Source organism: Tympanuchus pallidicinctus, unplaced genomic scaffold (genome assembly GCF_026119805.1).
Source record: "Tympanuchus pallidicinctus isolate F22 unplaced genomic scaffold, pur_lepc_1.0 scaffold12, whole genome shotgun sequence".
Classification (NCBI taxonomy): Eukaryota; Metazoa; Chordata; class Aves; order Galliformes; family Phasianidae; genus Tympanuchus; species Tympanuchus pallidicinctus.
Genome location: NW_026294637.1, coordinates 12352605 through 12463052, shown reverse-complemented (window position 1 = coordinate 12463052; position 110448 = coordinate 12352605). Strand labels below are relative to the sequence as shown.

General features: G+C 40.8%; 7 protein-coding genes across 14 annotated transcripts; 5 read left to right on the top strand and 2 right to left on the bottom strand.

Annotated features, from left to right (window-relative positions):
• Positions 1-13446: 13446 nt before the first annotated feature.
• Positions 13447-21300, top strand: PYGO1 (pygopus family PHD finger 1). Its single transcript, XM_052672635.1, has 3 exons — positions 13447-13567; positions 17886-17971; positions 19676-21300. The coding sequence occupies exons 1-3, from the start codon at positions 13519-13521 to the stop codon at positions 20795-20797; spliced, it is 1257 nt and encodes a 418-aa protein (XP_052528595.1). The 5' UTR covers positions 13447-13518; the 3' UTR covers positions 20798-21300.
• Positions 21301-29974: 8674 nt separating this feature from the next.
• On the top strand, positions 29975-47672 carry DNAAF4 (dynein axonemal assembly factor 4). Of its 4 annotated transcripts, XR_008203944.1 has the most exons (10): positions 30493-30708; positions 31178-31325; positions 32028-32161; positions 33050-33290; positions 34007-34152; positions 34690-34799; positions 35476-35629; positions 36233-36338; positions 44609-44680; positions 47630-47672. XR_008203944.1 is itself a non-coding variant. In XM_052672634.1 (9 exons), the coding sequence occupies exons 2-9, from the start codon at positions 31298-31300 to the stop codon at positions 37905-37907; spliced, it is 1029 nt and encodes a 342-aa protein (XP_052528594.1). In that variant the 5' UTR covers positions 29975-30353; positions 31178-31297; the 3' UTR covers positions 37908-38224. The 4 variants fall into 4 exon arrangements, 3 of the variants coding, with proteins under 3 accessions (XP_052528594.1, XP_052528591.1, XP_052528593.1); XM_052672634.1 differs by lacking the exons at positions 30493-30708; positions 44609-44680; positions 47630-47672 and adding exons at positions 29975-30353; positions 37798-38224; XM_052672631.1 differs by lacking the exons at positions 44609-44680; positions 47630-47672 and adding an exon at positions 37798-38224 and having other exon boundaries at positions 30485-30708.
• PIERCE2 (piercer of microtubule wall 2) lies at positions 39489-40393 on the bottom strand. The gene is given in 2 exon segments (XM_052671725.1): positions 39489-40120; positions 40272-40393. Coding segments are annotated over 2 exon segments (456 nt in total). The 3' UTR covers positions 39489-39786.
• On the top strand, positions 40876-60012 carry CCPG1 (cell cycle progression 1). Of its 2 annotated transcripts, XM_052672629.1 has the most exons (11): positions 40876-40921; positions 44609-44680; positions 47630-47744; positions 48542-48621; positions 48797-49004; positions 49954-50049; positions 52884-53138; positions 53962-53973; positions 54797-54897; positions 55904-57309; positions 59206-60012. In XM_052672629.1, exons 2-11 carry the CDS (start codon positions 44621-44623, stop codon positions 59384-59386), a joined length of 2514 nt encoding a protein of 837 aa, XP_052528589.1. In that variant the 5' UTR covers positions 40876-40921; positions 44609-44620; the 3' UTR covers positions 59387-60012. The 2 variants fall into 2 exon arrangements, with proteins under 2 accessions (XP_052528589.1, XP_052528590.1); XM_052672630.1 differs by lacking the exons at positions 40876-40921; positions 49954-50049; positions 53962-53973 and having other exon boundaries at positions 44615-44680.
• PIGB (phosphatidylinositol glycan anchor biosynthesis class B) lies at positions 59949-67961 on the bottom strand. Its single transcript, XM_052672642.1, is given in 11 exon segments — positions 59949-60432; positions 60971-61151; positions 61921-62131; positions 63387-63451; positions 64620-64831; positions 65215-65266; positions 65694-65834; positions 66423-66553; positions 66722-66826; positions 67432-67757; positions 67829-67961. Coding segments are annotated over 11 exon segments (1674 nt in total). The 5' UTR covers positions 67947-67961; the 3' UTR covers positions 59949-60300.
• Positions 67962-67988: 27 nt separating this feature from the next.
• RAB27A (RAB27A, member RAS oncogene family) lies at positions 67989-99898 on the top strand. Of its 4 annotated transcripts, none has more exons than XM_052672637.1 (7): positions 67989-68055; positions 78214-78331; positions 90551-90723; positions 92224-92309; positions 93069-93172; positions 93892-94015; positions 97390-99898. In XM_052672637.1, exons 3-7 carry the CDS (start codon positions 90571-90573, stop codon positions 97586-97588), a joined length of 666 nt encoding a protein of 221 aa, XP_052528597.1. In that variant the 5' UTR covers positions 67989-68055; positions 78214-78331; positions 90551-90570; the 3' UTR covers positions 97589-99898. The 4 variants fall into 4 exon arrangements, with proteins under 4 accessions (XP_052528597.1, XP_052528599.1, XP_052528596.1 ...); XM_052672636.1 differs by lacking the exon at positions 67989-68055 and adding an exon at positions 69691-69815; XM_052672639.1 differs by lacking the exon at positions 78214-78331 and having other exon boundaries at positions 68033-68055.
• A 1186-nt stretch (positions 99899-101084) lies between these two features.
• Positions 101085-109117, top strand: RSL24D1 (ribosomal L24 domain containing 1). The gene is made up of 6 exons (XM_052672640.1): positions 101085-101225; positions 104365-104478; positions 105525-105597; positions 106223-106286; positions 106748-106833; positions 108083-109117. Exons 1-6 carry the CDS (start codon positions 101145-101147, stop codon positions 108154-108156), a joined length of 492 nt encoding a protein of 163 aa, XP_052528600.1. The 5' UTR covers positions 101085-101144; the 3' UTR covers positions 108157-109117.
• Positions 109118-110448: the final 1331 nt, after the last annotated feature.

Genomic DNA, 110448 nt, shown 5'->3' with positions numbered 1-110448 from the left:
TTCTTGCTTATGTCTGCAGGAACTGAGTTCTGGAGAAAACACTATCATTTTTTAATTTTTAATTAATTATGTTCTGAAAGATGAACATAAATGTGGAATTTAGTGTTACACTGTGTGAATTGATTCTGTTGAAGTGTATTAAGAAGTAAAGAGCCATGGCTGGTGTAATGAGTGTATATGCAACCTTTGTACTTTACAAACAAATGAAAAATGTTACGGTTGATGTGGCTTGAAAAGCATCAAAAACATGGAGAGAAAATCTGAGAGTGGTTTACCATGCTGTGTTTTCAAGTGAGGACAGTGATTGCCCTTCTACTGTTACAGCAGTGCCTGCTCTGCAGGACCCGCATTCAAACCTAAATGCTCCAGCTGCCCACAGTCACACTTGTGTACTTTCTTCGTGCTATACAAAGAACTTTCTATCTAGGAAAACTGGGAATGTGTATGTTGTGCAGATTTTTGGCCTGTAAGTAGCATTTTTTTCTTAAAGCTCTGCTTTTGTAAGAGAAATTTGAAAAATCTACATATCATTTTAATAATTTCTTATATTGGCTGTGCATTTTCAGTGTAATTGGATTTTAGCAGAAAGGAGTTGTGAGAAATTTCTGTAATTTTCATTATATTTAATACTTCCTTCCCTCTTTAGTTTCATTCCCTTGCCATAGAGTATGAGCTTATCCACATGAGAGTCCTCACCCTCTGTCTTTTTAAGTCAGTGGGAGAATTAAATTTGATTTCAGTTTGTATGACAAACAAAAACAGCTGCTTTTTTTTAATTATTTTTTTTAAGATATTCACAGTGCTATTGTTAATATTTTTAAAGGAAGGAATTCTTACCAAAAATTGGCTTTTTTTTTTTATAGGACAGCAAGTTACCGTGTACCAGTGGCCCACTGTAGCTCTCCATACATGCAGTGTTAGCCTTTAGTGAAGAGTGAGTACTTTGAGTCAATTTAACTCTTACATTGCAAGCTAGGCCAACTTGAAAGACTTTGCATTTGCTGCAACCTGAGCATACCCAAGAACAGTTACCACGGATCACTGATCTTAGTAACATGTTACTGTGAGCAGAAATCAAAGCTACGAGACCAGAGCTCTCACTCATTTTGTTACTGAATGAAGTTTAGGCAGGGAAAAGTCCATCTCCTAACGTGGGGAACATTGCTTGGTTCTGTAGGGTATTCCATGTTTAGCACCAAATGGAAAGAGAGCTGTACAAGTGTAATTTTGGCTGTATTCTGACAAACCAATTTACTGAGTGTTAAAACTGAAAGCTGAACTGCACCTAATGATTGTTAAGAGACGTAGTTCTTAGCTTGAACAATTGCTGCACACTTCTTGGTTGCTGACAATGCAGCCTTGCTAATATCAGATAATTTTTAAAGCAGAGGAATTTGTCTGCAGGAAACATTGATCACCTTTCGCTAAAAACAAGTTAAAACTCTACTATTTTTGTAACTGTATCTTTTGGAACCTGTGTTTACAGAAAAATATTTTCTTTCAAAGAGAATCCAGAATGAAGTTGCTTGCTGTTAATGAGAAGCCCATCTGGAAGATACACGCATTCAATTTGGCTCAAATTCTGCTCAGTTCTCCACACTGCAGAGTAGGGTTATTTCTTTGGGATTTCTCTAGTGTTACACCAAGGCTGGTCCTGAATTGTTCAAAAAGGGTATAAACACGTGGCTAAAATTCTGCTGTGTTGGAACACTCCAAGCTGAGTTCCTGGAGATTTTTAGCTTTCCAAGGTTACATATACCTACATTGCATCCGTCTGGTTTGTTTTCATAAAGACTGACTGTATGTGAAAAACGTATACAAAATATTGCTTTTTGGTTGTTTGGCTTCTTTGTTGTTGTTGTGTTTTTGAGTTTGGTTTTTGTTTTTGGTTGTGTTTGTTGTTTTTTTTTTTCATCCAAGTTGTAATGAATTGCCAGTGTAGGAGCCAGGTATGTATCTCACATTGTGGTGTTCTGGATCCTTTCACTCCGTGTGCCATTTTCTTCTAAGGGCAGCAATAGCTAACTGGCTAATGGAGGATGGAGCTGAATTGTATTAATTTTATATTTGTCTCAGGGGATCAGCTCCATGAATTCCATTGCATGAGGGAAGCTAATGTTTGCCCTGATTCGAATGTAACTTTTTAATGTCTTTAAAAAATATATTTTGTTTAATAATGTGGATTTTTCTTTTTCTAGCATTCTAGTACATGTTACCTAGTGTGTTGTTTCTTTTTTTCCTCTTCAGGGTTGTTTATATATTACCCCAAGGTCATGCCAAAAATTAATAGAAGTTTAAATGCCAAATGTTTATGAAACTGCTGTCTAAATACTGATTGATTGCACAGTTGAAATAAAAGTTTTCCTTAGTAAAATGGTAATTGAAAAATATTTTATTTTCATCATCTTTGACTAGTGGCTGAAACCAGGAAAATATAATACAGTTCCTCATTTTAGGCTGAGGAGCTGCAGGGATTTAGCAGTCGAAAAATGAGGTGGAAAGTAAACTGAACATTGCTTATCATCAGAACCGATAGAAGTTTCCCAAGTGTGTAGTTATATCCCATTTATGTATCTGAAATCATTTCCTACCTAAAAACTCAGTCTTGACTCCACTACTGTCAAACAGCCATGCATGGTCTTTGTTGTAGTTTACTTGCAGTGGAGGTGGAAGTTGTAGTTCTAAGCACAGTTGTTCTCACAAAAGCTTGGAAAGCTGCTGACAAAGCCACACCACTAAGTTTTTCCTACCACTTCTGCACCTGCTGACTGATGAACCTGGTATTTCAATGCATAACAAGACCATGAAAATGCTGTTGTGGTTGGTTGAAAGCCAAATTACTATTTTTACAAATGGCAATTCGCTAGACAAAAGTAAGTCGAATTAAATGAGCAGGGAAATTGAATCAAATGAGACTAAAAGGGTTCTGTTGCTAGCTGGTTGACTACTGTCACTTCAAAGCAACTTGTCCAGGTGGTTCGGTGAATTAAGTACAGAGTTCCAATTAGAGCAGTGGTACCCATGCAGATCTGCTACTGGAAATGAAACCACAGTAATTACTACGTTATGCATGCATCTCGTAGACAGAAGACATGCTGTGTGTGCTCCCTAGACACGAGACACGTGCAGCCCTAGGACTGAAGGCAAGGCATGCTGTGTGCGTTCCTAAGAGATGGCAGCTGCAGAATTGAGGGCCTCAAGATTCTGTTCTTTTTAATGCTGTAGCTTTTCCTTTATCTTGCAAATACTGTACCGCCCCACTGTCACTGCAAATGGGATTTGTATCAACCTGAGGATGTCAGCAGAGAATGCTGTGAGAGGCGGTGGCAGCACCCAAGAAAACGCATCGCTGGGAAACTGATGCCTCTTGGAAGTGTCAGCAAGCAGATGTTTACTACAGAGTGGCAAGTCACCAGTGATGACTGTTTCCCAGTGGGACAGGTGCTAACAGCTGCCTGCAGTCAGAAGCTGAGATTTTCCACTAGCAGCACCTCGTGCTGATGAGTTGGGCACCCTGGATTCTATAGTCTGTGATGACTTTCTTTCTTTTTTTGAACTCTCAGATGAGAAAGAAGAACTGAAAAGCCTCATACTGCTTCTTTAGGAATCACAGTGTTCTTACCTGCAGAGTTTGCTGATGGAACAGTTACGCCTAGTTGGGTAGCTTATAGGACATTTATTCGTGGGAGCATTAGAGTAGCAGCTGTAGTGTCTATTTATAAAACAAACTCAAATTCAAAATTCATTATTCCTTATTTTGAAGATAGGAACAATGACAAATTATTCTTCAGAGATAACTGAGAAAATTAGGTCCATGCTGAAAGGATAACAAAGTAGTATGAGTATTTGTTGAAATGAATAGATGTTAATGACGAATGGAAATATATTACATTTAAAAATACAAGAAAAAATTCTAACAATTTGAGAGCAGTCAGTTCTGAACTGCCCAGTGGTGTGAAAGCTCTATCAATACCATCCATCAGAGATGTCATTCTTTCTTTCAGTGAGAATGGGAACCACCTGCAGTTCCTTATTAAAGTACTGCTTTTAAGCACATTTTACAGCCCAGAATCTTCATTTTCATTAGCAGTAAATAAATAACAAAGCCCCATTTTTCGAGGTGTTTGCAAAAGAAAGCTTCAAAGCAAAACATTGTTCTGTGACCTATTGCCACATCACCTGTGTGCTGTCTGCCACCAACCAAACATCTGAGCTTCAGGTAGGTGAACTCAGTGGGACATTGAATGGCCCCATTAGCTGAAATTCCAACACTGCTGTTTCTTTGTTTAGCTTTACAGAGATGTCAGTCTGCTGTCTTTGCTCATCTGTTTTTTTGGATAAGAGGACCGATATTTTGGAATACAAAAGCTAACTTTCTGTCGTGCTCTGCAGGTTGCTCAGCCCTCACCAAGTGGGAAAGCAGAACAGGGAGGGAAAGGATGCTCCCTGCAGCTGTGGCAATACATCAGGTGTGTGTGAGACACCCCTTGCACTGCAACAGGTGAGCAACAGTTCTTTATGGATGAACTCCTCTCCCTGTCCTACTCATTTCAACCAGCAGGTAAAAGTGACATCTCTTAAGAAGCAGGCTCTGTGGCTGTACTATGGGTGTATTTTTCCTTCATCTACAATTATCATCTCGGGATTGGTGCCAGACAGTACTGTGTCCTCTGTCAGTAAGAGGGAAACTGTAGGTGATAATGCTCTAGATGTCTGTGTTGCAGTTGGACTTAAACCTGCCTCTCTACACATGCCAGTGTGCTACAGCCTCAGTTAAACAGAGCACAGATTTGACCACAAAAGCCACCATGAAAAAAAGCTTCCTATTTACACAGGCATGCTCAACTGACACATACAGAAAATGCCAAAACTGAGGATCTAGCAGTTCTTAGTAAAAGTTAGGATTATTTCTAGCTGGCAGTAGAGGGCTGGGGGCAATCAGGAAAGTTTGGGTGCCAATTGCTACCTTGCAGATTTCTGCCCTTGTCCTGGCAACAGACATTTGCTCCTGGAAGAGCCTGAATCAAGCTGCCACGGAGTACTACAGTGAGATGTAGCACGAATCCCTATCTTGCCAACAAGAACAAGTTGAGATGGTTTTCTGGCAGTGCTGCAAGGTTGTGCAAGTCCCTCAATTTCTGTGGAGAGAGAACTTGAGCGTCACTTGATCCAGGTCCAAGTGGGTGCAAGGGATGTTTGATAATATGATCATCTCAATTCTGAAGGGTGGAATTTTGGTGGGCTCCTATTATTCTGCCCAGTATGAAATCAGTGCCCAAAACACTGGATTCCCCTTTAGCTGGAAATAAAGTTATAATGGAGTGGGAACTATGCAGGGGTCATGTTAATAGAAGAGCTTTGAATTTTCTTTTATCTGCATAGCAATATATTGGGAGAAAAGGATTTTCATGAATTAAATAGCAAATTTATGGCTGGGCTACAAAGTGGTAGCACCACATGAAAGCAGGAAAAGTGTTGCTCATGCTGTAGCTCTCTTACAGCCATTAACAAATTGGATTTTGATTTGCTGGTCTAGGAAAATAACTCCTCTGGTTTGCTGAAAGCTGTTCCCAAGGGATGAGTGGCAGAGCTTAAGATATGCTGGCTCCTCACTTTTTGCAGTTTATAGTCATATTGGCTTAAAGTAATCCCACTGGACTGCTTCCTCACAGCCTTCCTACGTTAGGTTACACAATTTAAGTTTCAAGTAAGATAGTTCACAGAACAGACTGTAAAATAAATAAATAATTATTTTCTATTAGAGAATATATCGTGAATTTTGGCAACCATCATTCTTTGAAATAGATTCTGAGTATTTATAAGTCAGTAACAGCTTGGTCTCTACCAGATAAAACACAAAACCTATGAAGTCAAGGCAGAAGGAATGACTTGACATCAACTTTCCAACTTCAAGGGGAAAGTCAACTCTAAGATTGTGTTCAAAGTATCTCAAAATTATTTTTCATAACAAAAAGCAAGACAACCTCTGGCTTGTAAGAGGAATGCATTCTAATACTGGCTTATACAAATCTTTACAGAAAGATGACCACGTTGAGGAGGAAAGCAGCCTGATTTATTTGTGGAATGGTGGGTAATTTTTTTCTTTTTTTTTTTTGTTTGTTTGTTTCTTCTACTGCATCTCAAGCTTTGTGATCTTCATATGGTAAGATAAAATCAGTGATGAGGGTCTGCACACTGAAAGTCTTTATAGTACAACCCCGGAGTTCACTTCTGCCATTGTAAATAAAGGCTCAGTGGTACGCGTGAGCCTAGACTGCCTCCATGATTAGCATTGGAGCACTGGCTACACGTGGAATAAACACCCTGGCACCCAGAAAGTGTGGTGGCTTGCATCATGCCCTGTGATTTAGAAATTTCAGCTCAGGTGATGAGGTTGCTTTTGTAGTTGGGTTGACTGGAAAGTCTTTTAATAGCAGCACTCCGTAACTTGTTATAGCATTCAAAAAGGATTGTGGTGATGTTTCTCTTCTGTGGCTCAGTTAGGTTAAAAAAAAAATAATACAGCCGAGCCCTAAAGTTGCAGTTAATTAAATGACAGAATTCCTGTAGAAACTGTGATGTATAGCTCCCTAAAATGTCTGTCTGTAAGTTTCAGATTTCAAATTGTACCCACTAGACATAATACATGTCAAGCAATTAAATCCAGTCTGGTGTTTGTGGACAGATAACATATATTTTAAATAATTAGTTCCACGTTCTTCTCTCAAAATCCTGGATTTCCTGTGAATTTTAGCCTGGGGATTAAGGAAGCTGCTCTCAGATGTAATGGGTGAGAGCATCTATGTAACTAGGTCACACTGTGCTTAGGCATATTTAGTTATTCTTGTGTTTTTCCTTATTTTTGTTGCTCAATAAGCAAAAGAGGCAATTAAGTTTGATTCATAATCTCCTCCTGAAGGATAGCAAGATTTTGAGATTTCATAGTGTTTTGTTGGTGCTTTTAAATGCATTTTCTAACAGAGATATGCTTGTGATATGTTTTCTTTCATTTTGATTTCTGTTGCTTTAGCTGCATTTTCCTTTCTTTCACAGTATACAGACCCACAAATTCAGACAGCAGCCGTTTTCTGTTTCTTCCCAGCAGATCTCCTATTACTCAGACATTGTTACTTGTTCAAAGTAGCTTTCAGGTTTTTTTGCTACTACATCCCAGTAAATATTTTCCTTAAAAATGAGGACTAAAGCTATAGCTGGCATAGCACACAGTGTCATGCAGCAGTCCCCTCAATTGTCTTGCAACTACATTTCCTTGTTTACTTGCCAACTGTGGAAATGCTCAGTAATTACTGCCAAGACATGAGTTCTTACTGTAATAATGTCTGTATCATTGCAGTGGGACAGTGCTGAATGGCTGCCAGATGCACACCAAACCACCCTTTCACTCCTGCTCCTCAACAGGGCAGGGCAATAAAATAACATGATAAAGCTCATAGTCCAAAATCAAACCTGGAAAACTGCTTGCCAGTTACTGTTATGTGCAAAATATTCACCTTGGGGAAGATTAATTTATTGCCAATCAAAAACAGTAGCATAGTAAGAAACAAAGACAAAAACAAAACCACACTTCCCTCCCTCCTTTTCTTTTCAGGCTCAACTTCACTTCTTCATTCTCAGCTCTTCCATCTTCCTCTGCTGAGTGTTGCAGAGGGATGAGGTTGTGGGCAGTTATAGTTTCATCTCCTTTACTCCTTCCTCCGCGTGCTTTCATCCTGCTCTAGCATTGGGTCTCGTCCTGTGAAGGCTATAGTTTTTCACAAACTGCTCCAGTGTGGAGCAACAGTTCCTTGCTGGCTCTATTTGGGAGGTGCCAGGAACTGGCCCTGGCACCATCAGCTCCTGGTCTCTGCTCACAGAGGTGACCCCTACAGCATCTGCACTGTCAAAACTTTGCCACCTTCACCCAATAAAAACATGAATGACACTTCTGTACTAAGATTTTGGTCATGGCTCCTATTTAATTTAGCTGCTTCTTTAATTTAGCTCTTAATTTACTTAGCACCATAATAGTGGTTGAAAAAATTCCACTACTGATCTGGATGGAGAGAAAGGCAAGTGTATGAAGTGGCAGCAAAATTGTTCCTTCTGACAAATAGGCTACAATCTGGCCCGCTCTCACCACTCTATCCATATTCTTCTTAGAGAGATGCAATACATCCAATCAACCCCAACAGAATCCTCCATAGAGAAACTAGTACAGTGATATCAAAAGCAGATAGCTGCTACATCCAACTGGGAGTTCTATAACCATGAACTGAGCAATAGTATTTTGTCTCACTACTATCTGCCATTTTTAATTGTGGACAGTGAACCACAGATCGGTGGACTAAATCTATTCCTTTGCTTGGCCTTGTCACGAGTGTAATAAGATTGCTCCAGTCAGATCGTCTCTTCCTTGGTGTAGAAAGATGTTATTTACCCATCTGTAACTTGGCTTAGAGCAACTGTGCTGTGTACAGAGGTTGTATGCAATCCAGGAGAGCTCTACAAGGGAAGATCTGCTAATGTCAGTGACTGCCTGATTCTCTGAGCTGCAGTTGCCATATCTACTTAACTCTTATTAGACAGGCAGTCTTAGCCCTTGAAATTCAAGGAGTTCATGGTTCAGTCCCAGAGAGAGAACCAGTGTGAGCTCATACTGGGAACTGCTCTCTCCAAAGCCATGAAAAGCAAAAAATGAATGCATTTCTCCATGTTGGAGTCTTGGTAAGACGTTTTAGGAAAAGATATGGTTTTGTATAACAAAGTTGGTGGCACTATGTAAGAGAAACAAGATAACATATCCAAGAAGATTCTTTCCAGTCACTGATGCACGCAGACAGGTATGGGTCAGGATGTACAGTGCCTGGTCAGGGCTCTCCCTGCAGCTCTCAGCTAATACTGAGGCACAGGGCTGCCATAAGAGAGTACCCCCACAACTGAACTGAGACCAGAGAGTTTTTCTGCAAGATTTCCTGCTAGCTTTGGAGTCAGCATTACTACTATTTTAGCTTTGTGGCAGAATTTCACATAGGCAGTTCTGCATTGGAAATCCCATCAGTCATAGCCTACATTTAATTACTTACAAACGCACTGATGCATAGGACAAGCCTGGAATAAGGCTTTTGCATGTTTATACAGCACACAAACTTTGTAACCTTCAGTAAAGATATTGGTAGAATCTGGATCAAAAACAGTTTCATAAGCAATTATTGCAAAGATTAGCATGGCCTTTGCAAAAAAACAGAAGGGGTTTTTAAGAGAACTGTGCAAGCACATGAATTAAATGCTTGTCTTTCTTTTCATTAAATCATGACAAACAGGAAAATGTAAAGAATTCAAATGATAATCCAGATGGGCATGAAATTGCATTTCTTTTACTTCCCCACAGAGTGTCCCCACTTCACTATTCATTGCTCAAGACAAGAACACTTCCTTGAGTAGGGTAATAACCTCTTTTGTGGAGAAGCACACAAAGGTTTGTCAAACATGCATTTGTTTGTGTTTAAAATGTATTATCTGGATAATATGGCAAACAAGCTTCCATTCTATTTATCCTATAGGAAAAGGGCAAGTAAATCTTACATTCCTAATTTGATTAAAGGCAGAAATGAATAAGAAGTAAGCTTGTGAGACCTGGTTTACAGCACTGTATCAGATGAAGCGTTCGCCAGTAGGCAAGCAATTCGCCCCAGAATAGCTTCAGAGACTTGTGCTCAAATTATTTCAGTCACAGTTACAACCCCTGAGACTGGCTGCTAGACACAGAACGGACTTGGTTAATATGTTTTTCCAGCACAACACCAGATACATAACCAGCTAAATAGTAAAAGCATGAAAAATGCATGTTTCTATCAAGATGCATGTGTTTCATTTTATTATTCCTTATAAAAGGAAGATGAAGACAAACAAATGTGGAAGAAGAGGATTAACACTAGCATAACAACCAAACCAGATTTTTAACATTTTCTCAGGCCTGACAGAAATTCCATCCAGCCTCAATAAACAGTCCTATTTATCACAGTGATATTGTGAAATAAGTAAAGTAAGTGTTTGGAGAACAGAACTTTAATTTGTATGACATGAGAAAGAGGTTTTTAGAAGGATGAATTATTCCCCCATTCACATAATTGGCAGGGAGGACCAAGTCGACTGACACTGTCACTAGCCAAAGCTATCATAATCCAAGTTTCCCTAAATGTTCTCCCTTTCTCCATGTCAGCATTTTCCATCCAGGTGTAAGAGATCACTGGCAATTGTGCTATGTTTCCATGTGCCACAGCACCTGCTCAGGTGCACGTGCCTAACCCTGACACCACCCACGCAGGCTGGATGTACTGTACTGCACTTCTGCATGAGCCTGCTGGACTCAGGTCTCTGTGCATGTCTCCCTGTGTGTGAAATCTTCTGTGATCAGTTGGTAGGTTAAAGCTGTGCGTGCTTTGTCACTTGCATAACATTTGAGAAGTTTTGTACTTGCCCCTGGTTATGGATATTGCAGGGTTAAACTATTCAGTCAGCCCCCAGCTCTTTTTGAATTCTGGTATTGTGCTTTTCTTCTTTACTTTTTTTCCCCTCTAAGATGAAATCCTGATCTCTATAAAATCAAATGGAATGTTTCTTTCACTTTTTCCTTTTTCCTTTTTTTTTTTTTTTTTTAATTCCTTAGTGTCAGTACATTTCTCTGAGGTGTTTTTTTCCCATTAGGACATTTGTATACATTTCTGCGTTGTCAATCAAAATAAGCTTGTACACGATTCTGTTTGCTCCTGAGATATGCAGTAAATGCACATAAAGGATGTAGTAAGAAGCATTTAGATGTTAACTCTGTGTTGTGGATCCATGTCTCATTGATATTTTTCTCCCGATAATGTAACGTAATGTTGAATGTTTATATGCTATGCCTACGACTAGCAAAAGAATGTCATTTACCTATTGCTAGTTTGTACAGAACGGCTCTTTTAGTACCCTTCCTTTCAACATGAAATCATAAGGAACCCAGGAATCACCAAAACAATATTCTCTATCTGTACTCGGTGATGTTCATAGGCCTGACGTATCACGTGGTTGAAGTTACTGCTGTCTTACCAAAGACCCCCTTTTCAACAGCCAAGGTAACTTATAAAGCATTACACAGTATTTGTTCACAATCCAGTAATCTAGCAGGAAGCAAGATCTTTTTGCATGGTTTGTGATTGTGAAGAAGAACGTTAATTCAGAATAACAGAATAATCATTCAGGTTGGAAAGGAGCTCATGAAGACTTGACCTAGACTCCAACCTTCTGTGCAAAGAAGGCTGTTCTGGTCTTTACCCAGTTGGGTCTTGAAAATAAATCTACAATTTATTCTGTTCCTTGTCCCTGTGCTTGCTTAGCCATGCTATATTCCCCCCCTCACATCCTGTTGGAACCTCACATTTCAGTCTATGACCATTAAGTGTCATTTTGCAGTTACCTACTTCAGCAAAGAATCTTGCTCATGAAACCTCTACTTAGGTACTAGTAAGCTCTTATTAAGTCCCTCTGAGTTTTATTAATTAATGTGAATCTTTGAGTGGAAGAAATGATGAATTAACCTTAAGGACAACTATGAGCTGCATGGCAATCAGGTGGTCAATAGAATGTGATAATGAGCATCTTCACAGGGTTTTGGAAGGTTTGAGATGCTGCTGAAGGCACCTGAATAAGTGAATTAATTCCTTTTCAGACACAGCTTCAGCCACTTCTCATGTAGCTTTAAAAATGTAGTGCTGGTCTAACAGGATTCTTGCAGACTACTCACTAAAATTGTGAGCGCAAGTTAAAACTGAATTTAGATGAACAGCAAAACACATTTTTTTGCAATTAGAGCACTGGGTTAAAGTCTGAATTCCCTGCTCCCATTTCCAATGCAGACAGTCATCCCCTAGGAGCCCTTACAGGCTCTGTGACATCAATCCGCACATCCATAATTACAGTCTACATGCTATTACAAGGCAGCCTTGCACAAAAGCTTGTGCAGTCCTGAGAGAATCATCTAGGCCTACAGCAAACTCCATCACAGAAAATGCAAATCTCTTCACAGCTCAGACATCCTCCTGCAGATACGGATGAGCTCACACCCACCTCACTAATAACAAGCCATCCTTCTCTTCAGCAAGATTACACAAAATTAACCAGAAGATCTCATGAGAATCTCAGCAGTGTGCTGTACTTCTAGGTACACGCACGCTGAGATTGCTGCAAGGACTGTGGACAAATAAAACTGATGTCTGGGGAAAGGCAGAAATTGACGGGAAAACTGAATAACTTTATTTAGTTAGAACTGCAACATGAGAAAGCAAAAAGATAGAAACAACAGGAACACTGATGTATTAACCTTTATGCAAACAGCGCTTCTTATCCTATCTCCCTGCCCCGATGGTCTTCTGTGCAAAGTGCCAACCGCACATCTAACAGGGAGCTCCGGAAAGGCATCGTGAAACGCGTCAGCATAGCTGGACGGACATCGCCATCCCGGTTAAAGGAGGATAAATCCTTGCTCAGGAGGCAAAACTGAATAGTTGTGGTCCAGGATCAGGACTCCACCTGAGGCAGCAGGGGCGGCGCGGGGCGTTTCCCCGACCCGGGGTGCGGCTCGCCGTGACAGCCCCGCCCGCCGCCCCGCGCGGGCTCAGAGGATTCCCGCGCCCCGGGTACGCGCCGCTGGGCTCTCCGCCGCGCAGCACCTGTGTGAGGGAGCCCCGCCCCGAGGAGGGCCCTCCGCCCGGGGTGTGCCCACCTGCCGGGTCCGGCGGCGCCGCGAGAACGTGGAGCCGCAGCCCGGAGGTGAGAAGCGAGCTCGGAGAGCACGTCGCGTGAGGCGTTACGTGGGGAAACCGGCCGTGACCCTCGGGGTATCGCCTGCACGGAGCGCGACTCGGACGTCTGAGTCGAGAAAGCACCCGCAGAGCCCCGTGCGTCGCCCCGGCCCGCCCGGTCGAGGCGGGAGCCGCTCGCGACGACCCCCAACGGCCGCGCGCCGTGCGCCTTCCGCGCCCCGCGGCCGCCGGCGGGGCGGGCGCGTGCGGCCGGAGCGAAGCTGTCCCGCTGCCCGAAACGGCGCGTGCCGGCGGCGGGCTCTTTGTTCCCGGCGGTGGGGGCCGGGGGCGGCGCGGTGTGCCGCGGGCCGGCCGGGGCTCGGGGCGCCGAGCGGCTCCGGCGGCCGAGGGGGGCGCTGCGCGGGGCACGGCGGCGGGGGCCGGGCGAGGCGGCGAGCCGCGGGGGCCCTGCGCGGAGCGGCGCCGAGTCCCGCGGAGCCCCGGGCGGCGTTAGCGGCCGTCCGCTCGCCGCGGCCCGTCGCGCGGCCCTCCCGCTCCCAAAGTTTGCAAAGTCTGGCGGCTCGCGCCGCTGGGGCGGCGGCGGCGGTGGGCACGGCTGCGGCGGGCGGGGGCGGCGGCGGAGGAGGCGGGGGCGGAGGGGGCGGGGTGCGGGCCGGCGGCGGCAGCAGCATCAAAGAGCCCCGATTCCTGTCGCCCTGGGAGCCATGCGCCGCTGTCTGTAATGTCAGCGGAACAGGAGAAGGACCCCATCGCGCTGAAGAGATCCCGAGGTACTGCGGGGGGAGGGAGGGGGGGGTCGCAGGCCGGGTCGGGGACGGCCGGCGGGGCCTAACTCCCGCCGGGGGAGCCCTGAGGGAGCCCGCGGGGATGCCGGCCCCGAGCCGCCGCGCGCCGGGCCCCGAGCCGCCGGCCCTCCGGCCCGGGTCGCTCCCCGCGGCGGAGCGGGGCCGCGCTAAGTTTGCTCGGTGCGGCCCGGCCCGGCCCCGCGGGTTCCCGCAGCCTCCGGGCCTGGAAACGCCGAAGTCGGGGTGGCGGTGCGCTGCCGGGCGCCGCGCTGCGCGCTGATCGCTGTTGTGTTTTGCTGCCTGTGCCGCCCATTAGTATGCGGCGTGCGTAGCCTTGGTGCAAGGGAATACGTCGGCGGTGCCACATGTCCGAGTTGGGGGTCGATGCGGAGCCTCTAAATCGCACGGAGCGCTTCTCTGCCCCGCGTTTGATTTCGCTTGGGATTTTGTTTCCTCTCGCTGGGAGTTGAAACGTTTATCCGCGGTTTTTGTCTTTCATCAGCAGTCCCGGTGCGTGCTCTGAGCTCTGAACGGACACCGCTTTGAAATGTGCGCTGTCTGCTCTGCCTTGGGCTGTGCATCTAGGGTCACCAGCCATCGGTTTGCGGGGTGGTTACTGTGTCCACGCTGTTCTTAAAAGCAGAAATGCGTTTCTGACCGAAATAATAAGTAGGGTGTTGGAGTTGGGTGGAAATTATGTCGTAATGATAAGAGCCGAAGTTTATTGCTTCGCTTTCCCTCTCCTCCTGCTGCGCTCCTGGGATCCCATTGTTCTTAATGTTTTGAGCTTCTTGTGGGTGCCTGAGTGGTAAAAGGTGGGGATCCTGTTATCCGAATTGTCATTGATTTACAGTTCACTTCTCTAAAACAGCTGGATCACAACCTCAAGAGTGAGAGAACGGAAACGTGCGTCTGCCTTACAAAGGGGACTGGGATTCATTAGGCTCTGCTCTGAGCTCTGATTCTGCACATACGTAGGCATGCAGTTTCACACGCTGGAGGTACCCACCGAGTTCTGTATGATTATTGCTTCACCTCAGGCCTTGTGGGATCAGGCCCACAGTGCAGGCTCACTGGGTCTGGTTGAAGACTGGCTCTCCAGTTTTCTGTCCGTAATAAAAAGTATGTTTGGCCATTTGTAACTGCTGGGAGGTGTTGTTAGAGCACTGTGAAAAAGACTGTGGCTCCCGTGCTGTAAAATCCCAGACAGAGGTTTGTCAATGAATGGGAAAGCGCTCTCTGGAGTATTTGCAGTGCGTTAAGTACAGCATAAATTATACACAAAATCATGATATCTGACTGTGTAGACAATTGAAAGTTTCAGTTCTCTGCGCTTGTTTGGAGGTGTCTGTGTGTGAAGTCAGAGAGGATGTGGGATTCGCTCCCTCTGTGCTGTCAAAGTGTAAATGGCCAAAATGCAATTTAGTCATAATACGTAATAGGGGAATAGATATCAGATATGCCTTTATATCTCTAAGTCCATCTAAGTATATGATGTTCCAGTCAAACAGGTTGGTTTTTTTTTTTCCTGCAAAATTAGTCACAGATGAAGTGATTTTTTTTTTTTTTTTAGACCCTTTGTGCAAATATCACAGCATTCCAAAATGCTCAGTACGCAACTTAAAGACGAGTCTGTGTGGCAGGTACCAGGAGTGACTTTCCCAAAAGTTTATTTTGGCTGCATGAAAATGACTCTCATTCACTCTTCGTCTGGAGGTATGCTCAGACTAACATTCAGCTTCCTTTCATGTATAAATTAAATCATTATAAAATCCACAGGGAAAACATCAATTCATAGGGCTAAATTAAATCACTGGCCTCACACAGTGAGAACTGCAAATACAAAAGCTTTGTATGTTCCAGATGTAGGACTCAGTTCTGCAAGCCCTTGCAGATGACTGATTTTCCCCATGTGAGTAATCCATGCAGTAATTGGTGGCTCTTATTATAGAATCCAGAGATTTACATGGCTGACATTTTTGAAGAATGAGATCTGAGAGGGGAAGCTTGTACATAATTTTACAAAGTTGTAACTTCTCTGATGTAAGTCGGCACTTTCCTGTGGTTCACAGTATTCCGTTTGTAGTAGATATAGTAGATGTAGTAATTTCTGTGCTGCTAGTTGTTGAATGAAAAGAAATCAGAATATTTGTAATGTGTTGCCATCAGCAAACACTGTTTGTGTAATAAGAATATAGGACCATATGGAGAAACGTATTTTTGCAGTTGTGAGCAAGGGTGCTCGCAGTACAGATTCTCATAAAAGAGTTCTGGAGGAAAAGAAGCTGATGGGAAGTGCAGGGACAGCTTTGAGCAAATACCTTGTTGAGAAGGTGATGTATAGGGTTGGTGTTTAAGGGGTGTTTGCCACCTTTATGTAAAACTATATAGGGATCATTCTGCATCTACAAGTAATGTAGCTGTGTGCTGTGCTAAGTGCATGCAGTGTTGTGTATTCTAAATCAAGGCTTAATGGTGTTTTTTTTCCTCTTCAGCTTAATCCCATGCTGCTCTGATGGTAGGTTGTACCGGGATACACTGTGCTCAAGCATGAGTTTATTTTGGGAGCTGGATCATGACTTCATGCTGTAGTCTCTGAAATTCAGACTCAAAATTTGCCAGTAATGATAGGTGTTGATTTGAGAGGTCCAATTACGTATATCTTATGAGTAATGAAATGTTTTGGGAATTACATATACATAAAACAGAGATGAAATCTCTACAGCGACAGGCAAAGCCAAAAGGAACTTATTAAAGCTCGAGTCAAATGGGATTTTTATTTGGAGTAGGACTGGTAATTTCCCTGAAACCTGTTAAGGCAAAAAAGTGTGTGTTGAGGGGAGGGAGCAAAGGCTGAGTGTAAGGGAAAAAAGGGAATTGCTGGGAGTGAGAACTCCTTGTGGTGCGTGGCTGTTGGCCTCCTTTGATCAGGAGTATTTGAAGTAACTGTTGCATGTTTTAGATGGCATATAGTAGTTCTAATTCTTTATGACGTGGGAGATTTCGTCGTGCTCCTAAACAGTCCTAAAGCTGGTTTAGCTGTCTTCTGGGAGTACTGGTGTAATGTAGAGCTGGTGTGATGTCACACACGATGCTGCTCTGCATAACACTGCTGATAATTCTGTTATTTTCAGGTTGTCTTCAGTGATACAGCTGAACACACGGGTTTCTCTTTATGCTTACATTTGGATGAAGTTTGACTTGTATTCAGAATTTGAGTTTTGAATAAATAACAGTAATTTTTTCAGCTTATGTTGCCCACTCCTTATGGTTTCATACTATTATTATTCTTCTAAAATAAACAAATGATTACCTTAGTGGGCCTGGGAAAAAAGTTAACATATAGTTTCTTAATGTAGTGATGTTAAAATCTTAGGCTGGAGTGTTGTCATGTAACCTGGAAGTGAATTCCGTGCTTTGGCTCACGGTTGCTTTTGCATTCCCAAATGGAGGTAAATTTTTTCAACTCCATGAAGACAAAACTAATGGGATAGTAAGGAATGTGCTAGAACCTAAGCTCTAAATTGAGTTTTTAAAAATGAAAACCATAATTTGTACAACTTTGAGAGCTTGTTGCATTCGTAAGGTTGGGGCTGAAGTGCAGATATGTTTGTATAGATCAGTAAAATGAACAGTCTTTACTTAGTATTTATTTATTTTGCCAGAGCAGCTGTGCTGTATTGCATAATGAGATTTCAATGGAGTAAAGTCAGACTCGCCTACAGCCTCTCTCATTTTTGGCAGGTGTCGTTATGTTTAATCAAGTCTTGCATTCAGAGAAAATTAGATCTGATAAAATGGAGATCTGACCAAACAATATAGCAGGTTTCCAATGGATATTCATAGATGTGCTACTCTTTTTTTTTTTTTTTCTCCTTCATGGCATATTGTAATGAGCTGTCGTGTGTCGTACGGTGAGTTGGTAAATGCCCCATCTGTCTAAGTTAAATAGGGGGTGAATCTTAGGCATGGTTTTAAGCAGTTGTTCTAAAAGTTTTATGCCTAATGCAAGTAAGAAGTACTTCAATTGAAGTAGAGATGTTAAAACCTAGGGAGTGATAGGCATGAAATGAAAGCTTGATTCAAACTGTAGTGAGCATGAATCGGGCATTAGATGGTAATAGAGCTGGATAGCTGAATGTGATGTGTGGGAACTTTTACCTCTGTGTATTTGCTTCTAGAGGATTTGTGTTAGTTCTCATGCCGTGCATTGTAAGTTCAGTATGTGTGACAAACAGGGACATACTTAAAATACAGTCTGAAAGTAAGCTAATGCAGAATTGCACTGCTTGAAATTTTGTAGGTGGTGACGGTGGATTGGATGGGTTAGGAGGACCGGGAGTACAGCTTGGAAGCCCTGATAAGAAAAAGCGCAAAGCAAACACACAGGTAAATTCCCTTTGATTCTTAATAAGTAGTATACTCACATGTTGTTTGCTGAAATTACTGTCTTACCCTATTCAGAATATTGCTCTATTCTCACAAATGCTTTTACATTAAAAATGTTGTATTGTGAAGCTGGAATTTTAACTCTCTTCATTCAACTTTATCATGCTAGTTATCCTCACTAAAACTATTCTAGGTCTTTGTAAGTTGCCAAAGCCCTATAAGGGGAGAAGTACTAAGACTGCAAGACTTGCATTTTACCATATGGATTTGATTCTGAGATGGCCTTTTTTTTTAGTGACTGTGTAGCCATTGGTAGCAATCTGTACAACGTGAGTAATTGCAGTGAGACTGCTTTTTGTAGATTTGTGGGCTAGTGGATCAGTGCAGTTTGTTAATGCTTTGACCAAACTCCTGGAGTGTTCCCTAAGTGGTTTTTCAAGCAAAAACTGTGAGGCAGGTTCAGCTCCTTTCCAGTGAATCCTTGCAAACTGGCATTTCTGTACGTTTTCTGTCTCTGAAAAAGGAAGCCAGAATACAAAACATCTAAAGTAATTGGATATCTGTAGAGCTGAACGTTCCTTTGTGTATTATTCACTATGGAGTGAGAGTATCTGTTAATTTTTTACTGCCCGGAGGGAGTAAATGTATTTACGTAGGTCAGATGATCACTTTCTTTTAGGCTTATCCAGTATTAATTGATTCCAATCCATGGGGATTTGTCTTCTCATTTTTTGTTTCCTTTCAAAGTAGTCATGTTGAAACCTGCTCTAAGAAATAAGCAGTTAATTGCAGAGCTTCACATCTCTCTACTGGAGGAGCTTGTTGCTCAGAAGGGTGATAATGTAGAGGGCAGGTGAATTAGTTTCCTCTCTTTTCTTACCATGTTTGGAATGTGCAGGACAGGACAGCGGAAATTTGGGGAAAAAAATGTTCAGCCTTAGTTTATTAATATGAAGCCATCCTTTCTGTGAGGAGTTCAGGTGAAGGTGCAGTAGCTTGATGTTCCCCACAGGCTAGTCTACAATGTGGTTCATTTGTATGGCCACTCTGAGGACATTCTGGGCTCCACTGAAGACTTGATTACGCTTTTTAACCAGAAATCCTTGTATTTTAATCCTACTGGCAATACTTAAGAACATTCAGTGGGCATTCTGTTAAGGGATGCCTGTTTGGTACACAGAATATGGAAAATTCCTGTGCACAGACTCCTGTGTTACCCATACTTTTCTTCAGGCTTCTAGTAACATTACTTTTTTAGGTTTATATATTCTCATGGAAGCGGCGTGCCTTGAGAGATGTATTTCCAGTAAACTGAACTCCAAATGACAGTAAGGAAATACTCCAGATCTGCTCTTCAGCATTTCAGAAATGTTATGTGTGTGTTTAAAGGACACATAGCTTTTTGTGTTGCTGCATTTCTTAAGTAAAAAATGGAGGGAGAAAAAAGCTTTTAAGTGTCTTCAGAAGCATGGTTGTGCAACTGAGATGGCTATAAATCACTGCTACCTGGAGCTCAAACTCCTCTCTTCCCTTCACTGAAGGTAGCTTGGTGGGTTTTGGTGAGAGAGCTTTACACAACTGAACTGTGATTTTATTTATTTATTCATTTTAGTAGCAGTGCTGCTAATCCAGGACCTTGTGGCTAGTCTTTCTTGTAGAGACATGGTAAAACTAATAAAAATGTTGTATTTAAAATGTTTTTAGGGATCTTCATTTCCTCCTCCATCTGAATATGCTCCACCGCCGAATCCAAGCTCTGACCACCTTGTAGCTGCAAATCCATTTGATGACAACTATAATACTGTGTCTTATAAACCACTTCCTTCAGGAAATCCTTATTTTGGTAATCCTGGTTATCCTGGCTTTGGAGGCTATAACACTTTCAGAATGCCACCCCACATGCTGCACAGAGTGTCCGCGCCATATGGTGGTTCCTATTCCCTCAGAAACCAGCCACACCCTCTTCCTCAAAACCCTGTAGGAATGGGTTTTAGTCGACCCCACTCTTTCAGCTTTGGTCCACATGATAGCCCAGGTTTTGCAAATCAGCCACCTTATAGTGGCAGTCAGATAAATCAGAGTGTCAGTATGCCCGGTCAGCATTTCAGACCAAATCCTGGTGAGAACTTTGGCCATTCTGGACAGATACCTCATCCTGATGTGCCACCTAACTTTGGTCCTGGAAACAATTCAAATTTTCCAAATTCTCAGCTAGAGTCAAGCCACTCTTTTGTTCCCCCACCAAGCACTTACAACCAGACAAAATCATCAGCACAAAAGCAAGACTTTAGTCTAGGTGCAAGCAAAGCATCCGGCCAGAACACTACTGCTCTTCAGCATCATCACAGGACAGAGGACATTGTGAGTCAAGGTAACAGTGACCTAAAAAATGTTACTCGAAACAACGTGGTAAATCAGGATGGTAGCCATTCTAATAGTGCTGATAACACTAATGCTGGCCATTCAAATGGGACTCAGAGTAAGTCCCGCCAGCCTCGAGGTACCACTGAAGGATGCAACTCTGAAAAGAGCAGCAAAACACCCCTTCATCCCAGTCGGCACGGTCACTCGTCCTCTGAACCCGTCTATCCGTGTGGAATTTGTACGCATGAAGTTAATGATGACCAGGATGCGATCCTGTGTGAAGCCTCTTGTCAGAAATGGTTTCATCGAATCTGTACTGGCATGACTGAGTCAGCTTATGGCCTTCTTACAGCAGAAGCATCAGCAGTGTGGGGTTGTGATACGTGTATGGCTGATAAAGATGTCCAGCTAATGCGTACAAGAGAGACTGCAGGGCCGCCTGCGCTGAATACGGATGGCTAACACTGTCAACTGGTGGTACTACTTACTGTGAAGATTTGGTTGTGGAATACTTTCTGTTCTGAAGACAATCGATTTGTTTGATTGCTGTCATGTTATTTTCCACTATCTGTTTTCATTCATGAGGTTCCATCTCAACTTTTGTACTCTTAACTTTGTGTGTGCAAATATTTTACAGGGTGGAATTCCTTTTTTTTTTGTTTCTGACAACCAATTAGAAATAGGATGTGAATTGACAGTTTTATCAAAGGCAAAAATAGGCCTTTATGAATAGTCCCTGATTTGCTAGTATTGATGTGTTAACTAACACTAGCTTTTACTATTCAATTTCAATGGTACTGTACTTGCAAGTACTCAATGCTTTTTTTTTTCTTCTATTGTTGAATGTCCATTACTGACGTTCTTGACATTTGACATCTTTTCCTTGAATATCATGTAGATGACGTGGAGGAAGTGTGCAGTACTAATAGTTTGTATTTTTTTAGAATAAATAAGAGGATTTTGTATGTGCTTTTTCTCATTTTCGAACTAAAGCATTAACGCAATTCTAAAATCAGTGCTTTCACTCTTAGTAACACAGTGAAACCCACTAAATCTTATACCTTGGTATTTCCTTGAAAAGGCAGTGATCCTTTGATTTCTCAGCGAGCACTTAATTGCTGAGGACTCTTACTAGGTCATGCAGTATAGGAAATGGTTACAAAATATGATTGCATTGAAAGAAGCTAGGACAGATCAAGTTGATGAAGTCTAGTGCTTTAAATCTAGAGAATACCAAAACTAAGGTTACATGTGTAGCCTTTCTTCATTCATCCTAAGCGTGTATGTTAGGATACAGTCCCTGTTCAGTCACATACCTCTTGCTCATCCTCCATTGGTGGCTCTGTCTTCCACCCTCAACTGTGAACGGATTTAAGCAGGGAAGGTTCTGCCCATCTCTTAGAGCAGTCAGCTGGAGCCTGCTCATTCATCCTGAGCTTACACTGTCTGCTTGGCAAGAACGGTGTGAGGCAACAGAATGTGTATAGCACAGACTCTGAACTGCAAGATAATTTGACCAGCAAAGTAGTAACACTGAATTCCCACCACTGCCTCAGCCAGTCTTGTAGTTGGAGGGAGAAGGAAATGTGGAGTGAAGACAAAGAAAGCTCTCAGATCTGAGAGTTTAGCTCATACCAGGAGCCAGCAAGCAGAAATTGAGCAAACTTGAGATCTTACAGAGGAGTATGAAAGGCACTAGAACTGTAGTGTACGACTCTAAGAATTATGCTTTATTATAGACACTTTGACCTTATTCTTATCTCAAGCATACACCTCTCCCCCATTCTTCCTTTTTTTTTTTTTTTTTTTTTTTTTTTGTGGGGGAGCATCTAGCCTTGATCGCTTTGGCCTTAGTTGCATATGCAATTGAAAATCAGTGTTTCTGTAGAGAAAAGTGTTGTTTTAACTTAATGAAAGATGGTACTGTAGTAATAGATGGCTTGTAGTGCTCACCATAGTTCTGGAAACATGATTACTGATTGCTAAAAAAACTAAATGGTATGTCAAACATTGCAGGTACTGGTCAGGTTTCTTAGTGTGATAGAAGGTGTTCAGATCTGTGGTGATGAGTGATACAGAGGCCTATATTGAATACAGACATATATATTTAAAGGCTATTTTTATGGTAAGCTTTGTTAATGAGTGAAAAGTAAGGCTTATCTGCTAGTTCACCATTGTGTTTGATTTTAAATGAGCTCTAATGTTATACTGTCCTGAGAGATACTCTGCAGATGTAGATAACTGTCTTTCTTTTATTTTAATACTGAAGAGTTTTATATACCCTTTCATTGGAGAAGTATAGTATTGCCCTTCCCTTTTATAGCACCTCTCATCAGGAAAAAGGAGATAATATCTCAAGTGTAAATTACATAGTCCTTATCTTAAGGACTTCCTTTATCGAGATGTAAAGAAAGCATAAGGCAGATCCAGGGCTTCTGTTTTCAGTGCTACTTGCTTTTCTGACAGAGACTGAGCTTAGTCTTGTTTTCTTAGGGGTGTGATATTTAAAAAAATGAACTGCAGACCAACACAAAAACACAAATGGCTGAACAGACAAACCTTGTTGATTTGTTCCTCTGGGAAACAGTTCCATTTCTATAGGAATTTACATTGTGAAGTTTGTAGTTCAGACTTAGAGCAATGTAAATGAAATAAAAATTTTGCTTAGTGACAGAAAGTTAAACAGCAGCTCCTGTGCTTATATTGTTATCTAAGCTGGTAGTCCACAATAACATTTCCACACCCCATTTCAGTTAATGTTTCAGTGTTTTGGAGCAGATGCTATTTAAAATAGCTGTGTATTTCTTGAAATCTCTCAATCCTATTTCAAGTTAGGTGTTTTCTATGTTAGTTACCAAGATATTAGAATTTAAATAGTGTTCTTTTGAACTTCTTCTGGAATATAACGTTGAAAGGCCTTAAATCACATATTTGTGAAACTTAGTCTAAAAATTGTCACTTATTTTCTAAACTGGGTACCATGTTGGGTTTGTATCCCACTGAATTTACTGTGCGTATTAACCTGCAAATTCAAAGCATTAGCAAATGCCAGTTTAAAAACATTAAATAACAAGCAACAAAATCAAACTTGCTGTCATCCTGATCACAGAGGTAGGACAGATTAGGATCTCAAGAACTCATCTGGCCTATATGTTTATCCTACTGGTATGCTCTTGGCATCCCTGGACTTTTTGCCTAGAGATAGGATTATATTTTGTTTTTCTCTGCATGTATTGACTAGTAGTAGTTCAAGTATGCACAGGAAAAACAGCAATTGTGTTTTGTTAGTAAGTACTAGAAAAATGTCAGCTGGTTAGAATTAGAAATTAGTTATAGGAGGGTGGGTGGGAGGGAGGGCTGGTTAGAATAGGTGAAGTTTTTTGTAATACTCTACATGAAACAGTTTGTATTGAACTATCATGTGATTCATTCGTTATTAGTGATTTAGACTGTATTGTTGTTGCATACCAAAATATTGCAAAGATTTTGTAGATCTTCATGTTTTTGTGGGAAATGCCTGAGTCCTTTTTAAGTAGAATCATAGAATCATCACAGAATGGCTTAGGTTGGAGAGGTCTTTAAAGATCATTTAGTTCCAGCCCTGCCATGGGCAGGGTTGTCCTTACCAGATCAGGCTGCCCAGGGCCCCATCCAACCTGGCCTTGAATGTACCTAGAGATGGAACATTCCCAACCTCTTTGGGCAGCCTATTCCAGAACCTCACCATTCTGAGGAAAGAATTTCTTCCTAACATCTAACCTACACCTTCTCTCTTTTAGTTCAAAGCCATTCCCCCTTGTCCTATCACTATCAGACCATGTAAAAAGTCGCACCCCTTCCTGCTTGTAAATTCCCGTGAAATGCTGGAAGGCCCCAGTGAGATCTATCCAGAGCTTTCCTTCAAGCTAAACGAACCCAACTCTCTCAGCCTTTCTGCATGGGAGAGGCATTCAGGCCTGATCATCTTCATGGCCTGCCTCTGGACCCACTTCAGCAGCTCCGCATCCCTCCTGCACTGGGGGCCCCAGGCCTGGGTGCTGTAATCCAGATGCAGCCTTATGAGGGCAAAGTCGTGGGGAACTATCCCCTTCTTCCCCCAGTTGGCCACCCCTCTTTTGACGCAGCCCAGGATACTGTTGGCTTTCTGGGCTGCAAGGGCACGCTGCTGGCTAGCTCCTTGTCATGCTCAGAAGTGCAGCTCGTACTGCTGAAAATGTTTTTTCTTTCCCTAGGCTGAAATAAATAGGTGTGAATTGGATTGATACTTAGTTTTGGCCAGAGACCAGTTTTAAATGAGAAAATGCACAATTTGCTTTTTGAAATGCTTTATTGGTGTCAGGGTCGGTGACAGTGCTGCGTATAGGCTGGAGAGTAGGTAACAAGTCCTGCTTCTGGCTGCTTTATTGATCGCTTCTACAGCGTGTAACAAGCAGGTTGGCTGTGCCTCAATCTCTTCTTTCAGAAGGCTGAACTAATGATTATTTCCTTGGTGTGTTCAGAGGCCCAGTTATTATTTGATATCTTCAGATGAAAGAGACAAAAGAAAAGCAATAAAGTTTTGTTTCCTCTGTTTAAAATAAAAAATGTAATTCTGGGGGCTGCTAGAAATGAATTTATTTTGTGACCTCTAAATTTTTTGGGGGGTCTTTATAACTAATTCTTAAAGTACAATTTTCAGGCTTAACTTCAAGAATGCAGTGAAATCAATGGAACTGCAAGCACGAAGTCAGGAATGCTTCAAAGTGTTTGCAGTTCTCAGCCCCTGATATTTATAGGTGAAATGCTTTCTGTGGTTTGAGAGTTTTACAAAATCGAAGGTGTTCAAATGTAGCACCTCCTTAACATTTGTCTTGATTCCAACTTAATACAATAACACATCTGCATTAAATATCTTCCTTTTGTTTTAGATATAAACATTGCCTGCCAGTAAAACTATTGATGTAACATTTTCAAAAGAGGAAGCCGTGCTTCTTATCATGTTGTATGTGACTTAAATGACTGTTTCATATTAAAACTAGTCTTTCCTTATGTACTGCTTAAATATACCTGTTTGGGGAATATCAGTTCAGTACTTTTATACAATTTTGAATGTGTTCCACATTGGTGACATGTATTTTTGCAATAATTTTTTTTGTTTCAATTTTAAATTAGAGCATGTCTGAAGTAATACATGCATTAGTGCTGTGGTGTGTGGCAAAGTTAATGTATGTAATTCAAATTGGAAAAAAGTTTCCAGACTTTGTCCAACATTTACCCTGTGGCTGGGGATTAAATTACTATGTAATACAAATTATTTCATATCATGATGTGTTTTAAGCTACTCTGTGAAGTATGTGAAACATTATTGTTTATGGGTTGGTAGCTGGCCTGGTGTCTTGCATTGAATGAGGTATGATAGGTGGTAGCAACTTGTGATAATTAAAACTGACTGCATTTCAGAACATAATTTCAGCATTCTGTACGTTATCATCCTGTTGCCATAACTGTTAGTATGAAGTCCATAATATTACCCACTGACAAATGGATGAACATTTGGTAGTGAGCTCATGGGTGTGAAAATTCTGTTCCAACACTTGGTTTATAAAACATGCAATTTTAATATATTTTTTAATCTATTGGATATGGTTAGATATAGGCAGGGAGATGTAGAACTGGATGTACTTTGAAGTTATCCTGCAATTACTACATTTTGTCTGGAGCTTTCTGGAGTATTAGGACAGACCCTTCCTTAAAATTGGGAAATAAAGTGTACTTAGCAGAACCTTTAAGGCAATATAACAGTCCTACATTACATCTTTTGTTATGCACGTTCACTCTTTGGATGAACTGCCTCCAATTCCTTGTTGCTTTATATAGATACAAAGGGCTCTCAAGTGCTTTAGTGTTGTGTGTCATCACTTCTGAGGTAATTAATGCTGAATGGTGTTCAGCCCCTTAGAGGTACTTCCTGTAGCTTAAAGTACTCAGTGTCTCAGTTACCTGTTTCAGACATGGCTTTTGATCGTCGGGAACACCTGTGTTTGTGTTGTTTACTGTACACGAGGAGTTCTTCCTTTTCGTGTTCAAACAACTGTCAGTCTCAGAATAATGTTGATCCAGCCCCACCTTTTTCCTCAGAGCTTTGTGCACTGTATTTCAGGAATTGCTGTTCTGGAGGCCGTTCAGGGCTGGAGTCATAAGAGGCGTTGCCTCTTTCTAGAGACTTCTGTCACCTGTGAAGGATAGTCTAAATCTGAACTTCCATTTAACTTAAGGAAGGTGAGCTTTTAATATATTTAGGGTTTGTTTCTTTGTTTTTGCCTTTCAGTCTGTTTGTTTGTTTTTCCTGAAATGCGAAATAATACGTAGTTGCTGAGGAATTCTTACTTGAAGGACATTCTCTCCCTCAGGCTTTTATATACGGCCCTTAGAGCAGACACTGTTGTTTAGGGCCTTCTGACTTGGAATTTTTTGTGTCTCCCTTCTTTTAGTGTTAAAGATGAGTTGAAAAAGGCAAGTTACTAATCTGCAGCCACCTGAGCCGTGCGAAACATGAACTGATTGTTGACTTTTTTTTTCTGTTAATAAAGATGTAATAATTGACCCTTCAGAAGATTAGAATCTGAACCAAATGTTCTTGGAAAATGTATGTGATAGATTTTGTCCATCACTGTATGCAACTTTGTTGCTTTCTGTTGTCTGGTTTCTTTTAAAATAAAGGTGGTGGGTTTTTTTGTTCTTTTTTTTTCAGGGAAATTGTCTGTTGATTTTATGAAGTAATGCATAAATGAACTCTTAGAATGTTTTGCCTGTGAGAATGCATTTGAATTGGGCATAACGCTGCAAAAAACTGTATAAATTTGGAAGAGGCAGCTCCTGTCTCTGTTGGAGAGATCTGCTGTTCTGTGGAGGCATTAATCTGAACTAAATTCAAAGCAGATTAGAAGAGGTCTTGTACCATAAGTCCCTTTTACTTATTAAAGGATGGGAAGAAATGCTAAGGCACCATTTGGCTGAATGAAATTGCAGAGCTTTTTGATTTTGGAAAGAGATTATGCAAATAATTATTTATTCTAATTAATAAAGTTCCTACTGAGCTATTACTATATTTTTTTCCTGAAGTGCCATTGCTAACATGTAGGAAATTAAACCTTACGGTGATCTTTAAAAGCAGTGGTATGCTTGGTCCCAAACCACACACTGAAAACACTTCATGGAATAAAAAGCATCTCATAAGATGTTCCTGCTCTTTAAAAATGTGAAGGGATGAGAGAAATGGGAGAGAACTTAAAAGAGGTGTGTGTGGTGGAGAAATTATTTATTAAATTAAAGATAAGAAAGTGTAAACTATTAAAAGCAAAGTTTAAACCTTCTGAAGTCATTAGGTGGGAAGTAGACCCCTGCAAGATATGCATGTATTGGCAACTAGAGGGTCAAGAGTAGTATTAGTAATTTGACTGAACTACAAATCCCTGTCCTTTAGAACACAGGAAATAGGAATTTAAGAAGTTTTTCAGGGAATGTTTCTTGCTTTTTTGTCTGATAAGTTATTACCAATAGAAGAAAGATTCTGAATTGACCTGTCTTCTAGTTTGTTTTGCAAAAGTGCCCCAGCAAGAGCTCATTCATATGACCAAGCAAGCTAGCAGTGTGGAGTTCTGTGATGTAGGTGGTGTTTTTTCAGATGTACATAACAAGACAACACTGGTAAGGCTCATGAGAGATCTTTCTGAGTCCTTTTTGTGTGTTGGAGCAGCTAAGTCTGCTACCTAAGAATGTGTTAGTGACTTTTATTACATCTTCTGCAATTGAAGTACAGAGCTTGGCATTGGAGATCCAGCATTTAAGTAAATAGATATAAATGTAAGGTACTGGAACTATTTTGTGTAACTTGAGAACATCAAATACTGGTAACTGCAACTGTGGCCTGTGTTGTAAATTGTGTATAAATAATACGTTATTTCTGGCAGGCATAAGTAGCAAGCTACTTCATTTCAGTATATTCTCTGTGACTGAAGTAAAAATGATACCTGGATGAGAAAATCAGAAGGGCAGCAAATGTAAGACTTTTTTGTTACCTTTGGACTCTCCAGAATTGAGGAATGCCTTCCAGATAACTACTGATATATTCTGGAATGGGAGGGGATACTAAATCACTATTACATTTTAATAATTCCATCCACTGCTGCTCTTTGAACACCTTGTCTGTTTGTTGGCTGCTTTAAAATCAAACTACCGTCCTCTCCTACCCTCAACTCTTCATCTGGAAAGCAGGCAAATAGGATGGGAACTGCTGTGTGCAGTTTTGGCCTTTCCAAGTAAGCTAAGGGTCTGTGTAGGAAAATGTTCTTTCTGGGGAAAAGGTTCTCACATGGAATCCTTCCTTAGCTTTTATTTACATTATTTATTTTATATTCTGTTACAGTTTCTTAGACTTACAGCTGTGAGTTGACAGAGACATCTTGATTTAAGCCTTGGTTCAGAAATATAAACTCATCTTTTCCTGCTACAGCTGGCAACAAGGCTTCCTACTCTGTGATGCAGATCCTACAGTAAGCATGAAAATATGCATCATGCAAGGTTTAGGAAAAAAAAATATGTTACCTGTGCCAAGAATACTTAAAGCATTTTGACTCGGAGTCAAATCTTGTTTCACTTGTACTTTTGAATGCTCTTGGAATGAGGATCTTAATTCATATCTCAGATTCCTGTTCGTGCAAGCATTCACTCTGATTATACTGATCTGATGAATGAAGGTGAAGAATAACCCAGAGATTATATAAATTATGATGGATTTCTTTCTCTGAAAAAGTTTTTTAAACCTCTGCAATATCTATTTCTGTGCTGTACTGAGAGCAGCAGTTAGCTCACAGTATTATCCACTGGCATCTGATCACTCCTTCAGAATACAGCCGCGCTCAGGAACCTTAACTCGTGTGCAATGTTAACTTGATTGTTCTTAGTCCTCCATGGGAAAAAGAGTGTGGACACATACACACACACGACTTTGTGGTTCTTTTGGATTTTTCCAAGTAGTTCCAAGTAACTATGTATTTCAGGAACTTAAATGCACCGAACTGCTCCACAGAATCACAGAATGGCCAGGGTTGGAAGGGACCTCAAGGACCATGAATCTCCAACCCCCCTGCCACCCATTTAATACTAGACCAGGCAGCCCAGGGCCCCATCCAGTCTGGCCTTGAACACCTCCAGGCATGGGGCATCCACAACCTTTCTGGGCAGCCTGTTCCAGCACCTCACCACTCATAGTAAAGAACTTCCCCCCCGACATCCAACCTAAATCTTCCCTTCCTCAGCTTAAAACCATTTCCCCTTGTTCTGCAGTTATCAACCCTTTCAAAGAGTTGATTTCCCCTCCTCTCTGTAGGCTCCCTTTAGGTACTGAAAGGCTGCAATGAGGTCACCCCGCAGCCTTCTTTTCTCCAGGCTGAACAAGCTTGGCTCCCTCAGCCTGTCCTCACAGGGGAGGTGCTCCAGTCCCCTGATCATCTTTGTGGCTCTCCTCTGGACCCTCTCCAACAGCTCCCTGTCTTTCTTGTACTGGAGGCTCCAGACCTGAACGCAGTACTGCAGATGGGGCCACACAAGAGCGGAGCAGAGAGGGACAATCACCTCCCTGTTCCTGCTGGCCACCGCTCTTCTGATGGAAGATTGCTCCAAGTGAGTTAGGTTTGCCTTCAGTCGACGTTCCCCAGAACTAGCTGCTTTCTGCATGCTTTAGACTACTTGGACACAGGGGCATTGCTGTTTGAGGAAGGCTGGGCAGCAGCCTGTGTTACCTGCCTGGGTCAGCACTGTGCGGGGCGCTACACTGAGCTGCAGGCATGGCCTGACCCTCGTTAGAGGTCATCGGGAGCTTCAGTGCTTAAATCAGTCCTCACCTTGTAATAGTTTTTACTAGAAGTTCTCCAAGTACCAACAGCCATGGAAGTGCAGTTGGATAACATGAGCTGCATTCTATCCTGCCCTGTTCAGGTGTGAGTGACGGAAGCCAGACCGGCGTCAGCTTAGCGTCTCGGTGAGTAACGGGCCGGGATCGGACCCACAACACCGAGTTCTGCCGAGCCCACAGTTTCAATACACGTACGCCCCGTACCCGGGTGGCCTCGGGGCTCGGCCCACAACTCCGAGCCTGCGGCGCGCCGCTCCGGCCGGTGCCATCAGTTGCGGCTGCCGGCGGCTGCCAGCGCCTGCCACGGGCGGTGCGGGGCCCCGGAAGCGCTCGGCCTTCCCTAGCAACGCCCGGCGCCATGCCGCTGTGGCTGCGGGAGCACAGCTGGCGGCAGAGCGGCTCCGCCGTGTACCTCTCGCTGCCCGTGCGCGGCCTGCGGGTCACCGCCGCCAACATCTTCTGCACCGAGCGGTACCTGAAGGTGGGCGACGGGGCTGCGGTCCGGCGTCGCTCCGTTAAAAAGCACGCGCTCAGCGCACCGTGGCAGCGCTGCCGATTTCGCAGCCTTTTACAAACGTTAGGCTCTGCTGGCCCTTTGAGTGAAGCGGGCTGTTCGTGCCAATCTTTCTAGGCTGCCCTGTTCCAACGAATAATGCCAGCACCTGTCCGGTTCGGTGGGTGCTGGCTGCCTTTTCTGTAAGCTTCTGCATGAACCGTGACTTGTAATGATAAACTCGAGGTCTGCCATTTCTAGTTGGGTGCAGAAGAGCACACGGTTTGGGTCTCTGATCTGGTCCAGTGGTTCTAAAAACTGCATGGTGTGCTGAGTGATCGGCTTGCTGAGCAGCACTTGTTGCTGAGGTGTGCTGTGTGCTTGTGTTGTTTGGAACATCTGAGAATGAAATAAGAATTCAGTTATTAGTACGTGTTTGTTAATTGTATTTTTATAGGTAAGCGTCCCTCCCTTTTTATTTGAAGCCGTTTTATATGCTCCTATTGATGAGACAAACAGCACAGCAAAGATTGGAAATGGAATCGTTTTCTTCACTTTGTATAAAAAAGAAGTGGCCATGTGGGAGTCCCTGACTGTAGCAAATGGTAAGTTCTCTGTAGGGAAAAACAGATTGCATGTAAAGGACCCAAGCTGTGTGAAAACTCTTTTCAATGGCTTTGCTGCTTTTCTAACTGTATTATTTGATATAGGTAAATATTACCTTTACCTTCATGGCTTCAGAAAGTGCAAGAATTCTCATCTGTCACTGAACAATGTGGGTGTCAGCTGGGAACATTTTATTCCTTTTTTTCTGAGTCACTTTCCACTCATTCATAGGAAATTGTAGATGATATTCGTGGTGTTGCTGGTTCCATACTGATCAACTGCTGGGGCCAAAATGCTGGTTCTGAAAAGAGAGAGAGATTATTAGAAAAGCCAGTTTGGGGGCAGGAAAGATTTCTCTGCTGTAATTTTACAAATCCAAACTTAAAAAGTGTAACTTCTGCAGCTACACATCTCCTAAATTGAACCTTGTTTATTGTTAAAATAGAAAGTACAGCAGAACAGATAAGGAATGTAGTGGTTCTGCTGAGCACAAAACAGTGTTTCTTATGAAACTAGCACTGTGTGTTTGTGAGTCTTAGATTTTCACATTTAAGGATGGGCTTGATGAAAACTGCTTTGTGGAGCTGGAAACATTGCATTTTCTTAGACAAAATGTAAAAGAGGAATCTTGTTTTTATGAAAGTGGTACATCACAATAGAATTTCAGACCTAAATTAGTGAACAGTTTTCGTTTATTTAAGTTAACAAGGAGGAACTGCAACATCTAAGAGAGAATGCTGTTCTAAGAGCACACGAAAAGGCGAAAGAGGAGACAGAAGCAAAAAAAGTTACAAAACAGGAGCACAAGAAGTATGCTTTGGAGGCTACAATGAAGGTAAATGTAGAAGGAACTCTACGAAACATGTGGATGTAATTGCCAATTAATCTGGGAGCTGCTTGGTTAAATGTGTAAGAAGGACTCATTTTTATTACAGTGGTGGAGAATCTCGTATCTTAAAACATAGGTCTTACCAGTTATGAAATTGCTGTAAAAATACTTAGAAGTTCTTTTCATTGGTTACTCTGAAGAAAGTTTTTCTGTGTGTGTGTGAGAGTTCAGATTTTCATCACTTAAAAGAAGACTATAATTATGGGGCAAAATGTTAATCTATTAACACTGGCCTCTGCAAACAGTGTGAGTATTTGCTCATTGTTGTTGACAAAAATATTCATTTTTTAAAAATCTTATTCAGTGAGGTGTCATCTTCCAGAAGCACTGGTAATTAGGGCCTCATCAGAAGGCACTTCCCAGCTCTCTAGTAATCATCATCATTACTGAATCAAAGGCAGGAAGAGCTTTAACATCAAGTATAATAAAGCAGTCCAAGTAGATTTAAAAAAAAGTATTTTCTTCAGCGTAAGGGTGATACGTGAACAGCATATGTTGTGTGTTGAACTGAAATGAACTTTGAAGACAAAAGGAAAGCCTATTAAAGATTTGTTTCTGGAGTACCTTTTTCATTCTTTAATATGCAGGGAAAATTGGATCATACCTCCATAGTGGTAGTAAAATAGTTGAAATATATGGCTTTTAAAAACTAATCAGTTTACTGCTCATCACAATTACAGTCATTTTAAAGCATTTTTTTATAACTTTACCTGGGGGCTTTTGTTAATGATGATTATTTACTTGGGACATAATACTGGCAAAACCAATTATACCTTTTATTCAGACATCTTATTATTGAATGTTATGTGTCTCACAGTTTTATCATTCACACAGCTAGAAGAAGCAGAAAGAAAAAGAATTGAAGGTCTGAAAGAACAGGAGAGACAGAAAGTTGCTAAGGAGTTGGAGCTATGGAGATGTCAGCAAAACAATGTTGAGAAACAAAAGAGGGTGCAAAATGAAGGGGAACTCCATGAAGAAGGAGAGCAACTAAAGGAGAAGAAAGGAGAAAAAATAAACAAAACCAGAATTCCTAATGAAGAAATTTCTAAGACCAAACTCAAAGATACAAAAGGTTGTGTTATTGAGATATATTTTAACATTCTACAGAGTGTGAACCAGATGTTTCTGGTTCATTTTTTATCTTTGTCTCTACTGTACTGAACTCTTTTTTTTTTTTGGTTTGCAGTTACATTTGTGTCTTTATTTTCTTGCAATTCATTGAGCTAAAATGTGTGAGTTCTTAGCTCTCATTTAAGTCTTTGGAAACACAAGCCAAGTTTTGTTGTAGGCTTTAGCAAAGTACAACAGAAAGTCTTTCTAACAGTGCAGAGCAAACTCTCTGAGGGTGGAGTTCATGTTACTACTGAAGTGTCTAAACTGCCATTTTTTTGCAGAGATAAGCAGTCTCATTTCACTCTCCCATGCCTTGGCCCTGCAGAGAGCTAATGAGGAACTAAGCCAAGAAAAATTTGTTCCTTTTGGTTTTGTTTAAATTGTTCAGTAAGATTAGTTTTAGGTCTTACACTTGCCCTGCTAGAAAGTCACGTAAGTGAAAGAGTGCTTTAAAAAGAACCCATTTCTGACAGTGTAGTGTCAGTAATACATTGCATGCTTAGCAGCAAGAACAAATGCTGTTTGAAGCTTTCCTTCAATAGAATAAGTCCCAACTTTCCTGAAGGTTTATTTCTAATAACCAGCATTTCTAGATTAGGTTTATTTTGGAATTTGGTAGAAAAATAATCCCTTTTCCTTCTCTTTTCAATTCTAGTACTCTAATTCTTTTTGTAGGTCGTGGCTCCTATAGTATCTTTTCAGAGAATTTAAGAGAAGAGCAGTTGCCAGCTCCTCGACCTGCCGGTACTATTAAAATCAACTTCACATCACGAGTTTTTCCTACAGCTCTTCGAGAGTCTCGTGTAGCAGAAGAGGAAGAGGTAGGGATTGTTGTGTTTGTCTGGTGCTTCTCTTATCTTCCAGGATGGCAAACTATTTACCCTTTGTTCAGGAAGTTGGCAAAAATGTTACCTGTGGTCTGTTCTTACCTTCCAAGGAATACAGTCTTATCTAAAGATTTAAATACTTTTCACCATGCATTGTGTAGATAAATGACTTTTTTAATTAAAAATTTGCAACACTGAATTCCATGAAGTACAAGGTTTGAAATTTCTTTGCTCTTACACTTAAGACTCATTAAGTTCTGTCTTAAAAAGGAACTCTCTGAAGCTTACCTCTCACAATATGTCTCTCCTGAGCTTTACTGAATAGGTATTAATAATGCAGTGACCTTACTTCTCACACAGCAATAAAATATTTGGGGAAAATAGGAAATTGTTCCTGTCTTACATTAATGAATATTTATCTCTGCCCAAAATATGAGGCAAATAGAATTCTTTTGGTAGACTGAATGAGCAGATAAGAACAGTATTTAATTTTTCCTTCAGAAATAATACTTGCAAATTGTATATTTAAAGTGGCTACAAAAACAGGCAGAAGCTCGAAGGATAATAAATGCTGATTTGTCTGAGCTGGAAGATTTAAAAGAAGAGGAGAAAAATCCAGACTGGTTAAAGGACAAGGGAAAGTAAGTCAGATTCCATATGAAGATTTATTTAAAATGAAATATTAGTTACACTGTGTTTGTCTTATGTATAATTGTGATATTTTTGGTTTATTCTAAACACAGATGAGGAATGTATACACAGTGAAGAGTTTATTGATAGCTTAAGGGCTTTTAATCTCACAGAAAGTCGTGAGATGAAATTGCTGAAGGAAATTCATCATTTAAAAATAAAATCATAAACAAATACAGCACATTTTCATACTGAGGACCATTCAATTAGTGAAATATTATGCCTAGGTGATTTCCTGTCAGTTGCACTTATTCAGATGTTAAATACCTGTCTGAAGCAAGCACTAGGAATTTATAAAACTATTGTTGCATTTATGTAGCTGTGTTATACAGGATGCTTTGATTAGATAATCATGATCTGATGTATCTCTTAAAATTAGTCATGTGGCTGCATAAATGTGTCCACTTTTTGCTGATCTGTACATGTGACTTTGCAAAACATGATCAGTGTGCTCTGTTCTGTGCATTGTTTGACATTCTGAACATTAAGTTCTCAGAAAAAGTTGTGAACGACAAATGGAACCTGCTAAATCCATAATTTTTGCTTAATTCTTATTAAGAAGTAGATATTTGTTTCATGATGCATTATCTTGTTGAAATCACGTTTCACTTCTTGCTTTATACTTAGCAAAATGTTTGCAACAGGAGACTATCTTGCAGCTGTAAATGCATATAACCTTGCAGTCCGACTAAACAATAAGCTTCCACTGCTGTATTTGAATCGTGCTGCTTGCCATCTTAAGCTGAGAAATTTACACAAAGCCATTGAAGATTCCTCTAAGGTATGAACATATAGATTCTCAGACTGTTGTCTTATACACACTTGTGATTTGTTATTGCAATACTTCTGTTTCAAGAAGATCTGTAAAAAAAGTTATAGTGCAGTTCACAATTTTTAAATATGGAATTGATATAATGAAACCAGTTGACTTGGTACATGCTTCTTTAATGGTAAAATATCATAGGAACACTTTCACTCCAGGGATTAAAATAAAACAAACCACCAACTTGGAGCAGAAAAAGTACTGAATGTGCACAAATACCTGTTGTATTATATTGTAATGTTCTTCACATGATGGGAAGAAAAAAGAGGTGGCAGAAGTAGTAGGGAAGACACCTTAAAAATACCAGACATTTTTCAGTAAGGGCTGCATCATCTCTATGTATTAACCATGGCAGTGATAATATGTTTATCAAACTGTGGGATGAGTGATAGAAATACTAGTGAGTTATGTAGGCTGTATAGTTACATTTCAATTGTAATTTATTAAGTGAAAGGAAGATGTGTAAGTTAATCAAACAAAACCCACCCCAAACAAACAAAAAAATCAACGAAATTGTGGAAGATCTACTTGTAACTATTTCTGGTGTTTTCATTTGTGAAGGCACTAGAATTGCTAACACCACCTGTTCCTGATAATGAGAACGCTCGAGTAAAAGCATATGTGAGACGTGGCACAGCCTTTTGTCAGCTGGAGCTGTATGCTGAAGGTAAGACCTTGATCTTTGTGAACACATGCACATGGACCCATTCTGACAACTGAGTCATTGGTTTAGCTCAGTGAGACTGCTCACACCTGTGTTTCTTTTTGTTTCTTTTCAGGAAGGACAATTCACTGGCTAATTGCAATTCCACTTGATTTTTTTAAATCTTAAGTTGTCAGAGAATTGATTATACTTCTAATTCAGGGGGTACACATTAGTTTCATTGAGGAAAAGGCTTCAGTGAGTTGTTGTAACATCCTCCCTTTCGTCCGCTGGGTAGTCAGTCTTTCTGTGCATTGCAGCCAAATCTTGACTGTAGCAGGCTGCTGGCCATGGAGGGTATTATGTGGAGTGAAATGAGAGGTCAGAGGTGAGACTTTCAATTTAGGAACCATTCAAAAGTGGCAGGCAAACTGATGTGAAACTAGGTTGCAGTACTTCAGCTGTTCATGAGACAGCACTATACTGATTTTTAGATTATAGCATTAGCAACTATAGAACACCTTAATTAAAATAACCTGAAATATTTCTAAATTACTTGTTTGTGACCTTTGTAGTAACATGTCTTTTTAAACCTGTATATGAAATCCATATTGACCAAAAAGATGTTTATCAAGTATGTGTCATCTTTATACAGATATGAGTTATGTGTCCCTTGGCTTTGTAAGGCAAAGTTAAAAGGAAAAGATGATAATAGCAAGTGAAGAATGTTCAAAATGTTTATGCAAAGCTTTTCCCAGCTGTTATCTTATCTATGAATCCCTTTGTCACTTCCTTGCAATTTCACTTGTACAGGAAAGCCTAATAAGGACCCTTCCCTTCCCTCCTTCCTTCCTTTTCTTATATCTTCCAGCTATCTTATTCACAGCATGTGGTTTTTTTTCTTGTTTTCATGTGTTTTCATTCCATTAGTCAATTTTTCTATCTGCTGCAGAACACTCTTGAACGCTCCCCACATCTGTAATTCCTTTACCCAGTGTGCCTCTGTTATAATTTTGTCTGATGTAGAAACCATTTGATTTGGCTGTTGTGCTCATTTGTTTATTTGTTAACTGAATGGCAAACTTAGAACAACTGTAAGATAGTCTGCAGGTGGAAGCCCTATCCTGTGAAAAGTCTTTAGGCTGAAGAAAGCCTAAGTTAGACCAAAGTTAGTTGACCTCTGTGTGTGAGCAGAGACACATACATATGATGAAGCGGGTCTCTTTTGGTGTTTCAGGACCTGAAATGTTTGTGTAGCAGTGATGTTTCCATTAAAATATTTTTAAAAATAATAGGAACCAGGTATACATTTAGTATACTGACAGCAGTTAATCCTGTTGTTGTTCTGATCTGTTTTGCTCAATAGCAAATTTCAAGAGCAGTACCTTATGCAGTCAGCCAGGAAGCATTTATTTCCAGTTAGTTGCTAAAGAGGAAAAGACATTTGCATTAATGATTGACGCTCTTATTAATGTATTGATAGGTCTCCAGGATTATGAAGCAGCTCTCAAGATTGATCCTAAAAATAAAACCATAGAAAAAGATGCAGAGAAGATTCGACACACAATTCAGGGAACAGTGCAAAATTCTTAAAAATAAAAAAGGAGCTTTTTGTGCCTTTTGGGGGCCTCAGAAGGAGCCTTAGTTCATGTTCTCTTCAGTATGTTGCTAACTAGATTTTTTTTGTTTCACTTGGAATACCTATTGAATTTATAAAATACTGGATATGAGTAGGTATTTTTTGGCAAGCATGGTTCTATAACAAATACGATTAGATATACTGCATATCATTTTGATACAAGGTTGTCAAGTTTTTTTTCTGTGCTGTGTGTTGGGCTAAAGAATAAAACATAGCTTTTGTACTTGATTTGAAGTTACCTACAGCCAAATAAATTATTTGTCTGGAAGTATCTACTGAATGTAGACAGTGAGTTTTCAAACATCTTCAGTAGTTCCCTGTAGTCAGCACAAAACTTCTCTTCCTGTTCTTCACCAAAGACAAAACAGTTATCTGTGCTTGGATACTAGTGAAACTATCTGCTGTGAAGTCTATGTGAAATATAAGTTTTAGTAATTTCATACACTTTATATGGATTTGCACTAGGAAATATTACTTTATTTTTAATAAATCTAACATGGATGGTAGTCTGAATTTTTGTGCCTGTTGAGCACTTGCAATTCCTGCTGCAGTCTGAAGGCTCTTCTCTTTTTTATGTGTTTTCCTCTTTTCTTTGCGCTTGTAGAGCTTGGTGTATCTGAAACTAAGACAGTGAATTCATACATTGTAATTCAGGCACCCAGTTTAGATAACCTCCACCTGAAATCATGAGGTAAATTTTATGTAGCATAGAATATTCTTTTTTAGCAGCCATGTTTTGTAAATATTTGCAGACTATTTTGTATCATTTGTTTGGGCTGACCGAACAAGGGAATTGAGAAAGAATGTACAAATGTATATGTAGATAAGATATTCTGTACAAGGAGGGGGTGGCAGGTGTTGCTTCCAGATGTTTGACCTAGAGCCTTGGGAGTTGTGCTGAGCTGAGTCAGAAATGCCGGGGGTAGCTGCCATCTTATCTGCAGATACTTACTGAATTGCAGGGCAGGGAGGTGTGAATGCTATGTTCATGGCAGTTGAAAGGAGGGCAGTGCCTCAGTTAAGTGTAATACTACACTTGCCAAAATATGGTAACTTTATTTCGGGTGAGTACTGAGGAGAAGCGAGGGTTAAGATAAGGAGTCACTGTTGAGAGGAGGAAGATGAAAGAAGCAGGTTCTGTTTTTTGGGTCTCTAATTCTCTGGTTTGGAGTCTGTTAGAATAACCTGTGTACATTACACAATATATACATCAATATACAAGATTGATAAGTTATATTATTGATAAGTTATACAATACTTTGTATTGTACTGATCTGTGATAGCTACTTAAGGCTGTTTCTGATGTAGGCAGGCGCCTTTTTCTACTGCTGTGAAATAGACACAGTTCCCTTACGAGAGCCTGCAGAATCGAATGTACTTGGTGGTACAGATAACACCAGCCTGTCTGGTTTGGCTACATGGGGAACAAATGGAGTAAAACTGATCTCAACACCTGAGCTGGTGCTGTGTATACCACATCAAAGTCAGTTTTGGTAGGCTGATACTTAGTGTCCTGGGATGTAGCAGTGCAGAGTTTTAAAATCAGAAAATAATTTAAACATAACCATTCCAGGAAACGATTCCTGCATTTGACTCTTCCTACAGATTTGAGTTACTGTTAGTTTTGATAGGTTTCAAAAGTTTTATTTTTGCAGTTTAGTTTTGACTCGGAGAAGCGCGTCATTAATGTGCTACATCTTTTTGGGTATGTTTTACTCACAGCAGCAAACAAAACAACTGAAATATTTGGCTGTTATTCCCAGAACAACTGAAACAACGCAGTCAGAGTTCTTAAAGCAAAGTGACTGGTCTGTGAGAGAACGGACTCGTTTGTTACAAAGTATGCTGCAAGTTGGGGTAGTCATAAACCCTACTTCTGTCAAAGGCAGTATTTAAATAATTGTCTTGAGATGATCCACAAGTGAGTAAGTGTTCTGGAAATGTTTGATCCAGGGGATGATACGTATGGGGCAGCATCTATGCAGTAGGTACTGCAGTGTTGTATTCGTATGAGGCTGTTTCAAACAGCAAAACCTGAGGCTTTGCCAAAGAACTGCTGGTCAGGAGTATGCTGGGCTCCAGCATGCAGGAGCATATAGGATTCCAGGGGTTTGTGTGGGGAGGAGGATAAGGAGATGGTTTTTTTTCTTGGTGATTGAGGCATTTTCTCAGCAGAAGTCATCTTGCCCTGCTAAAGAAGCAAATTTCTCTCAGCCTTTCACATACTGGGGCAGAACATCTCACATTTGTTCATGTTTGTGGTCAGAGTGTTGTGCAAGGCATGTAGTGAAATACCTGGGTGCAGCAGGGAGCTGCACACTGCTTGCTTCTGATCTGTAGTCAGCTGGGGGCAGGGAGAAATGAACTCGTATTGAGATGTAGTAGCAAATCTTGACGTGGCATTAATTTCTGCATCAGCGATAAGCTTTTGAGCATACATGCCTTAATGTGTGACAGGAGCAGTAAGGGCGATAAGAAAATACGTGTAAGAATAAGGCGATGTGGTTGTTATGTTTCGCTTTTGGCTCTTCCAATCTGTCAGAGGCTTGCCCTAAGCAGGGCTCCCGTTCACCCCCTTTCTCAGTGCGAGCGGCGCGGTGCAGTCGCCCAGGAGCGCTGTCCCTTCGCCCGGGGCTCCGGGGATGAACCTCCAAAGGCCGGGCTGCTCCGCGGCCCCGCGCCGAGCTCGGCGGTTCCGCTGCGGCCGCGGTGCGCGGCGCGGCGTCGCCATAGCAGCCGTGGGCCGGCGGGGCGGGGCCGGGCGCGCGGCGCGGTGCGCTTCGGGCGCTGTAGTCGGCGGGGCGGTCGGGCCGGCCGGCCGCGGCGGGGCGCGGACTACGCTCTCCAGGGCGCCCCGGGGCGCCGCCGCCGTGCGCAGGCGCCGGCCCGGGCACTCGGTGTTGTTTTGCGGCGGCGTCACCGCCGGTCCCGCCGGCGTTCCGTCGTCTGCGGCGGGCCCCGCGCTCAGGTAGGCGGCGGGGCGGCCTCGGGGGCTGCCGGCCCCGGCCCGTTCAGGTGCGCGGTCCGCTCTGCGGCGCTGCGGCTGGTCGCGGTGAGCCGGTCCCGGCGCGGAGGGGCCGCTCGGAGGGGCGAAGCCCGCGGGTGGGGGGTCGCCGGGGCCGCTCGGGGGTCGCTCGGGCGGGGGGCCGGGGAGGCTGAGGAGGCTGAGGGGACGCTCCGGGTGCAGTGTGGGGGGAAGCCGTCAGTCGCGAGCCGGGCCCCGCCGCCTGGGGCAGCGCCGCGTGCCAACTTCCTGCTCTTTCATCATCCCCCGCCGCGGGACGGGCGGGCGGCACCTGCGCTGCCTCGGCGGGACGGGGTCCGGGCGGGACGAGCCGGGGGCGCGCGGCGCGGGGTGAGAGCCGGCAACGTCCGCTGGAGCCGGGGCACGGCGGGCCGTGACGAGCCGTGGCTCCGCGTCGTTCCTCCGGCTGGCCGTGCTGGGTGCCGGCCGCGCGCTGTTCCGCTGCGGGCTCCCGTCCGGCTCCCGTGGGTACGCGTGGCGAGGCGCTCCGTGCCGTGCCGTGCCGCGGGACAGGTGTCTGCCGGCCTGTTCGCGTCCTGCCTCCGTCCTGCGCTTCGGCAGGGCGGCGCACCTCTGGCTTCCAGACGGCCGTATAAAAGCAGGTGTCGGCAGTGGTGTGGGGCGTTTGAGGCCTGGAGTTACCTGCCCACTGCGGGCTGGGGTATAAAAGAACTTGAACTGTTAGGACTGTGCGTGTCTTATTCATCTTTCACAGAAATAAGCAGCTTAGCTGTTGCTTGTGGTTCAGGAGCAGCGTACCTGGGTATTTTTTTTATTAAAGCTGTGCAAGCTGTTTTATTTTAGAACAAAATAATTCTAAAAAAGCTTTACTTCTGTGCATATAAGAATATAGATGTCCATGAGATGCCTTTCAGTCTATCAGAACTTAATCAACTAATATCAGAACCATCCTGCATCTTGATCAATATAACATTATCAATCTCACTTTATTTTGTAATTCTCCTTTTTTTTTTCTTTATTTGATTATTTTCCATACTAGGCAAACTTTTTTTTTGCTGACTGCTCAAACCTGTAAGCAGTTATCCAGTATTGGTGGGGCATTCAGGCTGAGCACAAGATAAGTAACCTTTAACTCAAGGCTGTTCATCAAGGCCAGCAAGCAGTACAAAAATAATGATTGTGTGGTTTTCTGTCCCTTGGTTTTGAATATCTTTGGATTACACAGATACCCCCCTGCCGCTAAAGCAAGGGAACCTGAAGCTGTGGGTTTTGGAGGGAAGACATATGTTAAACAGCTCCGTAGAGCCTGAGGTTGTGTGTCTGTTGGAACTGGTTTCATGCTGTGCTCCATTACCTGTCTACCTGATTTGGGAGGAGGGACAGCATGTCATAGCATCTGTGTTGCTGTAGCCAGGGCCATGCTGAAATGCTCAGTTGGCCAGAGGAGGACAGGCATGGCCGTGTCCAGCACCAAGTATGCTGTGAGAAACTGCCCTTTCAAAATTTATAAATGCCTTTGTATCAACAGAAATACTTTTTTTTTTTTTTTTGTATATGAAAGGGTTTATATTATGTGATTTCATTGCTTTTCCTTTAGCACTAAGGTGCAGTGTGACTGGATTTGCTGTGTGACAAAACCACAATCTTCATTTATTCATTTATTATCTGCAGGAGAGATCAGACTCACAAGTACGATCTGCCCCATATTTGCCCTGAAATACAGTGGATAAGCAAAAGGCTTTGTTTTCAGTGACAGTGAAGTTGATGTTCTTATGATCACTGTGTTTGCTGAACTGTAGAATGATGAAATGGGGATGTTTTTATATGAAAGGGAATTCCTAACATAACCTGAGATGCTCACATTCAGGGCAGGTTAGTGACAGCAGGCATGTTGTCATGTGGTGGGAGCTCTGCAGTGCAGTCTGTGCCATTCAATACTTTGATGGAACAACGCTGTTTGGTTTGGTTTTAATGGATAAGTAAGTAAAGTCTGGTGTCCCCTCACTGATATTCCAGGAAAAGCTCTACTGAAGGAGGGAAAAGATTAAAAAGAAAAAGGGCAATGACAACTGTATTTAGATTGGGGCTTTGTAATGGAAATTGGGTTTATCTGTAGGTTTGGTAGCTATGGTGATTGATACTTCCTGCTAATGGCCTTGTCATGATTGTCATCATTGCCCTGGTTCTGGAGGAATCCCAGATAGATTCATCCAAGTTGATGAGGAAAAAAGCTTTATTTTAGAAAAAGTGCGCAGCGCCATACCATAGCATGGATGTACTAGACAAACATGGACTGTGTTCTTGATGGAATTGAAAGTTCTGTACTTTGCTGTGCATGTTTAGGTGTGCCAGTTCTATTTGTTTATTTTTCTGCAGTAATGTGCTGAGAGCAAAGATAGCAATGGTGGGAAAGTAGAGAGGAGTTCAAGAAACGATTGTTTTCCTGTGTTCTCACCCAAAGTATTGAGCTGTGAGAAATAAAGCAGGTGCATCAAGTTCTCGGAGTTCTCCATCAGCAATATAAATAAGATTTTATAGAAGCTTTATTGAACAAGAATTTCCTCAGCTATTTCGTTGTAGCACAGATATGGTAGGCTTCCTGTACTGCCTTTGGAGCTTTTGTTTTTCTCCACAGTGATACTGCTATGGTTGTTATTATTGAACACTTGACCTTTTTTTATTATTATTATTTTAAGGGACAAGAGATGCACTGAACTTTTTTTGAAATCTTTCTGTTAAGAAATGGAAGTAGTCTAAACATTTAACAATAGTCAATACTCAATATTCCTCATACAGGAGAAAAATACAGGCATGGAGGAAGCTGCTGCCAACAGCTGTCCTGAAAATAGCTACCCCAGTCATCTGGCAGTGCCATAACCATGAAATCTGTACTTCAGCTCTTTTTCCGTCCTGCTTCTGTGCTCTCTGGCTGCTCTCAGCTTCTTTGGAATCAGTATGTGTTCTTGTAAGGAGCTGAAAGGAAGACATCGCTCAGAAGAGAGTTATTTTCAAAAGATTTTTCAATAGAATGGTCTGGGTTGAAAAGGACCACAATGATCATCTAGTTCCAACCCCCTGCTATGTGCAGGGTTGCCAACCACCAGACCAGGCTGCCCAGAGCCACATCCAGCCTGGCCTTGAATGCCTTCAGGGATGGGGCATCCACAGCCTCCTTGGGCAACCTGTTAAATACTGATCAGTATCTTCTTCCAAAAGCTGTTTTTCTTCAGTAAGTTCTAGTTCCTTACCTGTAAAAAACAGAGATGACTTCAACTTCTGAAGTGTGCCTTTAAGCAAGGATGCTTCAAACAAACACATTTTAAGTGTAACTGTTGATGTATTGGCTGGTGCTGTCTCCGTGTGGCTGTTTGCTAGCCTAGAAGACTTTTGACTGGCTGAGATGAGTATGTGTTAGGAAAAGCCATATTTCAAGCATAGAAAAATAATAGGGAGTATGTATAAAATAATATATTATTTTTTTGTCTGAATCGTATTTTTTCTTCTTTTTCCTTCTCCTCAGTTCAAGAATAACAATATAAGACTTAATGTGTAGTATACTGTGATGACATGAGGTGGATTTTTTTTTTCCTTCTATTTATTTATTTGTTTGACAAGAGAGCAGTGAAATTATTTATCTTGCATATTAAAATAATCTACTTTTACTTGCAGTGTGCTTTGAAAATGTCTGAAAGTTACAGTGACAGCGATTCCTCCTGTGGCTGGACTGTCATCAACCATGAGGTACCTGATCTCTAATTAGCAAAGTTCCATCAGTTTGAGACTAATTATATGGAGTAAGATATTGTTTACATTTGGTAGTTTTTGTTTTGTGTGGGCCTTGTACATCAGCAGAGGATGTGGAAGAGAGCTTTAGAGATAGGAAAGTGCCTTCCATAATGCCACGCACGAAAGCAATCTAACTGCTGCATAAGGAAGTGGAACTGTGGATTATGTAGCAGCAGATGAGAAGAGCTGACAGGATGTGTGTGCAAGGCAAGAGTGGTTCTTGGTGTAAAATACTCGTCGTCTTTAAAACTTAATTAATGTGTGGAGTTCTATGAAATGTATGGCACGGTGAGTTTCTGCACATCTCTTGGTCTCTGCTGTAGCTTCATTTATCAGGCACACTCTCACTTGGTGTGAAATGCTGGGTTTGCCTCGTGCTGTGATCGGGTGTTGGGGCACAGCTGCTTGTGACGTCACTGTTATGCCTGGGCAGCGCTGGATTAACGCGCATGTTTGTGTTTCGTACCTCGTGATGTTTGGCTAACTGTATAAAGGACAATGACTTTCTTAAAAAATGAGTTCATAGCAGAATAAATCTTTAGACAAAAAAAAAAAGTGAAGGAATCAAAAGTCTGTTGAGATGGCACTCATTGTTGCTAAGTCAATGCAGTCAGTGGAGTTTAAGAGATCAGTAATTCTGATCCTAAAGTAGACATTTGTATTTGAAAGTGATTTGCTGTATTGACTCCACTGCCTGCATGGACTGCAAAGATGTCTTCACCAGCTGGCTCAGGTGCCTTTGAGTTTGATAAGAGGAACATTTTATCCTTGTTTCCTGGAGCAGTGAGCAAGGCAAAGGCAAGGTCATTTAGAAATGCTTAGGTGTTCTAGACATCTGTCTGCATCTCCAATGTACTTCCCTCCTTTAGTCCTGAAGATTTTACCTCCTCTGATCTTGGTTGATGAATGCGTTTAAGATTTTTACAATTTTTGCTACTTATCCTTGTCCTGAAAACTGAGCAAGTTATTCAGCCAGAATCCCGGGTGTAAATGAGTTTCCTAGAGCAGTGCAGAATGGCTGGCTCTGTCTTCTCACTGTCTGCATGAAAGCAATTTCAAGAAGGAGATGTACTCAAGATGGTACATTTCTAGGAGGAAAATAGGAAGTAAAAGAAAAGATCACAAATATTGATTGACTGCTTTCTCGTATTTGAAGATTATAATGAAAATCAAGGTAATTTGAAAGGCAAATCAATATAACCTTGTGTCTTTGCTCAAGTTTTGATGGCTTAGTTCTGTTTCAAGATTAATAGTAAACAGTATAGCTTATGGCTTTTGGATGTTGGGACATGGTTTTGCTTTTGTTGTCTGCAGAAATACTCTCAATTACTTGAGAGATGGCTTAAACTTCCTTGTTTCGAGGGGGTGGATGTCAGGTTGGAATCCTGTCACCAAAGGAATGACTGAAAACTCACTTGCTCCAGTCTGCAAGACCGAGTGGAACACAGAAGCGCATAGATTGTGGGGCTTCACAGGGCTGTAATGAAAATGAATGGCTTTAGAAGCTGGGCCACAACAGCTGGGTGACTCGGCTGTGAGCTGTGTGCTTTGTTTTCATACTTGGGATGGTTATTGTGCTCAAAATGAATTACATGGTCTAAGTAAATTAGTGCAGTACAAGATTATAGGAAGGCGGGGATTTGTGTAGACAAAGCAGAGCAGATTTTTATTTATCCATTTAAAAAACAGCAACCACGGACAACTGAAACCTGAAACAAAGAATTTTGTATTTTCTTTCCCAAGATTTCATTCAGATTTTAGTAAATTACTTCTAATCGAGTGGTGAGTTTCTGCAAAACTATTGAGATTTAAATTATGATGCTTCTGTAGGCAAGGAATACAGTCTGGGCTGTTCGGCAAACTACTCAAAGTTAACTTGTGAAGCTTCTTAAAGAGGAAGATGACATTGTAGCATGATTGTGGAGAGCATGTAGAATACTTCTGGAGTGTCAGATCTGCCCTAAGTACAGTGTCTTCATAAAAACAAAAGCATACATGTTTGCTTAAGCTCTGAAGTGAAGCATGTAGGGAAACTGATCTGGAAGTATTGCTACTACTGTAATTTCACACCTGCTGTTGCAAAAATAACTAGCTCTGTTTACAAAAACAGCTCAAGTTATTTATGGATCAGGGTGACTTAGTGTGTCTTAGTTGGGTTTTGCATGCTCATGGTTTTCTAATAACTTTGTATCCCACCTGTTCCTTTAAACAAAATTTGTGAAGTTTGAGGATTCTGAGTTGTCAGTCGTATTGCTGGACTACAGAACCCTGCAGACTCTGAGTGTTGCTTATCTTCAGTTCCTGCTCTGCTCGGAGGTTGATGGTGACTGGCAACTGACAAATAACTCAGGCTCCTTTCTGGATTTAAGACAGCAATCCAATTTACAGATGCTTGTTTTCGTGGTGTCGGGGATGTATTAGTACAGCAGCCATTCAGGTTTGCTAAAAATACTTGAGATGGAGTGGGGTCAGACATATTTTTTTTTCCCTGTAGTGCTTGTTGTAGTTCATGTTGGTACTCTGGAGGTCATATTCTTGGGCTGTTTGTTTACATACAACACATGGATGTATGCCAGAATTAGATTCCATGTTCAAAGCTTCATCGGCAGCCTCCTCTGTTTCTCTGAATTCAGGTTTATGAATCTAATAAAGCTAGTAGAAAACAATTATCAATTTAAAATATCAATTTAAGTATCAATTTAAAACTTAAAATACAATTATCAATTTAAAATGCTTAGTGTAATTGATGTTTGGGTTACTCTCTTTTCTTCAGAATTGTTGTCTTTGACCCTTTTAGAATTACAGTCATTCTGAGTATTACACTAGCATTTGTTTCCTTTCCTAATAGTCTGCAGTTACTGGGGCTTCTGTCAGTTGTATTCATTTAAAACTCTTTAACTCCAGGGTTCTGACATAGAGACAGTGACTTCAGAAAATGGAAGCTCAATTGACAACCATGAGTTTGTTTCTGAGGAATATGTTTCTCTGCAAGAAGAAGAGCACCCAATTGAATTGCAAGGTAAGATACTGAAAGCAGGAGTCATAAAAAACGCAAATATCTGTTGTAGTCTTGGCATTAAGTTGTTTTCAATAGACTTTATATACTCAACAGATTGAAAAATGTTCCATAATCAACTTTATGATTTTTTTTTCTTCAAATAAGTATAATCAGTAAGGTCTTTTGTTAATATTTAAGATGTTATGGAGTGGTATGCAGTTATTGAATTATAAGTTTATAGTAGTACTGTCGATTAACAAAGAGAAAGAAAAGAAAAAAGTGTTAGTATATGGGAGCTGCTTCAAAAGTAATACCTCCTATTTTATTACACGTTGTCAGAGGTGGGTGTTTGTATGGCAGTGAAGGTAGAACCTTTCTGACAGTATTCTGTTAAAAAAAATGGCGCCCATGGGCATTCTGTGATACTTTCTGAATGTTTATGGAGAACAACAGTGGATGTGAGCACAGTGATGTGATGGGTGGTGCATTTCAGCAGTGGTGACAGTGGGGCACCTCCAGTGGTGCAGATTTGTATCAGCACGTAATGCAGACTCTTATTCATCACCGGTGAAAATGCTCAGCTGATGATGGTGACCTTGTTGAAAAACAGAGTTTTGCAGCTGAGAATTTGCTCTAACAAATAGTGTTATTGTGCTCTTTGTATCTCTTATGGTTTATTAATTGATTTCATAATCAATTAATATTGCTAGGAGATCACATGCAGACTTAACATAATCTAATAGTACATGGGGATGAGGAGAATTTGTAGAGCTCCTGGTTTTACTCCCTCGTTTTGTTCTCCTTTCTTCTTTCTGTAGCACAGAGTAGCACTGATGGAGAGATACCAGTGGTAGATAATACTCTCTCTGCTCCTGAGGAAACTCAAACAGTTCCAGAGGTAATGTGTTATTTTATTCAGAAGTTTCTGTGAGCCCTACATCATATAAATGAAAGTATACTGTTTTTTTTGTTTTGTTTTGTTTTGTTTTTATGCATTAGGAACTCTTGCTATTTTTTCAAATCAGTCTATGTTCTACATATTTTAATAATTTTTACCTTGTCTCCTTCCTTAGGAAAGGAAAGCAAAAGTCCACGATGATAGTTCCTGTATTGGCACAATTAGTGATGATTCTGACATTGTTACACTTGAAGCTCCAAAAGGGGAAGAAACTCCAAGTCAGGAGGAAGCCCCAGCTGATGGTGAAGAAGCTCCCAGTTCAGAGGATTTTAACATGGGTTCCTCCTCTAGCAGTCAGTATGCATTTTCCCAACCAGAAACTGGTAAGAGCAATAAGTCACTGAGCAGTTGAACAAAAATCTTTGCTTAGGAAACATTCTTTATATGGAGAAGGGAAACGCTGGTTTTGATGAATGCATATCTAAATATTTGCAATCTCTGAGACTACTCTCGTTGTCCTAAGATTTTTGTACAAATATGTCTGCAGGCTGTTTTTTTTGAAAGCATTCTGTTCAGTGAAGTATTGTGTATATTAAATAAGAAGTAAATTTCTAACACACTGTTGTTTTGCTCCTGGAATAATTGGAGGTTTTCTTTCGGCCATTGTTGTTTTTTTGTTTGTTTTTTGCTTTTGAGGAGTTGGCAGTAGGTAACTAGCTACTGAAATAGAATGACTTTTGGGGTCGCAGCAAGGACTCATAGTAGCTGAACTATGAACATCTTTTGCTGACCTACTCACGTAAAAAATGTGTATATATATTAGGATGCTGCTAGTATTTAACAACACTGATGCACGGTGTGCAGGAGGAAGGACATGAATGTTTGTCTAATTTATGAGTAAAATCAAACCTTAAAATGAAAGCTTTTACGTTACTATTCTCTTTTCCTTCTCCTTTATTATTCTGTTGGGCTGCTTACTTGTATTTTTTGCATTGTATTTATTCTTTGTAACTGCTTTTTGTTACTGATTTTTTTTTTTTTTTAATTTTTTTAAAGTAAGTTTATGTCAAGAGAATGATTTTACTTAAAATACCATTTTATCTCAAGCAATATTAAACATGTTCAGAAGTTCATATATTTTGTAGTGGCCATTGATATTGGAAATTGACAATTTATCCTCTAATTGTGACAAGTGATGATGAGTAACAGAACTCACCTTTAAGTCTTTAGGTGACATAGCTTTTAACGTTTAGCTTGGTTTTATTTTCTCCTTTAGGATTGAGTTCTAAAAATGCTTTTTTTTTTTTTCTTTCCTGATATTGTACACAAAAGTCAGGTGGCTGGAGGAGCTGAGGAAGATTCCTGATTATGTAAGGGGATGGGGCAATGAGGTGAAAGAGCATGTGTCTCGCAGTCTTCCTTTCCAAGGTGGTGTGATTAAATTCAATCAGCTTGTGTAAAGCTGATTGCTTATGGCTTGCATGGAGTGTTCTTAAAATTATCACTACCAATCTGACTTGATCTTATAGTAGTGATATTCCAAACAGATGCTGAAAGCCAGTCTTCGCTGAAGTTTGGCTAAGCTGTCATTCTGTTTTGTTTCATTTTCTTTGGGAAAAAGAATGATAAATTTACATGTAAACTTGGAATGGAAATCAGTGAACTCTGTAATACATTTTGAGGAATGACACTTGTTGGATTCAAAATCTGTGTGACTGACGAGAAAAATTTCTTCCTTCTGATGTTCATTTCGACATTGTCTTTGGTGTCCTGTGTTTAACTGACCAGATATTACAGGAGTGAGGAGTCCTTTAGCATTTGTTTTAAATATAACTGCTAAACCTTTAGCATTTGGATTTCCTACTTTCCACCAGTAGAGGCACTTGCTGTCCACTTCTTGCTGTTTTCTACTTTTTTGGAAGAGGAGGAGCTTCAGATTTGCTGAATGTAGATACTAAAATGGCCTTATTAGCATTAGCTGCTATGCTTGCACTTACAAACCATTCCTGTGGAGATTTAGACTGTCCTAACCATGCAAACAGCTTCACAAAAGAAGTTAATCAGCAAAAGCACTCATATGTGGAAATAAGTTACTTCTAGGAAAGGTCTCATCTGTACAGAAATGTCAAGGAGAATCACATTGGCTCACACTATTACATTGTTTGATTTTGCATGTAGGTCTGACCCTCTAAAATATTAGCATTACCAATTATTGTGGACTGCTACTGTGGTCGTGGTTTGTTTCCTCTGTATTTTTCCATCCTGTTAATTTTAGAGTACAGCTTTATACAGAATTCTTAGAGCAGCTGTAAGGCAGTATTACTGACAACTTGCCAGTTGACAGCTAAACACCTCCCACCCCCCAATAAGCAACAATAGCACCTGTCTGACTGAGTATGTCTGGGTAATCCCTTAGGATGTCTGACCTCTGCGTTCTTGTAAAACAAACTAAACCAAGCCCAGTCCCCACAGCAACGACCAGCCTCTCTCCTGACCAGTTTCTGAGTGCTTGTCTTTGCTGTCTAGGATGGGGGAAGTATGCATCTGCTTGAAAAGTTATTCTAAAACAGTGTCTTTTCTGACAAGTTCTATACATTAAGAATCTGCATGTCAAATAGCAAAGTGATTTGTCTTTATTGCAACTTCTACTTGGTCTGTTTGGTTTGACTAATCAACTAAAATGTGTTTTCTAGTTAGAGGAGGAATTATCTTTCATTATCTAACATGTTCTTGTCCGTGGAGTCAGAAATCAGACATGTATTCCACATACTAATTGTTGGTCTTTTGTGAAATAGATGCAGTTGCTTCTGTGAGGTTGGATTTTTTTTTTCTTTAGTGACAAATCTTTATTGGTAATGCTTTTTATAGGTTACTGCTGGCATTGCTTGGTGTTCTTGTCAGTTCAGTGATGTATGCATGGCTTTGCTCGACAAAATGGTTTTCAATAGTGAAACATTCAAGGACGGTAACTCTGCATTTATACATCTAAATCTGATCATCTGTATTAAGGGAATGAACAGCTGTATTTCTAGAAGGGATCTTAGCATTGTGTAACTGCAGGCATCAAATTGAGAAATGTCCCAGCAGGAGCACTTTGTCACGTGCTGGAGGCCTCGCTGATCGTGCTGAATCTATTCCAGGCTTATGAGCTAGGTACATGAGCACAGAACCACTTGTTCATCCTGCCACTGCTTCCCCTTTATAGTTGCCTTACACTTGAAGCATATGCTTTCAGTTGAGAGAGAGAGGAAATAATCATTACTTATATGCTGGTCTGTATCAGTTTATTTACAGTGCATGCAGTAAACATTTGTACCAGGAATAGCTACAAGCAATTACAGCTCTGTTGTTGTTTTTCCAGTTAGAGTATATGGCTTTTGGGCTGTTCACATACAAATGGTATCACAAATATCACTACACAAAAAAACCCTCTGGAAGATAACTTTCAAGGTTTTAATTGGTTCTTATTTCAATCCTTGGCCTGTCCATTATTCTGAAGCATTGGTCAGGCAGTAAGCGTTTTGGCTCCACGATGTTAAGCAGGGACAAACACAGAGGCACCTGTGTGGTTCTTTTCCTGCATGGGATTGGTTGAAAATGGGTTGATTTTTCTGTTTTTCTGAAAGGTGGGTAAAGAGTTAGCAGGTAGCATATGGTAGATATTAAAAGTAATCAAAAAGAGAGATTGAAAGAAATTTGCAATGTGAAGCTGTAATTAGGTATCGCAATACCTGCACTAACTGAACATCAGTGGAATTTTGTCTGCAGCTGTAGGTAGATCACAGGGAGAATATAATAAAACAATGCCTGTGTATTTCAAGTGGCTTTATTTTAGCAGCTGTAGCTCTTTTACTATTAAATAGTTGAGTGTCAGTATCTGCAAGAGAAGTAAATCTGAGTTCTTAGCCTTTTTACTTCACCTGAACTTGCATGTAGACATTTTAAGAGGTAGCATCATCTAAATGATGAACTTTTTAGTGGGTGAATTAGAAGGTATAGGGAAGTGTCAGGCAGTTTTTTGCTGACACTGTCTGGAGTCTCTATCTTGTCATTTTTAAAAATGAATTTTTAACTTTGGATATCAATTCCTTACATAATATCCAGCATAAATTAGCACATTGAGAATTTTTACTTTGTTTTATTAACATTCTCTGAGATAGATGCCCAATACTTTTCACATACGTACGATGGATTTTTGTACTTAAAGTATTTTCAAAGCAACAATTAATGCATTTTAAAGACTGTTCTGTGTTGGTTTTCAGTTTTTCCATCTCAGGCTAGCAATGATGAGTCAAGTAGCGATGAAACCAGCAATCAGTCCAGTCCTACAGTACGAAGACGCCGGGCTAAGAGGAGGCTGATCTCTTGCTCTGAGGCTGAGAGCGGGTCACCTGTTGATCCAGAGCCTGAACCTCCCCAAGAGCAGCAACACAAGCGGCAGTTCAGTAGTGGCCTTAATAGATGCATCATTCTGGCTTTGGTGATTGCAATCAGCATGGGCTTTGGACACTTCTATGGTGAGTGTATGGGAAACAAAGTACATAGAACCAACAGCTTACTTATGACACAAATACCATTTTATTTTGACTCGCTAAAAATCCAAACCTAAAACTAAGAAGTAGCAACTAATATATGGATAATAAAGAGAGGCCCTTCAGCAATGTAATTGTGTTAAATATGACTACATTTAAAGTTTAAAATAAATAGTTTGCTCTTGCAGATAGATCTTTTGTGTTTTTCTCATAACACAGCTTGAGAGTTTTGCTTTTTCACATCTGTTTTTTCAGAATGCATCTGTGGTAATGTCTGTCATTGCCACCGGGGTTTGGAGGATTACTTAAGGCTTTTGTCTTACTTGTACTCATCTGGTAAATTTAAAAGCAAGGCATGCTTTTACAGGAGCACACAGTAGCCATACTCTTCTCTCTGATGCAGAAAAGCAAGCAGTAGGTGTCCTTGCAGTTACCTGGTTCAGAGAGTCCAGGATAATAGCAATTTGTCTGTGTTTAGCACATTGCCTGAAGTTGAACGTTATGTGGAACGATGCAGTGTTTAACAAACTAGCAGAACTCTTACTGATCTAAATTCTGATCTTGTAAGACATACGTGGAGCAATTAAGAAGAAGACACAGAAGAGGGACATTTATTTCTTAATAGTCATTTTTCATGAGTAGGCTTTTATGAAAAGTGCAATATTAAGAAGAGTCTTGATTCAGTTTGAGACAGAATGACTTTAGTTGGGTTTGGTTTTGACTAATTGTTAGTCTAAATATTGACATTTACTTTGAAAGATACTAATTTTCACTTGACACAGGTTTTTTTTTTTTTTTTTGTTCTTAGGTAAACCTGAAGGTAAGAGGCACAAGTGATATGCTGTGGGTCCCGTGCTTGTATTCAGATTTACTTATTAAATTGTGTGCATGTATGCTTACATACTCATACATACATATGTGTATGTGTACTGTTACAAAAACAATGATCAAATCTTAGGAATTACTGGTGTGTGCAGTATTGTAGAGTTGACTAATCCAGTCATGTAAAATACTTCGTGTTTAATAGTTGCAGCAAGTAGTAGCTGGTAGACTGGTATATGTCAGCATGCCAGAAGCAGAGAAAAACAGAGTGGCTAAACGATCTCTGATGTTGCTTTCCTGTGATAACTTGAGGTTTCATTTCTCTTCATCATTTTACTGTATTTAAATTGGAGTCAATGATAAATGTAATCCTTTTAAAGAATTTGAAAGTGTATGAATGGGAAGTATATTTAGTAAAAATACTCAGGGTTATATCTATACTAAATAATTCAGTTTGACTTATTCACACACTGAACCTTTACTTCTAAATGATTTTTGTTGCTTTTTTTCCCATATAATTTTCTTAAAATTCTTTCCTCTGTTCTCATCAATTAGACAGTCTATTTGAAAAATATATTTGGGGTCTATTTGGAAAAATGTTTATCATTATAAGAAACAGAGTCTATGTGCAAAAATCTGATCTTAGCTATAAGAATACCTTTCCAATTTTAAACAAGGTTTTTAATTCTTACTGGTAAATACTGTCAGACAGTAAGTACAGAAATCAAGAATTTGCAGAGAAAATGAAGGTGATGTTTAGGTTCATGTGTTCCTCAGACTGCTGTGAGAGAGGCTATTAAAAAACCCAAATATCTCTGTAGGTACAATACAGATCCAGAAACGTCAGCAGCTGGTAACAAAGACGCGTGAATTGAAAGATGACCTTTACCAGTGCCAACAAGAACAAGGAGATAAAGTGGGGGTAGGTGTGAGTTTGGCTGGCAGTTTTAGGACTGTTATTCTGTTAATATGCGTGTGTACTTTACACAAAGTGAAATTAATTTATCACAGAAGTGCATTACACGTGTTGTTACTGTTAAGTGTTAAAGCACAATGGTTTTTATTTATTCAGTCTTAATAGTAGCCTGGGAGTTATTTGCCCATATGCGTGGTCCCTTTTGTCTCCTTCCCTATGACACAATGCTAGGTTGTGATTAATAAAGACAGCTGAAATAGAACTGTGCTGGTAAAAATCTATTGCAGCTTGATCTTGCAGATTTTACGGTGTTACTTTTTAAATTCTCAATGGCTATTCATTTTTCAAATGTTTAACTTAGGTTTTCACCTTCAGATAATTCAGGGAGAATGCTGGGGAAGTGCTTTGTTTGGGAGTACTTTTTAAAAATGAATAATTTATTTTGACATTGCTGATAGCAGTATTTACATATAGTACAAGATGCTTAGTCCTTCAGTTTGTCATGGATAGCAAGAGACTGAGAGTTATTCTCTTGTGTTAGGATATAGTTACATATGTTCTTTCAGCAACAAAGTTGATTTGAGTTTAAGAATTTGTGCCCCCGTTGCTTAATACACTTAGTAGTGATTACAAATAATAATGGATTTGTTTCTGTAACCTGTGAATCCAGATTGCTGAATATCATGCATATGTTTTAATTTCTTTTTAAGATGCATCAATTCAAGTTTCTAGTTTACTTCCCTTCAGCTATTTGAATCAGTGAAAGCAAGGGGTGATGACCTCTGGTTGGAAGTGGGAGTTTCTCACGTGGTCTTTGTTGCCAAGAGAATGTTTGTTTTTCTATCCTTGAGATAAATAAACTAGCTCTATTTTTTGCATCATGCTGCAACATGTCATTTCAACCAAAATGGCAAGCAAACTGTTGAATCTACCTTGGTCTTTTATTTTGCCAGCTAAAATTATAACAATTCTGATCATTGTTTTTGTCTTGTTTTCTTCTTGTTTGCACTAGTCACTCACGGGAGATCTTGCCACGTGTTTGACCTTTACTGAGGTGGAGAAGAAATCCTTTGAATCACAGAAAAAAAGTCTTGCTGCAGAAAATCAGCACTTAAGAGAATCTCTAGAGAAGGAAGAAAAAGCTTTGGTCTCGCTTCAGGAAGAACTAAGGAAGCTAAGACAACAAATAAGAAACTTGGAAGACAAAGGTACTAGTACTGAGTCTATTGTCATGGAAAATCAGAAACTAAGGGAACATTTGGAAGAGGAAAAGCAAAGAAACCATAATTTTCGTAGGCAAAAGGAAACGCTTTTTGCAGAAGCACAAATGTTAAGGAGAGAGCTGGACAAAGAACGTCATATTACAGAATCCCTGAAAAAAGAACTGGAACAGCTGAGTTCTCGTCAAACACCTGACAGTGTTAATGATGATGACACGTTAAGAGAAAATCAAGAAATAGAAACTCTGCGAGGAAGACTGGTGGAACTAGAAAAAAAGCTAAACTTTGAGCAACAGCGCTCTGACTTGTGGGAGAAGTTGTACGTTGAAGTAAAAGATCAAAGTGAAAAACAAGAAATGAATGAAAAGGGACAGAAGAGAGGTGCTAAAGGGCAAAGTAAATCTAAGAAGAAATCAAAAGAGTCATTTTTTGGCTCAGTTAAAGAAACTTTTGATGTTATGAAAAATTCCGCAAAAGAGTTCGTTAGACACCATAAAGAAAAGATCAAGCAGGCTAAAGAAGCAGTGAAAGAAAAGCTGAAAAAATTCTCTGATTCTGTAAAGTCCACATTCAGACACTTCAAAGATACCACGAAAACCATCTTGGATGAAAAGGAGAAGAAGCCAAATGAAAAAAAATACGAGGCAAACAAGAGAGCTCGAACTTTTTACCGAGAACATAACTCTTATGAGAATCTGAAGCAGACACATTACAGGAGATCTAACATGCCAAAAGATTTCAGAGATGGAAGAAAACATCAGTTTACAACATTTGAAAAAGATGCAGATTCACAGAAATGTCTCAATGATCCTTTGTGTAGTAGAAAACATCCGTTTGACCTAAAGGGCTGTTCTGGTATTTTTGAATGTGCTAATCAAGAATTTGTTAGTCTCTTTAACAGAGTTTCAGATCCTATTGGAGTGGATGAATTTAATCGGCTAATAAGAAAGTATTTGCAACAAGTTGTACATAACTTTCATCATTGGAGAGAACTAGAAAGTTTCATCAATCAGTTTTTTCATAATGGGTTTTTTATACACGACCAGATGCTGTTCACTGATTTTGTTAATGATGTCAAGGATTATCTGGAAGATATGAAGGAATACCAAAATAAGAATGAGAAGGTTTTTGATGATTTGGACAAGTACATCTACAGATACTACTTTCAGTATGATAATTCACCCCAATATGGACCCAGGTTGGTTTCCATATTTCCTGAACAGTTAACAAAATGAAGTAGTTTTTTAAAGACAACTAGTGTCCTTGTTCTAACAGATGGTACTCTATACACAGATGTCTATATTTCTAGCCATAGATATGTATGTAAGAGACTCAGTAGAAATGGATTGTGCTTCTAGCACCTCCCAAATTAACATTCTCCTCTGCAGGAAAAAATAAATGTTTAAGGTACTACAGGTCACGGTTCTATGGCATGTAGTACAATCTGGTTTTTCACTGAGCCTTTTAGAAAGCTTGCAAGTAGGATTACTTTAGACTGAACAGCTATGATAGCTTTTCATTCCCTCAGACAGGCAGTTTCACAAAAAACATTAACTGCAGCTTTCTATTGTTCTTGCCTAACAGAGGATTTAGCATATATTTGAGCAGCCTTAAAGCCCTGTTCTGGCAGGTATCTTCCCTGCTGCCTTTTCAGGTGTGTAACTACCAATGTAGGTTAGTACAGTATTGAATTAGTCTTTACAACGGAGTGGAACTGCTTAAATAGCAAACTCATCATCTGAACTGAGCTGTACTAAAATGTTTTGGACTTGCTGACTTGCTGTCCATGGCCTGTGTTGTTTCCTACATTGCTTTTCTGTCTCTGATGATATTATCAGGGCTTCTGCAGAGCAGGTGTGTGCTTGCTGGCCCAAAGAAGCTAGAGGTAATGTGCTGTTCCTGCTGCATAGCCTTTGCTGAAGAAAGTTAGGCAAGCAGCCTTAGTGTATTGTGTGAAATTTGCTCTTTCTGGAGTACTTAAATGTATATATTTTCTGTGGCTTTTAATGTCTTTGCTGTTACTGAATTCATTATGTAATCTTTTGTGCTAATACTTAGTCTGAACAAATAGGAAAAAATCCTTGTATATAATTTTCTTGTGCATTATAGATTAGTTGTCCTTACACATAAAAAGGACTTTTTCTCTGGGCTGGTATTCAACACAAGTGTGTGTCTTCAGTCAGGATTATTTTTTGGATTGTATTGTTTACTATATCATGTGTTTATTGTAGCAGGAGGTCTGAAAACTAGTTTGGAGTTAGTAGGTGCTACATGAGGATAGTATCCTCTTACTGAAGGCTGAACAATGAGGGTGATAAATCTAGCATTTACCAAGTTGCCTTGTCTAATGTGTAGTTCTGGCAAATACTTGACTTGTTTTCATTTATAGTTAAACTACTTCTTACTAATTTATTATTAAAACAAATTTTAATTACTTAATTTTTGAGGACTCCAGTTTGCAGAAGAACAGAATTTCAAGTTAGTTTACTGAATTCTCTGTGCCTGAGGATGAAAATAGCCTTAACTCAGCTTAGCCAAGCCTAGACCAGTGACAGAATAACAGCATGTAGTGTAATGGCAGTGTGCGTCACAGACTGCAATAAGTGAGCAGTGGTGTTTTGCCAGTACCACCCTTCTCTGTATGAATGTTTTCATTGCATGCAGGAGAACCTCTAAAGTGCCCATGTCTAGGCACAAGTCTATAAAGTTTTCGTTGTTTTTATAGAGCAGAATATAAAAGAACAACTGAAAAACAGATGGAGACCTCCTTTCAAGCATCACAGTAGGGGTGCTCAAACAGATTGTTTATGTAGCTGTATTCTGCAAAGAACTTGGGAAACCAGCTGCAGAGTATTTTTTATTAATGGAAAGATTTTCTTTAAAATACACCATCTCACTGATGGTTTTCAAAACAATTACATCAAAAACCCTGCCCATTTGCTAGTAAGGGAAAGAACTACTTGATACTAAATTTTTTTTTCCAGCCAACCTCAGCACCTTAAGAGCTGTTCTTGACAATGTAATTGTATTTCAGAATGCTTTTAGAGAAGTGCTTTTCTAAGAGTAGTAACAAGTTTCTGTTTACTCCTTGCAGTCGACCTAAAAGGCCTTCTTTTACACAAACTGAAAATCCCAGACATGAAAAACAAGCTCAGAAGTACCACCACCGTAATAAAAGAGAAGGTAAATGGCATAAACATGGTCGCACTAATGGAAGACACATGGCAAATCTTGAAATAGAACTGGGGCAGTTGCCCTTTGATCCAAAATACTAAGTAATTTATGGTTTAAAAAAAGGAAAGACTTAATAATGCACATGTTCTCTGGAAACGAATTGTTTTTCAACGAAGCAGTGAGATACAAGTTTCTCTAGATAATTTGATTTTTACAAATTCTTGTTAAAAGGCAGGAGTCAGTCTTTCTGATTTGCATATTTGGTATTGTTGCTTTAACTGTTCATTGGAAGCAATGATACTTTGGCTACCAGTGGCATTGTTACAGAAACTAGGCATGCAATGACTTGCGTATGAAAAATATGCTTAATTGCATTCCATTAGTATAGTTCAAGCTTGAGTCATGCATAATGTACCAATAATTAACTTCAGTGTTTGATATACTAACTTCATCTCATCCTTTAAAAAAAAAAACAACTCTACATTATAGTAATGTATTTGTCAGTGTTTTGTAATCTTATACTTGCTTCTTGTTTTGGGGTGGGGGGCTATGAGCCTGCTGAATTGTCAAGAATTTGCTGTGCTGCATTCTGATCAGCTTGCTGATTTAAGCACTTGAACTATTTTGCATATCTGCATTTCGGGGAAGAAAAATAAAGAGACAGCGTGGGTAAAAGTCTTTATTTATAAAAAGAAATAAACGTAGCATAGCTGTACAGTTCTATAAATTGGTCCAGTCTTGTCTGATTTCTTACTGTGACAGTAATCACATGGTAGCTTTGGCCTTGATATTCTTTAGTGCTGTATGGTAGATCAGCGCCCCTCACCTCACCCCAGTCTGAAATTACCTTCAAGAAGAGGTTTATGTGTTTTGAGACAGTTGATATTTGTGTAATGAGACTTTCCCATTTGACTTACCAGTTCAGTCTCACTACTCTCTCCTTTCTGCAGTGAAGTATCTTCTGTACTGCTATACGAAACTGAGCTCGTTAGTTTCTAAGTCTAGAAACTGATCTTCAGATACGATTCATTTCAGGTTTTTTCTTGTAGATGTAGATATGGCTTCCAACTCGTCCTTGAGGTACATGAGTATGAAAGACAGTGGCTGTTTTCTTATAGCCCTTTGAAGCTAGGAATGATGATATTTCCTGTAAATGAACATATATTAGTTTCCACAGACAAAAGTATTTGGAGAGCATCAGAACAGTGCTCCAGAGTCTTCTGGAAACTGTTAATTCAGCTATTCTTGGGAACTTCTTTATTTAGGAAAGGTTGCTAGAGAGAGCTATCCTGTTTGATTCTGTATGCAGTGTATCTTCACCAGACACTGCCATTTGAGTATATGGACTTCATAAAAGAACTGAGGGGAAGAGGTACCCTGAGACAGAGGCACGTTTGCTTGTCCCTGTTACGTCAGAGCATACGATTCTGGGAACAGACAATACACTTGTTTTCACATGGCTTGAGGAAAAGGCTGTAAAACTTTGAGATGCAGAAAGCATACAGAGCACATGTGAATGTTAAGTATGCATCACTGGAATGGTATCTATACTATTTTATGGACTAGGGGGGTTCAATTTTAAGTGTTTCTAAAAAGTTAAGGAAGAGTTTTTAAATCTTCTGCAGCTCAATTTCTCCTGTAACTTGACCTCAAAACTAGTTTGTTTCATCTTACGTTTACCATACCTGTTCTAGCACACTGAAGAAAATCAAATGACTGGGCAATAGTGTATCATTGTAAAACTCCTTATTAAGCCAGCCAAGTGGATTAGAGTAAAATAGATCTGCTTCATCAACATAGCTTTCATTTCCAGTTAGGTCTGGGGGACACTGAAGGAATCTCATTTTTAGAGGACAGTGAACGTGGCTAGGACAAAAAACAAAACATATTCAGGATAAACTGATAAAGACCCGGGATTTGAAATGATTCATCACCTAAATACCTCAGTTAAAAAGAAAAAAAAGAGAAAAAAAGTTTACGTTTACTCCAACATCATGTTTTCTTCACTTACATGTTTTATAAAAAGCAGAAATACAAAATGTGGATTCAGCTTGAAGCTACTGTGAATGCTTTTAGCAGTTCACAGAAAGCAGATTTATCTCAATGCAAACATAATCTGCATAACATCGTTTTAGTAAATAAAAAGTACTTCCTTCCCTTCCCCCTCCAATCAGCTGTGTGGTTTTTATCTGTTTGCTTACTGGGTTATATTGCAAACTTTCTAGAATAGTGAATTCAGTCATTGTATGTTATTAATTCCCTTTCCTTACCTTCCAGCAGCAGAAGTAAAGGTAAAATTAAAATAATACATTCTGACTATAGCAGAGCACTTCAGTTTTCCCATACAAGTTACTATAATTGAGATGTATGAATTACTGTCAGAAGCCCTAGGACTACTGTATAGCTTCATACAAAACTGTCTTACAAAAACTGAGTAAAACCTGGCTCCTGAGTCTCATTCTGTGTTCTAGGCATTTAGCTTATTTTCCCTATTCATTCTGTGTTAGCTTTATGAAGAACAAACTTCCTCTATACATTTATCCACCTCAATCAGATTTTTTATTTTTTATTTTTACCATTTCTGCTTAAATGTCTAGTAGATTTTAATATAATACACTGACAGCTATTTTATTACCTGTAAAATGGAGTAGAGTGGCATGGCATCATGATGAAGACAAAAGCTTGTGACTGGTAAGAGCTGTTACAAAGTTGCTGTACGTGATTCATAACATCAAGAGAGCCTCTCTGGTGAATCAAGCCTGTATACAGGGCTGGGATTAAATTTGATAAAAGCAAGAAGCTTGCTGCAGACTTCTTCCATGCTTTTAGGTGTTTCAGAGAATATCCTAGAGAAACATTTAAGTTTAGATAAGCAAATACTTGAAGTTTCATGTAGTACCTTTGGAAACTATTAGTCATTTGCGAACAGTACCTTGCTTTGAGGTATTTTAATGTACTTCAGTCTTTACTGTTTGAATGGAAATTCAAAGATCAGACTTTGCCCTTACTGTTGGATGTAACACTGTAAATGTTAAGTCTGTACCTGTTCTTTGGAGTCCAGAAGAAAAATTTCAAACTCATTATCTCTCTGGGGCTTAGTTTTAATTTCTTGTGAGGAAATGAGTCCATTCAGTGCTTGGATGAATGGTGTGTGGTGACTTACAGATGTGTACATGTTGGGGTAGAGCCAGAATAAACAATAATGACTGCTCTGGTATGGCTGTGGTATTCTTTATCTCCAGCATGCTGAAAGCTACAGTGTTCCCTTCAACTGGCTGATATGATCTTTACTGTTACTTGTTCTTGAGCTAACATCCTGGTAAATGCTTATTCCTTTATGTCCCGTCCCTGCCCTCTCACTCCTGTAAGAATCTAGTAATAGGAGGAAAAGATATTTCTCATGATAGGGGATACGTGATAGAAATCTTTTATACAGCCCCACTCTGTGACCACCTTCACTGAATCAAAATAAAAACCAGGCCTGCTTCAGAAGTCACTAGTATAGAACAAATCATTTCAGTCAGTCTTCATTTGGTTCATGTTCTAACAAATTGCAGATCTTTGTCTCAGATGAAAATGAAGTCCAATAATTAATCTGTGATTTAAGCATGAGTGGAAACAGTGTATTATAGGCTTTTTTAATCTGTTTTTGTAAAAATCTTAAATCTTCTGAACTGAGCACTGAACTAAGCCAAGACATTAGCTATTTGGTATTTGCCAGCAACAGAATCATGCAACTAAGATGTACTTTTGTTCATATGAGCAAAATATAGGTTATTACAATATTAACTGATTCTTATGTTTTGAATTTATCTGTCAATTTAAAGCTATCCAGCTCCACGTTCTGCAGACTTTACTCTTTTCTTTGTAACTTCCCAGCAGATAAGATTTTGCTACAGTATTACAGCTTGTAGGAAATACTTTTTTCCACGCTAAAGATTCTTACGTATTTCAGTCTCTTGCTATCATTCATCCTTTTTTCTATCTGCAAAGAAAAGTTAGGCTCATTTTAAGAATCCTACATTCACTATTAACAGTCTGTCTTTTGATAAAAGTTATTAGCAGGGGAAGGTTGTGAGACATTTAAAACTAAGTGCTTACCACAAAAAAACATGCAAAATGGCAGTACTGGATAGATGAACCTGAATTCTTTATGGCTCAGTGTGCTGTAATAAAACAGATACAGTACAATAGAAAGTTGAACGCATCAATTCTGTTGACAGAATAATGTTTAGAGCATGGAAGATGAGAAGGGCACTTAAACATATGAAAAAGCATTTGGCATGTTACCAGTTTAGAGTAAAAAGTGCAAACCATCACTTTTTAAGAACATATGAGAACAATGAAATTGAAGTTACTTGATCACTTTAAACCAAGCACTGGCTACTGTGCTCCAGCAGTTAAGCTGACTAAGAATACTAGATGTGATAGGGAGTACATTACTTACTAGTTTTCTGTATTAAAAACAAAGCAAGAAACAAAATGGATGGTGAGCTAAGATTGAGCTAAGACTTACGCTTGCATTTTATCTAACAGAATAACATTCACTTCTGCTAATACAACTTTACACCATTTCCCACCTCAGCATTTGATTTTGTGTTGTTTTTTTGGGGGGGGGGGGGAGGGGGAGGAGGGGAAATGATGGGTAGTTGGGTAAGACTTGAAATTACTGCAAAACTTTGTCCTGAGAACCAAGCAGAAGGCTAGAGGAACCTAGAAGGGCCAATAGGCTACATTCACTTTGGAGTTGGTCTGAGGAAAGAGATTACATTTGTGACCTTGCTCCTGCTTTGCTGCATTCTGTTACTACTTCAGTCTGATGACAGTTTACCATTAGGTATGCACTAGTTTGCATATACCTTCCTGTCTCTTTTGTGTAATCTACAGTCATCAAATGACTTGTAAATGAAGCAAATTTTATAAGTTGAAGAACCTCTCTTCTTATTGGGGATATATTAGAGAAACAAACGATGCAGCATTTTCATTAGCAGATGTCTAGTGAGCTCAGCTTTCTGACTAGTTCTGTTGTTACTTAAACACCCTTGAGGTGATGCAGAAGTTACTGATTGTTTTCCATTGAATTTCTTGCCAAATTATTTTACTATTTTAGAATCAAATCGTTAAATATACATGTATGCTAATGATGCAAGTAGCAATATTACATACAATTTTAGAAAACATTGCATAATTGAGTCTATTTCTACGTGTATTAGAATAATTTTAGGTTTTCTGTCATTTAGCTTGAATACCATCCTTTTTCATTCTAGGGAGGACAAGTTTTGATGAAAAGAACACAAATGGTCAAAGACAGTAATTATGTTTAGAAGAAATTACCTGTATACTAGCACTGTCCAAATCACTGCCCCTAGAAAGATGCGATACCGTTTTGGTGCCATCACGCAGCCATGAATAAAGAAAGGCAGGTGGGTACCCAAGATAACTGGCAGTCCTTGAGTGAAGTACCAGTGCCAGGGATGGGAACCATAAAACGTTCCCAAATTCTGTAGCACGTTGAATTTCAAGAAGTTCAGCTGAACCAGCACCCACTGGGATGGTTAGGGAAAGGCAAAAAAAGGGGTAAGTAAAATAAAAAACAAAAGACAACATCTAAACTAGCATAACTGATAAGTTTCCTTTGTGCCTACGCCTACGTCTTTTCTGCTAAGACTTATCACGAGATCCCTATTTTTAGCAGTTGTTACAACCAGCTTGCAAGTGCTATAGCAATACTGAAAACTGTTGATTTACTGAGAGCTGACTTGAAGTCTGTCATTTAAAATAACTAAGAAGTCAGTGTTCAGGGATTCGTGACTTCATTTACAGAAGACAGACCAGACACACTCACAGACAATAAGGTGCAAAAGTCCAACACATTTTTAAAACGACTGAAAAAATAAAAAGTTGTAGTGCTGAGTTTAAAGCAGCTTACCTCACCAAAAAACACACGGTCAATTATTAAAGAGGTTCCCAGTGTGACCAATCTGCAAAAGAAGAAAAATGGATTGCATTCCTATTGCCTGCATTGCTTATGCATCAGGTTGTACTCTTCTCCATACTGTTGTCAAAACTCTCTGAGTAGTTACTCCCAAACTCTTTTAGGATTATCCCTACTTGTGGCCATTGTAGAGTGGCCAGTTGCCGCTCCCCAGTATCCTTGGTAATCCCAGGTTAACCTGGAATGCTGCTGGCATCTCATTCTGATTACATCTCTGTGTAGGTTTTTGCAGCATATAAACTCACTTCAAAGAAGCACATCCCTTCTTTAAACTTTTGCAAAAGGACTTTTCTTTGTATTGGACTTCAATGCAGTCAGCTTTTTTGCGCCTTCTGTCTCTGCTGCAGTATATAGTGCTAAGATCAATCTTAAGATACAGCTGTGAACAGAGTGTAACTTCAGAAGGAACGTACCCAATTGGAATGCAGTTGTACAGGATGAGGTCTGCTTTTTTCTGTTCTTGTAAAAAATGACAGAAGACCAAAGGTATCCATGGGATAGCTGCAGTGGGACGAATGACAACTGCAAGTGCTATCAAACTTAAATATTTCCATCTAGAATGAAGGAACAGAAAAAACAAACAAAGAAAGCTTACCAGAAGGTGTGATCAATTATTTAGCAGTAGAACATAGCAATAGAAATATTGTTCTGTCTCTGACCAAGAGTTCTGCATGCTGCTGGTAACTCTCATTCTCTGAATGCAGATACCTTGTTTGGCTTGGAAGGCTGCCAGATACACAACTCATATTAGATATCATATCAATATTAGCACTGGAGTTGCTAATTAGGAGCACGTACTTGTTTTAAAATAAATAGCTGGTTAACAATGGTGTGACCACATTAATTTACTGCTGCACTTAAACAAGTATATCTTATCTTAAATTAAATTCTTCTAAAGCTTATAGTTTTCTGTGTTGTGATACCGTGCATAAGGGAACCGGACAACAGTCGTGTTGTATAGCAGCAACATCAGAACTTCAAAACAAATTTTAGAGAAAACACCACAATTACTGTTGAGCAGGTGACACAAAATAAGATGGCTTTGTTTGCTTTAAATTTTAAGATAAAATCAGCATTTGAACTGGTTTCTGTTCTACTCCCGTGCCAAAAAATTTCAGTACTGTTTAGAGAAATGTTCTTACCTGCTCCCCATCTTGGAACCTTTCATTGGATAGTAGTAAAGAGCAAAAATGGTGAGAAGAGTTTCCATGGTGTTTGTTAGAGTTCTGGTACAGGTATACCATGTAAACCAGGAACACAGCTGGCAGAAGTACTGGAAACAGTTATGACAAGAGAGTGCACAGGGGCAAATATTAAACAAGTTCTGTAGCTTTAAAAAAGGTGACAGTTCTGAGGCATGACTAAGAATCATTTGGCCATGCTTATGCTGCAGCCACACTGATTAATGTGCATCTTTTTTTTTTAAACAGCTGAGACTTACCACATATTTTGCTGTTTCTGCATTTTCAAGGTGTTTCACTAGTAAATAAAGCTTCACATCAGCAAAAGCTGCCAGAACTGCTTGTACCAGTCTAGGGACCCATATCTACATGAGAAAAGACAGAACTTCATACTTGCAATGAGTTCAAAGAGAGAATTACTGCGCTACTGAACGGCTGCTCAGACTAATGTGTGAGATAGAAAATATTATCTGTAACATCTTATGATTTAAAAGAAGAAAAGCAACAACAGTATGATCCTTTGGTAAGACAAGTATTTCTGCCAGAACCAAGAAAGTACGATCAGGTTCCACTGACAGTATTCAGTTCTTCAAAGTACAATTTAGAAAATGTGATGAATGACAACAGCAGTCACAAGGAGCTGTTGTTAGCAAGTCCATTGCCATAGGTACGATTAAACACTTTGGCAAACTGAGCAGGGGCACAGTTATGATCTCAGGGCTAAGTGTCAGCGTGGAACTTGAGGAGAGTGGGGGCTGCAGCCGTGGAGAGGCTGCAGTCGCTGGCAGCAGGGCTGCGCCTGGAGAGTTAGCCATGAGTGCTGCACTCACGTAAAATGCTAAATTTGGAGAGACTTCACGTTTGAAGTCTGCACTAGTGTACCACTGTCAGAACAGGGCTTTGCGTTCTACCCGAGCAGTAGCAAAAATACACCGCAACCAGCAGATGCATTGCGACTCCTTCTACATACCAGCAGCTGGACGTCATCCTCGCCCAGCAGCTGCAGAGCTCTGTAGATGCAGGCAAAGAGCAGCGGGTACGGGTATCCCCGCAGGCCGTGCGCCCACTCCCACGTCAGGTGCCCATAATTGCTGCAGTTAAGGCCGTTTCAGTAAGGAGGAGCCGGGCCGCTCCCGCGGAGGACGGGCGGTAAAGGATATCCGAAGACCAGGCGGTGCGCCACCTCCAGCGACTGCCAGTACTCGTCCGGGACGAAGCTGGTGCGCACGAGCGCGCAGTTCAGCGCCCGCGCGGCCACCGCCAGGGCCGTCAGAGCAGCGGTCCCGCCGGCGGCGCCTGCGGAAGCGAAGCGTACGGGTAAGAAGCCTTCCGAGGCCGTGCCGTGCCCTCCCCTCCCCGTCGCTTACCGGCGCCCGGCTGCGCGGCGGCTCCTCCGGCGGCCGCGTACAGCACCGACCTGCGCTTGCGAAGCCTCACCGGCTCCGAGCGCCTGGCGCGCGCCAGCAGACCTCCGGCCGCTGCCATGGCGGGGCGGGGCCTGGCGATGGCGCACGCGCGATCCCGCCCCCCGCACTTCCTTCCGGTCGCTGTGGCGGGCAGGCGGTCCCCGCTCGGTGGTGTTCTTGTCCTTCAGGTGAGGGGCGCCGCGCGGGAGAGCGCAGAGCGCGCGTTCGCTCTGGCGCGGTGCCTCACGCGCGCGTCTGTGTGTGCGGTGCAGGTGTGGCCCAGACCGACGGCATGCGGGGGAGGCTGCCTTTGCCGTACGTGGCCATGGCCATGGCGCTCGGCGTGGCCAGCGGGCTGTACATCTACCGGCCCGTCTTCCAGCCTCCCGCGTCCCAGCAGCCCCAGCAGAGCCCGTCCGGGCCGACGACAGACGCCGCACCCGAGAGGAGGCCCTGAGGAGCCGCTGCTGCGCTGTAAGGAGGCGGCGGGTGCCGCTCCCGCTTTCCGCGCCCATCCGCGCCGGGCGGGTCCCCGGGGCCGCTCCGCCCGCGGGAGGTGACAGCGGTGCCGGCCCGTAGGGACCCCAAGTGTGTTGTGATGTGCATAAAGCTGTGAGCGCTCAGAGGTGCGTCTTCGTGTTTGAGTAACCGTCAGGTGGCTGGACGAAGAAGGTTGCCGTCATGCAATTACTCCTGGTGCCTCTGTGGGTTTCCCCTGTCCCGATCCTCCTGCCGCCGTTTGTGTCCCAGATCCTGCTCGTCATCCCTGCCATCTGCTGAGAGCTGTGCAGGCGGTTGGGCAGTGACCCACACCTGGCCATGGATTATGCTCCCGTGTATCAGTGTGTGTACTGTACCACACATGTGCACATAGACAGTTTTCAGTCCTATACTACACTTAACGAGAAAGAAAGTGCTGCTTTGGGTGCTGCTTTGAGGCCCTCTGTGGCTGCTCAGGGCAGTGCCTTGATGTGTGGCTCTGTCAGGGTTGTAATGTGTCTAAAAAAGAATCCCAAGCTGCTGCTCTTGGAGGAACTTTTTTCGGGTGTTGGCATTCACAGCAGCCTCTGGATGACCTGAGGGAAGAAGTCACTTCGCTCAATGTGCTTTTATCTAAGTCCAGGGGTGGTGTGGCTGTTGGAGGCAGTGGCTGGGCCTTATGGAAGTGGGGATGAGAGGACAGTGGGAACCAGATTGGCTTGGATTGTTGGGGACCTTAAACCCATCCAGTTCCGACCTGTGCTGGGTGCCCCCCAGCTCAGCTGCCCAGGGCCACCCAGCCTTGCCTTGAGCAGCTCCGGGATGGGGCACCCACAGCTCTGGGCAGCAGTGCCCAGTCCTCACTGCCCTCACAGGAAATGATTTCTTCCTAACTTCCAACCTAAATCTCCCCTCTTTCAATTGAAAGCCCCTTTGTCCTATCTCTATCAGATTACGTAAAAAGTCAATTCCCCTCCTGCTTGTAAGGTCCCTTGAAGTACTGGAAGACCATACTGAGGTCTCCCCAGAACCTTCTCCAAGCTAAACTAAACGAGCCCAGTTCTCAGTCCGTCTTCATAAGAGGTTCTCAAACCTCTGATAGTCCTATGGCCCTCCTCGGGACCCGCTCCAGCAGCTCCGCATCCCTCCTGTTTGGGAAGCGCAGTACAAAACCACGGTGACTTCCACCTGCCCACGAGGGACGGCCGCAAAGCAGCGGTGTCGACCAACACAGCGGTGCAACTCCCGTGTGAGGGGAGCCCGTCGGGCAGCTCCTTGGCGCGGCTCAGCTCGGTGTCCCAGCCCGGGAAAGGGGTGGCCGAGGCGGTGCTGACTCCGCCACTGCCCCGCGTCCGGGCGGGGCCGCTCGGCGCCTGCCCCCAGCCTACGGGAAGTGATGTCGCTCTGGCGGAAAACGCGCCCTTACCGCCCGGCCGGGCAGGTGCGGAGCGACGCGGCATTGCCGGAGGTACGGGGCGGCGGGGCCGGGGGAGCGGCTGAGCTGCGGGATCCGCCCGGAAACGGGTGCGAGCCGCGTGTGCGGTGGTCTCGAACCGAGGGGCGGGGTGGGAAAGGTGATTTCCCTGCGCTTCCGAGGCCGGCAAACGGGTGGGTGCGACAGAGCGGCCTTAGCGCCGCGAGAATCGCGCTGCCTCTCAGGCCGTCTGCAGCCCCGCGCCTGACCGCGCGGCGGGTCGTTGTGCGGCGTCCGCGAGTGGCAGGGAGAAGCTCGGCTGTGCGCTGCCCGCGTGTCCCCGCTGCGGGAACGGCTGCGGCGCTCGGGCCCCGCTGTGCGGCAGCTGGCAGCGCGGATCTTCCCAGGCACGCGGTGGTAGAACGAGAGGTGCGGTGCGCCTGTATGCGGGGCCGCTGCGAATGAGAAGTTGTTGTGGGAGTAGCTGTAACGGCCTTGCATTGAGGGATCGGCACATCTGCTGCTGCTTTCCGAGCTGAAGGGTGCGGGAGATCGTCTGGGTCTGATTTGCAGTGCTTGGGGTAAATGCTTTGATGGTCTGAGATCTGAGGAAAGCTAAATCCATCAGGAAAGCTCAGTTTTTCTCGCTCTGTAAGCAGCTAGATTGTATTCCAGTATAAGTGATGGTTTTTATGCTACTGGCAACACATAAAGGACGTGTTGAGCACTGCCAGAAACACCCTTCCTTGGGTTTTGTCTCTCAGGTGGATTTGGAGCTTTTTGATTGCCAGTAGTTTCCACAGTAATTAGCATTTAGAAGTTTTCTTCAGATGTGTGCTTGGAGTGAGGAATTCTACTGAGCGTTACTGGAGAGGTGATCTTTGTGCACTCTGTTTTTATTGAAGCTCTACAAAATGCTTATTGACTTTTGTGTGTAAAATGTATTGATAGCTCTGAGCAGTTTCTAACATCTGACCTGCATGCCTTTGCTTGGAAGTGTACTCCTACATGGAGTTGTCTTCTCAATCTCCATTCTTTTCATGGAGACAGAATATTTAGTTGCCATTTGAAGTGTTTTCCAGCCAGAAGAAAGCATACGCAGCACAACATACATTTCAGATGCTGGCACGGACTTGCAGGAGTAGTATTTGTGATTTTAAGTGGATAAAAGCATGTTAGAAAAGATGGAAGAAAGAACAACACATTCTTGTGTTTCTGATTCAGGGTTCTGATTTTACACCTCCTTAACTTGTTCAGAACTGTTCGGAGCTGGGTGGGGGCTGGTGCTGCAGCATACGCTGGTGTTTGTACAGTTCAGAACATTTCTCATCTGTGACCAGATATCTAAAACCAGATTGTAAGTTCGTTTTCATCTCTATCGTTGCACGTTATTTTATCGCTTGACTGCGTGTTTCCTTTCAAAGAGCAGATTAGTGAGATAAAGTTTTTCAGCAGCTTTTGGCATTGACAAGAATGAGTGTTAGGGGCAGTGATCCTTGTGCGTCACCTTTGGGTTTCCAGCTGCTCCGTCAGTGCTGGGTGGCTGTCAGTTCATCTGCCAGTGGTCAGAGCAGCCCCAGGCCTGCACAGCCACCCTGTGCCAGGAGCTGTACCCTGGGGGCACCAACGGGCTGCAAGGTCTGTTTAGAAGCAGGCACCGTGGGCACTGGGGATGGAATGTAGGAGCCGTAGCTCTTTTCTCTCCTGTTACTTAGTGGCTCACCAAAACATTTTAAACACAACTCGTGGTCATTAAACATGTTTAAAGAGTTAATCCAAATGCTCTCTTCAATATTAAAGCTTTACTATGATACTCCACTGCACATGTGGTCTGATCCAGCAGATACTGATTTTTTTTCTTATGCCTTGATTTCAAAGGGCTACCCACGTGTTTGAAGGCAAACACTTGCTGGTCTGGATATGTGGGGTGTGTCTTGTGGGGGCCACCTGTGTGCTATTGTGTTTATAGATCTGACTTCAGACATGTCTCAAAAGCCGTTTGGGAGCAGCATGATTTAAGGAAGAGTTATTTATTTTAAAAGCAGCTCATTTACAGAGCAAAAACTTTTTTCTTTTGTTTGTATTTATACAAATATATTCCCAGCTTGTCTTCCTATGGGAACAGCATCTGATTATGAGATTTCTTTCCGTGATTTCTTTTTTGTCTTTCTAGTTTGAAAACTGCATCCCTGTCAGGAGCCAGGGCTGACTCGTACCACATTAAATCAGCTGTGATCAGATGCTTATATCTCCACTAGTAGTAAAGCCTTGATGAATTAGGAATCTTAGCCTCTAATTTAATTACTGGAGTACTGTATTGTTTTCTTTTCATAAATAATACAACAGAATTTACTTCTGTTTGCTGTAATAAGTAGTCTCAACTTCTGTGATTTATTCTCTGATATAATAAACTTTGAAGATTAAATTCTGACATACATATATATTAAAATGTGACACAAAACCAGCATAATGTTTTCCTGTGATGTTGCTGAGGCTTCAAGGAACTGAAAACAGTCTGATATGTATATGAGGGTTTTGCATGATCCCAAATGTTGGAATCCTGTTCGTGTACTGGCCAGCACTTTGGACCTGACCTGGCAAGTATTTTGAATTACTAAAGAAAAAAAAAAAACCGAAACATATATCACTGCTTTTATGGCTCTAAAATAATATCAAGATGTAAACCAAGGCAGCCATATTTCTGTTTGTGACCCCGTATCTCCTAGCTGTTCCCTTTTCTATGACGCTATGCTGATACTCTGCACAGCACATGAGGGCCTTTCTGGAAAAGCAGAGTGTGGGCTGCTGGGGAGGTAGGAAAGGGGCAGGAAACAGCAGAGACGATAGGAGCTGACTAGGAAGGGTACAACATATCTAGAAATTTGTGGTTTGTAGTGGAAAAAAGAGCTGGTAGATACATGAGCAGGCTTTTAAAACCAAATTTGAATCTGTGGGTGCTCGCAAGTAGGATTTTGAAACTCGCTCTAAGCTTCTGCAGTGATTCTTTATGTAAAGCAGGTACATAAATGAAAGGACAGTAAGGATGCTATGTAGCTGTATTTAGATCAGGTAGTGCAAAGAGCAAATGTGAATCAATTAAGCTGAAGCGTGGGTAAAAACATCAAAGCAGCTTTCAAAATTGTATTGATGTAGACTTGCAAAACGTTGAAAATCCTTTCTGAGGAAACTGCAGTGCACATTCCTTTACGTTGGTACAACAGATTCCTAAAAGGCTACAACATTTTTAAATTAAAAAATATGCCTAGTTGTCAGCCCTTCTGATACGTAGATAAAGATCACTGACCTCAAAGGAGACTTGTAGCTCTTCAGGCTGAAGACAGACATCAGGTTATCAGCCGTGTACCAAAACGCAGATGCTTCTGTCTGCGTTCATTACTGGGCATGGTGCTCTTGAAACCAGGCACACACACTTCATAAGGATTTATGGCTCGAGGAACCATCATCTTACTTAAAATGAGCTGTAATTTGTGAAATAGATTAAATATTAATATACTTAGGTTAAATATGCCTCTTTTAAGCACAGTTACTGTAATTTGAACAATGTGAATGTTGCAACAAGTACTTTTTCTTATATGGAAAACTATCCATTTTTTTTCAGTCTGGATGAATAACCATGTTTATTCTTGTGAAGAACTATTACATTTTAGAACTATTACATTTTATTTCTCTTCTAAATTCAGAACGTTTTGTTTGCCCATTCTTGGTGTTTTAGCAGTATTTAAATGCTGTATTCTCTCTAATATGTTCTTTCTATTATTTCAGAACTTTATCAGAGTGTAGGAACTTGATTCAGGAATTAAAACATTGTTTTCCCTTTCCCTTTTCATTTGCATCTAGAGCAGGCACAGGCACTCTTGGCTTTACTGTAGGATAAACTCTAAACCACATTGACATTCATAGAAATTGATGGGGAGACAGTAAGTTCAATAGAAGTGACAAACTGATGAGATCCACTTGTTTGGGATAAGTTTACTACTCTTGTATCACATATTAACCTGTTCTTCAAATGTAAGCAGATTTGCTTTCTGAAAGCAGGATTTTGATCTTTGTTGTTTTCTTTCAAGGTGTTCCAAAGTGCTGATGCTGAGATCACATTTGCAGTGAAGATTTCGTATCTTTGGGCATGATGTTCCATGAAAACAAAACTGATGTGTATCTGTTATTTTAGTGGTTCATGCAACTCTGGTTGCCCTTGGAAGTTAGCCATCTAGTGCTGCTATCAGAGGAGGAGATTTTTTTATGAAGCTGTTTCCTGTTTAAAAAGCTGCTGCCCTTAAACATGCTGATACTTTATCTCCTGCAGCGCTGAAAGAAAGCTCAGAAATGATCACAAGTAGCTGTTTAGATTAGCTTGCAGTTGGAACAGAGGAACATAGGTGTTTTGCTTCAAAACATAGTATTACAGAATATTTAGCCACGTGCTTTTGGCTTGCAGGAGGGCCTGCTTGACCTGCTTTCTATTTGCTTGCTGAAGGGATGTTCCGTGACTTGATGCTGACAAACCTGAGCTGTTACATTTCTAATGTGAAAACTGATCTTCTGAGTATGAGTTGCTTTTTCTTTCTTTACGTTCTTGGTTGGTTCTTGATGCAAGGAAAGTAGTAGTTGTTCAGTATAAAAGATTTGTCCCCTCCTTTCAGATGTGTTTAGTTCCATCCTTAGATATTAGTGTGCTGCTGTGTTTGTGGGCTGTTTGGCAGTAAGTAAGTAGAAGTCCTGGAGCACTTGTCCTGTGAAGACAGTCTAAGGGAGCTGGGCTTGTTCAGTCTGGGGAAGACAAGGCTCCAGGGAGACCTCATTGTGACCTTCAAGTATTTAAAGGGAGATTATAAACAGGAGGGAAATAAACTTTTTATGCAGGGAGGTAGTGATGATTTTAAACTAAAGGAGAGGAGATTTAGGTTGCATGTTGGGGAGAAGTTTTTCATTGAGAGGTGGTGAGTTGGTGGCACAAGCTGCCAGGAGAGACTGTGTCCCATCCATGCAGGTGTTTGGGGCTGGGTTGGATGGGGCCTTGGGCAGCCTGGTGCTGATTGAGTGGTCGGCAGCCCTGCCCATGGCTAGATGATCTTTGGGGTCCTTTCCAACCCAAGCCATTCTGTGATTCTGAGTGGCAGTGCAGCTCATCCCACCAGCTCCTCTAATTTTTTCACTGTCTTTCCATGGGAAATGGCCTTTCTTCCAAGAATAGGACTGGCATTCTTTTTGCAGTTGTAGCAATCTCCCCCTACCAATTATCATGTTCTTATTTTTCTTTTTCACTTTTTTTTCTCCCCTCTTTTTTCTGCATTTTGTGGGATATTGATCTCCCTCTGAAGTAATTACTGTTAGCATTTGATCTGTCTCTTTTTGAAGTTTGCCAGCGTATTTGCAGCGCCAGCATATGTGTCCCAGTGGCTGTTTTTCCTCCTTTTTGCATTCGTTAAAAGTTTCCTCTTTGATTCCGGGGGAAGTTTTGAGACGCAGATAAGATTTGTGGATGCTAATGAGCGCCATTACCCTGTGCTGCCTGCTGGTTGTTCTCATTCTGCAGTCTGACAGGGCTGTTCAGGAGCATCTGCTGTATGTGCGTGTGAAGGCTGTGCTGTGGCTGTCGTAAAAGCCTGCTGAGCTTTTAATGTGTGTTGGAAACAGCCATTAACCATTCAGAAGAACAGATCCCAGCAGAATTTGGGGGCAGGGAAACAGGGCAGCTGGCACTGCAATTGGGCAAGTTTGAAGCTCTTGGCTTTGGAAACACAGAAGAATCATCTGTTGGATCATCTGAGGTGGGCTGTTCCTTGATTCTTTCACCCCCATTTCTATGTCCAGTGGCAGATGCCCAAATTCCTGTGGAACTGAGTTCAGACAGGTAACCATTTGGCATTTTCTTCTTGGGGAAGTACTTGCTAGGGACTGCCTGGACACTTATAGCTTTTTTTAAGAGTATAGAATATACAAAGGCAAATTTTCTCGTGCCCGAAATGAAGAGTACTCTATGCTGTCCTGCACTAGATTTTCTTCCAGCTTCCTCCTGTGTTCCTAGACCTGTAGCATAGATCATTTTTACAAGAGGGCTGTAAATTCCAGGCATTTGAATTGTCTTTTTCATATACCCTGTTCATAACTCTTAAAAAAAAAGACAGGAAGATTTATTAAGCAAACAGTTGGCCATTCCTCTGTAGAGCTCAGAACAGCATTCCACAGCATGTTTTGAACCTTCACCCCATCCCTTGTGAGCCCCAGGCCTGGATGGCAGTGTGAGGAGGCCTCACTCACCTGGGGCTCTTTCTGGCACCCCAAAACCTGCAGCCATGCTGCGCTCAGTTGTTGCTGCAGTTTCTGACACCATGCAGATGGTGGGAATTGCTTTGGAAAATGGAAAATGTTTGTTTCAACTGTATCTTCCCAGCCAAATCTTACTGTTTTTAATAAAACCCTTTTTTGGAGGGGGAGAGTGGGAGTTGGTGGATATTCTTTATGCCAGGTTGATGAGAAGGAAGTTAAGCAGCTTCGTTTTGTTCAGAAATCAAAAGCTGGAGTCTGGAAATTGTTTATGAATGACTTTCCCCTTAAAGATGGCCAAAGTCTTTCTGTGTGTAACAGCTCAAACTGCTTGCACACTGCTGGCTGAGACCTGCAGCTGGGCAGCTTCTGCTTGGCACCCCGCTCCTAGGGCTGCTTGCAACACAGCAGAGCTGTTGCTTTGTTGCTTTGTCAACGCGCCTTATCCTGTTCCTCCTTCTGCAGTTACCAGATATCGTTGGGTGCTTGTGGTCAAAGTATTTCTTCACTATAAGCAAATGTGCTGGTATTGATCAGGGAAGCAGTTAAAGAAGAAAAAGTTTTCTGTGCCAAAAACTGAGTGGCAACATTTCAAATGGTGTGTGGGAGCAGAAACAGGGCTTAGAGCTTCTTCAGCTGCGGGGAAATTATTGAGGGTTGGAGTAGCCTGTGACAGAATGTCAAAGAAATGGCTTTTTGGTAAATCTGGAAAAATGCTGAAGCAATGCATGAAAAAATTCCACCTGAAATAGTTGTTTACCATCTCATTGTAACAAAATGTGCACGTTACAGAATCACAGAATGGCCTGGGTTGGAAGGGACCTCAAAAATCATGAATTTCCAACCCCCCTGCCACAGGCAGGGCCACCAACCTCCCCATTTAATACTAGACCAGGTTGTTGCCCAGGGCTCCATCCAACCTGGCCTTGAACACCTCCAGGGATGGGGCATCCACAACCTCTCTGGGCACCATGTCACCTCAGTTCCCAGCAAACAAGGTGAGGTAGTGGAGCAGTGCAGCAAATGAATTTAGCTTTTGGAGTTGTCTGTCTGGTAGATGTCTGGTACCCTTCAAAGCATTAAGGGTACGTTAAATTTTGCAGCCAGCTGACTGCAGCACTTTGTAAGGCTGGAGAGCAGTCTTACAAACCTTAATTTCCTTTCTTACTTCTCTGCTCTTGAAACACTGTGTGGAAACAAACTGAGATGCGGAAGTGTTGTGCAAGGTAACCTGCTGTCTGTGAATGCCCAGCATAGTTAAATCCTGCTTGGTGGGTCGGTCGCTCACTGCACCCATGTCTTTCAGCCCCCTGCAGTCAGCACCTGCAGAGTGAGCTGCAGCTGCCAGAGGGGCTGTGGGCAGGGGGCTCCTACCAACGAGTGCCTTGGTGCTGGGCCTGGGGCACAGATTGGGTCTACTGTGCTGACATGGGCCCTGATAGAGGGACTTGATGTGGATGGTTTCCATGTTCAATCCATCTTTTACCTCATTGGCTTAAAGTATGTGGAATGTCTGCACATCTCATAGAGTTGAGGGGCATGCAGATATTGATGCAGTGGTGCAGAAAGCTCCTGGCACCATCTTGCTACAGCTCCGCTGCTGCTGCTGAGAGCCCCTGAGGGCTGGGTGGGATCCCCGAGTCCTGGCACTGCCCCATGGCCCTGCATCCCTGCCCTCCTGTGGTTGCAGTGGCTTGTCTAGAGGTGGCTCTTTCTGTCCTCTGCAAAGGTGAAACACTGGGTGCAAAACTGAAATTCTCCATGCTGTTTTGGTTGCTTTTAGTACTCGCTGTGCTTTCTTACAACAAATAGGCTTCTGTGTTTGCTGTATTTTATTTGTATTTTCAGTAAAGCATATTGCAACTTCCTTTTCCCTGTGCCAGGAAGCAGGAGGGTCAAGAGCTTAAAGAAGGGCTCGAAGTTTGTTACTACCTGGGTTAGGGAAATCTGATTGTCTGTGTTGCTTGGTTTTGAAAAGAGGGAAAGAGATCACTTGATCGGTCAGCAAGACCACATGACAAGCAGCTGAATGTAATTAGGTGGGCAGGGAGCTGGTGCGGGCCCACAGCTTTGCATGCCAGTGCAAGTTTTAGAGCTATTCTAGAGCTGTTCTTCTAAACTACGCTGTTTTGGTTTTATTTTCTTTGTCTGTTGATATTATTTGCAGATGATTAATGCCTCTTTCTGCATGACTATGGTATTCAAGAGATCTGGACTGGATCAGGAAGCTCTGTGCTGAGGTACACCTGGAGAGCTACAGGTCCACTTCCAGCTGTTAAGCATAGGTATGCACATATTTCCTCTTTTATTTATTTCATTAAGATTGATTGCAGTATTTTTCTTGAGCTGACAGTTGTCCTATACCAACTGCTACTGTGTTAAGAGCTTTGAAACAGTGTTTTTGACATTGTGATGCTGTGATGGTGTTGATTTGAAATGCCCGATTTAGCATAGTAGAATCTTGGTGGTCTGGAGGGAAAAGTAAATTTAAAATTGTGGAGTATGCTGATTTGTGTAAAACATAGCTGCAGTTTTGGCATTTAAAACCAAAACCTCTTCAGTACATCTTGTGTCTTTTTGCTATCTGGTTGTGGCAATTGGCACATATTTGGGGTGTGGGCCCTTCTCACTGAAGTTAATTGGAAAGACTGGGGCAGCGATGGTAGTAACATTGGCAGAGGACTCAAACCAGGGTACAGAGAGGGGAGAGCATTCCCACTAGGATGGTATCAAAGCTTAAAAGCAAAAGAAACAAACAAAAAAAATCAACACATTATGATGTTTTGATTTTCTTGTTAGACAACTGATGTGCTGCTTGTAGTTCGTAGCTGTGTTAGTTTGGGCTCACTGAGTTGGATTTCATTCTTCAGTAGGAACACTGGAAATAAATCAGTCTGAGGTAGAGAACAAAACTGGCTGTGCTTATCAGTAAGATTAAAATGACTGCAGTGGCCTATGTCAGGATTCGGTAACAAAAGGTGCCATTTCTGATCCCAGGCAGTCAGCCTGCATTTCCCACTCCATTATGCCAAACAGGGCAGAATTGGACCTTTATGGTAAGGTATGTTGTGCAAATAACATCTCATGATACAAACAATATAACTTAGTGTTTCTAAATGTTATTCTGCTTGAACCTCACCCCCCTCATATTTATTTCCATATTCTCATTAACTTATACTTAATAAAATGGTCCTTTAGCGTGGTGGATTTTTAACTGAGTTGTGCACCACTGTGTTTGTCCTCATGTATCATAAATGTTTGGTAATAAAAGAATAAAAATGTATGCTGCAAAGACTGGCATTTTAATTTAATGAAATAAAATGGACTGCAAGGAAACATGAGAGCTTATCTAGATTGTAGTCCTTTCAGTCAGATAGTAAATAGTTTCAGTCTTAATTACGTTAAAGGCACTGTGGGATGGGATAATATTACTGTGTTTTGCTTCCGTGCCCCTGTGATTTGGTCGTTCCTTGCCACCCCAAGCATGAGTTTGTAATCAGATGTCCTTTCTAGCTTGGGTGTCACCGTTTTTCTAATTGTGGACTGAAATTCCAGTTTTTGCAGACTGTGACTAAGCATGGAGGAGCTGTTCAGAGAACAGACAGCATGGTCTCTGTTTCCTTCATGTCTGTGGGAAGGTCACAAGATTTTTCCAAGGTTGTAATTGATGTCTAGCTCAGTCTATCTTAAGATGATTTTTCTAGCCTAAATCATCAGCCCTTGACTTCCATTTATGGGAGAAAAGTGACGAATTCATCAGTGCAGCAGTACAAGTAAGCTTTCCTGCTATTTCCATATAGGCATCTACAGTGTATGGAGAAGCTTCTATAAAACAATAGGGGAAGGATTTCTGTAAGCACTGATGCTGACTTTGTGTTACTTATTTCTATGCTGAACTGGAAAGGAGTCTTGGTCACAGTTGCCTCATTGTAGTGTGTTGTTGAATAATGCTTTTCATTTATTGCATTATAACTGCATTTTGAATATTTTTGTCCTATAGAAACACTTATAGAAATTGCTGTAAGGAGTTAGTCTCCTAGTGTCAGTTGTCTGAGAATTAAATTTTGATGTTGAGGTTCTGTTATGTAGAGCAAAGCAATATTCTAGTGCATGGTGCTGCCTCCTTCCCTCCCCATCCTTTCCATGGCTTTGAAAATGGCACAGCACTACTTTAAGCAAAACAAACTGAGTATCCTTAAGCCAGGTGAAGACAAACTTGGAATCTAATTCAAATGGATTTTTAAAAGAATGGCATCAAAAACAAAGTGTAGGTATTTTTTTCCTTCTAAAAAATATTGGGGAAAAAAAAGACCAACAGAATTTCTGAAAGTATAGAAAATATAATGAATTCAAATCTTATAAGCTGTTAATGGAAAATAGCGTGGAACATGTCCTGGTGGGAGGAGAGAAATAAGGTCCTGTCAAAGGGAAGCTGAAGTAACTTTATAAGGAGAAAAACTTAGGGTAACACTTCATTGATTTATTGTGTTTGGCTTTGTAAATGGGAAATAATACACCTCCTGCTTCTGAATTGTATTTGAACACTGTGTCGTAGGAATAAAGTTTCTTTATAAAAATTCAGCTTTAATACATTATGCTGCAGCTGTCAGCATAAATAGAAGCAGAACTGGGATCTTTGTGACAGGGAAATTGTGGGGAGTGAGTAGGTTACTCCCCTGCAGTCAGTGGGGCTGCTCTGAGTAATGCTGAGATGTTCTTTTTCACTTCAGAGAATTTGTTTTTACTGGAATCTTACTACTGTTTTTTTTTTTTTCTGTCTATGGGAAATAGAAGCGATTTAAAGTCAAACCAAATACCTCAAACGGAAGCTGGTGTTTTAATAGAAGATGAAAAAGCAGTGCCTAGTTTAATGAGTGTTTTCTAATAAAACTCTCTTCGGACAATGCATTGCATACAGCCAGTTTCTTGTGACTTGTGAGTTCTCCAAATAATGTAGAATATAAAAAAAGTTACCGATCACTACATGAGGTGTCAGTTTGCTTGTGATATTCTGAGTCTTTGGAAGCATGCAAACTTTTATGATTACTGTTCAGTCAAGAAAGCACAGTTTGAATCCAATGTGATATGGTAACTACATTTAGGATTCCTTGATGCAGACTTCTGCAGGGAGCTTACACTGCTTGGATCGACCAGAGCAGTCTAACTGGCAATTCATTTTCTTAGAATAACTTCATATACTTTTTCCTGGAGCTCTGGTAATAGAGATGGCTGCTGTGTAAGCTCACAGTTGCTAAGCTGTGTATTGGCAGAAACATTCTGAATAGAAATTTAAGTTGAAAAGTTATGGGAGTAGGGGTAGGAAAATGCTTGCTATCGTATGTCAAACCTCTGTTAAAGTGAAACTTAGGGTCACTATGTCTACATGAAGCTGTAAGAAAAAATTCTGTAGGAGGGCATTTGCAGCATGACAAATGCAGCAGCTACCAGCTTTCAGCTCAGCATCTGCCTGCTGGCCTTCGCTTAGCCTGAGATTAACTGACATGATGAACGAGGACACACTGTGGCAATAGGCTTGTGATTCCTCTTGCTTTCCTTGCAGGGCTTGTGTATATCTCCATGACAAGTATTAGTGTGAGAAATCGTGGTTCGCTGTGCTGCTTATCTGAGCAGCCTTTACTGTATGTCATGGCTTCACTATAATTCACACTGTAAATTGAGATTCTGATCAGAGGAGTAAGATAAATTGCTGATTTGGCAACTCAGGTTGAAAAATCAGCCAGCTTTTTGAGTAGAAGCTTTGTGTTGTGCAGTTCAGCCCACTTAACTGGTGCTGCTTTTGAATGATCCCTTCCCTCGTGCTCTAGAATACAAATAGAGCAGATGTTTTGCCAAAGCACTGTCTGAATATTTTGGCATGTTGCACAGCCTCAGTAGAGAGCTTGGACAGCCTTAATATTGCTACAGTTCTGGAGCTGCTCAAGAGGAAGATGTGATGACTTACTGAAAGAGTAGGCTTATTTTTCAATTCTTGCAGAAAAAACAAACAAACAAACAAAAACAACAACAAAAAAAAACCAACAATAAAGAAACCTGTATTACTACCTGTAGTTTTTGTTCTTTGTTAGAAGATTTTGAGTGATACCCATGAGCCACAAGCATGCTCCAGCAGACACAGATCGAGACTTCTGCTTTGCTGTCCTGTGTTAGTAGCTTCCTGAAGAGAACAGGTAGTGCCTGTTGAATTGTGCTTGGATCTATTCGAAGCAGAAGTGGTCTTTTATTATGTAAAAGACGAGTTAAATTATATCTGGAGTATTCTCAGCAAGTTATTTCTAGCCTCGTAGTGCTTGTGAAACATGGAAACATCACATATAGTCAGTACATCCAGAAATGTTTACTAAAAAATCCTGCTTGCTACTGACTGAAAATGTCTCTTTGAGACTGTGGCTATTACAGACTCTGAAATCAGAGGCTCAGACCCTTTTTAGTCCTGCTCAGAGCTGATCATTGATCGGTCTCTCCATCTCTTTGAAGTATCACCTGCCAGCCTGCAGTGCTTTGGCTGCCTCCACAGTGCAGCATTTCCAGTGTGCCTGGGGTATGCGGTGAGCCTTGCTGCTGCAGGAATGCCTGTCAGGGTTTTGTGGTTTTTAAACTCTTAGCTGAACCTCAGTTTTGTCAGTCTAGATATTTCCTCCCCTATTTGCACGCACCAGCTCTCTGTAAAGCTTCTCTGACTGTCTCTTGTATTTCGAGTCTGATCACATCTGATCCCAGATTAAGGGATAGAAGGAATAAGTCTTTCTAGTTTGTAAACAGTGTTTCTCAACCAACAGTTTCCCTATTTTTTCCCACAGGTAATTAACAACTTACTTTGCCTTTTTTTTTTCCCCTGCTTCTGATTCCAATTTCCAAGTATTCTTGGAACTTCCAAGTATTCCTAATGTCATGCACAAAAAAGAATGCAGGAAGTGCTTTATATTGTTTCCTTGTTATTTATTGTTGAACTGAGTAAAGTAACTTAAACTGAAAGTAAGGACAGATCTCAATGTTTTAGAAAAGCAGTACTGCTAAAGAAAGGTAGCAGGAAAAAGGTTTTGTTTCATCTTTCAGTCAAAAACTGGCGTTAGTAAGGAACAGAGATGATTTCATATGAACAATGAGAGGCAAATATTTCCCAACCCAAAGGATGAGAAAGGTGGATTAAGTTCTGCTCTGACTTTCCTGCCCCACCCGTTTTGTTTGCTTGCTTACATCTTGTCAGGTGAGTGAGGCAGTTTTATGGTCTTATTTGTATCGTATCTGAGTGAATTTTCCCCTTATTTAACAGAGGCTATTATATATCTTAAGATTTTCTGTTGCCTGACCTTCTCCATATGCCTGTAATTGACCTAATCATGATCAATTATCTTTGCCGGATTGTTTCTATTGTAATGCAGCATGAGCTTGGCAGTGTGACCTTTTGGAGATACATTGTCTGTATTCCACATTTCTGTACTCCAAAACAAGGTGGAAGACTGCGGAGAAATTTCTCGACCTAGAGGAAAAAAGTAATATATATATCTATATTAAAAGAAACTGCAAATATTTTCCTCTGGCTGTTGACAGAGAATGTACTTCGGTGGACTTAAACAAAGGCTAAGCCTGACAGATGTGTTTGCAGTCTACTGAATCATCTGCACTGACTGAGTGTGAAATCTAATACTTTCTGTAGCACAAATACATGCACATCTTTTCCATGAGATGTCACTTCATTTGTATTCTGTGTACTAGTTCTGTGTATTAAATTGCTTTCTTTTTCAGCTTTTTGATTTTACCTCTTCTGGTCCTTTTTATTCTGATTTTTCCTTTGTGTATTCTGTCTCTCTGCTGAGGGTTTTTATTATTGCCAAGAAAGCCCAAGCATTCCATATAAAGAAATGCTCAGTTCCTGTAATTGTGTGGTTCTTGGAATCTTCCACTTTCAGTGTTGTCTTCCTTGTGTGAACACGAGCAGCACTGTGGATGACATCCTGGAGGCTCCTGTGCTGCTGGCTCGTGCACTGCCCACCCCACTGCTGAGCAGGAGCTCACCTGCATGATTCTGGCTGAGGGTTTGGGGCCGATGTGCTGTAATGATGCCTAGAGAAACGAGAAATTAAGGTGATCTGGAAACCTTAGGTCAGTCCGCTTGAAAGGCTGTATCTTGGCGGCCATTTGGCCACAACAGAACTGGAAAACTTTGACCAAGAATTTTTGTCCCATGTTTTATCTTTTCAAGGCCTGTACTTAGTACTGTATCAGCACAGTTGTATTGACTGCATTTCTGGTCATGTTGCTGTGGGAGACTGTGTATTTTCCCCATCTCTTAGCCAGATCTGCAGTTTGAAAGAACAAGAAATTATATGTAAATCTGTGGATGATTGTCATTCATAATTTTTTTTTATGCTCTCAAGAACAGGTACAGTGTAGTGATGTGTGACAGATATTAAGACTGGGCTGTGGATTAGCCAGGAGCTGGTGCCAAAGCAGTCAGAGCAGTCACATCAAGGAAGGATTCAGGGCATCGAATTGAAAGTTAGTGGAAAGTTTGCTGCAATATATAAAATTAATTGTCATAATTTGTTTATGTTACATTTATGTGTACCTGAGGTACTTTTTACGAAGAGTAGAAACGTTGTCTGACTCCCAGTCCCTTTCTCATAGCAGAACTGGCAGGTGCCTGACGGTGCCCAGCTTTGAAGTGAGGAGCTGCTGGAGCCTTAGAGCAGGGTGCGGCTGCTCGCCACGCTTCGCCTGCACCAGGCAGGAATGTGGGCAGTGCTTGGCTGCAACGTGGTGGGAGTGCTGCTATGGCAGGGTGGTGAACATCTTCCACATCCCCTCAGTGCTTGTGTTATAACAGATCAGGTGACATGTAAAACAGCTATTGAAGGGAGTTTATGTCTATGTTGTGCCTGGGTGAGAAGCTTTTTTTTGTTTGTAAGATTTTACTTGCACTTGCAGAAACCTATAGAACTGCATTATTACCTTGTGCTTGTATTTGCATGCTGTTGAGAGACCTACATCCATTTTTTTTCCACTGTATATTTAAAAATATGGCTCTGTTATTGAAGACTATTGGGAAGCCGTCTTAAACAGACTGAGACCTTTTTGCTTGTCCTGCTCTACTCTTGCTGTGATAGACACCTAGGCTGGAAGCCTTTCAGTACACTCCTTCCTTCCACAGATGGCTGAGTGGCCATTGCAGGGAGAACCTGCAGAATTTGCAAGTTCCTTGCTGTTCCAATAGGGTCTGCTTCTTCCTGAACAAGGAAGGCAAGGCCCAGACAGGACTTGTCTTTGTCTGTAAGATCTACATGGAAGCTGAGTGACACTTGCGGAAGTTGGACACTGCTAGAAGTTAACTGTAACCCTTGCAAGTCTGCTTGTCTGCTGCCCATCACCTAAAGGATAAAGTGATGAAGTCCTGTGGTATCTTAAAATATCATTTAGTCATAGGCCTAATCTCTGTTTTCTTTTGGCAAATTCTAATTACTTTATTTCTTTCTGAGTGTATGGTTTGTCCTACAGTGTTAGTCATGAGCTTTATGGCTGGCTTCACTGCACATCTGGGACACTGAGATAACGTCTGAGTTGTATAGCTGTTTCACTTGATCTGAGAAGGAAGAGAGGGTTGACTCAAATGATTTTATTTGAATATTTTTATACAGAATAGCTTTTCTACTCTTGAGAGGGCTGGCTAGGTAGTGTAGTGTGGAAAGGACCCAGAAAGGACCCTTTGTCTGAAACAGTTCATATGCATTGCTTATCTGTGAAATGGGATGATGTTTGCAGGTGTGGTCAGAAGTCACTCCAGACAAATTATCTCATGTTCCAGTCTTTGTCTAATAATGCCTTTTCTCTTATGTAGAAATCCATGGGGAAGCCAACTTTCCCTGTGCTACCCATGGGGCAGCACAGTGTGCTCATGTCTGTACAAGAGAGAAAGAAGCAACACAGCATTGGCATTAGAGACCGTCAGCTTCTTCTCACCCTCAAGAGAAGAATGCAAAGCTATATACAGAACTGGATCAGTTGTGATCCATGTACTCCATCCTTAATAATCTTGTTAGAAACTGTGTCATTATATTAGGATGTGTGCGTGATATAGCAGATATGTTACATCTGCTTTGTAGATAGGTCGTGCATAAACCTCTTCTGAAGTGCTGTTTGCCTCTAGGAATAAATGGGACATACGAACTGTGTAATTGCTTCCCAGCCATGCTGTCAGGCAGCACCCTCCTTAGAAATGGAGACAAGAGGCACACCTCTTTATGTCTGAGCACCCATCAGCATGAATGCTAACAGGTGACACGTAGGCTTCTTGGCTGTGTGCTAAAGAGGTGGTGCTAGAAAAATACTCCTGCCAGCAGTACTATCTCCAGGTGCCCTTACTATTCCTTTAGCAGAGTTTGGGGTAAGTGGTATACTTTAAGCTGATGTGCTTCAGAACTGCCTGATTAAGTGAATGTTCAAATTTCCTGGGCTTTATGCTGTGTGTGTGTGTACATTTTTATTTTCAGATCAATGCTTCCTTTTTTTTTTTCCTTCTGTTTTTTTTTTTTTTTTTTTTTGGCATATGCTCTCATCTATTTATCACTTCCTCCCTTCTTATTTTTTCCATCATCTTTGTCAGATATGGGAGTTGGGTATTCTATGTGATACCTGTTTGTTCAGAAAGCATATTCCTTTTCCCATGCTGCAAAGGGTAAATCCCTCATGCCAAGATAATTTCCCTAAGTTATTCAGGAACAACACTGTCATACTCCTGAATGTTTTATCTCACAATAGAATTGTGATATTTGTGTCCTGGAGGCAACAATATTAGCCAATAGTGTTGATGCTTGTTATGTGACTGCCTTAGACTAGGAACTCAACTGAAACAGAGCAGCACTTGCTTTGCAGGGCGCCTCTTCTTGGCAGAGCACAACGTGGACACCTGTGTTATCCAGAGCAGCAGCAGTGTGGGTACAGGTTAAGGGATGGCTGTGAGGCTCCTGTCAGCGATGGAAAAAGCCAGTGGAGTTTTCCCAGGATAGCTTATAGCCCCTGTTCTTCTGCATGCCAGGCTAAAAGCAATGCCAGAGCTGAATGCGATTCAAGGAGGATTTCACAAAGGAAGAAACCCTTTTTGCTGTTTCCATTGGCAGTTATTTTTTTTCTAAGCCAAGGAGCCCTTAATCGTACAAGTAAGTTTTGGGAATAGTTGTTCTATGATGTTTCAGTGGTGTTTTTTTTCTTTTCCTTCTTTCTCTGTTTTATTTTATTTTATTTTTGAGATCTGATGGATCCTGATTTACCAATTTTCTCTTTTTCTTCCTTTTCTACTTCCCCCTTTCCTGTTGCAAGAGGTGTAGAAGGAAAGACTGGAAAATGTGAAGCTGTAGGACCTAACTTGAAAGCAAAGCAGAACTGGAAGGAAGAAATAGGATGGATTTATAGGTCCATGACTGATTTTCTGAGCGTGTACTTTGCTGTAAATATATTCTTATTTCTGTAATATGGAGCTGGATGTATTTGGGCTGTTGGCCTGCAGGTCTTGGAAGTAGGGGTGGAGATAACTTTTTTAAATATTTGTACAGGGAGGAGAACAAGGCTTGAAACTGCTCTGAAAATAACTCTCCAAGGATAGGTTAACTGTACAGGGTTTCACAAGAACCACTCCCTGGAGATATTTGAATAATAGATTGACATTATGGGGTGCAGTGAAAGGTGTGTGCATTTCCAAAACCTATGGAGAAAATTTCCTTCTTGAGGAACTCCTTTATAAGACACTTTTTATGTCTGAGGCTTCTACTACTCATTTGCAAATTAAATTTATTATTAGCCACATGGAGAATTGAGGCTTAGATGATCTGGGTGGTGTGACCTTATTTGTCCAAACAGGAACTTCCCAAATCTGATGTAACAGCAGAAATACCTTAAGGTTTCCTTCCCTAAGGTCTAACCTAAGGCTTTCCCCAGCTCAGGCTGGTGGAAGGGTGCAGCTGTTCTGCTGCAACTTGTCTTGGAATCAAACCTGAACAGTTTCTCATGGCTCCACGTGATACTGTTGCAGTGCCTGTTCTTCCTCTGTGAGGTCTCACAGAAGAGGAAGGATCAATTAGCTTTCTCACAACTTTTTGACAATGACCAGCTGGTGCAATTGTGTGCTATTAAAGGTTTGTTCTATAGGCCAATAGCTAGCTAGCAAAATACCAACGGGACAGGGCAAATACTTGTGTATGTGTGCAGTAGCACAGTGAAAGGCATGAAAGGAGCTTGTCTCAGAGCTAGCACGTTTTATGAAGGTTTGCATTTAAGCCTTTTTAAGCGGTAGCAAATTTAGGGGTACTGAAGCTGAAAGAACATGTGCTTGAGTAGAGTGTGCATTTACACAGCTCTTTGCCCTTGGCAGAACATCTGAGAGCAAAAGAAACAGTGTGTAAGTGAAGGAAATCTAAATCAAGTTCAATCTTTAGTAAAAACCATCATGTTTGCTTTTTAAAGCATTTTCCTTTTCTTCTAAAGCATTTCAGTGAAAAGAGGTTCTGCAGAGCCACATGGTAAATAATCTGATTGTTTTTGTGCATCCCAAAGATAGAAGAGGATTTAAAACAAGCAACGAACAGAAGCTTTTGCTGGTATTTATGATTGTGGTTAATGGATCAAGCTTTTAATTTCTGCTAGAAATGATCTCATGTCAGTGTGCAGCTGCCTGTTCCACGTGCTTGTTGAATGCATCACTCTGTCAGTTGTGTGGTGTATGCAGGCCTGAAGCTGTGGTACGTCTGTATAAAAATAACTGTTAGCTGTTAACTGTTTTTTTTTGTTCTTGTTTCAACCTCTTGCTCTATTGTAAAACACAGTATTAAAACAAAATGTTGGAAAGCAAATTATTTATCTCTGGTGTGGAAGTGACAGTGTGAAATACATCAGCTTATTGGAGATAAACGTATACCTGCAATGTCTTACTGTAATGGATGGAATAATGTAAACTAAGTGTTGAGTGGGAACGGAGATTTCAGGACTGGAAATAGCAAAAAGGTGTCAAATGCTTTCTGCTGGCTTTGCAATTGGAGACTGTCTTGGAGTAAATCTGACCGTTGTCTGCTTTTGGTTGTGGTAAGTCCAGTCATGGCTGCGTAGGTCAATCACGGTTCTGCTTTGTATCCAGGAGCTGTGCTGCCATAAAGCTGAAACTGTAGAGTTAATTATGGCTTTAGTTTAATGGTGGTGATTGACGCCCACATCCTAGAGATATGGGGCTCATTCCAAACCTCAAGCTGTGAACTGAGATTCAAGAAATGAATTGGTGTTTTGCCATTGGTGCAAACTGCTGCTGTGTTTGGCTTGAAATGAGTAGTTTTATCTAGTGCAAACTACAACTAATTCCAAAAATACATACTTACAGTGGAAACAGCAAATTTAACTTTCTTCTATATTTAATTTCATAACCTATCTTATTTTTTGTACTTCTGTATTTCTCTCCTTGATAACAGGCAATTTTATGTCAGTTTTCTGTTGCTTTTAGGTTATTTTAGTCTTATCTTTCCATGTTCAGTTCTTTGAAAACAACATAAGGCCGTTCTCTATTGTTTGTTTTGGGGGAAGAGATGCTCGGTAGCTACTCTACAGGAAAGTACTACTGCATTTGCAGCAGTCTTTCTACTATACATTCTGTTTTCCAGTCATTTTTGTCATACACTCTAGCTGGTTTTTTTTTTCACTTTGATCAGTGTAGATCAAACATTATTTAGTTTAGAGCTAGCATCATGGCTAAAAACTTTGAAATTTGTCCTCTAAACTTTATTTTTTTTAAAAAAAAAAAAAGTTTGCTTCTTTGGAAAAACTTTTTGAGATGGTAAAATATTTTTTGGGAGTATGGAAAAAACTTTTTGAGATGTCAGTGCCTTTTTATTTAAATGTAGTTGTCAGTTTAAAAATCAAATGGATTTTTTGTGTGTATATTAATAATATCACAGAACCACAGAAACACCAAGGTTGGAAAAGACCTACAAGATCATTCAGTCCAACCATCCACCTATCACCAATAGTTCTCACTAAGCCATATCCTTCAACACAAAATCCGAATGTTCCTGGAACACCTTCATGGTCAGTGATTCCACCACCTCCCTGGGCAGCCCATCACAGTGAATGTGAGATCAGAATTGCATCATCGAGGCATTTAAGCAGCTTTTCCAGCTTTCACACAGGTTAAAAAGAGTTCTGCAGGTTTGTTTTCCAGTTATGTTGAACACTTTTCTTTGACAGTGATTTTTCAGTCTGTTGTGTTGACTTCTCTTTGAAGTAAGAGGAGTGTAATAAAAATCAGCTGTGTTTTTTTGTTTTGTTCTTGGTCAGGGTTTGTTTTTGATACTTGGCACAAAGAAGAGTTTTTAAGGTGAAAGCAGTGTAAAAGATCTCAGAACTGGTCCTGTTACTGGATACTTCATTTTGCAAATGGTGACTTGTGTTGTGAACATTTGTCAGAAGAAGCTTGGTTGTTGCCTGACTAATGCTTTTTTGCTTTGCTTTCTAAGGTGTCTCCTGAATTCTCACTATGTCTGATGGGGACTATGATTACCTCATAAAATTCCTAGCACTTGGTGACTCTGGAGTAGGAAAGACCAGCCTTCTTTACCAGTATACAGATGGCAAATTTAATTCCAAGTTCATCACAACTGTGGGCATCGACTTCCGGGAAAAGAGAGTGGTGAGTTTTCACAAGCAGTGTGCTACTTCAAAATGGTTGCTCTTTTGTTGCTGGTGACTAGAATCTACTTCCTCATCTGCTTAGTCTGATTTGCTAATCCTTATGTGTAAGTGTGCCATCTATAGTTACTATGTACTTAAAGTTGTGAGAAGAAAATTATTTTATTTTGCCTGGTTTTATTTGTGCGTGTGTCTATTTTTTCCAAGGTTAAAAAAAGAGCTGATTGTCAGCAGCCATTTTGCAGACTCAACACCCCTGAGCAGTGTCTCCTCAGTGAGTTGTGCTCATAGCAGCTGGAGTAGTGCCTTCATTGTTGAACTCCCTACATGACGAAGGATTGGGCTGCAATAGTTTTCTTATTGTTTGTGAACTTGAATGTGAACAAAGACTGCAATGTTAATTTTAAAACCATTCTAATATATGTGAGCCAAAAGGGTTAATGTAATGTACAGATAATGTACAGAGCTGATCTAGCTTCCTGAGCAGCTATCATTAGTGGGGAAGAATTGTGGAAAGTAAAACATTGAACTTTTCTAATCCCCAAGTTGTTGTTTGAATAGGCACCTTGTCTGTTTTGTCTGTTGTTGGTGGTGGATGATGTGCACCACAGTAGTGGGAGAAGTAAATGTCTTTGTGACGTGTGAAACTTGTGTCTTGAATAAGTTAGTGTTCTTTTTGTGGGATGGTACATGTGGTGGATTTTCTTGGTTAGAGTATTTGATGACTCAAGGTAAGATTTATGTTTTTCAACCTAATTCATGTAATCCATAAATTCAGCAAGCTTTTATGTCGTTGAAGATAGTATTGTTAACTCGAGTAATCTTACATACAGTGACAGTTGAAGGGAAAGACATGAAGAGTTCTTAACAGTAAATGAGACTGTTTTTAATTGATCCTTCTAAAGCTAACAAATGCCCATATTTATATTGTCATGCTGAGTAAACTTCTCAGCTTTCATGATTAGCATTCACTTTCTGCTTCTATAATCTATGATCCAAGATCTATCTCATCTCTTTCAGCAATCTTTTGACAGCTAAAAAGATGCATCTTTATTTTCATGAGTACATTCTGTTTGCTAATGAGGTTCTGTTAGTGTTACAAATGTACTGCCAGATTGCATGATCTCTCGTAGTTACATTTTCACTTGGACAGGATGGAACATAATAGTAAAAAATAGAAAATCAAATACAAAAAATAAACTTGTCTGATGAGAACTCAGTGGCTCCTACTCACTCTGTTTGGAATGTGAAGAATGTGAAGTATTGGAAAATGGTTTTCCACTTCCAGTTTTACACTTATATTTAAATACTCAAGTAGATACAAAATTGAAATGCAACTTGTATTACTTTTGTTTTAAAATAAGGAAATTGAGTTGTAGTTGTGAATCCTTGTATTGACAGTGATAGCTCTGCTGCACTTAATGACTTTAAGGGTCAGTTATTTTGTGTTCCATAGCGGTTGGGCTGTTAACATTCTGTCTTACAAACTTCCCTTTTACAGGTGTACAGACCCAATGGGCCAGATGGTGTTGGTGGCAGAGGGCAGAGGATACATCTTCAGCTCTGGGATACTGCAGGGCAGGAAAGGTAGGCTTCCCTCCCCACCTCTCCAATCCAGAAAGTAAAGCAGGTGTTACCAAGCTAGGTGCAAATGGAATGTAGTATGTGAATTCTTCTTATTGATTGTTACGTTTTAGTTGTATGACTTGGGATGGGAAAATACCATTTAATATGGTGTTTGACAGTGATGAAAAGTTTCTTGTGAGTACCCATTAAATTACAACTGAATTAAATTAGAACACTATAACTGTAATCATTGCTTTTTGTCTTTGGCTTATTAGTTCATGGCCAATGCATACAGATGTTTTTAAAGTTTTTTTTTTTTTTAATTTCTTATCCTAAATTTATGTGTCTAAGCCAAGGCCTTAGAAAAGTCAGAGTTCTGAAATCACTTTGCAGGGATTCTTTCCTACTTGTCTACTAAAAGACAGGTATCCTAGTGGTTGATAGTCTGAAAATCAAGAACTGATGTATGTAGTAACAAGTTTAACTTCGAAGTTTGATTTTTGTTCTTATTTTAATTTTTGAATCCTGATGAAAGCGTGCTGTATAATACAAAGCTTTCGCTCAAGCCTCAAGGGCTTTATTTAAATGTCTCCTTGACTTCCTTACGCCTGGATTAGGACATATTAATGTTAGCAATTCCTGTTATCCAGTCCCTACATCAACAAAATAAACATGATGAATATTTTCTTCTAGCTAATCTTGTCTTTAGCTACCTCAGCTTCACGACTCTATGCAATTATATTTTCAAAGTAACTTTATAATTCTGCTTTCCTTGTCTAGGTTTCGTAGCTTAACAACTGCTTTCTTCAGAGATGCCATGGGGTTTCTTCTACTCTTTGATCTGACAAATGAGCAAAGCTTCCTTAATGTCAGGAACTGGATAAGTATGACATTTCTTTTTCTCATCTCTTTATTTCTGCAGTGGTGGATGGGAGCTATTCTTGCAAATACAAAGTCTCACAGAGCAGTACAACTGAAATTACTGGGTTTTGAAGCTTTCTGAAGAAGAAGAAAGTAAATGTCCCATTTGCAATTGTAAGAGCTGCTAGTGGGAGCTTCTAGTGCTTACCTGAAATTCAGCTTTGCTTACTTAACTTCACACATTAACCTAGCAGGCTGAGAGAACTTATCCCCAGCTTGGGTAATGCTTAGTACCATACATCTGTGGAAAATATATTTGACTTGGCTGAAGCTTTGTCAGCAAAGCTTAACAGAAAGTGAATGTTACTAGGCTGATGTGTCTAGGGGAAGCAGTTCCCAAACCCACTGTTTCATCCATCATATGAAAGTGTTGGACTTTTTTTCTGGCAGTTCAGTGAAGATGCTTGATGAGCATAACTCCTTAAGCTACAAATATACAGATTCTTGTCAGGCTTCTGTTCCTCTGGCTTGTTCGCTGCGTGTGAGATAGTGGATGTCTACCTGTTTCCTGACTCCTCAGTGCAATTGCAGAAGTCTTGAGAGAGAACAGAACACAATTGTATTTCCTTTTTCCAAAAAGTAATTTTTCTGAAGATCTTTGTGTCCCCTGAAATGTGACAACATTCTTGGTAAGCTTTGTGTGACAGCAAGTCATGACTCCTATTCGTATTGTTGCTGTTAGGTCAGCTACAAATGCACGCGTATTGTGAAAACCCTGACATTGTATTATGTGGAAACAAAAGTGATCTGGAAGACCAACGAATGGTGAAAGAAGAAGAGGCTAAGGAACTTGCAGAAAAATATGGGTAATTTCCTTCCTTCCAGTTATTGCTGTATTTAAAGCAAAATTAAATGCTTTCTGTAATGTCTTTCCTGTAGAATGGAAGATTATTGTGCAAATAAGTATTTTGGAATGCTGAACTGACCTGCATAATACTTTTTTTTTTTTTTTCCTGTCAGAGCTAAATGTTTTCTACATTACCAAAGATTTTGTGTTTTTTGCACTAGAGGGTGGTTAATTTTCTTTCCTTGCAGTAAGCAAAGGAAAAGTGAAGTAAGCTGTTTCACAAACATTCTGGTAAAAAAGATAGACTTCAGTTGAAAATGCAGGTGAATTATGGTGGTCTAATTGCTTGCTCTTTCCTGTGCTGATGCTTTCTGTGGCACACAGAAAGCCTGGGCCTCTTGTGATGTGAAATTTAAAGGAGCGTTTGGTGAGGTGATTAACTGATTAATGTCACATCAGATTTTAGAGGGAAAATGCAGTACTAAGCAATTACATCCTAATTTAGAAGTTGAGTTTTATTACAACATTTGTTATGGAGCAGCCCTTGCCCACTGGCATGACAGTTGAAACATGCAACCTCAGTTTCTTGGAGAACCTTGAGACCCTTTCACAGGCATTTGGAAAATCTAATTACAGAGTGCTGAGTTCCCACAGAAGACCAGTTCTGGTTCAGGTTGCAGATCACCTGTGCTTAGCTGAGCTGTTAGTCACTTAGCCTCAAAAGGCTCAGCTGTTTGTTTTTGTGCAGACGTCTGCACTCTCCCAGAGAGTCTGAAAATGAAACACCAGTCAAATCAGCTGGAAGACAGCCTTTCCCCGTCCCCACAGACAAGGATCATGTGACCTTAAAGGAATTGTGGCAGACCTTTCTTCCTATCAGACACTGATTAATCCTGCATTAATCTTCACCAAACTCTTCCATGATTCCTATCTCTGAATTCTATTTGGATTTAGTGTAAATTTGGATTTAGTGTACATGTTTGAAGGAAATCTGACCCATTTATTGTGGCTTGATTCACATGGTGTAGCAGCCTTCTTGCATGGGAACTGGATTCCTTCTCAAATGAAAACTAAACTAGATGATGGCCTCCAACCAGTAGTCTGCATTCTGATTAGTCATGGAGATTCCAGGGGACTAGATTAGCTAAGTCCAAAGTAAAGCTCACAAAATAAACATGCTGTTAACGCTGGGTCCTTAATGCTAATTGTCTTGCTCTGCAGGTCTAGTCCTGCTATGCCATGCTATTTCTCTGTTACACACATAGTCAGAAACTAGCTTTCTTTCACCCTGAAGTATCCTTGGAGACAATTCAGAAGCAAACTATTTTGTAGAACCAAATGGATTTACTGCCCTGTGGCACTGAGCTACCAAGAGTCACGCACTTTTCCATTCTCGAGGATGCAAGATAAATCCTGCTGCAGCAGTCTTTCCGTAACAGAAGTGTGAGATACTCAGTATGCCCTTTCTGTACTGGTGAGTGTTGTGTTTTGAAAATGGCTACAGGAGACCTAGACACTGAGACAGTAATACAGGGTTATTGACCACCCATGGGATCTTGCAAATTTAATAAGCCTTTCTAGTTAGGAAATGTAGAGTTCATTCATGCAGGTGGTAACGGTGTTGCTGGTCTGGCTCGACCCTGTGATGAAGGGTCAAAGCCTGCTGCCTTTCTGTTGAAGAAAAGTAGCGGTATATTTGCAATAGTAAGGTGCCCAGAAACTTTTGTTAACAAAGGTCTGAGTATGTACAAATACCATCTCACCTCCCACCTTTTTTTTTATCTAAGTGTCAATGGAATGAAATTGTAGCGATGTAGTCATCATGACAGGAATTGGTATCCCAAACCATTGCCTGGACTTTGTCAGGATCTTTCAGAATTTCCTTAGAGAAGGGAGAGGTTTGCAGGAGAACTGTGGGAAGCCACCTGCTGTACCAGTTCCAAAATATGGAGGGTGAGTGGAGGAAAGTACCCGTGTGTTTGCTTGAAAATTTGCCTGTTGGCTCAGACATAAGGTTGTCCGAAGTCAGTGCTATGAATCTGGGGAGTCCTACTTACCTTACTCTCTGTAAAAATCCTTAAAAATAAGAATTGCATACTGGTTAAGTGTGTAGTCAGAGGTACAATAGCAAGAAGGTGCTCTTTCACATTTTTGATGCATTGAATTTTCTTCAGGCAGAAGTTGGAATTAAATTTCATTAACCTAATGGTGTCTCACATGGCAAATGTCTTGCATGTGCTTATGTTTACTACTGCTTGTACTTCTATTTTTACATCTGTAGTTAGCTTCAGTTGGGTGAAATCAACACTCGTTTATTTCTTTTTTTAACTTTTTTTAACTTATCACCATCTTCCCAATTCCCTTGATGATGAAGTTGATTCTTATTCCTTTGTCCTACTTTTTTCTGCTTCTTCCTCTGACTTTTCAGTCTCCCTTGAGCATCTCTCTTGCTTTGCTTGCTTTATTTCTGACTTTGTTCCTTCCTTTATTATGATAATGCTTTCACACGTGATATAAACTCATATATTTTGTTTGTTTCCCTAGTTCTGTGGTTTCTCCTTTATCTCTTTATCTCCAGCTCTGTCTGCAGCTTTCCTGTCTTGCTAGGAATGCAGTGCTTAGAGCAATAAGGAGAGAGGAGAAAATATCATACACATGGTCTTCATCACAACATGTTCTGCTTCCCTCAAAATCTGGGTTCCCAAGCAGCGTGTCTGCATTTAGTCATGTTTGTTTATGGTTATTTCCTGTGGGTGAGGGCTTACACAGGGCTTATACACTGTTTGCTAAAGGGGCAGTTGTTGCTGAATTTAATAATAATAATAAGAGTATCTTATCCCTGAAGTTTCACTGCTGGAGAGATTTCTGCAGGAGTAAAAGTCTTCCCCTACTGGGGCTGCTGACACTGTAGAATATGTAAGTTGTTGCTCTAGTTCAGCGATGCCTTTTGTAGTGATGATAAGAATGCTGCATCAAGAGTCTTTGCCTTGCCTGCCGGGGGAGTGCATACGTGCACTCCCTTTCTTGCAGACACCCTGGTGATGTAGATAGAAATTGGTAAAGAACACTTCTTCAACACTTCTTCAGAGAAGGCCATATTAAGAAATTGTGTCTCTCGTGGGTGAACGAGCCTTGGCACTTTGTAACAACCAGTGCCTCCATAAAATGTGGATCACAAGGTGTAAATTAATGCTCATCCTTTTGTTCTACCAACAGAGTAAGACATTTAATTAATTTCTTTTGCATTTCAGACCACTGACCACTTAGTGTCTCTAAGGAGGAACAGTAACACTGTTAGTGCAATTTCTAAGTATATATAGCAAGAGTGATGTATTGGTTATGCTCCTATGAATATAAGCTGTGATTCAAATGTGTGGTTTTTGTCTTCTACAGGATACCATATTTTGAAACCAGTGCAGCTAATGGGAATAATGTAAGCAAAGCCATTGATACATTGCTTGACCTCATCATGAAGCGCATGGAGCGATGTGTGGATAAATCCTGGATCCCAGAAGGGGTAGTGCGTTCCAACGGGCACAGTTCTACAGAACAACTGAGTGAGGAGCAAGAAAAAGGCAAATGTGGCTGTTGACTCAGCTACAGTTAAATTTAATGTACATGCTTAATTATAGTACAGTTGCAGCTTAACTGTTTAACTTATAGACAAATCACATCTCATAGTTAGGTAATGAGCATTATTAACTCTTGATAATAATTTTTTTGCTTTCCTCTCAAGCAACATTGAGTTTTGTTTGCAAGTTGTGCAGTTTATTAGTGATGGAGCAAGTTCATCAGTTCAGTGTAGTACTGGATATTCCCTAAATTCTTTACTTTGGAAGGAAGGGAAGGAGAGGACTTGTAATTAACAAGTGTAAAATCTTCATATATGGGCAGTAAGAAAAGGTAGGTTTCTGAAATAAGGATTTTCATTTGCTCCTTGAAGGCTCCATTAACTCTGAACACTAAGCATTTAGATTAGATATTGTGACTACTCCTAGTGTCTACAAACTAGCAAGCTTACCAACATGGTTCTTGAGTCTGTTTTAACAGAAGCATTTAATCATTTCATCAATCAATGACAATCATAGAGAGCGAATCTTGTATTTTTTGCAAAAGCCTGTAAGTAACTTTTCATTATTTTCTCAAACCATCAGTATTTAGTGATAAAAGCCAAAAGAAAGATATTTTACATAGAATGAAAAACTTTTTAGAGAAGCACAGGGATGCAGAACACTTTTTGTAGGTCATGGATGTGAACATTTAAACTACAACTGTACTATATAAAATATAGTCAACAGAGCCTGCGAGACCTCCTGACATCATTTGAATTTCTAGAACATATGTATACATATATTGATATGTCAGTGGTGTAAGTGTATATCTGTTATGTTCTTTGCTATTGTTTTAACAGGAGTGTAGGGTAATGTAGATGTCAGCAAAACTTCATCTAAAATAGTGCTTTGTACTGAGGTTTTTTTGTTTTGTTTTGTTTTTTGTTTTTTAACCAAACACAGATTTGGAATGTTTCCTCAAATATGGATTGAGAAATGAATAGTGATTATGAATAGATACAGATTGTCTTCTGGCGAAATGCAGCTGAGATATCAGTTCTGTCTAAATCAGTATTTCTATAAATTTATAATGCTTATTTTCTGCTGCCAACTTTTGTGTCCTGTACATCTTGGCTATCATATATTCACTTACGGCTTGTCAATTTCCTTAAAAATGAATAGAGTTACTCCTCCCCCCCTCTCCACTTACAGATCACATGAATGTCAATTTTGGTTTGGTGGATCATGTTATTCTTCATTCTTATTTATTCTTATGACAACCTGAAGAACAATCAGTATTTTGTTGGTGTTTTTTTTTCTTTTTTCCAGACAGATTTAAAAGATGTGCCTACCAACTTGTTTTCTACCCTGGCAGATGTTGTATAAATCGAAAGTATTGCCAATTAAAGTCAACACACCAAACTGAGTCTTCTTATAGGCTTTCCACAGCAGTTTGTTTACAGAAGTTGAAAGCTAACACTTATTTAGAAATGATGTATTTATTTATTTAAATACTCTGTTTATTTGGCTACTGCAATTTCAGGCAAATGTCTGTATCAGTTACAAACGTGAATTGCAACGTGACACATTTTTTTTGAAGGACCTAAAATGTTTCTGGAATAGGAGCTATAAGGAAAAAAAGCCCTTTATATTATACGTAGCCTCTGGTTATACTAAGAATGCAAGAATAAGTGTTAAGACTTGGTTCTTAAAATATTTTACAAAGTAATGTATTCTTCTTTAACAGCAGCATGTAAATATTAGATTTTTATCATAACCTACACAGAATATTTTGAAAGTGCAATATAATTTGACTACTCTGGGGCTAGGATAAAGATGAAAGAAATTTATATTGAATAAATGTAGTTTTTTCTATTACATCATACCAAGATTCTAAAGTGCTTGTGGACCAGAGTTACTGTAGTTTAACTCAGTGCCTTTTGAAGTTATCATCAGGTTTCTGACCAGTAAAGTATCAAACTCTACTGTAGGACACAAATACATTTCAATGTACTTAAGTGTCTGAATTTATTTTAATAGAACTCTTTGCTTTTCAGAGGGTTGCAGTGGAACTTTGTCATGCATTAACTTTAATGAAAGTTCCTGTGTTAATAGCTCCATCCAGTTCCTGAAGAGAGTGAGGACTATTGCAGCCAACTTCTGAGCTAAGTGACTACTGAAATGCTGTTTAAAAAAATAAAAATAAAGTCCTTTTGGATACCTACGTTTAGATTGGATATTAGATATTAAATACTATAACTGTCATATTTTTGTCATGCATATTATATGTAACTATTTACTGTATAAAAAGAATCTACATAAAATTGCTTTGATGTAAGCCTTAAATCTTACGGCACACTTCAATCTTCTTTTGTTGTCTTTTTAGCTCTCATGAGAAGTTGTGTTAAATGCTTATTGACGGCGAGCTGCAGTATTCTTATCAGTCTGCTGCTGGTTTTGAAGAAAGAAAGAAAACTTTGATGTTATGAGGAAAATGGTTTTTCAAGAAAAGCTTTTTTCCATGCAGTGTTAGCTGAGAATGTTGAGATCTGTAATAGAACAGAAGGTTTCAGAAAGTGTTTGCGTTCAGATGTTTTATTCTTATTAATATAAAATGATTAAACATTCCTGCTCTAAACATGGTTAGAATTTGTTGAACTGAATTGTGGCATTCTGGTTGTCATCAGTTCAACTCTGTTATGTGCTCCTGTCCCCGTGCCTTTTTTAGGCTTTTTTTAGGTTAGGTGCACGTAAACTCCCTGCTCTGGCCGCAGTGCTGCTTGTTCTCTCCTGGCACTGACCACAGCAGTCAGCTGGGCAGCTGGTGCTTACTGTGTGGTGCCACAAGCAGCCCAGTGCATAGAAGAGAGTAGAGGTGACACTTCCATATTTATAAAAAAAGTATTTGTAAACATTGAGAAAGTTGCTGTTGTGAGCACATAGCCACAAGGGAGCAGAAACTGAACCAGGTGCCCAGAGATGTTAGTGCATCTCCATCTTTGAAGGCAGTACAACCTCAGCTGAATGGGGCCTTGAGCCACGTGGTGTAATTTGTCATGTTTTGAACAGGAGTTTGGTCTAGATGACCTCTAGCAGTCTCTTCCATCAATTGTATGCTCTGAGTCACAGGGACGAAAAACTCAGCCTGAAAACAAAGGACTGCAATTGCAAATAACGGAAGGCAGAGCTGCCCTAGCCCTAAGTAAATGCGTTTACTCCTGTTGGGTTTTTGCGTCCAGTTGTAAACGTGCTGTCTTCACACCTTCCCTCATAAAGCTACCGAGAGTGCGCGTCTCTGCCATTTCTGCCCATCAGCTGGCTTCCCAGCTCCCAGAGCTCCCGGGGGAGGCGCCTCTCCGCACGCCCGGCACGCGGCGTTGGGGCTTTTCCGGGTTTCCGCGCCGCCCTGACCCCATGCGCACGGCAGGGGGCGCCCGTGCCCCGCCGCAACTCCGCGCCGGCCCCGCACGGACTCCGCTTCGCCGCGGCGTTGGCACCCAGCGACCGCCAGGGGGCGCTGTGCGGAACGCGATCCGCCGCTTCCGGTCAGCTGAGTGAGCGCTTCCGGCTGGGCCTGCGGATCGGTTCGGCGCGGCCATGAGGATCGAGAAGTGCTACTTCTGCTCCGGGCCCATTTACCCGGGCCACGGCGTCATGTTCGTGCGCAACGACTGCAAGGTACTGCCGGGGGGGCGCGGGAACGGACACTCGTAGTCGGCCCGGGCCCGGTGTGCGCCGCCTCAGGCCCATTCCGGCGGCGGCCCCGTGCTTTCCGGGAGGGCCGCGGGCTCCGCGCTGCCTCAGGTCTGTGATCAGCGGGCCGATGTGACGCGACTGTCACAGCAGGACGCACACAGCCGCTCGGGCTTCGTGTCGGTGTGACGGCCGCGTGCGCGCGGTGTCACAGCCTCCGTCTTGCTCGGTGGGCACTGCAGAGCCCGGGTTGAAACGGAGCAGCGCGCCCAGATCGCTGCCTTCCGCTGCCGACGTGTCGGAACCGATACCGGCACGGTCTCTCCCCGTCTGAGTGATCCGGCCGGACGCTGCTGCCTTTCCCGGGGAAGGCCGCGAGGTTCGGAGGTTGCAGCGCTCGTGAGAGCGGCGGGTTTGGCAGAGCTCAGGAGAAGCTCGTGGGCAGGGAATGTAGAAACGTAACTATTGCTAAGGCCTTACTGTGCTGTATTCCATCTCTTCGGAAGCCAGGCCAGGCTGGGTGGGCCCTGGGAGGCCTGGTCTGCTGGGGCACCCAGCACACAGCAGGGGTTGGCGCTGGGTGGGCTTTAAGGTCTTTTCCAACACAAACCGTTCCACTGTTGTATTTCCCCTTTTCCTTTCCTATCTCAGTGGCATCTCCCTACCTGCTCCTTCTGACTAAAAGGCATTGGCTGGACTGAGGCAGTTTGGGATGGAGGATAGGGGTCTTCGTAGCTCGGTGTTTTGCTGCCTACCTCCAATGCTGCATTAAGTTAATGCTATTGATCGTGAAATTTCTTTTATGCACCTTTAACAGTCCTGAAAGCACCACCTGGATGAACATAAGATGCTTCCATGGCTAGCATGGCCAGATGCCTAAAGTGAGTCTGGCATAACATAGCTATGAAATTGAAGTACAGTGTTTTATTTCTGAGGCTGCTTTCAAGAAACATATTATAAGCTTGGAGTGGCGGAGTGAGATTTAAATATAGGCAATGAAATAAAGTAGCTGATAGTTCTTTATGGGTATAATAGAAACTATTTAACGAGAAAAAATGTTATGTTACAGATTCATTCCTGTGGTCAGCCTTTGGTATCTATTAAAGACTTCATTACAACTTGAGAACTAAATAACTTGTGCTTGTTGACATAATGAAGTGCAATAATGTACAGCAGCTCGTGTGTCGTGGGCAGGATGGCAGACACTTTATGTTAACTTTGTTCTGTACCTGATCTCTGAGGCTGTTGTACAGCTCATTGAGTGATAGTGGGAACCCCCTTCGTGAGGAGCTCTTCATCTATTCACCACTTTTTGGTAATGTACAGGGGATGAAATGAATGCTACCAGATTGCACCAAATATTTAACAGTATCCTTTTTCTTATCAGTTTTGATTTAAATTATTGAAAATGAACTGCGTAGGTTAAATAAAATACAGCAGTGACTTGGAAGATATAAGGCAATTTAAGGTCACTGTGTGAAATAGATGCCCTTAATAGGCCGTGTTAAGTCAAAAGTCTTCTTGAACAGTAGAGCATTTAGTGGTATTTAAATGCTGGAAATCTAATAGTACTTTCAGTGGTAGTTAACAATATTGAAGATAGTTTTCCGTCTCTTACCTTGAAAATGAACATGGAACTGTTTTTTATTGTTTTTCAATTCAGTACCACAGGGATCTGAGGTTATGCTATCGTGTGTTGTTGACTTCGAGGTTGCAGTTTAATTTGAACTAAATTTGAAAATTCTACTTCATGCATTGAATTTTGTGGTTTATAGGTTAAACTTATAGGTTTAAGGTAGAGCCTTACTGGAACAAGAACGTTTTGGTTTTGAAGGAGCTGTGATATGAAAAATAAATCAAGTGTTGCCAATGTTTCTCTTGGTTTTCAAGCCAAGGAAATAGTTCCAGCTGGGCATAGAGATTTTGTGTCCATCTTTATTATTAAGCCAGATATAACCCCACAAATTCACATATATTGACACGAGCAAAAATAAAAGGTAATCTACTTCTGTGGATGAGTGGCATAACTGTACATGGCAGTATGTAGAGATCTGTGAATAGACAGAGAAATGGGAGCAAGAAAAAACAACAGAAAACAGTCAGTGCTGTGGTATGTGCTGTAACTGCTGTCAGCAAGTTCAGTCCAAGGCATGACAGTGTGCTCAGGGCTCCTCCTGCGTGCTGCTCTGAAAGGTTTAATGCTGCATCCCAAAAAACTAATGTTGTTGTTGTATTGTCACACTGAAAAAATGAGAGGTGTGAGGATTTTTTGTTGTCAGGATGGCTCTGTGTCTAAAAAGTGCTGACAGGTGTAGAGAATTATTGATTTACAGTGCAGGTTTGGATTAATCTTTTTTTTTTTTTTTTCACATGATACTTCTCTCAACTCTCCTGTATTTTATTTGTAACCAGCTTAGCTGTGTTTGTGTATGGCACTGACAGCTGTGAAAGTGACCTTATAAAGAAAAAAACAGAACAGTGCTTGAATTTGTTTCACGAGTGAAAGCTTTATCGAAGCAACCAAATTCTTGGTGTTTGTGTCACTGTGGGCGATGCCAGTCCTTGTGTGTTGTCCTCGTCTTCTCTTTCTGAACTATGAATGTTCCAGTGATGTCTGTAGTCAGAGGGCATTGCTGAACATTCAGACCTTGGTGTGTCCATCTTCCTTTCGTCTTGCTTCTGCCCTTGCTGCTTTCTGCCTGCTCTCTTTATTCACGTTTTACAGCTTTTTCACCTTGTCACTGGAAGCGTGGTTGTGCTGCGTTGTTTGGGGTTCCTGATGAGGAGACCCATCTAGTTTCTAAAGGCCAGGTTGTACTGAGTGTCTCACATCACCTCATTCGTTAACTGCAGTGGGCTTGCGTGTCATGAAACTGGCTGTATTTAACATGGCACTGAATGTCAAATACATCAGTAGACATAATAAAGGAAATGTGTTCATTTGGTTTTTCTGCATAGAGTTCTGTTGAAATGTAATGTAAATATTGACTTTTGGAAAGATTATTTTTTTTGTGTGTTGTAGAAACTGCAGTGTTCAATACTATGTTGCATTTGGGCAGGAACAATGCGATTTGACCCCAAGGTTTCTTTTTTCTTCCTCTCCTCTCCCCCCCGCCCCACCAAGATATTTAGATTCTGCAAATCAAAATGTCACAAAAACTTTAAAAAGAAGAGAAACCCAAGAAAGATCAGATGGACCAAAGCATTCCGAAAAGCAGCTGGCAAAGAATTGACAGTGGTAAGGAGATGAACTTTTTATATTACACAAGGCATTTCTGAGGGACTGGCTTATTCAGAGTGATTGAGGATAGCATCAGTCTGTCCCCTCGTGTTTGGAATTAAGGTGATTTGTTGGTCAGTAGTTGCTGAGGCAGCAGTAATATATGCGTGCAGGTAAGATGACTTAGAACATCTGTACTCATAAGGGGTTTCTTTTTACTCTGTGGTGTTTTCTGATGGCACAAAATGATGCTGTGTATTATAAATAGGTAAAAGCTGACCCCAGTAAAACTAATTTTCATTTTGTAAATGCAGTATAGCGTGTGTGTGTGTGTGTGTGTGTGTGTGTGTTTGCACGCCACTCCTCACTAATACATATCGTAGCCTTCGTTGGAGCTGTCTTTTCCTGCAGTGAAGATTACCAGCTGGTTTGAAACATTTACCTTTACAGAAAGGTAAATGGGCAGGGAACAATCCTCAGATAAATCAGTGTAAAACTGAGTATGTCCCCCTCAAATAAAATGAAAAGATATAGGCTTCCCATCAGCCTGTCCCAAACCCCCTGGTATCATTGATGAGAATATTTCACAATTTCAGATGAATTTATATTGCTTCAATATTCTTAAAATGAAATTGTTTATTTTTGAACTTCTTTAAAACTAGAGGCTGTTGAATAACACTGGTTTGACCTGCACTGTATGCTCTTGACTCTGTGTGTGTTCAGTTTTGCCTTCTCTGTGTCTGGTCTGCTTTGTAGTTTCTACTCCACAGTAGAACTCTGTTGTCTGTGTCTTGTTAAGAAAATGGTCAAAGGGGATGCTTTGGTAAATAGGTCTCTTCAGATGAATCTCTGTGGCTTCTGCTGCTACAGTGTCTAACATTTCATGTATTACCTTCTAGTTTAGCAATCTCTGAAGGTCTTTAAAATACAGGAATTGATATTCTAAAACACACACAAAAAAACCCCAAACCACCAAAAATACTAATAGTTGAGTGCTGCAATAAGAACATTTGGATCTAAATATGTTTCTGTATATAATTTGCATTTGCTCTTTCTTAATGTAGGACAATTCATTTGAATTTGAAAAACGTAGGAATGAACCAGTAAAATACCAGAGAGAGTTGTGGAACAAGACTGGTGAGTCGTTTTAGAGAGAAAAAAAAACAAAAAAGCTGAGCAGTCAACTTCTAAAGACCATGTTTTGATGTTTTGAGGAGACGTGTTGGAATATTTACGTTTTGTAGTGATTGTTCTTTAAAGTTACTGGAATGATGGCCAGATTTTTAGACGTGGAGCACATGTGAGTTGTGCACAGGTGTGGGCTTACACTGGGTTTTATTTTTTGGATGCTGGTTGGAAAACAAGCTGTGGCATTACTCTAGTTTGAGTTGCTGTCTTTGACAAACCTTAGTGGTTCTCCAGGTTTTCAAGAGTCTCTCAGTGTAAAGCTTTTACACTGTGGTGCCACTGTTTGTTCCCAGTCATTCTGCTTTAGTTTGTTTTATAAATAAACAAATAAAATGGAAGAGTTACTTTGTAAGCCAAGAATAAATGCTATGAAGGGGAAGATGGTAACTTCTGATTTCAAGTAGTCTTCTGTTGTAATGCTTATCTGTGGAAGATATTTGCAGGCATAAAAGTGAAAACATTACTGAGTTTTAAATTATGATTCCTTGTAGTTGAAACACACTCTACTAAAAAAACACGTGTTTTCAACTGCATGTATGTGAGCACACTTAATGCCACTTCTGCTTTCTTTCAGTTGATGCAATGAAGAGGGTGGAGGAAATAAAGCAAAAACGCCAAGCTAGATTTATTATGAACAGGTGAGGAAATGTATTTGTGTTATGAGAGCTCTTGCACATCTGCATTAGAAATTCAGTCTTTCCAGAGCAATCATGAACAAGAGTTTTAAAAGGCTCTTTGTTTTGCTTTGTACAAAGCAATGGGACAAAAATAGTTTGAGTGGACTCTGCTCTGCTACCTAACTAATGTGCTATATTGGTTGTCAAAGAAAATGTAGCTTTTGGATGCTCAGTGGTAGCAGAGTGTTTCATTGTGGTTTGGAGTCTCACACAAATTTCTGGTAAGAGTTAATACAGTGCTGACATTTTTTCTTTCTGATCTTCTGTCCAATTTACGTCTGAATAAGTTTTCAAATAATGTTTGCCTTTGTTTCCTTACAAGAGTTTTTAGCCACTGTGTTCCTTCAGCTAAACATTTATTTGCATTAAATGGAAAACATGCACCACCACCTTGAAGGTAATGTGATTTCTCTCCTTGATAGATTAAAGAAGAGCAAAGAATTGCAGAAGGCAGAAGACATCAAAGAAGTCAAACAGAACATCCACCTTCTTCGTGCTCCACATGCAGGTAAGAGCTTGATGGACCTGGTTTGCTTAGGCTAACAGGTGTATGTCATTTTGTGATTGATATTGCAGGGCTTGGTTTTTTGCTATGTCTTATTCAACTGATAAATAACCATACACAATTTTTTTAGAATTAAGATAGCTACTGAATGTAGAAAATAGCTCTTCCCACTTACTGACTGATAGAAAATACAGTAGATAAATTGCTTTTGTTAGCTAATTGTGAAAATGTAGATGCTTTGTAGTTCTCTGTGTTGAAACACTTCTTCTACAATGTAATCTTAGCTTTTTTAATAAAATGATAGTTTTATTAATTTTCACTAAAATCTCTGCCTACTACATGTAAAATTTCATATATTGTTTGTGAACTGCATTCTTAAATTGGCTTTCAGTTGTGGATACCTATTCCTCTGCTTTCTGCTTTCCAAACCTCTTACGACAAGAACTGGTTTGTTAGATTTATTGATAAAAGTGAATTTAAAAATATTTATTAAAGAAAAAAACAACAAAGCTAATGAAACAGTAATAGAAGTTGGAATAAAATATCCATTAGTTCTTGTTCTATAAAAATTACTAGTGATTTTGTCTCAGCTGCAAGTGGGATATATTATTGGGTGTTTACTAGAATTCTGTTACACTTTTCAAATTATATGTTTGCATTAACACAGTGCATGATTGCATGTGTGTGAAATGGGCTTTTGTTAGGATATACTTAATGTTTTTATTTGCTTTTTGTCTTTGCTTGTGTTAGGTGAATGATGCATAATAACATACAGTGCATCTGTTTCTCAAACAACATTTTTCCTCTTCAGTCTCTTGGATGAAAGAGAGCAAAATTGAATGTCAATCTTGCAGGGTTTTTTTAATTGTTATTCAGAATTAACATTATTACCACCCAGTGCAGCATTCAGGAGGGCTTAAATATAAATCTTCATATGTAACGAATGTGTGAAGGCACAGAAGTCTCTTAAAATTAATGTTTTTTTTTTCTATGCAAGATTCTGTTAGGCATTGTTAGCTATATCAAATCTTGTCATAGTAGATGAAAGAATACATTGACTGACTTTTAGATGTTGTATAAAATGGTATCAGCTTTTCTATTATAGCAATTATTTGATAACTTTTGATGGTGATGGCAATTAACAATAAATAGTTCTAAGCTGGATGGCTTTATTGCTAAACAACTGATCACTAAATAGTGTCTGTTGGACCTGTTGAGGCATCTTTAAATTTAATATTTATTTGTTTTGAAGGCAAACCGAAACAACTGGAGGAGAAAATGGTGCAGAAACTACAAGAGGATGTGGCCATGGAAGAAGACTCTTAAAATGCTTGTATTTCTTATTGTAATTTCCTCAGCAATTAGCAGTTGCTTACTGTTTCGCCTGGCTTCACTTGGAGCTGTGCTTGCAATTGAAGAAAAATACATTTTAATAAATAGTGGACACTTAGAGTTTGAATTTTTGTTGTTATAATACAAAATAAGATGGATAATGGTTTGGACAGTAATTACAGGTATCTAATTTGAGAAAACCTTGTCAATGGGATGAAAAATAAAGTATGTTATTTGAGATATATTCTTTGTTATCCAGAAAGAAAGTGTAACTTCCCTTTTCCTGATAGAAGAAGTTGGTACTAGACATTTGTTGTTTTTTCTGTTCTTCGCTGGTGGTAAAAGCAGGTAAGAGTGTATAGTAATGGTAACAGGATGGAGAGGAGGTTGTATTATTTTTCTTCAGTGCAATGGAGAAGATTTATTTTCACTCTGGTCTTTGGGAAAATTGTTCAGTTTGTTATGAATGCAAGACTGTGTTTTTTTAATTTCTTCTTAAAGTCTGTCTCCTCAAAATTACAGTGCAGATGACATCTAAACTTAGCAATGCTGACTTGTATGTAGGACTTACTGCCCTTTGGAAAGTAGTAATGGTGATCACATCCAGCCTGGAGTTGAAACTGCCATCTTCCCGAGCTGCTGAAATTCAAATTTGACTTACAGGGATGATGATTGAGCTGCTGAATAAATCACACTTCTGACTGTTTTTTCCTAATGCTCAGGATTATTTTGATAGAAAGGAAACTCATGTTAAGCAGAGGTATTTGCTTACCATGGCAGTGTTTGTGCAGTGTTCATCAGTACCGAGATAAATACTCTGTTGTTTTAATCTGTGAACAGTTTATCTACAACTGTGTGGTTAGAGAAGCCTTTCAAAAGTATTGAAAATAACATTTACTTGTCAGTGCTAATTGCCCTGTAAAATAATAACTCATGGTTCTGTTCTGAACTTGAATATGTGCTGTATCAGTTGGTAAACCTCCTACCGCCTACCTGTGTATTGTGTGGCTGAGGAAAGTTGTGTTTGAACGTGGTAAGAGAGGCAACGGGGAGTGTGTGAAATGAGTGGGTATTGTGCTGTGTTTTTCATCTTTTATGAAATTATGTTCTTGTGTTTAAAATCTTTGTCATATGAGATACAAGTTCCAGTAATACAAACATATAATTTCACATTTTTATGAAATAATTTTCAGCCAAGCAACTCGTTTTGCTTCCTGAGCAGCTAAAAGCACATCTTATTTCCAGCCAGGGAGTTAATTGAGATTGCTGTACTGGGAGCTGGGTCAGGTTTGAGATGTAATATGGAAAGAAAGAGCATTATGAAGATGTTTAGTTGTCTTTCCTCCTCCAGTTTATTAACTGTCTGGGTTCAAGGAGAGTAGGGGGAAAAGTGCTAATGAAATCAGTGTAAAAATTGAGGGGCAACCATTAATTTGTAGTATTTGTGTACCTTGTGTGTTCCATGTTACAGAAACGTAGAAGAGTACAGAAACTTAGAAGAGTCTTCTCTGCAGGGTAGCGCTTCTGTTTTATGAGCTGTTCAGTTTTCTCTGAAGTCTGCTAATATTTATTCTTACATTTATTGACAGAGATTGGGAGGGAAGGCAGGGATTGCTTGGTTTCTGAGTGTTGGAAATAGTTCATTTGTTTCAAGATGTCCAGCCTATAGATTTTGGTTTAATGGCCCGTGAAATATATGTGTTTTAAATATGAAAGTTTCCTATTAATTTTAAAGCATTGCTGGATTGGTTTTGCAGGGTAAGTATTGATTTTTTTTTTTTTTTTTTCCCTAATCCTGGAAGTGAGATGCTTTTTCTAAGATTGCAGGATTTGTTTTTCTCCTGAATTTTAAGGAGGTGATTCATGTTCAACAAATGCCAGTTTTTAATTTTCTTCCAAAATAAGTAATGGATTAAGTCTGCGCTAAGCAGAGGAAGGTAATGAATGCCATTTCACATTATGCACTATTTATAAATAACCCTTCATATGAAGATTTCTTAACATTGAATATCAACACGTGTATTTTTCCTGTCCACATATCTTTAAATGAGTTGCAGTACTTGGGATTCTTGCTCGTGCGCTGTGTGAAGGTCTGTGGGTGGTAGGAGAAGGGCCGTTTGTGGGACACCGGCATCCATCCGAAGCTTCCTGCAGGTTGCACGTGTTGCTTAACCTGCGTGGCTCCGTAACAGCTGTGACTGCAATCAAGGGCAGCTGCAAAGCACGGCAGCGACCTGTTGTGCAGGCGCGCCGCGTCCGTGAGGAGCAGCGGCTCGAAGCGTGCTG

Excerpts from the sequence above, each read along its gene's own strand:
- PYGO1 (XM_052672635.1), top strand. The coding sequence starts at position 13,519 with ATGTCAGCGGAACAGGAGAAGGACCCCATCGCGCTGAAGAGATCCCGA. Across the intron at positions 13,568-17,885 it reads CGCGCTGAAGAGATCCCGAG|GTGGTGACGGTGGATTGGAT; the intron begins GTACTGCGGGGG and ends GAAATTTTGTAG. Across the intron at positions 17,972-19,675 it reads AGCGCAAAGCAAACACACAG|GGATCTTCATTTCCTCCTCC; the intron begins GTAAATTCCCTT and ends AAATGTTTTTAG.
- DNAAF4 (XM_052672631.1), top strand. The coding sequence starts at position 30,586 with ATGCCGCTGTGGCTGCGGGAGCACAGCTGGCGGCAGAGCGGCTCCGCC. Across the intron at positions 30,709-31,177 it reads GCACCGAGCGGTACCTGAAG|GTAAGCGTCCCTCCCTTTTT; the intron begins GTGGGCGACGGG and ends GTATTTTTATAG. Across the intron at positions 36,339-37,797 it reads GCTGGAGCTGTATGCTGAAG|GTCTCCAGGATTATGAAGCA; the intron begins GTAAGACCTTGA and ends ATGTATTGATAG.
- CCPG1 (XM_052672629.1), top strand. The coding sequence starts at position 44,621 with ATGTCTGAAAGTTACAGTGACAGCGATTCCTCCTGTGGCTGGACTGTC. Across the intron at positions 44,681-47,629 it reads GGACTGTCATCAACCATGAG|GGTTCTGACATAGAGACAGT; the intron begins GTACCTGATCTC and ends CTTTAACTCCAG. Across the intron at positions 47,745-48,541 it reads GCACCCAATTGAATTGCAAG|CACAGAGTAGCACTGATGGA; the intron begins GTAAGATACTGA and ends TTCTTTCTGTAG.
- RAB27A (XM_052672637.1), top strand. The coding sequence starts at position 90,571 with ATGTCTGATGGGGACTATGATTACCTCATAAAATTCCTAGCACTTGGT. Across the intron at positions 92,310-93,068 it reads GATACTGCAGGGCAGGAAAG|GTTTCGTAGCTTAACAACTG; the intron begins GTAGGCTTCCCT and ends TTCCTTGTCTAG. Across the intron at positions 93,173-93,891 it reads TAATGTCAGGAACTGGATAA|GTCAGCTACAAATGCACGCG; the intron begins GTATGACATTTC and ends TGTTGCTGTTAG.
- RSL24D1 (XM_052672640.1), top strand. The coding sequence starts at position 101,145 with ATGAGGATCGAGAAGTGCTACTTCTGCTCCGGGCCCATTTACCCGGGC. Across the intron at positions 105,598-106,222 it reads AGAGTTGTGGAACAAGACTG|TTGATGCAATGAAGAGGGTG; the intron begins GTGAGTCGTTTT and ends GCTTTCTTTCAG. Across the intron at positions 106,834-108,082 it reads TCTTCGTGCTCCACATGCAG|GCAAACCGAAACAACTGGAG; the intron begins GTAAGAGCTTGA and ends TTTGTTTTGAAG.